The sequence below is a fragment of the Microcebus murinus genome, chromosome 18 (genome assembly GCF_040939455.1).
Source record: "Microcebus murinus isolate Inina chromosome 18, M.murinus_Inina_mat1.0, whole genome shotgun sequence".
NCBI classification, from domain to species: domain Eukaryota; kingdom Metazoa; phylum Chordata; class Mammalia; order Primates; family Cheirogaleidae; genus Microcebus; species Microcebus murinus.
In genome coordinates, this window is record NC_134121.1 from 4077440 (window position 1) to 4215153 (window position 137714).

Genomic DNA, 137714 nt, shown 5'->3' on the forward strand with positions numbered 1-137714 from the left:
TAAGTAAACATATGTCCTAACAATGAAAAGCAGACTATACTTTGAATTATCTAAAATGTCTTACTGCGAAGATACTTCCAACAAGATTCTCTCCAAAATACTTTTGTGAATTAGCATTTTTAAAAATATGGTAAGCCTAAGTTTTAAAAGTTTGATACCAGTACATGAATAAACAAATCGACATAAAATAGACCTAGTATGTGAAAAGAGGAATAGATAATAGTACATGAATAGACATGGAAGAGACCAAGAATTAGGTCTAAACACCTACAGGAGGTTAATATATAATAAAGCTGGTATTCCAAAGGAACCAATAAATGGTGTTGAGACAGCAGGATAGGAATCTGGGAAAAACTACAGTTGGGCACCCCACTTTACTACTTATACCAGAAGTGGCTCCAGCAGTATCAAACATTTAAAGGAAAAAAATGAAAATAATATAATTAGGAGAAGAAAATGCAGGAGAATCTTTAGAGTTTTAGTGTAGGGAAAGTCTATTTATAATATAAAAATGTACAGGTTAAAATATAAAAGAAAAAATCAACTACATACAAACCAAATCTTTCTGCATATCTAAAACATAAATAAACATAGTTGAATGAACTTGGAACAAAACACTAGTTACTGATATCCATATAAAGTTAATTTCCCTATACATAAAGGATGCCTACATGAAAAGTTTGAGACATCACCATGTTGATGAGAATGTGAAGAAATTGGAACTTTCATTTTTTGCTAGTAATATATATTGATAACATCTATGGGAAGCAATTTGGCAATATCTATCAAATGCACACATGCATATATCCTTTGACAAAGCAACTCCACTCCAGGAATGTATTCTACAGATTTATCCTTCCTGGGGCTGAGAACGGAGGGCTCAGGAACAGAGGTGGAAGATAAACTGCTTTTTCCCCATATCCCTTTTGGAACATGTCGTATTTTGCATATTGTCATGTATTACTTTTTCACAAAATAGAAATTTTTAAGCTATAAGTCTGGGAATTCTTACAAAAGAAAACATATTTATCTACCCTCTCCTTCTGTTAAAGCCAAAATAGAGAAGGAAATTCAACCCATAATGAAAGTAAAGAACAACCTCACCCCCGAACAACAGATATTTCCCAGAGACAAGGATTCACTGAACAAAATTGAGGGAGGACTACAAGAATTGATACTTACTTCTCTAGATCTTAAGCAGGTTTCAGGTTTCTCTAAACTGAGTGACAGGCTGCAGCAGGGAATATTCTGCCCTGTGGGCACTGTTTCCCTCTGAGGAAAGGTAAGGGAGAAAAATGAGTCATCAAGGATTAAAATGGAGAAAATTAGTAACACATAATGTTACCTGTTCCTACACGAAGAAGAGCAGTAAGTAAAATCAAAATGTTGAAAAAGTCAGTGAAAGAGACAACTCATTTGGGAAATGGAATAGAGGAAAACAATGGCGAAAGTGATCAGAAGGATGTTAGATATGGGAGGTAAAGATCTGTCAGACACAAACTTGGTAATTCTGCAGAAGAGAACCAAATAAATTCACAGGAAAAGAAAATTAAAGATATAATACAGGAAAACTCTCCTGAAATTAAATAACTCAATCCATAGCTTGAAAGGTTCACCATATGCAAAGAAAAATCAGTAGAGTGCAATCAAGGCAAGACATATCCTGGCAAAGTTAATGACACTACCAACAAAGAGGCAGAAGCAGCAGATAACCTGTAATGCTGGAAAAAACCATCTGCAGTTTTCTCCAGAACATCAGTGTCAGAAGACAAAACAGCAATGTCCACAGAGCATCAAGGGAAAGACATGTCCCCAGACTTCTTTACCAAGCTAGAATGCCACTTGTAAGGAAACAGTCATTTTACAATATGAAAGAACTCAAGCATTATCACACTCAAGAATCCTTGAGAAAAATGTAGTTGTAATACAGCCAACCAAATAGTTAAATGTAAAAATGTGCTCATTAATGGAAAGTTCATAGCTTCAAACCACCTTGGTCTCATCTACCAACATCACTTACCTGGCTTTCGTGCAGTAAGTCAACTCCCCTCCCTCCTTCCACTCTTGTACCCGAGTCTGCTCTCAACATAGCAGAATGACCACGTCAACACCCTCACCATCTCACAGAGGGTAAAAGTTCAAGTCCATGCACTGGCTTACAAAGCCCCCTTCCCAATCTGCACCCCACATGCCCTCCTGTCCCGTGAGCATTTCCCCTCACTTTTGCGGCCTTGGACTCCTCCCACTCCTCCTCAGGTCTTTGCTCTTGGCTGCTTCATCCATGTGCGCTGATTTGATGCCGTCACCTACTCTAGGTCTTGGCTCAAATGTCATCTTCTCAGTGGGGCCCTCCCTGACCACCCTATTTAAAATTCGAACGAACCGCCCTTGGTACCCTCAACCTCACTCACCCTATTCTATTTTAGCACGTATTCCCTTCTAATATGCTATACGATTTATTCATTTATTAGGTTCATTGTTTGCCACCCCATGTAGTACATTAAACTCCAGGGAGCAGGGATTTCTGTTTGTTTTCTTCACTTCCTTATCCCAAACATGTGGTTCAGGGTATTCAATATAATCAATGAATGAATTAGCAGTAGTTAGTACCAAACCCAAGTAAGCACAGAATTAAGTCTAAATGGCCTAGGTTAACTATGGCTACAAAACTGAATATAATTTTAAGAAGTTGACCAGGTGCAGTGGCTCATGCCTGTAATCCCAGCACTTTGGGAGACAGGGACAGGAGAATCACTTGAGGCCAGGAGTTTGAGACCAGCCTGGGCAACATAGTGAGACACCCCCAAGACCCCACCCCCACAAAAAAAACATTAGCCAGGCATGGTGGCACACACCTGTACTCCTAGCTACTAGGGAGGCTGAGGTGGGAGGATTGCTTGAACCCAGGAGTTCAAGGCTGCAGTGAGCTATGACTACACCATGTACCATGGCCTAAGCAAAATAGCAAGACCCCATCTCTACAAAAAAACAGAAAAATTAGCCAGGCTTGGTGGCATGCACCTGTAGTCCCAACTACTCAGGAGGCTGTGGCAAGAGGATCACTTGAGCCTGGGAGTTTGAAGTCACAGTGAGCTATGATGATGCCACTGTACTCTAACCTGGGCAAAAGAGCAAGAGCCTGTCTCAAAAAAAGAAAAAGAAAAAAGGTTGGAAGTGTGTGTGTGTTCAGGGAGTAAGGAGCAAATATTAGTATGATAATTTTTTTTTCAGAAAGATATATTGAAAGATTTCTTTCTCAAGTTGATAAATTGAGTTTTAAACATTATGTTTTAGCATAATGTTTAAGAGTATAAAGGTAACTAATAAGAGAATTAAAAACAGACAAGTATGCCTTAAAATTAACAGCAGGGAGGAAGAGAGAAGCCAGACCGTGCAGGGTAAGATATCAATCAGTTTCTAGCTGAAAATGAGTAGGAGTTATTTTGCGTCACTGTCACCAGCAACCTTTAACCCAAACAATAATACTAGTGATACACAGAAGAAAAAAGCATCATCTCAGATAAAGTAGGAAAACTGCCACAGTCCTAAACCACAAACTATGAATACATACCTGGCCAATTTTGGGTTGAGTTGAAGGAACATGCTGAGAGTTGGGATGTGCCCACTTAGACATCCTGCAGGGTTCAGATGTCCCCAGAAGGTTCACCACCTCAAAGGGCACCGCCAGTGCCCACTGACTACAACCACCATATGTGAGCAATGGGCACAATGGGAGGGGGCAGGAAGCAGCCCAAGGGAAGGAGGCTTGGTCTACCCAGCACAGCCGTGGGCAGGGGTAGGCTGAGGGAGAAACCACGGCAACCAGGCATTATTATCATCTGTGATCCTACGGTTTCTAAAATCAAAGCAATCAAAGCTCTTCCAGGACAAAGGCCCTGGAAGACACTGAAGAAACCTTCTTGGGGCAGACTCCAAAGTGAGCAGAACAGGGGCATTAGAGGCAAAGAAAAGAAAAGATCCAGATAAAAAGTACAGGAGGGAAAACAAAGCCTGTGTATAAGGCCAAGGTCATAGATACAAACACTGTGAAAACAATAGAAGAGAGAACTTGGGAGCCTCAAAGCTAGGAAGGTTATCCTGGCCCACCATTTCCATGTGGCTTAAAAGCAACAGGAAAGAATTCTGGTCAGATCCCACACAAGAAAAAAGAAAATACTGTACTGACTAATGTCTCTGTAGACAGTGAAAGCATGCCAGAAAGACAGGCTCATGAAACACATGAAAACTACAACTTCATGTTTCCAAACAAGTTAAAAGACATGAAACTGCATATTAGAAAGGTTCACCATGTGGAAAAGTCAACAGAGAATGGCTAGTGCTGAAACACTGCTAGTAAAACTACTAGATTAAAGAGATAAAAGAAAAACAATCTTTTGGGCATCTACGCAAAATAACCAAGTTTCTTATGAGGGGAAAAATTAGATTGTCATCAGACTTTGACAGCTGACAACAGAGTAACATACTGAAGATACTCAAAACCTAAGCCAAGGATTTCCCAACTAACCTAACAGACCCTCAAATACAAAAGTCACAGGTAAACTGTGTTGAACATGGAAGAACCCAGGAAATATTATTTCTATGGACTGAGGAATCTCCAAGAAAACAAATATCAGCCTAGCAAAATGTCTGGAGTGATTTCATCATGAGGGCTGGTACTAAGCACTAAATTTATATATACCCACAGAACTAAGATCAAATTATTATTAATATAAGGGAAACAGTAACGAAATGTTTAAATAGTAATATTTTTGACAATGTAGTTTTGGTACAACTATCAAAAAGTCCTAGGAGAAAATATAATACTATAGAATTATAGGGAAAGGTAAACACCCTTCCACATGTGCCACGAAACCCAGAGCCATAAAAAAGAGATTTATAATTTTACTACAAAAAAATTTGAAACTTTTATATGGCCCAAAAACACCATAGACAAATTCAAAAGACAAGTAACAAACTGGATAAAAACATCAGCAATACACATGATTAACTGTTGGTATCACTAAAATATAAAGGGCTCTTTGAATCAATTTTAAGACAGCCCTGTTGAAAACTGGGGGAGAAACACAGAAGAAATACAAATAGTTAATAAATATATGTGAAAAGTTGTTCACACTGATGAATAATTTTTAAATATATGGTAAAATAATCTATGATATAACATTTGTCAGACTGGCAAACACTAAGTATTGGCGAGGTTGTAGGGACATATTTATTACCTACTGCGTTAAAGAATTATGCTGGATGCTAGAGATATAAATATGAATAATATAATAACATTCTTCCTATCCACACAGAACTTATATTTTTAGGTGGCAATAAGAGGACGGAGGGAATTTTTTAAAACAAGGACACAATTATTTAAATACAATTCTGAAGTGCTACAGAGCAGAAATACAGGGTGCTTTGAGAGTGTAAGAAAGGAGTGGCCTGAGATAGTCTGAGATGAAGAATTCTCAACCACTATGAATTGATAAACACTTTAGGAGAGCAACTGGCAAAATCTTAAATATCCACAACTTTTGTCTCAGTAACTCCACTCCCAGATATCAATCCTACCAAAACACATGAAAGCAAATATGTACACAAAATGATGTTTACTACAGCATTGTTTGTAACAGCAAAAAGTGAGAAATAATCCAGATGTTCCACAATAGGATATTGGCTAACTGAGGGTACATACACAGAATTCAACCAGCAAAAAGAGTAACATAGATGTCTACATACTGACATTAAAAGACTGTGTTGTGATGTGAAAACAAAACCAAGCAGCAATAGAGTCTGATTATGTCAGTATAAGCACATTTCTGGAAAAAAATCTAGTATATGCACAGAAAAGATCTGAAAGAATAGAAACAAAACAGTTGGTGGAATATTGGGAATCTTCACTAAGTCATATACCTATATTGTTTGTAATTTTTTTCCCCAAGCAAGATTACCTTTTGAAAAGAGAAATTAAATTGAGGAAACAAAACATTTCTTTAAACCTCATGTTTAAACTAATGGTGATGAAATAAAAGTGTTCTTCCTAATCATAAACACACACAAACACACACATTCTTTACTTGATAAATACAGTGTTTAATATTTTGGTCTTTCCTTTTAGGTTCTCTTCCTTCACTCAATATTTAGGTTATACATAGATCCACGTTTTATGTGTCTTCTGCGTAAACTCAAAGTAAGCTGAAAAAAACTCCTACAATTTCCCAAACTCATTATAGTTTCAAAGCTAGACCCAGCCTGCACTACCCTTTCATTTGGAACTCTTATTAAAATACCATACTACAACTTCTTCAATTAAAAAAAAAACCCTAGGCTCTGACATTAGGCTTCCTTTGCTGCTACTTATAATGACTAAGTTCTGCGCTTATAATACATATTTCATTTAATTACTACATATCAAAGGGTTTTACATATTTTCTCATTACATTTTAATTTTTTAAGATACTGTCACACTATTTTTTAGATGAAAATGAGAAAAAGAAATTGAGCAACTGACTGACTTAAAAGTCATAAAACAATATAGCAGGAGAGTCAGCAAAAGAGAAAACATGTGTCTCTTACATAGAGGCTGAAATCCAGTTTTATTCCATTCACCTCTAGGGTGAGCTGCACAGCTTTGAAAGCCACCTTCCACGTTCAGACTGAATCCTATCCCAACTTTACCACCACGCAGTAAGAACAGCCTCAGATCTTGTTATAGGCTTGTTTTTAGCATGCCAAAGCCAGTAAAATGCTTTCCGACTGGCAAGAGAAACAAGCTCTGAAACATTTAATAATTTGCCCGCAGCCTTTGAGCATTTCCACTGCAACTCCTTTCCAGATCCCTTCCTATTCTCTCTATACAGTCAGAACATTAGAAAAATACTTGGATTGTAAGATGAATACCTTAGGAGTCTGTTTAGCATAATTTAAGTCCAAATATTTATTAAGTTTCTCCTCTGTTGTAGAAATGGTGAACACTATGAATATAAAAATGGAAAAGATACTGTCCTGGCTCCCAAGAAATCCAGTCTGGTAGGGAAAACACAGGCACAAAAAATACTACACTGCTAAAACGCCACCTCCGAGGATCCCCTGAGCCTAAGAGTTGGAGATCGGCCTGGACAACACAGTGAGATCTCATCTCAAAAAAGGTGGGGGGTTCTGCTGCAAGGTGGAGAGAAGATGCCAAACTGTCCAAGGATCAAGGTGCAATCCAGTGATAAGTTCCCTGAGTTTTCTTTCTGCCTCATTATCCCAAACTTAGAGCTAAAGAAGCAGACAACTTCAAAACACCAAATAGCACAGACTAAAAAGCCCCAAGAAAAGCCTACTTGTGCCCAGACATGGTGGTTCACACCTGTAATCCTAGCACACTCTGGGAGGCTGAGACAGGAGAATCACTTGAGCTCAGGAGTTCAAGACCAGCCTGAGCAAGAACAAGACACCATCTCTACTAAAAATAGAAAAATAAGCCCGGTGCAGTGGTGTGCACCTGTAGTTCCAGCTACTTGGGATTCTGAGGCAAGAGGATTGCTTGAGCCCAGGAGTTTGAGATTGCAGTGAGATATGATGATGCCACTGCATTCTACCTGGGGTGACAAAGCGAGACTCTGTCTAAAACACACTTTAGATAAATCAAAATGCAATTCTAAGAAATATTCAAATAATCCACAAGACAAGAACAAAATCAGAAAAAAACAGAACTAATTTTTTTAAATAAATAAAATGGTAGACTTAAGCCCTACCCTATCAATAATTACACAAATTACATCAATTAAAAGATAGCGATAAGCAAATTTTAAAACATGTCTATAAGAAACCTACTTTAAATATAACAATATAGACTGGTTGAAATTAAGACAATGATAAAATATAACAGGCAAAAATATTAATCAAAAGAAAGCAGGAGTGGCTATATTAATAACAACTAAAGTAGACTTCAGAGAAAAGAAAATTTCCAGAGACAGAGAAGAATAAAAGGAACAATCTGTCAGAAGACACAGCAATCCTAAACATAGATATACCAAATAATAGAGCAGCACAATATGTAAAGCAAAAATTGATAGGACTGGAAGAAAAGTAGACAAATCCATAATTACAATTGGAGTCTTCAATACCTCCCTCTTAAACAACTAGACAAGAAATCTGTAAAGATTTAAGAACTGAACAACATCAAGCAACATGATCTAGTAGACATTTTTGGAACGCCCTACCCCAAAATAGCAAAATAAACATTCTTTTCAAGTACTCACTGAATATATACTTAGACCAAATCCTGGGCCACAAAGCTCATTAGTGGTTGCCTAGGGCTAGGATAGAGAGTGGAAGAATTGGGTGTGGTGTGGGGAGATGGTAGCTAAGAAATGTAGGGTTTCTTTCTGGGCTAATGAAAAAGATATAATGTGAATTTTCATGGTGTGAGTCTTCAGCACATTCAAATGGTGGATTATGTTGATTGTTTTCAAGTATTGAACAAACCTTGCATTTCTGGAATAAATCCCACTTGATTGTGGTGTATAATTATTTTTATACATGGCTTCTACTGCTAATATTTTGTTAAGGAGTTTGAGGAGTGCTGTGTCTATATTCATGAAGGATATTGGTCAGTAGTTGTCTTTTTTTGTACTGTCCTTGTCCAGTTCCAATATCAGTAACACTAGCTTCATAAAATGAATTGGGAAGTGTTCCCTTCTCATCTGTTTTTACAAAGATACTATGTGGATTTGGTAGTAATTTTTCATTAGACATTTGGTAAAATTCTCCAGTGAAACCATCTGGGCCCAGATATTTGTCTTTTGGGAATTTAAAATTTTTTTAATGTTGATTCTTCAAACAAAACTCTAGTTTTCTGAAGATATTTTTCACAGTTGTTTCTATTTGTTAGGGAACGGTATAATTACCTATTATTTGTAAAAATTTTCATGTTTCTGTTTTAAGAACTTTTAAATTAAAAGTTCAATTTTCTCAATAGTTGTAGGGCTATCTAGATTATCTATTTCATATTGGGTGAGTTGTGGTATTTAGTTTTTTTAAGTAATTAGACCATTTCATCTAAGTTGTCAAATTTATATGTGCAGTTGTTTATAGTATTCTCTTATGCCTTTGATGTCTACAGGTTCTGTAGTGATACCCTTGTTTCCTTCTGATAACTGGTTATCTGTGTCTTTTCTCTTTGTCAGTCTTGTTAGAGGTTTATCTATTTTATACTTTTCAAAAAGTCAGCATTTTTTTCATTGATTTTCTCTAATGTGTTTCTATTTTCAATCTCATTGATTTCGTGTGTGTATGTGTGTGTGTGTGTGTGTGTGTGTATGTATTGCTTGATTTGGCTTTATTTTGCTCTTCTTTTTCTAAATTCTGAATGTGGGAGTTGAGATTATTGATTTGAAATGGTAACTATGTGAAGTAACGCATATGTTAATTAGCTAGATTTAGTCTTTCCACAATGTATGTATACTTTAAGACATCATGCTGTACATAGACTCCAGCCTGAGCAACACAGCAAGACCTCACCTCTAAAAAATGTTTTTTAATTAGCCAGGTGTGGTGGCATATGCCCGTAGTCCTAGTTCCTTGGGAGGTGGAAGTGAGAAGATTGCTTGAACCCAAGAGCTTGACACCAGACTGGGCAACAAGGTGAGATCTTGTTTCTACAGAAGAAACTTTTTTTTTTTGAGACAGAGCAGAAATTGAGGGAGAAATACCCTTGCTATTCCCTTCCTCTCACCTTCCAGTCTTCCACTAGTGCCTTCCATTAGCTCCACCAGGCCAGAGGCAGCTGACAAGGCAGTCTGCAAAAGGAAGTTTGTAGGAATCTCTCTGCAAGATAGAGAAGAGCAGGGGGGTAGGGAAGGAACCTGAGGGTGAAGTGACAAAACCCTATGCAGTATCTTATCTCTGTAGCTCCAATGCCTGACAGTGTGTGGCTCCTATAGAAGGAAACAATTATGTATTGAGAGGAACTGAAAATTCCCATTGAAATGCAAGAATGAAGTGTTACTGGACTACAGAGAAGAGAGTATCTCATCCCACAGAAAGTAAACAAGAATTGATTCACAAAGGAGAGGATGAATGAAAAGTTATAGAACTAATAAGCAAAGATTTGCCAGAGACATTAAAAAGTGATAACGTTTACCAGAGAAAATGGCACAAACTGAAGGTATAAGACATGTAGGCTTTTCAAGAAATGATAAGATTCAAAGTCAAATTCTATTAATATCAAGTTCCGTTCCAGAATCTCTCAAGACAATTATATAGCTTTCCCCTTTTATTAATCTAATACAACTTAAACATATTAAACTCTCCCCTTGTATTGAATTAACTAATATATGTGCTATTATCAAACCATTCTGGAATTCCTAGAATAAAACCTATTTGGTCAAAATTTATTATTACTCTTTTAATATTCTCCTAAACTCATTTTGTTGTTTATTGAGGACATTTGCATACCTACATAAACATGGTCTATAGTTTACTTTGGTGGGCTTCTACTGTTCTCTGTCAGGGTTATTTTAACTCATAACATTAGGTGACGTGTTCGAACTAAATGATAATGGAGACACAAGTTATCAAAACTTGTGGGATATTACAAAAGCATTCCTGAGAGGAAAACTAATAGTATTAAATGCTCACATTCAAAAAAACAGCTCAGAAATTGACAAACTAAAAAACAGTCTCAAGGAATTGGAAAAAGAAGAGCTTCAACTTCAAACCTAGTAGAAGAAAAGAAATAACTAAGATCAAAGCATAACTAAATGAACTTGAGAATAAAAGAACTATACAGAAGCTCAACAAAACCAAAAGCTGGTTTTTTGAAAAGATAAACAAAATTGAGAGCCCTCTTGCGAGATTGACAAGAATTTGAAGAGAAAAGACTCTAATAAACTCAATTAGAAATGAAAAAGGAAAGGTCACAACAGACACCATGGAAATACAAAACATTATCTTTGATTACTATAAAAACCTATATGTGTAAAAACTACATAATGTGGAGGAAATGGATAAATTCCTGGAGACATACAACCTCCCTAAGTTTACCCAGGAGGAAACAGAATTTCTGAATAGACCAATTTCAAGCACATAAATTGGAGCAGCAATTAAAAATCTTCCAAAAAAGAAAAGTCCCAGACCAGATGGCTACACTTCAAGAGTTTTACCAAACATAACAAAGAAGAATTCATACCTATACTACAGAAATTATTCCACAACATTGAGAAAGATGGTATCCTCCCTAACTCATTCTACGAAGCCAGTATCACCTTGATACCAAAGCCAGGAAAGGACACAACAAAAAAGAAAACTGCAGACCAATATCCCTCATAAATATAGATGTAAAAATCCTCAACAAAATTTTAGCAAATCAAATTCAGCAGCATATCAAAAAGATAATTCAGCATGACCAGCTGGGCTTTATTCCAGGGATGCAAGGCTGGTTCAACATATGCAAATCTATAAATGCAATTCACCATATAAATAAAAGCAAGAACAAAGACCATATGATTCTCTCAATAGATGCAGAAAAAGCATTTGACAAAGTCCAGCACACCTTTATGATAAAAACTCTTAACAAAATAGGCATAGATGGGACATATCTTAAAATTATCAAGGTCATTTACAATAAACCCACTGCCAATATCATACTGAATGGGGACAAACTGAAACCATTCCCATTTAGAACCAGAACTAGACAAGGTTGCCCACTATCTCCACTTCTATTCAACATAGTGCTGGAAGTCCTTGCTAGAGCAATAGGACAAGAGAGGGAAATTAAGGGCGTCCAAATGGGGGAAGAAGAAATCTAACTCTCACTCTTTGCTGATGCTATGATATTATACCTAGAAAACCCCAAAGATTCAACCAAAAGACTCCTTGATAAATGAATTCAGTAAAGTCTCAGAACACAAAATCAATACACACAAATCAGAGGCTTTCATGTATGTCAGTAACAATCTAGCCAAAATTCAAATAAAAAATGCAATACTTTTTACAATAGCCTCAAATAAAATTAAATATCTAGGATTATATGTAATGAAAGATGTGAGAGACATAAACAGGGAGAACTACAAAACACTAAGAAAAGAAATTGCAGAAGACACAAACAGATGGAAAAATCTACCTTGCTCATGAATTAATAAAATCAACATTGTTAAAATGTCCATACTACCTAAAGTGATCTACAGAATTAATGCAATCCCTATCAAAGTATTATCATCGTTCTTTACAGATCTAGAAAAAATAATTCTATGCTTTGTATGGAACTACAGAAGACCTCGGATAGCCAAAGCAATCTTAAGCAAAAAGAACAAATTGGGAGGTATCAGTCTACCAGACTTCAAGCTGTACTACAAGGCTATAGTAATTAAAATGTATGATACTGGCACAAAACAGAGATATAGACCTTTGGAACAGGACTGAGAATCCAGAGATGAAACCATCTGTATATGGTAATCTAATCTTTGACAAAGCAGACAAAAATATACATTGGGGAAAAGAATCTCTTTTCAATAAATGGTGCTGGGAAAACTGTATAAATATATGCAGAAGATTGAAAATGGATTTCTACCTCTCACCTCTTATAAAAATCAATTCACAATGGATAACAGACTTAAACATAAGGCATGAAACCTTAAGAATCCTAGAAGAAGATGTAGGGAAGACCCTTTCAAACATAGGACTAGGCAAATAATTTTTGAAGAAGACTCCCAAAGCAATCACACTAGCAACAAAAATAAATAAATGGGACCTGATCAAATTAAAAAGCTTTTGCACAGCCAAGGAAACTATCATTAGAGCAAATAAACAGCCTATGGAATGGGAGAAAATATTTGCTCTCTACACATCTGATAACAAGAATCTATCTAGAACTTTAAAAAATCAACAAGAAACAAACAACCCATAATAAATGGGCAAAGGACATGAACAGAAACTTTTGAAAAGAAGACAGAATAATGGCCAGCAGCAAACATATAAAAAAATGCTCAACATCTCTGATCATTAGAGAAATGCAAATCAAAACCACAATTAGCTATCACCTAACCCCAGTGAGATTGGCCTTTATCAAAAAATCCCAAAACAACAAATGCTGGCGAGGATGTGGAGAGATAGGAACACTCTTACACTACTGGTGGGACTGCAAATTAGTGCAACCTCTGTGGAAAAGAATTTGGAGATACCTCAAAGAGCTAAAAATAGAAATATCATTTGATCCAGCAATAGCACTATTAGGCATCTCCCCAAAAGAACAAAAGACATTCTATAATAAAGACATCGGCACCCAAATGTTTATGGCAGCACAATTCACTACTGCAAGGATGTGGAAACAACCCAAGTGCCCATCAATTCATGAGTGGATTAGTAAAATTAGGTATATTTATACAATGGAATATTACTCAATTATAAGAAACAACAGTGATCTAGCACCTCTTATAATTTCCTGGATAGAGCTTGAGTCTATCCTCTGAAGTAAGATATCACAAAAATGGAAAAATAGGCTCCATATGTACTCACCATCAAATTGGCACTAACTGATTAACACTACGGTGCTCACTAGGTAGTAATATTCTTAAGGGATTGGGGGGTTGGGGGTGGGTAAACTCACAACTAATGATCGCGGTAAGCATTATAGGGGGGGAAAGGCACGCCTCAAATCATGGTTTGGGTGTGGCAAAGTCATAACTTGTAACCAAAATGTTTGTACCCCTATAATATCCTGAAATAAAAAATAAGTAAATAAAAAATAAAAAATCAATCTAAAATAGGCAATAAATAAATAAAATTAGGTGAGATGCTTTCCATTTTTTCTTATTTTCTGACACATTTAATAGCATAGGAGTTCTCACCATGAGCCTTTGATTATTGCTTTATCTGGGGCATGGGCTCTTCTATTTAAGCATTCAGGGTTCCACGTGTGGATGTTTTATTCAATCTCATCATTCCTGCTACCACCACAAAACGCTGATTTCTACTTTCCAGCTATATTAAGCTCAACTCTCACCTCATGGATTTTGGAGATGAAGTACAACAAGATCCTTGTCTTGTCGCGACTAACTCCTCTTTCCCCTTCATTTTAGATATCATTTTCTTCTAGAAAGCCTACCTGACATCCCCGCTCCCAATTCCCTCTGCCCAGTTCTGTGCTCACCGCCATCTTGGCCTGCTGTCCTCTTTGGTAACTGCCTGCTCCCTCGTCTGCCTCCCCACTCAGACACTGAGCTTAATAGAATGAATCTGTGTCTTGTCCATCACTATAATCTCAGTGCCTGGTACCCGGTAGGTACTTTATATTCATAAGCAGAGTATTATATATAACCTTGCTCTATAGAAACAAGAGAAAGAGGAAAAAATTGAATCCCAAACTGTAGTTTAGAGCATGGGTTGGCAAACTGTGGTCTGCAGTTCAAAATGTGGACCAAATGAACAAAATCCATTCCTTTATATACCATCTATAGCTGCCTTCACACCACAAGAGCAGAGTTGAATAGTTGCAAGAGAGACCACACCGCCCCACAAAGCCTAAAATATTTATTGTCTGGCTCTTCACAGAAAAAGTTTCCAGATTCCTGCTTTAGAGCTTTCATTACAATTTCACTAAGCCAAGAACTTTCTTTTTTGATGCATCAAAATAAAAAATTAGAGACAATCCAGAAAAGGCTGAAAAGAATGAGTCATTACAGCTGAAACAGGTTGCGCACAGTCACTTTTCCATTACCATGTGGATACTCATTCGATAGTGTCATGAGATACAGCAACCACTGTTGTCTTCTCAACTCTCAGTCTGCTACAGTGATGTCCACACAACATCTGTGTGAACGTTAGCACTGTGCTTTTTTTTAAGCTAATGCTTCACATACAGCAGAGGCTGGTCATAAGGTTAAATGATTCTAGGCGCCAGGAGGTCAGAGGTCAAGAGAATGAGTGAGAACAGCTGGGTGGGAAGAGCTCATGCTCCAGATAAAGCAAGAACCACTACTCTAACTCTAGCCAATGCTGAAATACCTTTCACTTTCTCAAGAGAGGCCAGAAATCCAGATTTTTATGTGAAATCTCTTGACTATTAAATGTTGTCAATCAACATGTCAAAATATAAAACTAAATAAATTTGTAGGGCAGATTGATTTAGGTCATAGAATTAAGGATTTCTTTTTTTCTTTTCTTTTTTTTTTTTTTTTTTTTTGAGACAAAGTCTCACTCTGTTGCCCAGGCTAGAGTGCCATGCCGTTAGCCTAGCTCACAGCAACCTCAAACTCCTGGGGCTCAACCAATCTTCCTGCCTCAGCCTACCGAGTAGCTAGGACTACAGGCATGTGCCACCATGCCCAGCTAATTTTTTCTATACATATATTTTAGTTGTCCAGCTAATTTCTTCTTTTTTTTTTTTTTTTTTAGTAGAGAATTGCTCAGGCTGGTCTCGAACTCCTGAGCTCAAATGATCCGCCCGCCTCAGCCTCTCAGAGTACTAGGATTACAGGTGTGAGCCACCATGCCCAACCTTAAGGATTTCTATTCAACAAAGATGCCAACAACAAAGTCAACGGACACATAACATATTGGGAGAAACTATTTGCATTGTCTAAAAATCAAGAAGTGGTTAATGTCTAAAATAATCTAGTCAGAAATCCCCACTGAAACATGGGGAAGGAGCATGAACAGATAATTTATGTCAAAGGAAACTCAAAAAGATAACAAACATATATAAAGATATCCTCAAACTCAGTAGTAATGAGAGAGGTGTCAATAAAAAGAGGGAGACTGCTAAAAATGAAAAAGTGGAAAATGCCAAGTGTTTACAGTGATCAGGGCCTTCAGAACCCTCGTGTGTGGCTGGGGGAGCACAGGATGGTGCAGCTACGCTGGAGAAAGGTCTGGCAGTACTTGATTATATTAACCAGGCACACACTGCAACCTGGCGAACCTGCTCCTGGGTCTACATCACAAAGAGAGTCTCACACAAGTCCATGAGGGGACATGTATGAGAGTTTTGTTCAGTACTGGCTGTGGCATCTGGGAGTAGGAATCAGTCTGGGTGTCCATCCCTAGGAAAGGACATGCAAAATATGGTGGATACAAAGACCAGATAGTCACAAAGCAACAGGGATGAGTGGTGAGTTATAAAACTAATACACGGTGGTAAGCAATAATACTGAGATACAGAATAAAGGCTAGAACATGACACCATGTATGGAAATTAAAAATACATGCACACAAAACAGTATATAGGTGACCCTTGAACAACACAAGTTTGAACTGTGTGGGTCCACTTATACTTGGATTTTCTTCTGCCTCTGCCACCCTGAAACAGCAAAACCAACCCCTTCCTCTTCCTCCTCAACCTACTCAATGTGAAAACAACAGGAGACAGACACTTATGACAATCTACTTCCATCTAACGAAGAGCAATATATTTTCTCTTTCTTATGATTTTCTTCATAACAGTTTCTTTTCTCTAGCTTACTTTATTGTAAGTAATGTCATACAGCATGTGATACATATAACATAGAAAATACATGTTAATCGACTATTTATGTTATCAGTAAAGCTTCCAGTCAACAGTAGGTATTACTAGTTAAGTTTTCGGGAGAGTCAAAAGTTATATGTGGATTTTTGACTATGTAGCGGCCCGGTGCCCCTAACACCGTTGTTGTTTAAGAGTCAACTGTACATACACAAAAGCATATATATAAACTTCTTAGAATAGTTGTCCATGGCCAGGCACGATGGCTCACACCTATAATCTCAGCACGTTGGGAGGCCAAGGTAGGAGGATCACTTGAGCTCAGGAGTTCAAGACCAACCTGAGCAACAGCAAGACCCCATCTCTAATAAAAATAGAAAAATTAGCCAGGCGTGGTGCCACATGCCTGTAGTCCCAGCTATTGGGGAGGCTGAGGCAGGAGAATCACTTAAGCCCAGAAGTTAGAGGTTGCAGTGAGCTATGATGATGCCTCTGTCCTCTAGCCCAGGCAACAGACTGAGATCTTGTCTCAAAACAGACAAACAAAAAAGAATCATTGTCTATGGGTAGAAGAGCATGAGAGTGGGGCACAGGCATAAAATGGAATGAATGAATAAATGAACCAACAAATGTATGAACAAGCAAAACAAAAGAGAGGCTTTCATGGACCAATGATTATAAAGTGCTTAAAACAAGAATATAATTAATTCAATTTCTTACTCCTGAGGTCTAAAAACATCAGAAAGGAAGAAAAAGATCTACAACTAGGTACAACCTGTAAAGTTAGATAGAAAAGATGATTTGACAATCTAAGCCCACACTCAGGTTCAATGAAATTGAAATGCCTTTCAAACTAAAACATTTAATTATACCATCTGCAGCACACAGAACTCAGACAACTTGACCAGTTAAGTCAGCTTGGTGCTTTAAATCCCCATCCTCAGCACAAAATAAAAATCAGCTACATGTGAAGCAGGGGATAGAATGCAGAAGAGACTGCTTCCTACGTTCTTTTAGTTGTTCTTTTCGACAAACATTAATAGGCTCCAACTGTGAGTACCTCACCCTGCCAGGGAAGCAGGGGATATAACTAAGTGTGACTTGCTGTTCAGTCCTCACGGAGTTCCCAATGCTGTGGGAGATTAAACTCAGGCAGACACAAAGTGAAGCAACAAAAACTAATTCAAGCATGGAAGAGAAGTGATGAAAGGCCACATGAGCAGAGTGGATGGCAGAGTTCGGGGGTGGAGACGCTGGAGCGGTGGCTGGTTCCGTGGGAGACACGGATGTGAAGCTGCACGTTTCTGTGCTGGATGAGGAGGCACCTGTCACCTGAAAGTGATAAAGACCAATTAAGAGAAAAAATAACTTTAAATGGTTGGGTGGTCCCTCCACGCTCTGCCACTGGCACATCCTCAGGGCTGCTTAGCGTGCGCCATGCTGTAGCTTCTCCCAAAGTCAGGAGACGGCTCTTTGACCATGGTTTCATCTTAATACTCACACATGTTGCTCTCTCCCTAGAGAAGGCAAAAAACACGTCATAATCTGGCTGGGAGAACTCATTTCCAAAGACAGTGTCCATCTTTTTCTGAGGAACATAGGATGGAAATTTTGCAGAAAAGAGTTAACATAACAGGCATGAGACTGCCATTCTTAAAAAGACCCTTAAAAGGTAAAGTTGACCCTTGGCTGACATCTGGGATCTTAGAATTCAGGAGAGTTCTCACCATCCTAACCGTAAATTATTTGTGCCTAAATTATTTGTGCAAACAACTGTGGTTTATTCTGAACACCTGCTTTCCATCTGGGAGTCTGGAATGTGATCTGTGCCAGACAGAGTGCCTATGTGACCAGCCCCCAATAAAACACCCTGGGTGCTGGGTCTCTAGTGAGTTTCCCTGGTAGACAGCATTTCACATGTGTTGCCTCAACTCCTTACTGGGGGGAGTTAAACATATCTTGTGTGACTGCATGGGGAGGTAACTTGGAAGCTTGTGCCTGGTGTCCTCTGGACTTGGCCTCATGCACCTTTTTTCCCTTGGCCGATTTTGCTTTGTATCCTTTCATTTTAATAAATTATAGCCATGAGTACAACTAAACGCAGAGTCCTGTGAGTCCTCTTAGAGAATCATCAAATCCAAGGGTGGTCTTGGGGACCCCAACATGAAAATAAATTCATGATAAAAGATTATATTGGAGATTGGACCAAGATGATGAACTCAATACATAGTTCTGCCTTCTAAGTGGCTTAGAATTGTACAGAATGGCAGAAATATTACTTTTTAAATAGTAAATCTATAAGAAACCTAGAAAACAAGACCTAAAAATGTCTAAGAAATTTATGGAAGGTAAAAAGTACTTACAGCCACATTATTCGAGCAAACCACAGCCCAATACAAGCTTGGGAGGAAGCTGTGATTCACTGGAAAATGGTAACAGGTTCCTGGCTCCAAATCAACAGATAGAAAGAAGGGCAGGGATTGGATCTGACAAGGTGATTAACTTAGGAACTACAGTCAGAATGGCTGGGACTGTTGGACTTGTCCCCACATAGCCTGAGCAGCCCCCAACAAATCCCCCCACTTTCCACGCAGCAGCCCATCACAACCCTTCGATAATCATGATGGGTGGGCTACGGTAAATAGGACAGGCAGGAAAACAGGAATTCTCAAACTCATTGATGAGCACGCAAAGTAAGAATCACCAAGTTTTTATTTAACATCACAAAATGGGGACACCAAATTAACAGGAGAACATATACTCAAGGGAAGAGGTTACTTGAACACATAGAAGAAATTATTAGACATCTTTGGAAAGGTTTAAGGGGACTTATATCTATGAAAACCAAGCTGCTAACTGGTAAGTGAAGATCTCTATAATATACTATGAAATAAAAAACAAGGTGAAGGGCATACATAGAATAATGCTACTATTTATGCAAATAAGGAGGAATGAAAGACATGATCCACATTTCTGTTTGTGTGAAGAAACTTTGGATGGATACATAAGCAACTAATGAAAATAGTTACCGGCTTGTCGAGGTGAGAGAACTGGGCGCATGGGGGATGGGATGGTGAAGAGACCTTTCACTTACACCTGTTTAATACAAAATGGGTTGTGAGCACTGATTACCTTACATATCTAGAAAATTTAAACTTAAAAAGCAGAGACTTTGAAAGTTGAAAATATGATAATCAACATTAAAAAACACTGAAGAGACGGTCTAAAGAGTTGACCAGACGAATCTAAACGCTAGATTAGTGAACTGGAAAATTAAACTAAGGAAGATCCCAGAGTGCAGCCCATAAAGATAAAGAGAGACAACATTTGAGAGAAAAAAAAATTTATTTCAAGAAACATGAAAGATAAATCAAAAAATTCTAATTCATAGTTAAGAGTAATTCCCGAAGCAGAAAACAGAAAGAATGGAGGGAAGGAAATACTCGAAACTCCCACAGTGCCAAAGAAATGTGTATTAATCTTCAGAGTGAAAGGGACCAGCAAGTGCTGAGCAGGAAGAACAGAAAAGATCCACTCCTAGACAAATAGGGGTGAAATTTTAGAACACCAAGGAGAAAAATTTCAGAGAAAATAAAAAGGTTAACTACAAAGAAACAGGAATCAGACTGCACAGACTTCTTTCTCATCAACCATACTGGATGCCACCAGATAATGAAACATTATCCTCAAAATTCAGAAGTTTTTAACCTAGAATCCTATACCTAGCCATGAATATTCACATGGAAAAGCAAAATAAAAAATATTTTTTAAACATGCAAGGGCTCAGAAAGTTTATCACCTACAGAAAATAAAACAAAACAAGTACTTAAAGACTCACTCAAGCAAAACAAATGAGATAAAAGCAACAATGATGAGCAAATAATCTGTAAAATTCAGTTTATCTAAATAATTGTTTATGCATAATGTATAAAACCTAAAATTTTATATGATCTTAACATGAGACAATTAAAATCATGTTAAGGTTATTTTTTGCTTTACTCCTGGGGAGTTCATATAAACAGATTATCTTTAAACAGCAAGAGAAAAAAATGTTTAGATATATGTGAAAAATTAAGGGTATCAAAGGAGCTCAATTTCATTTATCATCAGGAAAATCCAAATTAAAACCACAATGTTCTATTCACCAGAATGAATAAAATGGAAAAGAGAAATTGCCAAGAGTTGGCAAGGATGTGGAGCAAACACACACACTTCTGGGGTAAATAAACAGGTGTAACCACTGTTGAAACTGTTTGGCAGGATCTGTTAATTCTGAAGCTGAGCATATACACACTCTATGACCAAGCAATTTCAGTTCTAGAGATATACTCAACAGAAATACATACACTCATTCAACAAAAGACATGTACTAGAATGTTTATACAGCACTATTCATAACAGTCCAAAACTGTAAACAACCTAAATGCCAATCGAGGTAGAAAGCCTATCTACATTATGGATGTATACACACCAGAGCATGTACAGCAATGAGAATGAATGAACTACAACTACACTCAAGAATATAGACAAATCTAGGCCGGGCGCTGTGGCTCACGCCTGTAATCCTAGCTCTTGGGAGGCCGAGGCGGGCGGATTGCTCAAGGTCAGGAGTTCAAAACCAGCCTGAGCAAGAGCGAGACCCCGTCTCTACTATAAATAGAAAGAATTTAATTGGCCAACTGATATATATATAAAAAATTAGCCGGGCATGGTGGCGCATGCCTGTAGTCCCAGCTACTCGGGAGGCTGAGGCAGAAGGATCACTCAAGCCCAGGAGTTTGAGGTTGCTGTGAGCTAGGCTGACGCCACGGCACTCACTCTAGCCTGGACAACAAAGTGAGACTCTGTCTCAAAAAAAAAAAAAAAAAAAAAAAAAAAAAGAATATAGACAAATCTCACAAATGTAATGTTGGTGAAAAGAGGCCAGATATAAAAGCCTATATACTGTATGAGTCTATTAATATAAAGTATAAAAATGGGCAAAACTAACCTATAGTGTTGGAAATCAGAATAGTGGTTATCCTTGGTGGTGAATGGCACAGGCAGATTCTGGAGTGTAGGAAAGGTGGTTTCCTGTTCTGAGTGCTGGTTATGTGTGTTCAGTTTATTAAAATTCATTGAGCTATACACTTGTAATTTGTGCACCTTTATGCATGTGTGTTATACCTCAATAAGAAGTTGCCAAAAATTTTATGGATATCTACCACAAGCAGAATAGGAATAAAACCTTTTACTTCCATGTCTTGAGAGGGATAACAGAACAAAAACTCAGTCAATCCAGCAAAAAGCAGGAAATGAGTGGAGACTGGAAGGACATAAGCATAAGAAACAGAAAACATAAAATAAGATGGCAGAAATAACCCCCAATTATCAGTAATAAAAACAAATATAAATGGGTTACAGTTGTCCATTAAAAGACAAAGATCTCACACCTATAAAGATAGCTACTGTCAAAAAAGTCAGAAAATAACAAGTGTTGACAAGGATGTGCAGAAACTGAAACCCTCATGCATTGCTGGTGGGAACATACAATGGTACACCTGCTGTGGAAAATAGCATAATTCATTCTCATAAAATTAAAAATAGAATTATCATATGATCTAGCAATTTTATCTCTTAGTATATACCCCAAAGAATTGAAAGTAGAGTCTTAAAGAGATAGTTGTACCCCCATGGTCATAGCAGCACTACTGACAATAGCAAAATGTGGAATCAACACAACTGACTTTTTACATTAGAACGAATAAGCAAACTGTGGTGTATACCTACAATAGAATGGTATTCAGCAATAAAAAGGAAGAAAATTCTGACACATGCTACAACATGGGTGAACCTTGAGGACATTATGTTAAATGAAATAAGCCAGTCACAAAAAGACAAACATTATATGAAGGTACTATATTAGGTACTCATATGAGGTACCTAAAACAGACAAATTCATAGGGAAAGTAGAATGGTGGTTGCCAGGGGCTGGGGGGAGAAAGGGTAATCGGTACAGAAATTCAATTTTGCAGGATGAAAAGGTTCTGGAGATTAGCTGTACAACAAAGTGAGTATACTTAACACTAGTGGACCACACACTTAAAAATGGTAAATGGTAAAAAGATAGCAAATTTTATGTTATGTGAATTTTACCACAATTTTTATAAAAAGACAAAGATTAAGTAATTAAGCAAAATCTAGCTATAAGCTAATCACAAGAGTAACATGCGTTTACAGTAACAACTAAAACAAAACACAGAAAATTGAAACTAAATTAATGTAAAAAGATATCCCAGATAAATGCTAACAAAAAATGGATATTGCAGTATTAATGTCAGACAAAATAGAATTAACAGCAAAAATAATTAAATAAGATAGCTATTTTATTCCCAAAAGGTACAACTGACCAGGAAGATGTAAGAATTGTGAGCCTTTAAGACTAAAGCATAGCTTCAAAAATAACAATCTTTAAAGAAAAAAAATACATATATAACTGACAGAATGAGAAGAAGAAAACCTTACAAGAATCATAGTGGAAGTCTTTAACACAATTCCAAGAATCAACATGTCCAATAGAGAAAAAATAAGTTAAGGATACAAAAAACATGAATTATAATCAATAAACTTGAGATCAATATAAAGAACTTTGCACCCAATATATTAAAGGTATAGTCACAAAACTGACAGTTCATTTGAATGCCACTTAATTTCTGTTTTTAATCTTTGTCTTTCAACACTATGGCACAATAGAGATCCCTAAATCTTCTAGCTGAAAAACATCTTTCTAAAACGCTAGAAATAATATAAATAACTTTGAAATCAATGAAAGAGATAGACAGTGAAGCCAAAGTGTAAGAATGCATGCAAAATAAAGGCATTTTCAAACAGAGAATTTATCATCACTGAAGAAATTTGTAAAGAATGCACTTAATAGACAGTCAAGTAACAAAAAAAAGCAATAAAAAAAAAGAATGCACTTGAGGAGGAAGGAAAATGTTCCAAAGAAGAGTATCTGTGATACAAAAAGGAAGAGAGAGTGAAGAAAATAGTAATCAGGTAGATAAATCTAATAAATATTGACCTAGAAAATAATAACAATAACAGCAATAATGTCTAATTTGAAATGTTAAAGTAAAAATACAGCTAAGGACAAATGGGAAGTAACTGAAATGAAATAATTAGGAAGTCCTTGCCTTGTTCAGGAGAGGACTGGTTGATTAAATAAATGATTCAAGCTTTCAATTCAAAAGGCTAGAACTTGAACAAAATAAACTCAAGTAGAAAGAAAGACAATAGAAATTAATAATATAGAAAAAACAGAATTAATAAATCCAGAAGCTGGTTCTTTGAAAGGATTAATAGAATAAGCAATCATTAAGCAAGTCTGACCAATAAAAAAGAGAAAAAGCACCAAAAATAAGTATTGTATTATAAAGAGGCCATACCACAGATATGTAAAAAGTTTCTCACAACAGAATATTAATACAACTTAAGCTATATATTAAATTTCAATAATGTTAGTGATTTTCTAGGAAAATAGAAAATATTAAATTGACTTTAAAGAAATAGAAAACCTGAGAAAAATCAACGATCATGGGGAAAAAAATTGAAAAGGTAGTTAAATACTGATACCAACCTCCTCAAAAACCCCAGCACAGCCTAGGCAGTCTGGAGTCAAATTCTGCCAAACTTCAAGAAACAGATAATTCTTCTGTTCCAGAGCATAGAAAATAACAGAAATTTTCCCAATTTAATCAGTGAGGACAGCATAAACCTAATTATGAACTTAGACAAAAATGAGGGAGGAGGACTCTATATAACAATCTCACTTATAAATACAGATACCAACACCCAAAATAAAATGTTAGCTTATTGATTCTATCAAACAACCCAAAAGTGCGTTTTAAATTAGCCCAGGATTTTAGAGAAAGAAAATCTAGCAACATAATCACTTATGTTAACAATTTTAAGGAGGAAACCTACATGGTCATATCAACACATGCTATACAAAAGCATTTTGGGGAAAATCAATACCCACTCCTGACTTTTTAAACTCTTAGTAATTAGGCATAAATGGAAACTTATTTAATATGATAGAGTATACTTAGTGTACATACAGAGAGAACATTCCCCTAAAACCAACCCCAAGACAAAGATGTCCTATGTAACCTTAGTAGTCAACACCGAATAGGGGTAACCAACGGAAGACAAGGAATAAAAAGTACTAACATAGAAAAGAGGTCTGCTGTTTCTTAACAGACGACAGGATTATTTACCTGGAACAGCCAAGCAAATCAACTGGAGAACTGCTAAAACTGCGCGGAGGCTCCGCTCCAGATCTAGTGCGCTACCTCATTAAGCCGCCGGCTCCCAAAGCCGCCGTCCGCAGAGCCCGGCGGGGCTCGGCGAGCTTCTGCCCCGCCCCCCCACCTGCCTGTCGGAAGAACAGTGTTTGCAACTGGATAACAAAATCTTCCGAACCCAGAAACTGTTCTGAAGGGTCGAGTTGTGCCTCTAACCAAAAACACTTTATCTGTGGCCTCCAGCTCGTGCAGCCGCCCGGGACGCGCCGCCCGCCGGCCCGCGGAGGGCGAGGCGGCTCCGGCAGCGCCCGTGCAGCCCCCGCGCGTTACACAACCGACGCGGCACACGGCGCCCCGAAACAAAACTAAGACATTCGGAGTCAAACTTGCCTAAAAAAACAAGCACAGAAAACTCACTGTATTTCAACGACATTTGGGAAAGGAGGTTGTCAGGGCTGCGCCCACGCCAGGCTCCGCACGGCCGGGCACTGCGCGGGCTCAGCAGGTGCGCCGCGCCCGGGACCGCGCCGCCGGCCACCGGGCACCGGCCACGGGGCCGGCGGGCACCGGGCCGGCGGGCACCGGGCAGGCGGGCCCGCGCCCCGGACGCCGAGGCTGGCCAACGGCGTCCCGCCACCACGCAGCGCCCCGGGGCAGCGCCAGGGAGGGAGCGGGACGCTCCCGGGCTCGAGGACCGGGCCGGGCATGCCCACACACCTGTCCACCACGGCGCGGCTGAGGTCGCCTCCCAGGGCCGCAGCTGCCCGGAGCCGCCTGGCCCCTCAGTCCCGGCTCCTGCGACAAGCCCCGGGCCCGGAGAGGAGCGGGCGGCCACCTGCCTCTGCCACCTGCGGCACCGGTGCCGCCGCTCCTGGGCTGGGCGGGACAGGGCAGGACCCGAGGGGCACCCGGGCCACCGCAGCGATGACCGCAGCGCGTCTTCCCAGAGGGGCAGTCCCGTGCCCCGCGCCCGGACTCCGGGACCCCGCGCCCGCCCGCCCGACTGGGGAGGACCGCGCGGCCGAGGCGCAGAGGAGCGCGAGGCCAGCGCGGCTCGTACTCACCGGCCCGGCCCGGCTCCCGCAGCGCCGCCGCAGCCCGCAGCCCCGCGGCTCCCGGCGCTCTCTGATGCGCGGCGAGCGGTCCCGCGATCCCACCGGCGCCTCCGCCAGCCGCCTGCAGGGGGCGGGCGCGGGCCGGCGCGGGGCTCCCTGGGAAGTGTAGTCCCGGCCTTGGCCGCCGCGCCCTCGGCCGGCGGCTGGCGGTGCTTTCTGCCTCCGGCCTTCGCCCGCTGCCTCAGGACTCCGCCTGCGCTCGCGGATAGTCGGTGTCCGAGCGCCCGGCCGAGACCTGGGCCGCCTCTCCCCACTCCAGGCCAGAGGTTCCGAAAGGGTGGTATCCGGACGGACCGGCAGCTTCGGCCTCTCCCGAGAGCTTGATGAAATGCGAATTCTCAGTCCCACTGAGGCTGTTCGTCTTTTATTGTTGTGAGACTCTGAAGGGGGCCCAGCAATCTGCATTTTCGCAGCCCCTTCCAGTGATTCTGAAGTGCCCTCAAGTTTGAGAACTACCGCTCCAGACTTCTCTACCCCTCCAGGAACCTCATCATGCCTGTGGCATTAGCTGCATACAGACACAAAATTCCCAGGTGGTAGGATCTTTTGTGCCCGATTTTATGATTAATTTTTACTTTTATTTCATTTGCTCAGAGATGCATGCTGTCTATACCATTTTTTACTTTTGAAATATTTGAGTTTTTCTTTGCGACCTAAAATAGGGTCGATTTTCATGAATGTTTTTTGAGGGTATATGTACTCTCTGTTTTAAGCCTACAGATTTTGTTATCAATGAGATATAATTTAACAATTCTGTATCTTTAGATGTATTTTGACCCGATGTAATCTGGAAAAAGTAAATTAAAATCTTTTACTACTATTGTGTTTTTATTTCTCCTTATTTCTCTGGAGTCCTGCTTTATAAATGATAATGTCATGTTATGTGCAGAAATATTCATCTCTCTTATATTTGGAACTTGTCCAAAATGACCATCCTTGTCTCATTTAATGTTTCCAACCTTTGCCCTAAATTATACTTTGTCTGATATTATGACTAGCCTGTTGAATTTTTTTTTTAATTTTTTTTAATTTTGGCATATTATGGGGGTACAAATTTTAAGGTTTCAATAAGTGCCCTTTCCCTCCCTCCTCCCACAAGTCTGAGTTTCCAGCATGACCATCCCCAGATGGTGCACATCTCACTCATTATGTATGTATATGCCCGCCCCCCTCCCCCCTCCCACCTGCCCAATACCCTATTACTGTAATACCTATGTGTCCACTTAGGTGCTACTCAGTTAATACCAGTTTGCTGGTGAGTGTATGTGGTGCTTGTTTTTCCATTCTTGGGAAACTTCACTTAGTAGTATGGGTTCCAGCTCTAACCAGGAAAATATAAGATGTGCTATATCACTGTTGTTTCTTAGAGCTGAATAGTACTCCATGGGCCTGTTGAATTTTGTTTGCGTTAGCTCAATACACCTTTGCTCTTTTATATTTTTGTCTTTTCTGAAGCTTTTGTTTTAGGTAAATTCCTTGAATTACAGCTCAGAAGTTTTGCTTTGTGATTCAATCTGAAAATCCTTTTCCTCACTGTAGGTGAGTTTAGCCCTATTCATGGGACAGTTATATTATGCTATGTTTTAATAGCCTTTTTCATCCTTTTTTTACTCTTTTATTAATACTTTGTGTTTGCTTGCTGTGTTTTGTGTTTCTTCTGATAATTTAGAAGGTTTGTATTTTTATACAAGTGGTGCCCTTATAACCATAACTTTATACAATACTTTTATTTCTCTATTTTTTCAAACTGTTTCAGTTGCTTCCTATTCTGAATAATTATAGTACTTTCTAAATTATAGTATATTTTTAATTATAGTACATAGTACTTTTCCTCTTTTTTCTTTACCCCCTTTTCTTCTCATGCAATGTAAATGATTTTATCTTTTGTTAATGTTTGCTTTTTTTTAAATTAACTTACATTTAGATATAACTTTATTACTTGATTTTTAGTCAGCTTTGAATAAGCTGTTTTGATCCCTGGCTGTAAAAGAATGGGACATCATGTGCTTCAATACCCCTCTTCCTTTCTTTCCCTTCTCTTCCCAATTCTTGCTAATTATACCATTGCACATCACTAGGTTTATAAACTAGTTATAACTAGGTTTAAACTAGGTTATAAACTAGGTTTAAACTAGGTTTATAAACAGAGCCATTCTGCTCTGTAACCACGATCCCCACATTTGCTTTGGTCCTGATCCTACAGTTAAACAGATTCAGAAATACTACTAGTTATTTGGCCATAGGTTCCCCGACACACTCATTTTATGGTAAGATCCTGCTTTAGTAGTTTCTTCAAGAAGAATTTATGGAAATTATGTTCTCTGAATTTTTCATGTTCAAAAATATGTGTTGCCTTTATCCTGAAAATCAGTTTGACTAGTATAAAATTCTTGAGTGATATTTTATTTCTTGAGAAATATATAGCTATTTCTTCACTGTCTTCTAGAATTGAATGTTGGGGTAATAAAGTCTAAAGCCAGCCTGATTTGTTTTTCCTTGTAAGTGACATTGACTTGCTGCTCCAAGAATTATTTGTCTATGAAATCCAGAAACTTCACTGTAAGACATCTTGGAATTATCGCTCTGAGCCAGTATTTCCTGGGACATAATACATCAACTCTATGGATTCAATTCTTCTTTTTATCTGGTAGTTTTTCTTAAGTGAAATCTTTAAACACTTGTTCTAATACTTTCTCTCAGTGTTCTTCAAAGGTTCATAAGCACCCTATTCCCATTGCTGCAAGGAAGGATTTTGCACATCTAGGTCTGCAGGTGAACTTGGCCAGCTCTGCTTGAGAGCTCCCGCTTTCTCCTGTTTTCTTTCAAGTGCCTGTGTCAGCCTTCCACCTGGTTTATGGTTTCACCTGTCTCTTAAGAGTTTTAATAAAGATGGTGCTTATGTTTATGTTCCTCATATTCCTTCTTACTCTTGAGTAATTTCTAAGGTCACTACATCTAAACCAGAAGTCCATTTCCATCTTTTTTTCAGATTGTTCTATTATTTTAATTTCACCTATGTTAGGTGACCATTGATCATCCAAACCCAGATACTGTTAGAATGAAAGAGCGTGGTAGTAACATGACGCCAGGACTAGCACTGTACACCCGGATTATCTCTGGGAGAGCAGGTTAGTCTACCTACAGTGCTCTCATTTTGGATCGTCAAGTTTGGAGTTTTTATTTGCAGACTTATTTCAACTGGATGACCTTGTTTTTCCAACCCACCCCAAGTCTAGCGATGTTACAGTTCCACCGGTTGGGCCTCTGGGACCCCTGCAGTCCAGAACAGGTACTAGAAGAGGTAGCTCAGGGCTCTCACACTTAGCTGTATTACAGATATTGCAGATTCCATCACAAAACTTAGCCCAGTTCCCGCATCCTCCCACCTCCCTGAAAGCCTGAGCCTTAGCCCGGGGCAGGAATCCACACAGCTTTCCTTATCCTCATTTTAAGAGCCAGGACTCACTAGTCAGTCTCTATGCCTATGTCTTATGGGCAGGCTTAGATAATGTCCCCCACGGTGTTGAACTCCCAGCCTTCCCTACCTGAGTCCAGGCCCAACTCCAGTGTTGAGATGTCTTCAGGCCAGCTCCCCACTTGGATTTCTGTCCCACTTCTAGTCCATGAAGATATTGTTTGATGTCTTTGAGTCTAGTTATAGAATTAGATTTTATTCCCTTTATATCTCATTGCTATGTGTTTTAGAGGATGAATTCACAGTGCTATACTCATTCGTTAATATTAGGGCTTGTCTGAGTGCAGTGGTGTTTATAGCTAATTGATCACAACCAGTTACAGATTTCTTTGTTCCTTCTCCACTCCCACCACTACACTTGACTAGCTCTTTAAAAAAATTAAAAATTAAAAAAAAAGTATACCAGGACACAAAGAAAAAAATTCATGAAAACTCTCAAAAAAAAACAAAAGGAAAAAGAAAACCTGAAGCCAGGTGTGATGGCCTGTACTCCCAGCTAGGCTGAGGCAGGAAGGTCACCTGAGCCCAGGAGTTCAAGGCCAGCCTGGGAAACACAGGAAGACCCCATCTCTGAAAAAAAAAAAAAAGGTAATAATCACACAGAACACAATAAAATAAATAAAATACGCAATAAAATAAAATTAGAAATTAATCACAACATAATAATATAAACTCTAGTCAGGGAGGAAAGAGAAAATAAATATCAAAATTATGAACTCTCTAGATAGAAATTCCAATATGAAAATTATCTATCAAACGCTGTGAGATGTTGACAAAGGGGGACTCACATGAAAATTTGTTACCTAGCTGAAACTAAGAAAGAAATAAAAAAGCCCTGATAATAAAGTGTTCAACTCTAGAAGTTAGCAGACTTTAAGGAAATAATTAATAAAGGTAAAAGCAGACATCAAGTGGGGAAAAAACATGTTTGACCTGGTCAATAAAATATCTGTTCTGTGAAAAGACCAACAGACACAGCGAACGTTGACAAGGCTGCACCCGTTCAGCTCAGGGCCTGGAGAGAAAGCAGCCAACCCTACTGACTGCTCTTTCTGCAAACGCACCATCATGCAGCGCTTCGCACTTTCTGGAAATACTATGATATTTTTGTTGACCACTTTCTCTCTCTTAATATCTCTCCAGAAAATTGATTCACATTTTTCTCCTTTTTCCTCAAACCTCCAACACACCCTGCCTCGTCCTTACCCTCAACTGCCTGCCTCGCTTCTGATCACCAGGCCAGAAGCTAACCTCTACCTGCTAGCGGCAGCCTGCCTTCCCACGTCTGGGTCCAGACTCGGTCTCCTCTCCCCCGGAATGGATGCAGGGTCCAGCCTCCTCGAGAAAGCCAGTCCTCCCCCTGAGCTCCGCGTCCGCTGCCTGTTAACTTCTCAGGGAAGTCTCCAGCAGCTCTTCCCCACGCCCCTGCACCATCAGTTCCTCCGGCCCACTGGGTCTTTCCCAGCAATATGTAATTTAATGAGATCTCTCTCATCTGATAAACACTCTCTTCACCTCACCCCTCCATCCAGCTACTCTCCCATTTGTTTCTTTCCATTCCCTGAAAAATGTCTCCAAAGAGTTTTCTCTACGTGCTGACTCGGTTTCTCTTCTCCCATTCTGTGGTGAGCCCCCTCCAATGGACTCTTGACCCACTTGCTCCATGACACTGCCCTTTCAAGGATGCCAATGACCTCTACACTGCCACATCCAAAGCTGGACGTTCAGTTCTTAATGTTCCTCGATCTTTCAGCAACGTTTGACCTGGCTGATCACTCCCTCCTCTTAAAAATATGAATACATCTCTCAGAACACTCTGATTTTCCTGCTACTTCTGGCTACACCTGCTTAGTGTCCCTTGCTGGTTTTTCCTCATCCTCCGGACCTCTTGACCTTGGAATGCCCTAGAGCACAGTCCTTAGGGTGCCTCTCTGTCTTTGCTTAGCCCTTCATAAGCTCATCCTATGTGTCATGGCTTTAAATGCCATCTGTATACTGATGACTCCCACATTTTTAATCTCTTGCTGGGAGTTCCTCTCTGAACTCTATCCTCATATATCCAACTACAATAATTAGCATCTCAAGTGCAATGTGCTCAGAAGTGAACTCCTGCTTTTCTTCCTAAACTTGCTTTTCCTGTGGTCTTCCCCACCTTAGTTAATATCAAATCTACCCTGAAGGGAAAACCTTTGAAGTCATTCTTGACTCTTCTCTTTTACACTAGGTATCCAATCTTGCTGTGAGTCCCATCTGCCTAACTTAAATCTATTCCGAATCCAATGAACTCACATCATTGCCCTCGTTACCACTGGGGCCAAGCCATCCTCTCCTCTCACCTGGATCATGGCAACAGCCCCCTCACTGCTCCCTTTGATTCTGGTGGTGCTCCCCCTCGGCATAGTCTTCACAGAGGAGTCAGGGGGATCTTTTTAAAGCGTAAGTCAGATCATGTCCCTGCTCTGCTCGAAATTCTGTATGGATTCCCCCATTCCAATCTCACTCAGATTAAAAGCCTGAGTCTTTCCCAAGGCCGCCACCACCTGCCTGCCCATTACCACCTCTCACATCCTTCCCCCGCTCGCTCCAGTCCAGCCATACAGCTGTCCTCTCTGCTCCTTGAACATCTTGGATTTGGCTTCTGCTACGGAGCCTTTGACTTACTGTTCCCTCTGTCTGGAGTGCTTTTCCAGGCAGTCATACAGCTCTCTCCTCCACTTCCTTCAGGCCCTTTCTTAAATGTCACTTTCTGCTCACTATGGTTTTTTTGTTTTGTTTTGTTTTTTTGATTGTTTGTTTGTTTTGAGACAGGGTCTCTCTGTCACAAGGGTTTGAGTGCAGTGGCATCATCTTAGCTCACTACAACCTCAAACTCCTGGGCTCAAGCCATTCTCCTTCCTCAGCCACCAGGGTAGCTGGGAATAAAAGCACACGCAACCTCACCTGGCTAATTTTTCTCCCCCCCCCCTTTTTTTTTGTATAGATGGAATCTCTCTCTGTCTCTCTCTCTCTCTTTCTCTCTCTCACACACACACACATGCAAGCACCCACCCCTTTTCTTATCCCCTTTCCAAGTCTTATTTTTCTCCATAACACTTATTACTCTCTGTTAGTCTCCCGGCAACTAGAATGTATGCTCTCTGCAGATTAGCACTTTAGTTCTCCATCCAAGTTCTAACTGGGCTGACCCAGCTTAGCTTCCAAGCAGGCACGTTAGAGTGGTATGGCCACAGATGAAGCACTTTAGTTCTGTTTTATTCATTGCTGTTCTTTTTTGATTCTCTTTTGGTCATCCCCAGTGCTGAGAACTCTACTTGTACATAGTAGACACCCAATAAATATTTGTTGAATGAATGAATCAATCTCACAAATTCAAGATTGGTTCAATATTAGAAATTTTGTCAAGGTCATTCTCTGTCCTAACACACTGAGATGAAAACTTTTCCCCCCAAAAGCATTTGATAAAATACAATATCAATTTCTCTTTTCAAAAACTCTTAGTGAGTTTAGGAATACAATAAAAATTCTTAAACCAAATAGATAATCTAGCTCCCAGAAACCTTCAGTAAATATAACATTCCATGGTGAAGCATTCCTACTAAAAGTCAAACCAAGAATGTCTAGTCTTCACGACTAGTCTAAGAGAAGAAATCAAGAAGAAATGAGCGGCAATAAAAACACTGACAGCACAGAAACCGGTGGCAAGCCCCGTGAGCACCTGTCCCAGCAGGTGGCCGGTGCCCCTCGAAGCCTGCCTGCGGGTCGCGCAGGATTCCCTGGGCCAGGGCGAGGCATCTGGAGAGAGGAGACCCCCTCTCCCTTCACACCTCGTCATCTGCGGTCTGGAACGTGACTCAGTTTCCGCCCAAGGGTTAATCCACGTGGCAGTCGTGCCTGTGCGTGTCCCAGGCCTGCCCACCTGCGGCCGGAAGCGGGGCCGCGCGTCTCCTCGCTCCCGCGCGTCCGCGGCGCCGGCCTCTGCGCCCGCGGGTTCGATGCCCGTCCCCTCCGACCCCAGGCTGAAGCTTAGTCCCCATGTGGCAGTATTGAGAGATGGGGCTGCAAGCCGCGCCTGGGTCACGAGGGCTCTGTCCCGTGGGTGGATTAATCCATTCATGCATCAGGGATCCATAGGTTGTCGTGGGAGTAAAACTGAGGCCTGAGCTAGCACAGTCAGCCCCTTGACACGTGATGCCCTGCGCTGCCTCGGGTCCCTCAAAGTCCCCACCAACAAGGAGGCTCTCACCCCACGCAGCCCCCAACCTTGAACTTCGCAGCCTCCTTAACTGTAAGAAACAAATGCCTTTCTCTATAAACGACCCAGTTTCAGGTATTCTGTTATAGGTAACAGAGAACACACTAAGACAAACCCTTCCTCGTGATTCTAGTCCCATGTCATTCCAAAATATTCCTTTTATAATTAAGAGAGCCAGAGCTGATTTCTAAATCTTTTTAAAAATAAGTGACAGAGAGAGACCCTGTCTCAATCAATCAGTCAATAAATAAATAAAGGCGAGGAGGAAGGAAGGGAAGGGGGGAGGGCGGGAGGAAGGAAGAAAGGAACGCAAAGAAAATTCAAAGACCGAAAGGCGAGGCTCACAGAGAAGGTTTTCAATTATCTTGAGGGACAGGGTCTTGCAATGTCGCCCGGCTGAAATGCAGCGGCGTCGCAGCCGCCTCGGGAGCAGCTGGGACTGCGGGCGCCACCGCCGGCGGAACAGGTTTCTCGGGGGTCGCTGCCACCTAGAGGATTTATCTAGCACCGAACTGTGTGCCCAGAAATGTCATAGCCTCAAACCGGAGGTTGCTTTTAACCAAATAAAGCAAAATTCCTTGGAGTTTTGAAAAAAAATTGCTAGATGTTTTACGATAGGAATTAATAAATCTTTCGGTCATGGACCCATTTTTCAATGTGATGAAACAATAGATGATTTTTCTAAGAAATCCACATACCAAACAATACATTTCCAGGGATCCTGGGACCACTAAAGTCCACCCTAAAGTTTGGTCTTGGGTTAAAATTTCTGTTTTATTTTAACTAAAGGAATTAACCGGCTGAGCGCAGTGGCTCACGCCTGTAATCCTAACACTCTGGGAGGCTGAGGCAGGAGGATCATTTGAAGTTAAGATTTCAAGACAAGCCCGAGCAAGGGAGAGTCTGAGTCTCTACCAAAAAAAGAAAAATAAACCAGGTATGGTAGCGCATGCCTGTAGGTCCAGCTACCTGGGAGGCTGAGGTGGGAGGATTGCTTGAGCCCAGGAGTCTGAAGTTGCAGTGAGCTATGATGCCACCACTAACTCTATCCCAGACAACAGAGCAAGAGCCTGTCTAAAACAAACAAACAAAAATAATTAACTAAAAGCTCCGCATACAAATTCAATTCGATTTTAAATATGAAATTAATTCAAAAACAGACTCAAAGTGTATTCACTTACAAAATGTTCCTGAATTACATTTTTCTTTTCTTTTTTTTGTGTGTGTGTTTAGGTCATTAAATATGAAATATATGATTTCGAATCAAAAGTTTAGTTTATTATATCTCAAACAAGAAGCAGTACAATTACCCAAAGTATGCACCTAAACTAGCAACATAGTTTTGCTATCTTAATGATTAGCTTGCTTATGCCAGCAGCAAAAAGCTTGGAAAGCAAGTAGCCATGAAATCTCAAAAGATGTTTTCCACAGCTTGTTGAGAATTGAGTAGTTTTCCTTGCAAGAAGAGGTCCAAGCCTGGAAGAGGTGGTAGTCAGTTGGTGCAAAGTCTGGTGAATACAGTGGATGACAGAGAGTTTCCAAGTCCAGCCTTTGTAGTTTGAACAGCGTTGTTTGTGCAACTTGTGTTGTCTTGCAAGAGGATTGGCCTGTCTGTCTTTGACCAGTCTCAGCTGCTTGATCACAAGCATCATCATCATTTTGTCCAGCTGGTTGCAGTAGACATCTGCTGTCATCGACTGACCAGGTTTCATGAAACTGTAGTGGATAATATCAGTTCTAGACCACCAGACCCCATTAACTCTTTTTGATGAATATTCAGTTTTGGAGTATGTTTTGGCACTTCATCTTTATCCAAACATTGTGCCAAACGCTTGCAATTGTCAAAAAGAATCCATTTTTCATCACACATAACAATACAGTGTAGAAATGGTTCACCTTTATGTTGTGACAGCAAAGAAAGGCAAGCTTCAAGACAATTTCTGATTCTGGTTTAATTCATGTGGTACCACGTATCCAGCTTCTTTACCTTGTGGATTTGTTTCCAATGACCCAATATTGTTGGAATAGTAATGTCAAACTTGCTGCTAATTCAGCATAGGTTGAGATGGATTCACTTCCACTGCAGCTTCTACCTCATCATTCATTACCCTCGGTCTCAGGTCGTCCACGTGGCTCAATTTCAAGATTAAAATTACCAGAACGGAACTTCTCAAACCATCGACGTACTGTGCGTTCATTAGCCACACCCTTCCCAAACATTTCCTTGATATTTTAAGCTGTCTGCACTGAATTAGTTCCGTGACAGAATTCATCTTCAAAAATAAGATGAATTTTTGACTTATCCATGGTTTCACAAAAATTGTTCTAAAAAAATTTGAAAGATAATCACAAGCCAAACCATGCATTTGAAAGAATGAGGATGCACCTTCACAATAAACATAAAACAAGAAGTCTCAAAGCTAAATGTCAGAGATAGCAATTGTCAAACTTACTACTTAAGGAAATCGCACATTTTGTACTTAATAACCTACAACTCTGACAATGCTTTGATTTTATGAACTACACTTTTCACTTCACAATGAAATATGAGCCCACACAAAGACACACACAGTGTGAGAAAGGGGAGCAGAATCCGGAGCAGAGTGTTGGTCAGGCCAAACCAAATTACCCTGGGTATCCAGTAGAGCCCTGGAGGCCCCTCTGCTTGTTCCAAGGCTGTGGGAAGGCTCTCGAGTTGGATGGGCTCTGTTGGCAGGCAGCTTTATATTCCAGCCTCAGTTTCCCTGGGTATAAAACGGGAATAATGGGACTTACCTCATGGGGTTGGGGTGACAGTTAAATGAGATAGTGAATGTAAAGGCTAAGTTCACTGCCTGATACACAGTAAACATTTAATGATTGTTGAGTGGCCATCTTGTTCCTGTCCCCGACAGGTTCTCTGGTTGAGGTCACAGGGACGCTACTTGGGTGAGGTTGAGGCAGGAGGATCGCTTGAGCCCAGGAGTTTGAGGTTGCTGTGAGCTAGGCTGACACCATGGCACTCTAGCCCTGGGAACAGAGTGAGACTCCGTCTCAAAAAAAAAGAAAAGGAACTGAGGAACAAGTATGCAGAATATACTTGTAGAAAACACATCCTGTCTAAGTGTACAACTTTGTTTTTTGTTTTTTTCATATGGCGATACGTTCATACATATGGCTGTAAATTCGTATATACCAGAGTCACTACAGCCATAAAAATGTTTCTCATTCTACAGGTGAAATTAAATGACTGGTCCAAGTTAGGAGCACCAGTTTTGCAGTCAGACAGATCCATTCCAAATCTGGGTTCTGTCATATATAACAATTATATACCCATAATAAAAACTGAAAACATTTTTTAAAAATTGGGGCTCTGCTGCTGTGGCAGAAACTGTTGGTTGGCCCCAATATCCATTCTTGCTTTCTGAAATATAAATAGAGCCCTCAACTATATTAAATGTATTGTTTCCAAAGAAATTAGACTCTGGGTCCTTATCATGGCCCACAGCTTGGTGTGCTGTATGCTGAGCAGAGCACTGCTTCATTAAAATGTCACCTACACCGCACACTGCCCTCACGTCCTAAAATAGCTCTGTGCTGTCCTTTGTTGGGTGAGTCATCCCTGTGGTTGCTCAGGCATGCAGTCCCTGTCACTGCATGGAGGCACAGCCTGACTGTCGGACTGCAGGTTTGTCCTCAGTGGCCTAGGCTGATCCAACCATAGCGATGTGCTATGAGACGTCTCTGCCCACAGGCTTTGTCCCCAGTGAACGCTACATAATATGCACATTATATGGTGCTAAGTGTGTATGGATTTGTGCTCCCTTCTCACAACAGTCCCCTCAAACTCCTGCCTAGGATTTCCTTTCCTCGAGTCCCACCATTCTGCAAGGACCAAAAGCTGTAGGGCCCAGTTTCTTTCTTCACACCCTAGGGCACAGGCTTCTCTAACAGAATTCTTAAAACAGGGTCTCTTACTCCAGTCCCCAAGGACAACCATCCCCTGCCATCCCCTCCAGGCTCATACATAGGAGATCATAAATAAATGGAGTCCCTGGAACATGTGGATGGTGTCTCCTGGGAGTATGCAAAATCAATGATGCTGGTTCCTGCAGAGAACAGGGTGACATCCCAGGGGCCAGAGCATGGAGGCAGGATGGTGGCCAGGCAGGCCACCAAAGGCTGGTAGAGCAATGCCACCAGGCCTTCCCCACCCTCCTCCCAAACACGGCTTGGTGATCCCTGGGCCGATTATCCACCTTCTTCCTGGGGGAATGGTCTCTGCCCCCCTTGCCCCAAATTCCTGTGAGTGTTTTACTGAGGTCTTTTCCATGAGAAGCACGTTGTCCTTCTACCTGCTGGGAGCAAGTGTGACAACTGTGGTATCATAATAGCAGTGATATATAGAGAAGAGAGATGCAGTGGCAAGAAAACAGGCTTCCAAGCACGAGTTTTTTCTGTAAAGACCAAACAGTGTGCAAGCAAATTTTTCCTATAAAGGCAGATAGTAAGTATTTTAGGCTTTGAGGACCATATAGACTCTTCTGCAACACTCAGCTTTGCTGTTGCAGTGTGAAAGCAGCCACAGAGAATATGTGAATGAATGGGTGTGACTTCATTCCAACTACATTTTATTTACAAAAAATGGACAATGAATGGGCTGGATTTGGCCCATGAGCCTTAGTTTGCCAACTCCTGGTTTAGAATCACGCAGATCTGAGTTTGAATTCTGACTTTGCTACTCTTCAGCTATAGGAGTTTGGCAAGGATCTCTGAGCCCCAGCTTCCTCATGTGTACAATTAAATCAATAAGACCTGTCTCTTAAGAGTTTTAGAAGGTTTTAAGACAAAGGCATAAAGGGTACCTTGTGCACAGTAAGTATTCAACAACTGATAGCTACATTACTCTAATTATGACAGTTTAAAAGTGATTCAGTCAGCAAGGGCTGGATTATACAAGGAGGACTTCCTGAAGGAGGGAGATCTTGGGCTGTATCCTGAAGATTATTATTAGTGCAAGTGGTGGCCCAGTTGCACTTTCTTCCCTGTTCCTCAGACCGTTTGAGAAGTTAATCTTCAGGTATCTCTCTCCTCCAGTAGACTTCTCGAGGGCAGCAACCAACAGGGTCTAACCTACACTTCCTTCCTGGGGCCTAGAATAGGACCTAGGTCTTCCATATAAGTAAATAACAAAACCAATAAAATCATCACAAGGATAGCAGCAAGAGTAGCTGCCATCTGTTGAATGCCTTCTAAATGCGAAGCTCTGTTCTAGGCACTTACAATATATTATTTTTAGATGTACAACCACCCTAGGAGGTAGGGATATTTCCATTTTACAGATGCTACTCACCAAGGCTTAGTAACTTATTTAAGGACAAATGTTAGCTAACCAGCACGTTTTGCAAACCAAATCTCTGTGCAGTATGGCATAAAGAAAAGGGGCTTTGGAGACAGAACCATGTTCCAATCCTTGGCTGTGCCTTTTATTAGCTACAAGATCTTAGGCAACTTATTTAACCTCTCTGAAGACTAATTTTCTCATTCACAAAATGAGGCAAATAATAGTATCTACCATCCCATGTTGTCATGAGAATTAAATGTGACAGTACATTTAATAAAATGAAAAGTCCCTTGGACAATATCTGGCATACAGTATGTATTTGACAAGGATATCCTTTTACTTAGATACTTAGCATCTCAGAACTGATCCTCGAAGTAATGGAATAGCTGTGAAATGTCGTCCAAATTCATTTAAGATGATTGCAGGTATTGAGGCAATTAAAAGAGGGGGACGAGAGGATTGATTATGAAGCGTCAGACTTACTGTCTCCTTTTAGGTGGAAAACAACAATTTTAAGTTAAACTTCAGGCTCTAGATTTTTAACTTTGCTGCCCCTCAGGATTAGCTAGACTGACTGAATCAGAGCATATATGAGGCACTGTTTTTCATCTGCAAAATGGCAGCCATCATGGGGATGTTTAAAATAAAGTGTGTCTAGCAGGTGCTCAAAAATGATGGCTGATATTATTGCTGTGGGGGTCGTTATTATTATTCCGTGGGAGGTTTCATCTTTCTGATCAGTAGAGTGCAAGTTATGTGAGACCATTGCTGAGATCCCGTATAGCTTTGACAATCACTGATTCTAGGGTTCTCTGATGAAATATATTTGAGACATCCTAGATAAAGGGCCATGCAAGGGCTATACACGTGGTGAGGTAGTTGACTCTGGAGGCTCAGCTAGTCCTGGTGGATCAGATATGACTCAACTGCCCCTCTTGTGAGGATGAAACAACAACAACACAACCATGAAGTCATTCCCTTTATTCAGCATCTGTGCAGCCCTCACTCTCAGCAGCACATTTAAGATATGGCCAATGAACACTTTGGGCTCTAAAAGGTGGAGCTGGTGGTGTTTGCCGACTGTTCCAAACCCTCTCATCTCATGGTCTCATCCGGCTCCAATGCCAGCTCTGCATGGCTCTGGCTTGCTTCATGTAGCCAGAGAGGTTAACTGACAGCACCTGTCCTCTTGCCCCTACTGCGTGTGTCTCTCCTGCTCTGGGGTTCCACACGGATAACGACACAAAGGATGTGTGTGCAGCCCTGAAGTGCAGGAGAGTTAACGTCTGGCGAGGTAAATTGTTGATCAATGGGAGACGGCCACTGATAGATAAACACTTTCCAGTTTACATAGGTCCTTGGGGCATGGTCCCACAGATCCTGAAATTCTTCACACTGAGTGGCAGCCAGCTCAGTGGCGCAGCCTTGCATTGGCTCTCCTCTTTCTCTCCTTTGCTCCCCGTCTCTCCTTCCCACCCCCTGGCTATGCTCCTTAACACACCTGCCATGAGCCCTTCACCTCAGGCTTTGCTTTCTAGAGGACTGAGGCTAACCACCAGGTGGCCCTAAAAGAGAATTAGGATTTGGAAGCTAAATCGTTCACCAGGGTCTTAGTCCATTCAGGCTGCTACAACTGAATACCAAAAATTAGGGTCTGGAGGCTGAGAAGTCCGACATGGAGGCACTAGCAGTTTTGGTGTCTGGAGAGGGCCCACTTTCTGGTTCATAGACGTGCCTCATATCTGTGTCCTTTCATGATGGGAGTGGCAGGGGGACTCTCTTTTATATGGTATTAATCCCACTTCAGCAGAGACTCATGAATTTGGGGGGAACACAAACATTTAGACCATAGCAACCAGTATGACCACAAGAAGAACACTACTACAGGTGGAGAGTGGAGGAAAAATAACCTTTTGCAAGCAGCAGCATCACGATTAATCAGGCTCATTGTGATGAACTGACACGCTGTGTGGGGACAGGAGTAGCTGTGGCACTTACATTTTATGAAGGCTCTATGGTCACTTTCCCCAAATTTGTATGTTGAAATCCAGATGCCCAAGATGATGGTATTAGGAGAGAGGGCCTTTGGGAAGTGATTAGGTCATGAGGGCTCTGTCCTTATGAATGGGAATAGTGCCCATATAAAGGAGGCCCTGGAGAGATCCTCAGCTCTTCTATCATGTGATCACATGGTGAGAAGGTGCCACCTGTGAACTAGGTGGTACCTAGACACTGAAGCTGCTGGCACCCTGATCGTGGACTTCTCAGCCTCCAGAACTCTGAGAAACAAATTTCCACTGTTTATAAGCCAACTAGTCTATGCCATTTTATTACAGCAGCCCAAACAGACTAAGACAGGAGGTGATGCTAATATTAAGGACTATGGAGTAGTCTGGCTTCTGGCTGAAAAAATAAGATGATAGGCTCAGAGTAGGCAATTGCCAGCTCCAGTGACATTGTGAAAGCCACAGGGCTCCTTTGGCAGCTTTTAAGAAGCAGTTGCAGGGAAGACTGCTCAAGATCAGGTCCAGGATCTAACTGTAAGAATGGTAGCACTAAAAAAGAGACAAAATGCATAGTCTTAACCTGTCTCCTAGTCAAAGTCAGCACCTTAATGGATAAGAGCAGAACTCAGAGATGTGAAGTGGGGACATATGAGTGGATAAGGCCAAGAAATTGAACCTTTTGACTACTAGAGCCCCCCGCTCTCCCCAGAAGAGGCTGCACATGACCTCCTCAGACAGGTGCTTTGCAAGATGCCATTTGTTCTACTGAAGATCGATCCCTCCACTCTTGGTTGTTTCTAGGTAAAGACCGAAGTCTGGTTTCTGCACAGCCTGAGCAAGGCAGTCAGTCTCTGCTGCAGGAGAAAATGTCACACTTTCCAAAGGACCCATGGCCCTGACTACAGTGTGCAGGAGAAACCTGGGGGATCATATGTGAAAGTCAATTTTGAAGCTGTTGGGCTGGGGGTGAGTGGAATATAAGCGTAGGTAGGGGAAGATTTTTCCCACATGAAGGTGTCCACCTATAACTAACGATCCAGTGCTACAGCAAGAGAACCCAGAGCTGGTCCTAATAGACTGCTGGGATTGAACTTGGCCTAGAGTACATGTCGAACATATTGCCAGACCTATTCTTGACACGGCATAGGTCAGAAGGCTCAAGGAGGTAGGACCGCTGGAATTGATTTACTATGTAAGACCTGAGAAGCCACCAGGAGACACTGCCTTCATTGGGGCACTGGCATCTTTGAGTGGCTGAATGGTGGTGTCCTCTGTTGGCCAGTGTGGACAGCCAGAGGTCACTACCAGTGGAGATGACAAAGGCCAGGTGACCACATTTAAGTATCAAAGGAAAGTGAATGTACTTACTGTATTGGGAAGCAAAACCAGAGTGGTGAGCATCAGGGTTCCTTGACTTGCAGGGATCTGGAGAGATGACAATGGATCATAGTGTTCCTAGTGGGGAGAAAGATGAACAGCAGACTAGTTCATGCTTGATTTGTATAATAATAATAATAAAAACAAGAGCTTGTGAACAAAAGGCTAATGTCAGCTGTCCCAATGAAAAATCACATTCCCTCCCAAGCTCCCAGGTCACTGTAGTCACTTCACAGGCCCAGAGCTCACTGTTTGAAAAGGAAGCCAGACATCCCTTAAGGAAGGTCCTTGCAACACCTATACGTACGTATGGCAGTGGTCCTCAACCTTTTGGGCACCAGGGATTGGTTTGACGGAAGACAGTTTTCCATGGACTGGGGAGAGGGGTCAGCAGCGAGAGTGGGGGGAGGCGGAGGCAGATCACAAGAGATGGGAGCAGCTGTAAATACAGATGAAGCTTTGCTCACTTGCCTCCTGCTGTGTGGCCCAGTTCCTAAGTTTCACGGAAGACAATTTTTCCACAGACAAGAGAGTGAGGAGGGGGCAGGTGGAGCTCATGTGGTGATGTGCTGCCAGTTCCTAACAGGCCGAGAATGGGTACCAGGCCACAGCCTGGGGGCTGGGAGCCATAGATGTATAGTAAATACTTCCCCAACCATTCCTCTGGAAAGACCTGAGGTTATTTTTCAGGATAACTGAGCACCAGGGAAAGGAGAATGTCCAGAATTTGCAAGGACTGTGCGGTATAGGATCTGAGATAGGAATGATTAAAACCAGAAGACCCAAAACACCACATGCGCCTGTGCTTAGAATGAAGTCTTACAGAGCCCTGGCTCAGTCTCAGCCCACGGGAAGCCTGATGCATCTCCAGATCCACCTGTGGCTATTTCCTCAGCCTCAAAGTAGGAACTGGAATACTGTAATAGACACTGTAATCAATATGAAAATATTAATGTGATATTTTACTTTTTTTTTTATACCAAGTCTTTGGAATCTGACCTGTGGCTGTTACCTCTCTGGCACTTCCAGCCTGTTCCACGCACAGGCCAGGCTCACTCCAGCTGCTAAAGAAAACCACAGACATAGTCAGAGTTTGCAGGAAGCTGTCAAGTTAGAGAGCACGGAAATTGAAAGCATGTATTTTACATTTACAGCACATCTTAATTTGATTAGCCACGCTTCGAGTACTGACTAGTTATATTTGGTGGAGCCACTGATATACTGGACAGTGCTGGTCTAAATAATCCTTGATTGTGTGCCCATTCCACAGAACATCACGCCAGGACTGTATTGAGGACACCATGCCAAACGGACTCAGTAAGCACGCGAAATGGCAAGTGTTCTAGATATGCAGGCAACTTACATACATGCCAGAAAGCGGAATATAAACCCTACAAAAATTCAGGGGCCTGTCACACTGGTGAAATTTTTAAAGCTGGTAGATGTATAGAAAAGGCTTTAACCTTGCCCAAAGAAAGGTCTGGCCTTTGCCCTCAGCTTCTGGGAGGTGGTCTCTTTAGACCCTTGGAACGTCATTCCTGACAGGAGTGTTTTTGTTTTGACTGGGGGCCTTGGGCCAGCCAGATAGTAACAATGTGATTTGGCTCGGGGGCTTTGGGTCACATGGCATCACTTTGACCTTCTAAGGGGTTGGAGACTGGGATCAGCCACTTATGCCATCAACCATGCTTACAGAATGGAACCCCAGTAAAGACTTTGGACACTAATGCATGGGTCAGTTTCCCTGGTTGCCAATACTTCATGCTGGGAAACCAACCCTGTCCTAACTTCATGGGGGGAGGGCAACTGGAAGTTCTCATTTGTACTTTTCTGGACTCTATAATAAGCATTTCTTCCCTTGGGTAATTCTAATCTATATCTTTTAGCTGTAACAATTCATAACTGTGAATAAAACAGCTTTCAGTGAGTTTCATAAGCACTTCTACCAAATTATCAAAACTAAGAGTCATCTTGGGGACCCCTGAACTTGCAACTGGTATCTGACGGTGCCCCCCAACTTTGCAGTTGGTTAACTTTCCCAACTTTATTATTACTGCTTACGCAGTAAGCAGCTCATTCACATTTATCCACTTCATACTTTCTTTGTTCTTTGTAATGCCTTGCAGCTCAGACTTTCTATCTTAGGTCACTTTTCTTCTGCCTGAAATAAATCCTTTAGAATATCCTTTAGTGAGATCTGCTGGTGACAATTTTTCTCTTTTTGTCTGAAAATATCTTATTTTGTGTCATCCTTGAAATATATTTTTGATGGGTTAGGATTCTGGGTTAATAGTTACTTTTTAAGGCACATTGAAGTTTTAATATCAGTCTTCTGGCTTCCATTACAACTGTTGAAAAAAATCAGCTATCTGTTATTCCTTTGAAGGTAATCTTTCCTTTATCCTCAGCGATTTTTAATAATTTTTTTTTTTTAGCCAGGAACAGTGGCTTATGCCTAATCTCAGAACTTTGGAAGGCTAAGGTGGGAGGATAGATTGAGGCCAGAAGTTTGAGACTAGTCTGGGCAACATGGCGAGATCCTGTTCTACAAAAAATATAAAAATTAGCTGGGAGTGCTGGTGTGTACCTGTAGTCCTCGCTACTCAAGAAGGCTGATGGCCGGGTGCAGTGGCTCACGCCTGTAATCCTAGCACTCTGGGAGGCCAAGGCAGGAGGATTACTTAAGATCAGGAGTTTGAAACCAGCCTGAGCAAGAGTGAGACCCCATATCTACTATAAATAGAAAGAAATTAATTGGCCAACTAACATATGTATACAAAAAATTAGCCGGGCATGGTGGCGCATGCCTGTAGTCCCGGCTACTCGGGAGGCTGAGGCAGCAGGATTGCTTGAGCGCAGGAGATTGAGGTTGCTGTGAGCTAGGCTGACGCCAGGGCACTCACTCTAGCCTGGGCAACAAAGTGAGACTCTGTCTCAAAAAAAAATAAAAATAAAAATAAAAATAAATAAATAAAAAGAAGGCTGAGGTGGGAGAATTGTTTGAGCCCGGGAATTGGAGGTTAGAGTGAGCTGATTGTGCCATTGCACTCCAGCCTGGGTGACAGAGTGAAACCCTGTCTCAAAAAATTTTGGGGGGTTTTTATTTCCTGAAGATTTGTTATTAATAATCTATGGGTGGATTTCTTTTTATTTATTTTGTTTGCAGTTCATAATGATTCTTGAATTGGTAGGTTGGTTTCTGTTATCACTTCAGGAAAATTGTCACCCATTAGTTTTTCAAATGTTTTCTCTGCTAAATTCTTTCTCCCCTTCTGTACTCTAATCAAACATATGGTAAACCTTCTCATTGTATTCTCTTAGGACTCTTACCCTCACTGTATGCTTCATTATGGGTACTTTTTTCTGACCTGTTTACCATTTCACAAATTCTCTCTTTAGCTATAACCTTTCTTATAGATCCATTTACTTTTTTTCTTTTAAAGTTTTTATTTATTTTTTTTGAGACACAGTCTCACTCTGTCACCCAGGGTAGAGTGCAGTGGCATCATCTTAGTTCACTGCAACCTCAAACTCCTGGGCTCAAGTGATCCTCTTGCCTCAGCCTCTTAAGTAGCTGGGAATATAGGTCCATCATGCCCGGCTAATTTTTCTATTTTTAGTACAGACAGGGTCTTGCTCTTGCTCAGGCTGGTCTCAAATTTCTGAGCTCAAGTGATCCTCCTGCCCTGGCCTCCCAGAGTGCTAGGACCATAGGAAAGAGCCACCATGCCTGGCACTTACAGATCCATTTAGTTTTTAGTTTGTTATTTTTTCAGTTGTAGAATTTCTAGTTGCTTCTTTTTCACATCTACTCTGTCAATTTTTACAATTTCCAGTTCTGTCCAAATTTTCTATCTTGTTTTTATCTCCTTGAACATAGCAAGAACAGTGTCTGTGCCAGGAGTGGTGGCTCACGCCTATCATCCTAGAACTTTGGGAGGCCAAGGCAGGAGGCTTGATGTCAGGAGTTTGAGACCAGCCTGAGCAAGAGTAAGACTAAAAATAGAAAGAAATTAACTAGGACTAAATTAGCCAGCAACGAAAAAAAGAAAAAAATTAGCTGGACATGATGGCACACACCTGTAGTCCCAGCTACGCAGGAGGCCGAGGCAGGAGGATTGCTTGAGCCCAGGAGTTTGAGGTTGCTGTGAGCTAGGCTGACGCCACGGCACTCTAGCATGGGCAAGAGCGTGAGACCGTCTCAAAAAAAAAATAAAAATAAATAAATCTGTCTGATAATTCCACTATGTGGAGGTCCAATGTGACTGTTTCTGCTGCTAGTCATTTCTCTTGGCTCTTGTTCCTATGTTTTATCTTATATGCCTTGATATCTGTGACTGTATGACAGACATTGTATTTGAAAAATTGTTGAAGTAATTTGAGAACTTGGGTGATGTTATCTTATTCCAATAGATTTTCATTTGATTCTACCAGGCACCTAGGGGTACCAGTAGTCAGGATTTCCCAAATTTATTGTTTGAGGTTAAGATTTCCTAGATCACTCAGATGATTTGAAGCTGGGTTACAACCCTTGAAAAGACAAGTTTACTTCTGGCCTAGTTTTTTAGAATCTCGACCCAAAATAGGCTCCTTGCTTCCACTTTTGTGTCTAGTCAGCATCACTCAATTCAGCTTCTCAGTCTTTTTCTTTACTAAACATCAAAAGCTTCCAGAGCAAGAGGCACTGGATACAGGACTTAACTCTGGATTTCATTTTCCTCTCTGTCTTCACCCAGTAGTTCTTCATTATCTTCTTATTGCCCCACTGCTTTTTATATTTCCTTCATCTTTTTTTGGTTTTTCTAAGCATGTGACTACTCCAAATTACCTACTCAATTGTTATCAGAAATGGAAGTCTCTGCTATGCAAATTTAAATTATTAATATTATTATAATCTCCTGACTGCTTGTTTTGAGTTTAATGGGCAAAATCTGCAATAAAATCCCATTCATCTGGCATGATTAGAGACTACAGAAACAACTGATTTGATTAGAACTAAAATCAGAGGCTACAATTACTTCAGCGATAACTTTCCTGAAGATATAGATGCAAATGCTTTCGTAATATAAAACACTGGGTTAAGAATTAGTTTGTTTAGACAGCTGATGAGAATTTTAAATTATATCAATATGTACAGTAGTCTCAATCTTGATGTCATAAATCTGAGTTTGTTTATATCTGCTTACTAAAAAGGAACAAGGAGCTTTCCTGTATCAAAATATTTGTTTGAATAGTTTTTTGATGTGATGAATGATATAGAAAACTACATTTGTTATAATGTATGTGGTAGAATACTGTTTGCTAATTTGTAAGCAGTGTTCATCATAGATTAATTTTATTCACTGGCTTCATGATAATTAACTTGCTGATTTTACCCGATTTGTTGTAATTAATCCAAACAGTATAAAAAGGCTGTGAGGATTCCCTTAAATTTGGAAGCATAATTACAGAAACTCCTTCTGGTAAAAATTTATTTTATTTTTTGTGTAAATTAGTGACTAACAATTTAGAAATACAATGCTGAATATCAGTTTGCCACAACTGGGTATTCAAGCTAATGGAATATTCATTTTTATATTCTTGTTTTAACTTTATTCATATGTGGCTCATCAAATTTCAAAATATTAAATGACAATACTCTTAACATGAAGCTTTCCTAAGCACATAAATACCGTAACGGTGATGAATCAGAAGGCACCTGGAGAATCTGCCCTGCTAGATCTCACTCATCCCCTTATACCTGCCAAACAGACAGCCCATTCTGGAACATTGGACAAATGAGTATTAGCTGGAGGTGGAGGGAAGGACAGGAGAAAGTGACTTTGAAGTCAGAATAGAAGTGATTTACTAGCCTTGTGATCCTGAGTAAGTTACTCTGAGTCTCAGGGCTCCGTCTGTAAATTGCGTGTAATGATGGCAGCCAGCTCACAGGGTCTCTTTTTGGGGTGGGGTGGGCAGGGTTGCAGAATTAAGTGAGATCGTGATTACAAAGCACTTAGTACTTGGAGGGCACATAATCAGTACTTCATAAATAATGACGGCCATTATTATGACTGGAAAGTATTCAGCTGTCCAGGGAAATAAGGCAACTCCAGAATTTCTGGTAGAAGCTTGCCTGGAAGTCGGGGAAGAAAACTGCTTCTTCGCCTATTCTACGTTTAGTTGGAGAGAATAAGGAAGAATTTGTCCCGTGTCCCTCCTGCCCCAACCAACTAAGCAGTCAAAAAATACAGAACAGCCTCTGAAAGAAACTGGACTGGAAGGGAAGGAGAAAAGGGCGCTGTACGTTCCAGCTAAGGGTGTAACGCCCTGCGCTGGGCCCCCTGCGGGATAGCCATCTATCCCCTTAGACTGTAGAGGAACCCCCACTAAAACCGCACCCGGGCCTACGCTTCCTTGACTTCAGCCACTCTCCCTTTGGGAGGGCGCGGGGCGCGATCCGTGGTTCCGTCGGCCGCGGACGGCGCGGCGCGGGCCCGAGCGCGCGGGCGGGCGGCGCCAGCGGGGCTTCCGGGCCGACGCGCGGTCGGCCGCAGCTCCTCGCGGCCGCAGGACCACGGCCGCTCTCCCGCTCCCGCCCGGCTCCCCACACTCTCTCCTCACCTGGCAGGGTTCGACCTTGGAATCCAGGCTTTACGCCTAGCTCATTTGTGACCCTGGGCAGGTGCCTTTATTTTTCTGTGCCTAGTTTTCCCCACACCAAGACCGACTCTGAGGACTGTTACTACTCTGGAGGGTTTAGCACAGGACCGGGGCACAGTGAGTTTTCAATAAATGTCAGCTTTAGTAAGCTGTCATGCACTTGCAAACGTGCCCCGAAGCGAAACAGGCCAATCTACTAACCTAAGAGCGCGGCGAAAAGCCCCCGGGTTCTAGGGAGTCTTAAACGCAGACACCCTGAACACTCTTGGGCAAGTTGCCTCCTCTTCAGGACCTCAGTTTCCCCGTCCATCACACGATAGATGTCGCCAGCTAAAGCCCCTGCGAACATTTATCGCGTCGCCGTATCACCGTCCCGTTCCGCCACGGCCCGCCTGCAGCAGCGGCTACGAAGCGTAGCGAGCTCCGAGACCCACAGCCCGGTCGCCTCGCCGCAGCGGCCGGGAGGGCCGCAGGGAAGCGGTGCGTGAACACGGGCGATTCGCTGGAGTCGGCCCGGTACACGCTGGCGAGGCTTCCATCAACGCGCCGCTGTCCCCCACAAATGCGGCGCTCCCGGGGATCCGAGAAACCCATGACCTTCAGTCCCAAGGTCACTGCGCCGGGCGCCCTGCTCCGCGGGGCGCAGGGTGACTGTGCGGGTCGCAGGCGCCTTTCAACAGGCTCGAGCGGAGACCCGGCACGTCCGAGGGCGCCCGGGCCTGAGACGCCGCGCAGGCCCAACTCCAAGGCAGCTCCCGCTCCGGGGGCTCGTTTTGCGGACACTGGTCTCCAGCACCCTGCGAGGAACGGCCCAGGCGCCGCAGATCTGCCACGGGAACCGCGCCCGGCTCCCAGCACCCAGGTCCTGGGCCAGGGGCGCAGACCGCACGCGCGGAGGGTCACGTGGGCGGTGCGGGTGCGCGCCCTTGCATCCACGGGAGGGGGCGGGGCCGGCGGCGGGGCCTCCCGTGAAGCCTCGCGCGGGGAAGGACCGGAACTCCGGGCGGGCGGCTTGTTGATAATATGGCGGCAGGAGCTGCCTGGGCATCCCGAGGCGGTGGGACCCACACCCGGAAGAAGGGTCTCTTTTCGGGCTAGTGCGGCGGTCCCTGCGGACCCGGAAGTCCGGGCCAGTTGCTGAATGAGGGGAGCCGGGCCCTCCCCGCGACAGTCCCCCCGCACCCTCCGCCCCGACCCGGGCCCCGCCATGTCCTTCTTCCGGCGGAAAGGTAGCTGAGGGGGCGCCGGCGGGGAGTCAGGCTGGGCCTCAGGGGCGGCGGTGGGGCAGGTGGGCCTGCAAGGGCTTCCTTCCCTTCTGGGCGGCAGCGAGGCCCTAGGTGAGCCTTTTGGCCTCCTTGCAGACGCCCCCTGAGTGCCTTGCTCTGCTCCGGGACTCTGCAAGGAGGGAGAAGGTGGTCTCCTCGCGCGAGGTCAGAGGGGAATTGTCACGCTAGTCCAAAAGTGTTTACTGAAACCCATACAAGTTCATGTTTGTTTGCTTAAGAATAGCTCTAAGAGGGTTTTGGGGTTTTCTTGCGTACTGTTGATCAAGATTAAGAAAATCCCTTTGGTACCTTATTGCGGAAGTCTGAATTTTCCGAATATTAAGGGTTTTATGTCTAACAGCAACACCTGAAAAAATCGTTTCCTTCAGCCAGGGCTATTTTCCAGTTTCCTCTTATTTTTTTTTAGGTGGGAGGGCGTTACTGCTGTTCTTGAAATAAAATTACTTATTGCTAAAGTTCCTCAATGAGGAAGGCTACTTTTTTTGATGACTTAGCAAGCTTACTAACTACTGAAACCCTAACTTTATGAACGAACTACTTATATTTCTGCTTTTCAGTTGTAATAGCTCCCTAGTTTTTAAGTAGAGGCAGCCTGATTTCGATCCTGGGTAAGGTGGTTGTACTTCATTAAAAATACATTTCCAAAGTGAACAAGTGTGGGTCTCTGTATGATAGTGGTTCTTCTAACAATTTTTGTTTCTTCAGAGAAGTGGTACCAGACAGAAACTGGTTTTGGAAAAAGCACTAAATGAAATCAGGGTCTTGGGCTCACATGACCGCTGTCCTACTAATGGTAGCCTGGGACAGGCCAGTTTACCCACTTTTCTCTCCTCCACTGAGAATCAGATGATTCCTACAGGGCCCATTTAATCTCTTTAAAGAATTCCTCCTTTGTAGGTACAGGGTTGCGGTAATTGATGCTAGGTGATTAGTGAATGAAACAGTGCAGAATGAATGAAACTAGCAAGATGGTAGGAGGAAGCTTATTGGTAAGGTAAGGGTAGAATTGATAGTTCTCTAGTTTGACAGTTTTGAAGTGGTTGGTCTTTTTTTTTTTAAGGGGGAAAAACATTCTAAGACTGATGAAGCATTGGAGTGTAAAAGGTTTATTAAAGAATAATGAGGCCAAATTGCATGTTGCACAAGAGGCTATTATTTTTATTTATTTAACAACTACTTTTGAGTGTCTGCAGTCAGGCACTGTGCTAGGTCCTCACAATTGAGCGGTGAACAAGAAGACAAAGTGCACCCATGGAGCTTCCTGTCTGCTGGGGTAGACGGACAAATAGGCAAACAAATCTCTTTGTGTGTGTATTTGGTATATATTTAAGAATTGAGTGAAGTTATGAAAGAGATTAAGAGGAGAAAGCTTTTTGGTAGAGTGTTAAAGAAAGGCTTCAGCAGGTAACCTGGAAACTTAGAGTTGAAGGATCAGTAGGAGGTAACTTTACAGAGGCCAGGGAAGAGCACTGTAAGCACAGGGAACAGCATGTTCAAAGGTCATGAGGCAAGAAAGAGCTTGGTGCCCTTCAAGAAAGGAAAGAAGGCTACTGTGCCTGAGGTGTAGAAGTAGGCAAGGATCAGGTGATTGAGAGTTTTATATGCCTTGGTTAGATTTTATTTCAAGTGCAGAGGAATATTTAAAAATTTTAAAAGGATCACTCCTTCAGGAGTGAGCTCATTTTATGTTTCAAAAAGATTATTCTAGATGCAAGAGTAGAAGCTGGAGATGATCCTATTAAGGATCCCATACAGACTTTAAATACTAGTTTTAAGTGTCATGTATATGTTGATAACTCCCAAATTTACATCTCTAGATTGAATCCTCACCCCCGAATCCTAACTGGTATATCCAACTGTTAGTCCACTTTATATCTTTAATAGTTACCTTTAACTTATGATATCTAAAATTTTGTTCCAGATTTAGCCCTTCTAAACCTATTCATCATTTTTTCTCATCCTAATCAATGGCACTTTTGGCCTTTTAATCACTCAGGCTAAAACTTTAGTACATCCTTGAATCTTTCTTTCTCTCCTACTCTGTAACTGATCCATCAGCAAATCTGTTAATTCTACCCCAGAACATACCCAAATCCAACCACTTCTTATCATCCCTGATAAATAACACCCTGGTCTAGGCAGTCATCTCTGTTTACATTGGGTAGTTAAGGAAGTTCTCTGAGGAGATGACATTCAAATCTCAGTTTAAATGTCAAGAAGGAGCTGGTTTTATGAAGATCAGGGAAGCAGCATTATTTTGCTGTAGCCTTCAATTTGGTTTCCCATCTTCCATTCTATGGAATATTTCCAAAACGAATGTGTAGAAACAGACCCAGGTACAGTGTTTCCCCGAAAATAAGATAGGGTCTTATATTTATTTTTCCTCAAGAATTGACACCCTAGGGTTTATTGTCAGGGGATGTGTTATTTTCCCCTCAAAGCCTCAGCTTGCAGCACGCACAGGATGGCCGGGACCTGACAGGGTGAGATGACCTTGTTGGTGGGTCTGCCCGTACCTTTCCGGTCACCTCTGGGATAGTGGCTGTCATGATGGGGCAGATGAGAAGGGCTGCTCGTCGTCTTTACTGCTTCAAGAAGAAATGCATGGGTTGTGCAGATACGCTGCATAGCCAGGCCATCACTAGGTCTTATTTTGGGGGTAGGGTTTATATTGCACAAATGCTTAGAAATCCTGCTAGGGCTTATTTTATGGGTAGGTGTTATTTTTGGGGAAACACAGTATGTATTTGAATTTAGTATGTAAAAAGAGTTCCTAGTCAGTTGGGAAAGGATAGACTAATCAGTATATGATGCTGATTTGGCAAAAAAAAAAAAAAAAAAAAAATTCCTACCTCCTTTCATATATATAGGGCTTAGCTTATTTTTTATGTAAAGGGCCAGATAGTAAATATTTTATGCAGGCTCTATGGTATCTGTCATACTATCTTCTATCCTTGTTGCCATAGACAGTATGTAAATAAATGGGTAGGGTTGTGCTATAATAAAACTTTATTGACAGAAACTGGTGGTGGGCTGGATTTGTCCCAGTAGGCTGTTGTTTGCCAGTCCCTAATATATTGAAATACATTTCAGGTAGGTAAGAGCCCAAAATATAAAAAAAGCAAAACTTGAAATCATATAGAAGAACATATAGTGGGGAAAATCTGATCTTGGGGTAGGAAAGGATATTTTTTAAAGATACAGGAAAATACAAACCATATAATATAAATTTGGCGACATTAAAATTAAAAACTTCCATACCATAAAATATATTTAAGATATTTGCAACACAAAGGATTAGCATCTAGAACATGTATGGAATTTCTATAAGTAAGAAATAAAAGACAAAGGCATTTCATAAAAGAGGAAACCTAAATGGCCAGTAAACATGAAAGGATGTATGACTTCAAAGGAAACAGGAAATGAATTTAAAACATCAAATACCATTTCAAAACTAATAAGTTGGCAAGAATTAGAAATAGCAAGGATAAGCATACAAAGTATGGCTATAGGAGTATAAATTGGTATTGTCACTGTCCTTAAAAATGCACATAATTTGTTATCCTAGAGAAATTTTTGTTTATGTGCATAGGAAGCCATGTACTAGAATGTTCATCACATCAATGTTTATAAATGAAAATTAGGAAATAAAGTAAATGTGTATTAACAGGAAAATGGGTAAATGTGTATTTATAAAATAATTAAGTAGAATAAATAAGCTAGAGCTTGATGAATGAACTAGAACTACATCAGTATATATGTGTAGAATACCATTTATGTGTAGAATACCATATGTATACCATATTAGTATACATTCATATGTAGTGAATGTCTAAAAACATGTATGGCAGAAAACATCTAATTTTGGATAGTGTTTATCTCTGAAGGGGGAAGAGCAATGGGGTCAGATCATGATTTATAGGAACCTTAGACTATATGTGAAATATTAATACAGGGGGAGGAAATAAAGCAAAATGCTAATATTTGATAGTCATGTTGCATGCCCTTTTATGTTTGAAGTATTACATAGGAGATATGTAGGAGAATGCTTTGAGGGTGGCAAAAGTGGAAATGTGGAGGTATATTTTGGTAGTAGAATCACTTGGTCATAGAAATGATTTGGGCATGAGAGGTAAGGGAGAGATCATGTTAAGGATGACTTTCAGATTTTTTACCTAAGTAAAAGGTGACGGTGTCATTCATGAGAGAAGATGAAGACTGAGGTAACAACAGGTTTGGGAAAAGATGATACATTCCATTTTGGACAAGCGGAATTATGGAAGATGGCAGTAGGTTTCGCTATATGAATTTGAGATCAAAAAAGATTTAGAATGGAAATGTAAATTTAGGAGTTACAGCACATCTATAGTATTGAAAGCCTTAAGAATGGGTAGAATCAGCCAGGAAATATGTACGTATATGCAGAGAAAAGAGAATAACCCACCCTTTCCCTGAGAAACTCCTAGTGGGCAAAGGTGGAGAGGTCAGCAAGGGGATAAACTGGGGAGTGGCTAGAAAGCCGGGAGATAGGGGCATCAGGGAAGCCATGACAAGTGAGTGTTTCAAGTGAGAGAAGCCGGTTGGCAGATGTTGCTGAAAGGACTGCAAAGGAACCTTAAACTGTATGTGAAATACTTCACCTACCACATTTTAAAATTTTATCTTCCAGACAGCAGTGATCCTACCTGCAATGTTCTTAATAATTTATGTATTAGTCTCCACACACTTGAATGTAAACTTCTTGAAAGCAAGATTGTTGTCTTTTGTGAGCCAGGAGAGTGGCACACACAAGGAACTCATATAATTGAGAGCTAGTTATTTCCTCTTACTGGCCTTCCAACTTCTTGTTTGTTTTGAGATGGGGTCCTGCTCTGTTGCCCAGGCAGGAGTGCAGTGGTGTTATCATAACTCGCTGCAACCTCCAGCTCCTGGGCTTGAGTGATCCTCCTGCGTCAGCCTCCTGATTAGCTAGGGCTACAGGTATGGGCCACCATGCCTGGCTAATTTTTGTAGAGACTAGGTCTCAGGCTTTGTTGCTCAGGCTGGTCTTAAACCCCTAGTCTCAAGTCATCCTCCTGCCTTGACCTCCCAAAGTGCTGGGATGTTGACAGGTATGAGCCACCACGCTCAACCTAGCCTTTCAATTTTTAATGTTAAAGAGCAAAAGTAGAGAGATGGGCACATTTTGGCATTTCTTATTTTGATAAGAAAAATTTAATTGATTTGATTTCAAATCTTTATTTTCTATGGTAAGATTTTAAAAAGTTTAATGTTGGAAAAAATACGAGAAAAGTAAAGAAGGTTAAAAATAGGTTTCTGGCCGGGCGCGGTGGCTCACGCCTGTCATCCTAGCACTCTGGGAGGCCGAGGCAGGCGGATTGCTCGAGATCAGGAGTTCGAAACCAGCCTGAGCAAGAGCGAGACCCCGTCTCTACTATAAATAGAAAGAAATTAATTGGCCAACTAATATATATATATACACACACACATATATATATATATATATATATATATATACACACACAAAAAATGAGCCAGGCATGGTGGCGCATGCCTGTAGTCCCAGCTACTTGGGAGGCTGAGGCAGGAGGATTGCCTGAGCCCAGGAGTTTGAGGTTGCTGTGAGCTAAGCTGATGCCACGGCACTCACTCTAGCCTGGGCAACAAAGTGAGACTCTGTCTCAAAAAAAAAAAAAAATAGTTTTCCATCAGATCTTGTAATAGAGTTCACACTTGGCTTACGCTGCCAAGCACCTTCCTTTTTTTTTTTTTTAAATTTTATTTATTCAGGATATTATGAGGGTACAAACATTTTGGTTACATGTAATGCGTTTGCACCACCCAAGCCAGGGCTACAAGCCCATGTCCCTCCCCCATACAGTGTGTTCGCTTCCATTAGTTGTGGGTTTACCCCCTCCCACCCACCCCCTGACTGGCATCCAATGAGTATTACTACCATGTGAGCACCTTAGTATTGGTCAGTTAGTACCAATTTTATGGCGAGTACATGTGGTGCCATGTTTTCCCATCCTTGTGATGCCTCATTTCGAAGTATGGGCTCAGTCTCTATACAGGATAATATATAGAGGTGCTAGATCACCATTGTTTGTTGTAGTTGAGTAGTATTCCGTGATATACATATACCACCTTTTATTAATCCACTCATGTATTGATGGGCACTTGGGTGGTTTCCACATCTTTGAAGTTGTGAATTATGCTGCTGTAAACATTCGAGTGCAGATGTCTTTATTATAAAATGTCTTTTTTTCCTTTGGATAGATGCCTAGTAGTGGGATTGCTGGATCAAATGGTATTTCTATTTTTAGCTCTTTGATGTGTCTCTAAATTACTTTCCACAGGGGTTGTACTAATTTGCAGTCCCACCAGCAGTATAAGAAGAGTGTTCTAATCTTTCCCTATCCACACCAGCATTTGTTTTGGTACTTTTTGATAAGGGCCATTCTCACTGGCATTAGGCGATATCACATTATAGTTTTGATTTGCATTTCCCTAATGATTAGAGATGTTGAGCACTTTTTTACATGTTTGCTGGCCATTAATCTTCTTTTGAAAAGTTTCTGTTCATGTCCTTTGCACATTTATTGAGGGGGTTGTTTGATTTTTTTCTTGTTAATTTTCTTAAGTTCTACATAGATTCTTGTTATCAGCCCTTTATCAGATATGTTGAAAGCAAATGTTTTCTCCCATTCTGTAGGTTGTCTGTTCACTCTAATGATAGTTTCCTTGGATGTGCAGAAGCTTTTTAATTTGATCAGGTCTCATATGTTTATTTTTGTTGTTGCTGTGATTGCTTTGGGGGTCTTCTTCGTAAATTCTTTGCCTAGGCCAATGTCTGAAAGAGTCTTCCCAACGTTTTCTTCCAGAATTCTTAAGGTTTCACACTTTAGGTTTAAGTCTGTTATCCAGGCCAGTGCAGTGCCTCACACCTGTAATCCTAGGAGGGCCGAGGTGGGAAGATCGATTGACGTCAGGAGTTTGAGACCAGCCTGAGCAAGAGCGACACCCCATCTCTGTTTTATAAATAAAGAAGAATTATTGTAAATTAAATTAAAAATATATATAAGTCTTTTGTCCATCGTGAGTTGATTTTTGTGAGAGGTGGGCATCTAGTTTCAATCTTCTGCGTGTGGATATCCAGTTTTGCCAGCACCACTTATTGAATAGAGATTCTTTTCCCCAATGTATATTTTTGTCTGCTTTGTTGAAGATTAGATGACTATATGAGGATGGTTTTATATCTTGGATCTCAATCCTATTCTGAAGGTCCGTATCTCTGTTCTTGCACCACTATGATGCTGTTCTGGTTACTATAGCCTTGGAGTTAAGTTTGAAGTTTGGGAGACTGATGTCTCCGAATTTGTTCTTTTTGCTTAAAATCGCTTTGGCTATATGAGGTCTTCTCTGGTTCCAGACGAAGCGTAGAATTATTTTTTCTAAATTTGTAAAGAATGATGGTAGTATTTTGATAGGGATTGCATTAATTCTGTAGATTACATAGTATGGACATTTTAACAATATTGATTCTATCAATCTATGAACATGGCAGGGCTTTCCATCTATTTAGATCTTCTACACCTTCTTTCTCAGTGTTTTGTAGTTCTCCCTGTATATGTCTCTCACCTTCTTTGTTAAATATATTCCTAAATATTTAATTTTCTTTGATGCTATTATGAAATGTGTTGTGTCTTTGATTTGAATTTTGCTTGACTATTACTGGCATATAGGAATGCCACTGATTTGTGTGCATTAATTTTGTATCCTGAGACTTTACTGAATTCATTTATCAATTCCAGAAGTCTGTTGGCTGAATCCTTGGGATTTTCTGGATATAATAGCCTCCTTTCTTGGATGTTATATTGTTAGCTTATCTGAAATAGGATTTTCACTGGTTTTGTATAATAAAGGAGCCATTGTATGTTTGTTCTAGAGAAAAGTTGTTAAACCTTGAGTGTTAGAAGTGTAGCATGTTTGTGAGTTTAGAATATTTGTACTTGAGGCTATGGGAAAAGTAAGAAGTAAGATATGATACATAGCCTAAGAACTCTTTCTTCACTTTGCTTCCAGTAGCCAGTACAGTGGGTAGCACATGGTAATAATATTGGTTCACATTTATCCTAAATTTATCCTGAATTTACTGTGCTAGTTACTCTTCTAAGCCCTTTAGAAGTATTTATTTTTTCTTTAGCAACCATCTAAAGTAGTTTTTATTATTGACCTAATTTTATACATCAAGGAAATTAAGACCCAGAGAAGTAAAGTAACTTGTTCAAGATCACATGGCTTATAAGTGGCAGAGCCAGAATTTGAACCTAGGTTTTGTGACTACATTGTCTCTCCATGTCCACTCAACATTTTTGACTGGAAGTGGTGCAAAGGTCACTTCCTAAAAGAAACCTTCCCTGACAATTGCCCTGCCATGTCCCCCTCCGAGGCAGTTAGTCAGTCTATTTTGTTCTAGAACTTTGAATCAGTTAGAATAAAGCTTGTCTGACCACTGATGGCTCATGCCTGTAATCCCAGCACTTTGGGAGACTGAGATGGGAGGATCACTTGAGGCCTGGAGTTCGAGACCAACCTGGGCAACACAGCAAGACTTCATCTCTTTAAAAAATTAAAAAATTAGCCAGGCATGGTGGCACAGGCGTGTAGTCCTAGCTACTCAGGAGGCTCAGATGAGAGGTTCACTTCACTTGAACCCAGGAGTTGGAGGCTACAGTGAGCTATGATAATGCCACTGTACTCTAGCCTGGGTGACAGCACCAGATCTTATCTCCAAAATAAAAAAAGCTTGTCTACTTTTTACAAAATATAGAATGGATCTCTTTGGCTGCAAAATTTGGTTGTGATGCTCTTTTATCTTCTAGTGAAAGGCAAAGAACAAGAGAAGACCTCAGATGTCAAGTCCATTAAAGGTGAGTTCAGTGGAATTCTACTGTATTAAAAAGTGATGTGAGGTGGGGCGTGGTGGCTCATGCCTGAAATCCTAACACTCTGGGAGGCAGGAGGATAGCCTGAAGTCAGGAGTTAGAGACCAGCCTGAACAAGAGTGAGATCCCACCTCTGCTAAAAACAGAAAAAATTAGGTGGGTGTGGTGTCCCGCACCTGTTGTCCCAGCTACTTAGGAGGCTACTGAGGCAGGAGGATCACTAGAGCCCAGGAGTTTGAGGTTGCTCTGAGCTAGGCTGACACCACTGCATTTGCCTGGGCCACGGTGTGAGACTGTGTCTCAAAAAAAATAAATAAAAATTTAAAATAAAAGTGATGTGCTTTGCATTTACAAGCTCTTTTTTTTTTTTTTTATTTTGGCATATTATGGGGGTACAGATTTTAAGGTTTCAATAAATGCCCATTTCCCCCCCATTTACAAGCTCTTTAACCCTGTTATCATCTCTCTTCTTTTGGTATTAATCATTTCTGCCTTATTTTATAATTATTTTTTATTGTGACTTCTCTCTTTAACCTGTATATCCTTTAATACCTAGCACGTAATAGGGTTTCAATGAGCCTAGTGTGAGGTGGCTGTCCCAGTGATTACAGTGAATCAGTGCCTTTATTAATCACACATTGGATTGTTCTCTAAAAGCAATTATTTGACTCTATTTAATAAGGCAGACAATGAAGAATTCTCACCTGAGCAGCCTTTCAGCTATGGGGAAGTACTGCCACTTACAAGGCTTGGTTTTCTGTCCTTTATCCAGAAGTATGGGTGATTACAATTTTCATTTCTTGTTACTTTGAATGAGTAACCTTAATTTATAATTTATTTAGAGTGCTTTGTTAGGATCAATACATTGTCGTTATTTATAGGTTAGAGCATGCTTTTCTTAGATTGTAATCTCTATTGAATTTCTGACTGATTTCATTATGTCCAGTATACAGAGATTGGAATGAGAAAATCATAATGGAAATTGTTTCCATACTCATTTCATAAATATTTATTTACATAAAATCTGTAGATTGCTGCTTATTTAGATTTTTATTTCTGATGTATGTATGTTATATTGCTAGCATTGAGTATTGATTCTGTATGCTCAGTTTGCTAGAGGGAGACTATAATTTATGAGATTTTTAAATTTAGGGGGAAAGTAGATAATTTACAGCCTGTTGTCCTCTTACTTCTGATAACTTAAAGCCCGTTGGGTTTCACATTAGTTGAAACTGCCTTGGCATTGATAAAGGCTTAAAACCCTTGGCAAACAGAAGTCTATGAAGACTAGATCTGATTGCAGAAGAAAGAAGGAAATCTGATGTTTTAGGTAGTCAGAAGAGCAGTCTTCCACTTTAAACTTTGCCCCTAATAGTATGACCTTGAGAAGTCATTTGACTTTCTTCAGGTTCTTCATTTATAGAATGATGGGATGGGCCTACCTAATTTCTAAATCACTACCAGGCTAAAAAATTCCGTGCTTATACACTGTTTATGACAGTACATCATCTGTGCTTAGCATTTGTTGACTTAACCTTAGGATAGTACAGCAGCAATACAGAAGTAAGCCCTCAAGAAGTTTGCAGTCTGGTTAGAAAGACAAACTTAAACACACAACAGTAGCAAATAAATCAAAATAATAATGGTTATCATTTATGGAATACTTCTTCTGTTCTAGGCATTAGACACAACTGTGACTATAACAGTGAACAAAAAATACTTGAATCCTGCCCTAATTGAACTTACACATTGGTAGAGGAGAAGATCATTAATTGTAATTCTATAGGTAGCTTGGGCTAGATTGCTAGTGATAGAAATAAAGAGATCTGGATGGATTTAAAAAAAAATTAGGAGGTGAAATGGATAGAACTTTATTATTGATTAAATATGAAGTAAGAGGGAGAGAAATATTTAATGTTTATACCTACTTTCTGGCTTGCTCAACAGAATCAAGCTGGGAAATATGTTCAATTTTGGTATATTGGGTGTGAAGTGCTTTTGAGTCTTTCACTTCCATATTTTATCTTATACACACAGTAATTCTAGGGTCTGAGATTTTAACCCAAGGTAAGAAAGTGATGTTTTAGAGTCTAGTAGACCTAGGTTGAAACCCTTCTTATTGAAATGGGTCTTTTCTAGCTCATTGACCTAGAACAAAGCATTTAACTTTTTTTCACTTGTGTCCTCATCTCTAAAATGAGGAAAGTATGGTCTTTCAGGATTGAGAACTAAATAAAGTCCAAAAAAAAAAAAAAAGTACACAGAGAAACTAGTATAGTGTATGGTATATGTTAATACTAGGTACTCCATTGGTAGTTACTATTAACTAGTTTTAACATAGATAGACTCTCAAAACGTTGCATTAGTTAAATTAAGTGAAGTATTGCAGGGAATTCAGAGGAATTTGAAATCAGCAAATGATTTCTGAAGTTTAGGAAAGACTTCATGAAATGAGACTTGCCCTTTATAAAAGGTAAAGAATAAGAAGGATTTGAATGAAAGAGGAGATTCTTTCTCTTTTTTTCCCTACCAAGACAGCTTATTTCTTTGAATATATATTGGGCAGAGGGACCATCAGATAAGTAAAGAGAAATTTTTTCAGAAAGATTGAGATGAGGTCATAGAGGATTATGAAGACCAGAAAAGAGAGTTGAGACAGAATACAGGGAGCCACTATAGGCTTTGGAACAGGGTCTTGGTGTTATAAGTGTGGTGTTTAATGAAAGGTTAATCTGGAGTTTTGTAGATTTGTGGATTGGAGATCCTAGAAGTTCTTTTGTTGTAACACAGAAAGACCTGTACTAAGGGTGTGGTGTTGAAAATATACAGGTGAGTAAATGTTTAAACATCTTGAAGGAAAAGTCAACTGATCTTGGTGAGTAAACAGATGTAGTGAAAAAGCAGGGAGCAAGATTTTGAGCTTTGGAGATTGGTGGATTGAACAGAGACAGGGAAATTGAGAAGGAGAAGTAGTTTAGAAGATGATGTTTAAGTTTGAAGTTTAGGCAAATTGGGCTTGAGAAGGTAAAGCCAAAGTGGGAATAATTAATAATTAGAGATACAAGACCAAAGCCCAGGTCACAGGGCAGGTCTGAGATATAGGTCAAGCATTTTTCATCTGTTCTGCAGAGGTGGGCCCTAGGAGCTGTTGCCAAGAGGGTCCACGCTGAGGGTATGAGTAAGAGTTTTCTCTTGAATTAGCCAGGGTTACTCAGGTTTTATCTATTTTGCAGATATATCAGGGTCTGCATTTTGTTAAGTTCATTTGTGGGAGGAAGAAAAGTAGGTTACAGCTGGAAAAAAAAGGTTTGAAAAGTATTGATGTAGTAATAATTGGAGGTTTGAGAATAAATGTGCTTTCTAGCAGATAGAATAAAAGAAGAAAGACAGCCTCAGGAAGAAGAGGAGTCAAGGAAGGAGACCACATATGATGCAGTGGGCATTTATAATAAATGTGTACTAAAAGAATGAGAGGGGAGCCAGGTATCGTGGCTTGTACCTTTAATTTTAGGGACTTGGGAGGCTGAGGTGGGGAGGATTGCTTGAGGCCAGGAGTTTGAGACCAACCTGGTCAGCATAGCAAGACTCTATCTCTAAATCAATCAATCAATCTATCTATCTCAGCATGGCTGCTTTTTTAAAAAAAAAAATTAAAAAAAGAATGAGAAGGATGAGCAGATGGAAGAAATTAGGAGAGTATAATACTGTGGAGACCAACAGAAGATAGAGTATCAGGAATAAGTGGTAAAAATAAGTTGCTAGTTCTAACAGAGAAGTTAAGAGGGGGAACCCTTGTACAAAGGAATTAATTGTATTTTACATTATTATATAAAATATAATTAAGGCAATTTTGAGTTATAAATAATATTAGGTGTTTCCAGTTTTCTGCCACTTAAGTTACTTTTCCTCTTAAGTATTTTTTATTAAGTATTTTTTGTTGAGTATGCTGACTTAAGAGAAATGTTACAAAATTTAATTTTCAAAGTTCTCTGAAAGTCTTCTTGTGAGAGTTTTATACTATGAAATTGTGTTTAATTCTTAACAATTTTTTAAAAAATTACAGCTTCAATATCTGTACATTCCCCACAAAAGAACACTAAAAATCATGCGTTGCTGGAGGCTGCAGGACCAAGTCATGTTGCAATCAATGCCATTTCTGCCAATATGGACTCCTTTTCAAGTAGTAGGACGGCAACACTTAAGAAGCAGCCAAGCCACATGGAAGCCGCTCATTTTGGTGACCTGGGTAAGTATCACATTTTGTTAACTTTTAGTAAGAGAAAGTATTTGAGTATAATACGATATGTGAAACTCCTGTTACAGGATACTGAACTATATAATTGGAAGGGGCTTTGAAAAATGTATTTAAAGTGAAATAACAGCAACAAGTATAATGAATGGTGCTGTATCATATCACTATAAATATATAAAGCATGCCCAGTAGCAAAATGAGCAATTTCCAGAAGAAAAAATACATTTGATCACTAAACATAAATATATGAAAATGATGTCTCACTTCACTATTACTGAGGGAAGCGCAAATTAAAATAATGAGTTAATGATCCCCTAACACATTAGCATATATTTAAAGTTTGATGATTTGAATGTTAGTGAAGATGCAAGGAAATGACCACTCCCACTTAGTGATAATAAAAATTGGTGAAGACTTTCTGGAAAGCAGTTTATAAGTATTTATCAAAATATAAAATATGCATGCCATTTAAGCAAAACTTCTCTTTCTAAGACCTATCCCTCAGAAAGAAGCACCTGTATGCACAAAGTTGCATATATAATAAGTATGTGTAAGGCTAATCATTATAGTATTTGTGATAGCAAAAAATTAGGAACAACATATCAATATCTGTTAATAGAAAAATAGTCAAATTGTGTACTCATACTCTAGAGTACAACATAACCATTTAAAAATCTAAAGACTTGGCAAAATGTCTAAGACATTTGTTAAAGTGAAAAAAGCAAGTCACATAGCAGTATGTATGGTAAGATCCATTATGTTAAAATAACTTTCCCCTTCTGAGTATTTGTTACCCAGATTTCTGCACTTATAAAAATTGCATATCATGTTGTCAAAAACTGAGGAAAAATCCATGGATGAATTGACTTCTAATAAAATTAGTTCCTCTTTTGACATCTCTCGCTGCTTAGCATTTGTGTATATTCAAAGCCAGGGTGTTAGTGTCTTCATGGGTCATACTTAGCAACGCACTGCAAACACAATGCGTATAGGTCCCAAAGTAAAATTGTAGGTTTTACTGGATCACTCATACGTTGCTGGTAGGAATATAAAATGGTATAGCCACTCTGAAAGAAAGTTTGGCAGTTTCTTATAAAGCTAAACATGCAATTACCATGTGACCCAGCAATTGAACTCTCAGACATTTCTCCAAGAGAAATGAAGACTTTATGTTCACACAGAAACCTGTACACAAATGTTCAGAGCAGCTTAATAGTGAAAAATTGGATGTCCTTTGACAGGTAGATGAATTGGTACATCCATGCCATGGAATATTACCCAGCAATAAAAAGGAACAAACTATTGATACACACAACCCATTGGGATGAATCTCAAGGGAATTATGCTGAGAGACAAAAGCCAATCCCAAAAGGTTACATACAGTATAATTCCATTTGTATAGCATTCTTGAAATGACAAAATTAGGAAATGAACAGGTTAGTGTTTGCCAGATGTTAGGGACAGGAAGGTGAGAGGGGTAGGTGGGTGTGTTTATAGAGGGACAACATGAGGGATCCTGTGGTGTTAAAATGGTTCTGTATCTTGGCAGCAGATACATGAATTCTACTTATGATAAAATTGCATAGAACTAAAAATAGACACACACAAATGAGTACAGGTAAAACTGGGGAAATCTGAATAAGATTGGTGAATTGTTTCATTGTCAATATGGGGGGGGTGATATTGTACTATAGTTTTGTAAGATGTTGCCATGGGGGGAACCAAAGGGTACAGGGAATCTCTCTGTGTTATTTCTTACAACTACATGTGAATCTACCATTATTTCAAAGAGTTTAATTAAAAGAAATTGTAATTTTTGCAAAAGGTCAGGATTTCGTCAAGTTCACGAAGTGATGTTGATGATGATGGACTAGTTAACATTGACAATAAGATGGTCAGTGAGAATGATGACACATGAAGTGCTTCAAAAGAAAATGATCTGAATATCAAAGGATTAAGAAAAGCCCTTTTAAAAAATTGATGAAACCCTCAGTTAGTTTTATAAAAATGATCCTCTTTATGTTCATACTATTAATGCCAAAAGTTTTTTTGATTTTGTTTGTTTATGTAATACTGAGCTTGTGATTATAATTATAACCTAAGTTTAGTTAAATATAAAGTATAAATTTTTTAATTAATTTCATTTTTTAAGATAAATTCCCAATGTTGCTCTTTATTATTAATAATGCTGAGAGTTCATAACATCTTTGTAGTTTAATCTACACATCCACGATTTTTCCTCAGCATAAGTTCTAGCAAGTGGAGTTACTGGATTGAAAATCATGCCGTTTGTTAAGACTTTGCGTTTGTTCCTGAGTGCTTCTCAAAAAAGGTTTTGCCAGTTTGCATTCTTATCACACGTGGATGAAGTGTTGCCTGTTTCTCTTTTCCCTTGTTAGTGCTTGTTATTTTTTGACAAACTGTTTTCCTGTTTTGACAGGCAAAAATATCATCTTGTATTGATTTGCTTTTCTGGGATTTTTAATGAGGTAGAATATTTTTCATGGCTCATTTTTTTTCTTTGAGACTAATATCATAAGATTTTTTTTTCTTAAGAATTTACATGGTATGAATTTCCATTGAAAGGGATATATCTACCTGTTGGGTACAATGAACACTATTGGGTGATGGGTACACTAAAAGTCCAGACTTGAGCATTCTAAAAGGTAGCCATGTAACAAAAACATTTGTACCTCTTTAATATTTTGAAATAAAGATGTAAGTATTAATTGAGTAACAAAGAACTTTTTAATAATTTGGATATGTTTTGAACAGGTGTTCCTTTACTTTGTTCAGAAACCAAAACCATAGTATTTCTAGTTTTATATTCATTTTAATTAATAGGAAGTAAACTTTATTCAAGACCTCTGGTACCAGTGTTTCTAAAGGTGATTGGTTAGTCTGTCAATTTGAAATTATTTGTTACTGAACTAATTCTTTTGCTCTGTCTTTTAGGCAGATCTTGTCTGGACTACCAGACTCAAGAGACCAAATCAAGTCTTTCAAAGACCCTTGAACAAGTCTTGCATGATACTGTTGTCCTTCCTTATTTCATTCAATTCATGGAACTTCGGAGAATGGAGCATTTGGTTAAATTTTGGTTAGAGGCCGAAAGTTTTCACTCTACAACTTGGTCACGAATAAGAGCACATAGTCTGAACACGGTGAAGCAGAGCTCACTGGCTGAGCCTGTCTCTCCATCTAAAAAGCACGAAACTACAGCCTCTTTTGTAACCGAGTCTCTTGATAAGAGATTGGAAGATTCTAGCTCAGCCCAATTGCTTATGACTCAATCAGAAGGAATTGACAGGAATAATAGAACTAACAACACTCAGAATTACTTGCTGCTTTCCCAGGAATGTGACAGTGCCCATTCTCTCCATCTTGAAATGGCCAGAGCAGGAACTCATCAAGTTTCCATGGACACCCACGAATCCTCCTCCAGATTTATAGTAGCCAGTAGAAATAATCCCGCTTCTCCACTAAAGGAGTTATCAGGAAAACTAATGAAAAGTAAGTATGTGATTTTCTTGTGTTTCTCTCTCTCTCTCTTTTTAATTCACAAAGCAGAACTTAAGATGAGGAATAAAAGGATTGGAATAGTTTCTTTTCTCCCCTAATTGCCTATAAATTTGGGTGGATTTGGAGAGTGAAGTGGAGTTAGATCAGGGTATGAAAAAGGATCAGGAGAGATATCTAGTGGGACCTATCTTCTAAGAAGTATGTAAGCAGAATTAACAAATGAATAAGGATCATTGTCTCACCTTTCCTTTCCACAGATTTTGAAACCATTATCCAGATAGCCTTATTTCCTCCCTGTCTCACTCTTAATTTTATTGCTTGCAGATAAATTTTTCTATTTTTTAAATTGCTAGTAGGCGACACTGAGTTCTGTTCTCAGTGCATGTTTGGGTTTTATTTAATAGTCACAACATCTCTGTGATGTAGAGGTGCTATTACCACATTTTACCATGAGAAAACCATGGCTTAGAAAGGTTAAGTAACTTGTACAGTAAGTGTGGAGCTAGAATTAAATCCCAAGCATTTTGATAACAGTATCTCTTTTCTTTTCTATTAGTTTAGAAATTAAATGCTCTTACTTCTTAATTATCACCTTTTGGAATTTTAAATAAATAGCGTCCATGTTTTTCTTCTTCTCTTTAATCTTGTCTATACTTTGAATCTTAAAGGGCTAGTGATTTCTTTAGATCTTTTAGTTCATTGATTCTCTCTAAAAATGAGTCTCATCTGCTACTGGATCAATTTTTAGCATGTTATTTTCATCTTAATATTGTAAGTCAGGCATGGTGGCAGGAGGTGGGAGGATCACTTGAGCTCACGCGTTCAAGACCATCCTGGGCAACATAGCAAGACACCAGCTCAAAAAAACAAAGTTACTGAATCTTTCATTTCTAAAAATTGTTTTTTCTTTCAAATTTGCTTGATCATTTTTCATAGTTTCTTGTTCCTTACACCCTTTGTCTCATCTTTTATTTCTTTAAATTTATTGAACATATATACATTGTCTGATAATTTCATTATGTATAGCTTTTGTGGATCTGATTCAGCATTTCTTTGTTTCTTCAGATTCACACTCTTGGTGGCCTGTGATTTTAAGTGATTTTTGGCTGTCAATATGTTTCTTGGACTTTATCTGTGGGATTCATTAGGTACTCTATTTAAGTTATTTCAGGAACATTTGCATTTGCTTTTGCCATGTCCTTGGTTCTGCTTTTCACTACCTGCCTGGCACTACTTAAAATGAAATTTTTGCCTTGGGTACTGATACTAAACCTATATGAGTACAGGCTTGTACTCACTGTAGAAATATGATTGTGTTTAATTATGTGGTATTGTCCCAGATGCTGCTGGGGTATTAATATGCTATCTGTTAAACTTAGGGTGTTACCTCTGTACAAACCTCCAAAATTCTGAATTCCAAATTATTACCGGCCCCAAATGTTTCATATAAGGGAACTGCCTGTACTTGTTTCTGCCCCCCACTGTTTTCCTTACTTTACTACAAGCTCTAATAGGCCAGGCTCGGTTGCTCACGCCTGTAATCCTGGCACTCTGGGAGGCCGAGGCAGGCAGATTGCTCGAGGTCAGGAGTTCAAAACCAGCCTGAGCAAGAGCGAGACCCCGTCTCTACTATAAATAGGAATTAATTGGCCAACTAATATATCTAGAAAAAATTAGCCGGGCATGGTGGCGCATGTCTGTAGTCCCAGCTATTTGGGAGGCTGAGGCAGGAGGATTGCTTGAGCCCAGGAGTTTGAGGTTGCTGTGAGCTAGGCTGATGCCACAGTACTCACTCTAGCCTGGGCAACAGAGCGAGACTCTGTCTCAAAAAAAACCTCTAATATACTTTCTTTTTTTTAATTAATTTTTTTTTTTTTTTTGTAACAGGGTGTTACTCTGTTCCCCAGGCTGGAGTGCAGTGGCATAATCATGGCTTACTGCAGCCTTGAACTCTTGGGCGCAAGCAATCCTTTTGCCTCAGCCTTGCAAGTAGCTAGGACTACAGGCATGTATCACCACAACCAGCTAATTTTTTAATTTTTTGTGGAGGCAGGGTCCCACTCTGTTACCTAGGCTGGTCTCTATAACTCCTAGCCTCAAGCAATCCTCCAGCCTTGGCCTCCAAAGTGCTGGGATTATAGGCATGAGCCATGGTGCCTGGCAACAAGTTCCAGTATACTTTGGAAAAGCATTTTGAGGGAACTCAGTATTAGGAAGAGTTTCTTTGAACATTTAGTGTGGGCTATATCTGGAAATGGAAGTCTGAAGTCTGTTTCTTTAATTGTAATATACTTTATTGTCTTTGCTTTGGTGGTAATTTATTTTAATAAAAAATAGAAATAGTGTAGTAATTAAAAGAGTACTATGATCCTTTTGTAGTTCATAAGCGTGATGATTGGGTTTTCACGCGCGTGCGTGAGATGTGCCTCCCTCAAACCTTGTTACGACATCGGCACATTACCCGTCTGACGTGAAAAAAAAAAAAAAAAGAAAAAAAAAAAAAAAGAGTACTAGTTATTTTCCTTTTTCATTAATATATTTAAAATGTGTAAATAGTTAAATTTGACCTTTTAAAATGTATGCCTGTATGAGTTTTAACACAGAGATAGATTCCTATAACTGTTACCATATTCAAGATAAACAACAGTTAGTTCTATCACCTTTGTAGTCAAACCCTCCTCCATCCCATTACTTGTCAACCACTGATCTGTCTCCACCTCTATAGTTTTGTCTTTTTTTGAGTGACATGTAAGTGAATTTATACAGTATATAACCTTTGAGACTATCTTCTTTCACTCAGCACTGTAGCTTTGAAGTACTATCTTCTTTCACTCAGCACTATAGCTTTGAAGTTCATCTGTGCTATTGATTTTACCTATTGATAAAATCTATCCATTGTTATCTATTGTTCATTCCTTTTTGTTGCTATGTCATATTCCCTTGTGTGTGTGGACTATCCATTCACCTATTGGAGAATATTTGGATTGTTTTGAGTTGTTCACGATGATAAACAATTGTGTACAGGTTTTTGTGTGGACATAAATTTTTATTCCTCTAGGGTAAATACCTAGTAGCGGCTTTGCTGGATTATATGGTAAATGTGTACATAATTATATAAGACACTGCTAGACTTTTAGAGTGCACCATTTTGCATTCCTACCAGTAATATATCAGAGTTCTAGTGGCGTCATGTTCTCACTAACACTTGTTATAGTCAGTTTTTGTTTTTTGGGGATTTTTTTAGCCATTCTAATAGATGTGTAGTGGTATCTCATTGTGGTTTTAGAATGTACTGCCTTTACATTTCCCTAAATGGCTAATGATTTTGGGTGTTTTTTTCATGTGTGTATTATCTGTATATTTACTTTGGTCAGTTCACATTTCCCCCCCATAATTTATTGGATGATCTGTTTCCTTATTGTTGAATTTTGACATTCATATATTCTAAATGTAACCTTTCTTGGCTATGTGATTTGCAAATGTTTGCTCCTAGGTTATAGTTTGACTTTTTATCAGTGTCTTTTGCAGAGCAAAATGGCTTTGTTTAAAAATTAAGTCTAATTTTTTTGATTAAGTCCAACCTTTTATGGATTGATTGTGTTTTCAGAGTCATATCTAAGAGCCCTTTGCCTCATAAACAGGTCATGACGATTTTTTCATATGTTTTCTTCTAAAGTATTATGGTTTTGTACTTTACATTTATTAAAAGATATATGATCTTTTTTGAGTTACAAGGTATGAGAGTTAGGTCAAGTTTTTGGTTTTGTTTTTTGTTGTTGTTTACTTTTACATATGAATATCCAATTGTTCTAACACCATTTATTGAAAAGACTACCTTCACTGAATTGCCTTTTCACCTTAGCCATATTTGCCTATTTCTGGACTTTTTGTTCTCTTCTGTTGATGTATGTGTTTATTCCTTTATTACTACCACTCTTTTGATTATTATAGCTTTGTATTCTAGTAAGTGTTAAAACTGGGTAGTATGAGTCTTCCAAGTTTTTTTTTCAATTTTGTTTTGAGTGTTTCAGTTTTGGTCCCCCTACCCCCATAAATTTTAGAATAATTTTGTCTACATCTACAAAACACCCTGTCGGAATTTTTATTAGAGTTGCATTCAATCTGTAACTTAGTTTGGGAAACATTTACATCTTAATTATTAATATATTGAGTCTTAGAATCCATGTATGAGGTATGTCTCTCTATTTCATAGGTCTTTAATTTCTTTATCAGCATTGTATGGTTTTCAGCATACAGATCCTTCATATGTTTTGATAGATTTATATCTGAGTATTTCTCCTTTTTTCTTTTTGGTGCTGTTGTGAATGGTATTATCTTAAAAAATTTGTTTCTAGTTTTTCCATGGCTTGTGTATAAAATGTGATTTAGATATATATAGATATATATTTTAATGACACATTGTCTTGCTCTTTCATCCTGGACTAGAGTGCAGTGGCATCATCATAGCTCACTGCAACCTCAAACTCCTGGGCTAAAGTGGACCCTCCTGCCTCAGCTTCCTAAGTAGCTGATATTAAGGCGTGAGCCACCACACCTTTATATGTTGACCTTGTATTCTGTGACCTTACTAAACTTATTTATTTTTAGAAGCTTTTTTGCAGATTGCTTGAGATTTTCTATATGGATAATAATGTTATCTGTGAATAGGAATGGGGACAGTTTTATTTCTTTCTAGTCTTTGTTTTTTCTTTTTCGTGCCTTATTCCACCGGCTAGGACTTCCAGTACCACGTTGATTAGGAGTGGTGAGAATGGATATTCTTGTTTCTGATCTTAGAGGGAAAGTATTCATTCTTTTACCATGAAGTATGAAATTAGCTATAGATTTTTTGTATTAATAAATGCACTTTATGAAGTTGATGGTTTCCTTCTCTTGCTAGTGTGCTAAAAATTGTTGTTTTGAATCATGAATGGGTGTTGACTTTTGTCAGATTGTTTTCTGTAGTCATTTGATATGACTGTGGTTTTGCTTCTTTTGTCTGTTAATATAATGGATTGCATTGATTGATTTTTGAATATTGAATCGGTGTTACATACTTAGGATAAGCTCCACTTGGCTGTGGCGTATTATTTTTTTTAAATGTTGCTGGACTTTGATTTCCTGATATTTTGTGTGCATTTTTCAGTGTCTTGTACTGCCTTTGTCTGATTTTGATATCAGTGTAATGCTGGCCTCATAAGATTGAGTTGGGAAGTTTTTCTTCTTCCATTATCTGGAAGAGATTGTGTGGAATTGGTTTCATTTCTTTAAATGTTTGGTAGAGTTTGCAAGTGATGCCATCTGGGCCTAGAGTTTTCTTTTTCAGAATATTTTATACTGTGAATTCAGTTTCTTTACTAGATACAGGAATATTTATTTCTTTTTGAGTGTTTTTTTTTACTCTAGTTTATGGCTTTCAAGGAATTAATAATACTTCCATTGAGTTGTAAAACTTATGGGTATATAATTATTTATAGCATTCCCTTATTATCTTTTACTCTTATTTGTAGTGTTATCCCTGTTTTATTCCTGGTGTTGGTAATTATGTCTTTTTTCTTTGTTAAAATTTGTGGGAGTTTATCAAAAAAACCAACTTTTAGTTGTATTTTTCTCTGTTTTCTATTTCTATTTTGATTTTCTGCTCTTATTTCTTTATTGCTCCTTGCTTTGGGTTTATTTTACTCTTTTTTTTCTTGTCTCTTCAGATGGAAACTTAGCTGATTTCAGACCTTTCTTTTCAAAGATAAGCATTTAATGCTGTAAATTTCCTCCTAACTACTGCTTTAGCAACATCTCCACAAATTCTTATATTTCCAATTGAGCAAAAATGAAATGTTCTAATTTCCCTTGAGGCTTTTTCTTTTGCTCGTGGTTTATTTAGAAGTATTTAGTTTGATTTCTGAATATTGAAATTCAAGATAGTTTCTAAATGGAGATTTTTTTTTTTCTGTTATCTTTCTACTATTGATTTCTCATTTAGTTATATTATGGTCAGAGCACATATTTTGAATTATTTCAATTGTTTTAAATGTGTTAATTTTTTAAAATTACCTTTAAATTACCTACATCATAATGTATTTTGGTCAGTATCTCATGTTCAATCTGCTGTTGGACAGTTTTCTATAATTATCAATTAGATTCATTTGATTGATGGTGTTCAGTTTTTCTATATCCTTGCTGATATTTTATATGCAATCATATTACTCTATTACTGAGGGAAGAGTGTTGAAGTTTTCAACTATAATTGTGAGTTTTTCCAATTCTACTTTGAGCTCTATCCATTTTTGATTCATGTATTTTGAGGCTTTATTGTTAGATTTAGAATTTATTTTATTGTTTAGAATTTATTTTATTGTTAGATTTAGAATCATATCTTCTTGGTGAATTGCCTCTTTTATCATGTAGAAGTCCTTCTTTATGGTAATTTGCCTTGTTTTGAAGTGAGAAATATCTGTTGTCTGATTCATATAGATACTCTCTAGCATTCATTTGATTAGTGATTACATAGCATATCATTTTTCATTCCTTTACTTTTTTTTTTAATTATTTTTTTTATTTTGGCATATTATGGGGGTACAGATTTTAAGGTTTCAATAAATGCCCATTTCCCCCCTCCCCCCAAAAGTCTGAGTCTCCATTATGACCATCCCCCAGATGGTGCACATCTCACTCACTATGTATGTATATACCCGCCCCCCTCCCCCCTCCCACCTGCCCAATACCCTATTACTGTAGCACCTATGTGTCCACTTAGGTGCTACTCAGTTAATACCAGTTTGCTGGAGAATATATCTGGTGCTTGTTTTTCCATTCTTGGGATACTTCACTTAGTAGTATGGGTTCCAGCTCTAACCAGGAAAATATAAGGTGTGCTATATCACCATTGTTTCTTAGAGCTGAATAGTACTCCATGGTGTACATATACCACATTTTATTAATCCATTCTTTGATTGATGGGCACTTGGGCTGTTTCCACAGCCTTGCAATTATGAATTGTGCTGCTATAAACATTCGAGTGCAGGTGTCTTTTTTGTAGTGTCACTGGATCATTTGGGTAGATGCCCAGCAATGGGATTGCTGGATCAAATGGTAGATTCACTTGTATCGCTTTAAGGTATCTCCATATTGCTTTCCACAGAGGTTGAACTAGTTTGCAGTCCCACCAGCAGTGTAGGAGTGTTCCTCTCTCTCCGCAACCACGCCAGCATTTATTGTTTGGAGATTTTTTGATAAAGGCCATTCTCACTGGGGTTAAGTGATATCTCATTGTGGTTTTGATTTGCATTTCCCTGATGATTAGAGATGTTGAGCATTTCTTCATATGTTTGTTGGCCATTCTTCTGTCTTCTTTAGAAAAATTTCTGTTCAAGTCCTTTGCCCACTTTTTAATGGGGTTATTTGATTTTTTCTTCCTAATTTTCGTGAGTTCTAAGTATCATTCCTTTACTTTTAACCTACCTTTATAATTTTATGTAAAGGGGGTTTCTTAGCTTGGCACAGTGGTGTGTGCCTGTAGTCCCAGCTATTTGGGAGGCTGAGATAGGAGGATATCTTGAGCTCAGGAGTTCCAGGCTGCAGTGAGCTATGATTGTGCCACTTTTCTCCAGCCTGGGAACAAAGTGAGATCTGTCTCTTAAAAAAAAAAAAATAAATAAATATAAATGTGTGTGTTTTCAATGTAAGTAGATGACAACTATAATATATAAATGGAAAGTAAAGGAATCTATATGGTAGTACATTTTCTACATTCTATTCAAAGTGATACTTTGAATTCTACATTCTATTCAAAAGTAGAGTTTCTTGTAGGCAGCATATAGTGTCATTTTATCCATTCTGACAATCTCTCTTTTGTTGGTAGATAAAATTATTTCAATATAAATTTTTTTTTGTTGCCTGGGCTAGAGTGCCATGGTGTCAGCCTAGCTCACAGCAACCGCAAACTCCTGGGCTCTAGTGATCCTCCTGCCTCAGCCTCCTGGGTAGCTGGGACTACAGGCACACATAGCCATGCCCGGCTAATTTTTTCTATTTTTAGTTGTTTGGCTAATTTTTTTCTATTTATAGTCGAGAAGGGGTCTCACTCTTGCTCAAGCTGGTCTCGAACTCCTGAGCTCAGCCTCAGGCTCCCAGAGTGCTAGGATTATAGGCATGAGCCACTGCACCCAGTCCAATATAAATTTTAATATAATTATTTACATTAAAAATAATTATTACAATGTGATTATATTATGTTTAAATATAATTACTGGTATTAATATAATTAAATGTAATTATTAATATTTTGCATTTGGGTCTGCCACTTTATTATTTGTTTTTTTTTTTGTTCCCTCTGTTTCTCATTTCTTGACTTCCCCATTTCTGCTTTCTTTTGGATTGGTTGAATTATTTTAGAATTTATTTATTGGGTTCTTGATTGTGTCTCTTTATATAGGAATTTTTGTGCCTTCTCTCAGGATTACAGTATACATACTTTTCATAATGTACTTAAAATTAACATTTTATCACTTTGAGTAGAATGTAGAAAATGTACTACCATAAAGATTCCTTTACTTTCCACTTATATATTATAGTTGTCATCTACTTACATTGAAAACCCCATCAGACAATATTACAATTTTGCTTTCAACTGTCATATATAATTTAAAGAACTTGAGAAAAATTATCTATTATATTTACCTAAATATTTGCCATATGTATTGCTACTCCTTCATTCCTGAAGTTCTGTTATCATTTCTGGGATCATTTCACTTGTGTCTCAAGAATTTTCTTAGAGAAGGTCTGCTGTCAAAGAATTCTCTCATTTAACCTTCACTGGAGAATCTCTTTATTTTGCTTTTATTCCTGAAGGAATTTTCACTTGGTAGAGAATACTGGTTTGATAGTTTTTTCTTTTACCACTTCAGAAATGTTTCACTGCTTCTGGCCTGCATGGTTTCTGGTAATTAATGTGCAGTCTTGGAATTATTATTATTTCATATTTAATGCATTATTTTTCTCTGGCTGCCCTCAAGGTATTTTTTCTGTCTTTAGTTTTTAGCAATTTGGTTGCAGTGTCTGGACCTGGGTTACTTTGAGTTTCTTCCAGTTTGAGGTTCACTGAACTTCTTCATTCTGTAAGTTTGGTTTTTTGTTAGATTTGGGGTTTTTCAGTTTTTTTGGCACTGTACTTTTTCTCCTCTTCTTCTAGAACCTATATCTTAGAGCTTTGTTATTGTTCAGGAGGTCTGAGGCGCTATTTACTTTTTTAAATGTCTTCTGTTGTTCAGCTTTCAAAATTTTTGTCTTTAAATTCACTGATTCTTTCCTTTGTCATTTCCATTCTGTTATTGAGTCTTTGCAGTGAATTTTAAATTTGGTTATTATGTTTTTTAGTTCTACGACTTCCATTTGTTACTTTTTTGTGTCTTCCATTTTTCTGCTAAAACTGTCTTTTCATTTGTTTCAAGAGTATTTGACCTTACTTCTTAGAGAATGATTTTAATAGTTACTTTTTAAAAAAATCTTTTTTTTGTAATTCCAGAATCTGTGTCCCCTTGATTATTTTTTCCCTTGTGAGTTAATGGGATTTTCTGGTTCTTTGTATAACAATTTTAGAATGTATACTGGACAATTTGACTTACGTTATATGACTTTGAATCTTGCTTGAATCCTATGGAAAATGTTGAAGTTTTTGCTTTAATAGGCGGTTGACCTAGTTAGATTCAGACCACAAGTTCTAACCAGCATTGTATAGCCTGTGGTTCCAGTGTCAGTTCAGTTTTTTTTTTTTTTTTTTTTTTTTTTTGAGACAGAGTCTCACTTTGTTGTCCAGGCTAGAGTGAGTGCCGTGGCATCAGCCTAGCTCACAGCAACCTCAAACTCCTGGGCTCGAGTGATCCTTCTGCCTCAGCCTCCCGAGTAGCTGGGACTACAGGCATGCGCCACTATGTCCGGCTAATTTTTTTTTTTATATATATATATATCAGTTGGCCAATTAATTTCTTTCTGTTTATAGTAGAGACGGGGTCTCGCTCTTGCTCAGGCTGGTTTTGAACTCCTGACCTTGAGCAATCCGCCCGCCTCGGCCTCCCAAGAGCTAGGATTACAGGCGTGAGCCACAGCGCCCGGCCTCAGTTCAGTTTTTGATCTTACCTGCACATGTGCTTGCCAGTGTCCAGTCTGGGACCAGGCCAGCATGCTCTTAGAGGCAGGTCTATGCACACTCAACTCAAGGATGACCCCAGGAGTACACATCCAACTTTATAAGTTTTCATGAACTCTCCTTTTGTAATTTCCTTGACACTTTCTGGCTCCTAGCGATACCCCCAGCCTTTCCTGTTGTCTAGCTAGAAAGCTGGGGCTTTCCCCATACTTCAGCACACTTTCCACAGCTATGCTAGCCTGTGTAGCCAACCAGTAAGAGGACAGAGGAAAAAGTAAAAGGGATTCTCCCCTTTTCTCTTGGGACTGCAGAGAATAGGATTCTCTGACAGAATAAGATTGTTGAAGCTTTTGGAGCCTACCTTGCTGCTGCCATTGCAGCCACTATACTGCTGCTCTGATACTGCCTGGGGGCCTAGGAGGGAGAGAAAGGATTTAAAAAAAGCTCCTCCCCACCCCCCTAAAAAAGGAAAGAAAACCCAGGGGATTTCCCCTGTTCTCTCTGATCTATAGGTGCTCCCTTTCCTGTTCCTCAGACCAGAAATAGAGAGTTCTCTTGGAGCTTTTTTGTTCATCTGGTGTATAGTTTGAGCTTTTGAGTCCAGGCCAGGAGGTGCTGGAGAAACAGTGAGAAACTTGTGCCCGTGTAGTGTCACTGCAAGTTCTGGTTACCTTTCTCAGTCTGTCTGCTACCATTTATGTTTCCAGGTCTTTGGATACATTTGTCCATTGTTTTTAGTTGTATTCTCTGGTAGAGATAGGGTAGAGTGCACTTATGTCATCTTGACTTACTCATTAGAATTTCAAATCAAATCAAAGGATGATGTTTTGTGTTTGAATTTACTTTTTTCCACTTAAATAGCAAGCCCATGAGGAGGATAATGGTTTAACACCTGCCTATGGTGGTTTCTATCATAATTACTTTCATTGTATAAAAACCTCTTGAACTACAGAGGTAACCTTATGTTAAGACTTCATATATTTGTATATGAAACTTGTCTAGAGCCTAGAAATTCCTACTTCCTCTTCTCCCTATGGTTCTAGCTCCCATTTTTCATAAAAAATAGAAAGTCTCTTTCTTGAACAAACCCTCCTTTTGTATTTGCATGTATCACTCTTAGGTAGCCTAGGATTTTCTGAAGATGTCCTTGTTACTCCTTTTAGTTACAAAAGTAGTAGACCATTACAAATCCGTTCATAACTTTGTAACTAAAAATCAATATGAAGAACTCAAAAGCAGTGTTTAACTTCTTTTGAGTAACCTCTTTAGGATATACTGATGTTTTGTACTTGGATATAAATAGATACTAGGTTTAGTTTCAGGATCTTGCTTTATGCAAAGAGGTAAAGGTTAACAAAATAATTTCTTCTGAGCTGACTGATAAATTTACTAATTTTTCATTTTGTAGTACACATGCTTCTTCATAGCTACTTGCTTGGATACCTAATGGTCTTAATTTAGGAGTAGGCTTGTCCATTGTGTTCCTTGTGATAGAGTCCCACTCCTTCGATTATCTTCTTTGTTTTAAGCTGTCTGTGTAATCAGACTTCTTCCTTCTGCCTAAGGAGAATTTCTGACCTCAATTTTTTCATGAAGATGTTACTAACAATTTAAAATAATAGAAAAAATGATAATATATGTGGTAAATTCCTTTTCTCAACAAGTATTTATAATAAGTTCATTCATTCAACAAATATTTGTTAAGCGCTTATATGCCAGGACACCAAGGATGCAGTAATAAATGGAATAGTCACAAACTGGACATTGAGGAAAATTTTTGTCCATTGCATGAAGTTTGTATTCTGAAGAATTTCTTTTATTATTTAAACTTTACCTTTTATACTTTAATTGTTTATGTGCCCTAAAACTATCTTATCATGGCTTTGTCCTTAAAATTGGCAGTTTAAAATATATTCATTTTAATGAAAATGCTGTTGTACCTTAGTTATATGAAAGTATCGGCAAAGTTCTAGATACATTTTTATCTTATGGAATGAGTTGGTATTTTGTGTTTTGAAGTTTGGCGTGATTAGGAATTCATTTTGAGTTAAAAGACAAGGTCATTTAAAATTTTTTAAACTTCTTATTGAAATACTAAATTGATTAACTTAGTATTTAAGCACTACTCAAATGTTTGAAGGAAAGTTCTTTTTTCCAGTTACCTGTCTCATCATGTATGTGAAATAATTTTATAAATTGTTTTAAATGTAGATTTATAAATAGTTTTTATATTCCTGCTGTTATATTACTGTGCAAATCCTTTAATTTGGGACTTTGGAGAAGAGACATGGAAAGAACATACATAAATAAATGCCATTAGGTTATTAGGTTATTAAGTATAAAATGTCTAATTTCCTTAAATACTGTTTGACAGTTGATACCTCTGACATTTCCCTTTGACACTTCTTGTTTTATTTTTATTGTGAAGGTACATCCTTAGTCTTTCAAACACATGGTTTGGCTTGTGATTATCTTTCATATTTTTTAGACCAATTTTTGTGAAACCATGTTTAAGTCAAAAATTCATGTTATTTTTGAAGATGAATTCCTTTGTGGAACCAATGCTGTGCAGACAGCTTGAAATATTAACAAAGTGTTTGGGAAGGATGTGGCTAACGAATGCATAGACCGTCGATGGTTTGAGAAGTTCCATTTTGGCGATTTTAATCTTGAAAATGAGCCATGTGGGCGACCTAAGACCAAGGGGGCTTAATGATGAGGTAAAAGCTGTAGTGGAAGTGAATCCATCTCAACCTACGTGTGAATCGGGAGCAAGGTTTGACATCACTGTTTCAACATTATTGGACCATTTGAAACAAATCGGCAAGGTAAAAAGCTGGATAGATGGGTTCTGCATGCGTTAAACGAGTGTCAGAAGAGAAATCGTCTCAAAGCTTGCCTTTCTTTACTGTCATGACATAAAGATGAACCATTTCTACACCATATTGTTATGTGTGATGAAACATGGATTCTTTTTGACAATTGCAAGAGTTTGGCACAATGGTTGGATAAAGATGAAGTGCTGAAACACATTCCAAAACTGAATACTCATCACAAAAAGCTCATGGTGTCTGTTTGGTGGTCCAGCATGGATATTATCCACTACAGCTTCATGAAACATGGTCACTCGATTACAGTGGTTGTCTACTGCAACCAACTAGACAAAATGATGAGGATGCTTGTGATCAAGCAGCCAAGATTGGTCAATAGAGACAGGCCAATCTTCTTGCAAGACAAGACTCAGTTGTCACACAAACTGCAGTTCAAACTGCAGAAGCTGGACTTGGAAACTGTCATCCACCACACTCCCCAGACCTCGCACCAACTGACTACCACTTCTTCCAGGCTTGGACCTCTTCTTGCAAGGAAAAGTACTCAATTCTCAACAAGCTGTGAAAAATGCCCTTCATGATATCATCACTACATATTCTCCAGGCTTCTTTGTTGCTGGCATAAACAAGCTACTGTTAAGATGGCAAAACTGTGCATACTTTGATTAATTGTACTGCTTCTTGTTTGAGATATAATAAACTATCGATTTGAAATCAGACATTTCATATTTAATGACCTAATATTAAGGGAGCTTGTTAACTCATAAAAGGAATGGAGGGGAGAACTCTTCTATTCCACAAACCAATGAAGAAGCAACTTAGTGATGGAAGCTTATTTTATAATAAGAGCTCACAGCAAGCAAAACTCTGCTATTCATGAATATACTCTATTACTGTAGGACAAGTAGCTTTTTGATTTTTGAAGTTGTCCCCTGTTTCCCTTGCAGGTATAGAACAAGATGCGGTGAATACTTTTACCAAATATATATCTCCAGATGCTGCTAAACCAATACCAATTACAGAAGCAATGAGAAATGACATCATAGGTAAGCAGTGCTTGACGCTATGACCAAAAAAAAAAAACTATTTTTGGTTATTAAGATAATTTTTTATGAACATGGAGTATAACAGTTCCTTTCCTACTCTGTTTTCAGAGTACTTTCTTATATCTAATTATAGCTCACTTAAAAAAGTTCTCTCTTATATGTTGGACCCAAATTCTTTGACTTTGACCTGAATAACAACAATAGCAAGAACAATAAATAGCATACATTTATTGAACCCTCACTATGTCCTAGACAATATTCTAAGCACTTTCCATGGATAAACTCATTTAATCTTTGAACTCAATTCTCTGGTGGAAAAGAAAAACAACTCATTTAATCTTTTAAAGAACTTTGTAGGGTAAATACAGTTCCTATTTTGTAACTGAAGCACCTTTGTCCAAGGTAACACAACTCAGACATGGCAGAGTCAGGATTTGAAATTAGACCACTGCATCTTTTCTGGGCTATGTTGGCAGTGTGTTTTTCATACTGTAGTTTGGGACCAGCCTTCTCTTATGTCCTCACCTCCCTGCCAATAAAAAGACTAGAATAGAAAAATCAGAGTGTTTCAGGGTAATAAGGACAAACATCATTTCAGGAAATTGTTTTCGTTTTATATATACATAGATGTGTGTGTATACTAAATCAACAAATATATTTCTCTATAGCTATTAGTAAGAAGTAAGTGTGAAAGCTTTCACTATGTTTCATCAGGAAGACTTAGGTGGATCTGTATTCACAGATAAAAGTGCTTCATTCAATAAATATTTCGTATATTCTCACAAGTCCAGGTACTAATTTTTGTATTTTATTCATCAAAAATTTAGTATTTGTGATATATGAAATAAGGCATGTTATTCCAGCCCTAGCCAATTCATCCCAACACAGGGCTGCTTCAGTCCTTACTGTAGATACTTTATATTCACTCATTACTGTAGACAGCAAGACCTGTTTTAGTCACAGCTGTGTTCTTAAATTGGGCCACAGTACTTTCCAGTGAACACCTGTTGGCTATTTTGGGGTCCATCAGATGTTGCCCACATTTTCCTTTTCTTTATCCTGCACAGACATCTATAACACATAGGTCTTGTGGCTGTTGATGGGTTGTCCCTGTCTGCTTGCATTTGGGGATTGTGAGGATACCATTTCACCTAGCTTTGTTAACAGGTTTTCATGGGATTTTGGTTTTTCTGTATAGTTGCTTTATTTTTATGTGGGAATTTGCTGCTATCATCTTGAAGACTTCCTTAGACCAACTTTTCCTGGTAATATAGCTGGGGAGTTCTGATTAGAATTTGGCTATTTGAGGAATTGGCTAGTGATTCATTTGAGACTTTGTTTGTACCAATTGATAACCAAACTGTCTGGGGTAAGGAAAAAAAATGAAGTTTTGAGCCAAATAAAACATTTAAAAATGAAATGTCGGCCGGGCCCAGTGGTTCATGCCGGCCTAGGCAGGCGGATGGCTCAAGATCAGGAGTTTGAAATCAGCTTGAGCAAGAGCAAGACCCTGTCTCTACTGAAAAATAGAAAGAAATAATTGGCCAACTAAAAATATATAGAAAAAATTAGCTAGGCATGGTGGCACATGCCTGTAGTCCCAGCTACTTGGGAGGCTGAGGCTGAAGGATTGCTTGAGCCCAGGAGTTTGAGGTTGCTGTGAGCTAGGCTGATGTTACGGCACTCTAGCCCGAACAACAGAGTGAGACTCTGTCTCAAACAAAAAAAAAAAAAAGTGAAATGTCACTGCAGTTCTGTTTTTCCGTCCACTTAAACTTAATTAAATTAATGATATAATCCCATGAAGGAAAAAAAATCTGAAGGATCAAGTTGCTAACATTTATCTGAGAAAGTCTCTATCCCAGTGTCATCTTATTACACATTTTGGAATGTTAATATGGCTTTAGGAAAGTCACTTTTCCTCTTTCAGCCTCATTCTTCTGAATCTTGCCATAATTATTTGTCCCTTCTTATTATTGGAATATTTTTTTTTAATTATTTTTTTTTATTTTGGCATATTATGGGGGTACAGATTTTAAGGTTTCAATAAATGCCCATTTCCCCCCCTCCCCCCAAAAGTCTGAGTCTCCATCATGACCATCCCCCAGATGGTGCACATCTCACCCACTATGCATGTATATACCCGCCCCCCTCCCCCCTCCCACCTGCCCAACACCCTATTACTGTAGCACCTATGTGTCCACTTAGGTGCTACTCAGTTAATACCAGTTTGCTGGAGAAGGAATATTTTAATATAGTTATACTTCAAGTGAGTTTTGTTTAAAGGAGCCTTTACTTTAGCTATTTCTGTGTATCCAACCTACCTAGTTTTGTTGTAAATGTTATCCTTGGGCTTTTTGATATTGCTATCTAATTATTCTGTTTTTATGTGGGGATTCAGAATGATCCAGAAACTATGCTTCAACTGCTGCCTCTGTCTTCCACAAATTCTTGAAGTGATGGAATTTTAAAAATACTTTGATGATACAGCTGACAGAATTTGCTGATGTTTTGGAAATGAGTGGTATGAGAGGAAAAAAAGGAATCCATTTTTTAAAAAAACTGAATAGCTAGAATAGTGGAGTTGTCATTTATAAGATGAGAAAGACTGTGATATTAATGGTTTTTGGGAAAAATCGGGTTTGGTTTGGTTTTATTTTATTTTGTTTTTTTGAGACAGAGTCTTGCTTTGTTGCTCAAGCTAGAGTGAGTGCCATGGCGTCAGCTTAGCTCACAGCAACCTCAAACTCCTGGGCTCAAGCAATCCTGTTGCCTCAGCCTCCCAAATAGCTGGGACTACAGGCATGCGCCACCATACCCGGCTAATTTTTTCTATATATATTAGTTGGCCGATTAATTTCTATTTATAGTAGAGATGGGGTCTCGCTCTTGCTCAGGCTGGTCTCGAACTCCTGACCTCGAGCAATCTGCCCGCCTCGGCCTCCCAGAGTGCTAGGATTACAGGCATGAGCCACCACGCCCGGCCAAGGGGTTTGGTTTTAGACATTCAAATGGTGAATGTCAAGTAGGCAGTTGGACACCTGCATTGGGATTTTATGACAGAGGTCCAGGTTAGAGATGCATATTTGGAAATCATCAACATATACATGGATTTAGAATCATGAGATTGGATAACATTACCATAAGAGTAAATGTAATGAGGGAAGATAAGAGGTATAAGGACTGAGTCCTGGGACATGCCTAATAGTCTGACAGATGAGGAAGAACTAGCAAAGATGATTTAGAAATAACAGCCACTAGGTAGGCCTTCTTAAGTCGACTGTATATCAAGAGAGTAGTTTTTCCTGGAACCCATGTGAGAAAAACGTTTCTAGGAGGGAGTGATCAAAATTAAGTGACGCTGATAGGTTAAGTAAGATGGAGGCTAAGAATTGAATAGGTTTGGCAACCCAGTGTACACTGGTCATCTTAATTATTTCATGTTTTAAAATTTCTACCAATATTTTAATACTTTTTTATAGATAAATCTTTTTACAAATTTATAATTTTTTAAGTTACAATCCTAAAAATAGAATTGCTCATTGAAAGGGGATGCTTATTTTTAAAGCTATGCAAAAAATTAAAATTGCTCCCCAGAAAAATAGGTATGATTTTGTGTGTCCATTTTCCCATGCCCTTGCTCAAGCCTGTGTATTATACAACAGTTAAACATATGTATTGTTAAAATGACTTTGTTTCAATTTATTAGACAAAGGATACCTCATTATTCCATTCTACTTTATTTGATTACTAGTGAACATAAATGTCTTTTGATATTGGCCATTTTATTTCTTCTATTGTGCATTGTCTGTTATATCGTTGCTCATTTTCTTTTGGGACATTTCTTATTAGTTTGTAAGAACTCTTGATATTTTAAGGATAGTAATTTTTTTTTTTTTTTTTTTTTTTGAGACAGAGTCTCACTTTGTTGCCCAGGCTAGAGTGAGTGCCGTGGAGTCAGCCTAGCTCACAGCAACCTCAAACTCCTCGGCTCAAGCGATCCTCCTGCCTTAGCCTCCCGAGTAGCTGGGACTACAGGCATGCACCACCATTCCCGGCTAGTTTTTTCTAGATATATTAGTTGGCCAATTAATTTCTTTCTATTTATAGTAGAGACGGGTCTCACTCTTGCTCAGGCTGGTTTTGAACTCCTGACCTTGCCTCGACCTCCCAGAGTGCTAGGATTACAGGCGTGAGCCACCGCACCCGGCCAGGATAGTAATCTTTTAACTTTCATACCTGCTGCAATTTTTTTTTTTTCTGTTTGCCTTTTAATTTTGTTCTGGGGATGTTTTTAATGTATAGAAATTACTTTTACATTGTTGGCTCTTGGTTTCTGCTTTTGCATATATGCTTCAAAAGCCTTTTTAACTCAGGATCAGCTGTTGCCTGTTTAAAACCTTCTAATTTATATGCCTTTCCTGTTATCCCCTAATTGGATTCACAAATGTGTATAGTTGAATTTAGCAGAAACTTAATCATTTACTATTCCTTTCACAGCAAAGATTTGTGGAGAAGATGGACAGGTAGATCCCAACTGTTTTGTTTTGGCACAGTCCATAGTCTTTAGTGCAATGGAGCAAGAGTAAGTTAGTTTCATATGTTCACATTTCGCATTCTTGGGAATTTGAGTTCTGTATTAGGAATGGGCTTCACTCAACTAAAAACAAAGTATCTTTGAGGATTTAAGTATTTTGAATTATTTATAAGATCATGTAAAAGTACTCTAGGACTGTCTTGGTTCATAGTTTCTTCTAAATATGAATTATGTGAACTCTTACTAAAAATAAAAGTATTTTCATTTTTAATATTAATATTTCCTAAGTAAAAGAATTTGTTTTTAGTTGTGAAATCATTTGGGGGTGATTGAGACTATAGTGATTGTGACTATTAGAATTTATTTATTTATTTATTTATTTACTTACTTAAATAATGCATGTCTTCAGATGGATATCCTAATTTGTTAGTTCATGCTTTAAGCTTAATGGATGCTATATAACTAAACACACATCTATTTGTTAAAAGTGCTTCCAGAATTTTTTTAGATTAATTACTTTTGCATGCCCTTAAAAAAAGAGCTAAGTATTCAGTCTTTCATTTAACCTTTATTGAAAGGGTACTCTGTGCAAGGTACAGGTATAGGACCTACCTTGAAGGAAGTTACACCCTGATAAAAGAAATAGGACATGTTCTTCAGTTACTGTAGTATGAGGTAGCATATATTAAATGTTGGAGAAGAGCTACAAAGTCACAAAGAGGTGGGAGAGGTTGGTCCCAGTGCAGTGGTGTTTACAACTAATTGATCATAACCAGTTACGGATTCCTTTGTTCCTTCTCCACTCCCACTGCTCCACTTGACCAGCCTTAAAAAAAAAAAAAAAAGAGGTGGGAGAGATTACATACAGGTAAAAGAATCAGGCTAAACACCATGGGAAGTAAGGTAGTGTTGACTTAGGCCTTTAAGATACAATGGAGACAGTATGGAAAGAGTATATTTTTCCCACTTAAGCTCTTTCCATGGTCATTCCCTCAAATGTTCCCTTTTTGTCCATGTGCAGGCACTTTAGTGAGTTTCTGCGAAGTCACCATTTCTGTAAATACCAGATTGAAGTGCTGACCAGTGGAACTGTTTACCTGGCTGACATTCTCTTCTGTGAGTCAGCTCTCTTTTATTTCTCTGAGGTAAAGTCTGCATTTCTTTTTCCAGTCTTACTAGAGCATCCCAGCCTCTAAATTGTAAATGCTGGGGCCCTGTCTGTAGGAAGTAACGCAGAGAGATGAATCATTTCTAAAAAGATTTATTATTGTTTTAAGTTATTTCTAATGGCAAGAATACTTTAATGATGTATTAAAGAGAACATGAAAATTCAATGTAAAATAATTCATTTTGAAAAACATAATTAAACTACTGTGTATAGAGAATGCATGTTTTTAATTGTTTGGAGCTATTTTAAAACAGAATTTGATACTTGATTTCAGTGCACAAATATTTTCAGTCCAGACTTGAGGAAAGAAAATACTAAATTTTTTCCTGTTCTCATCATTTTTAATTTAGCTGCATGATAGGATTGCCCAGTGAAGGATTTGCAACAAACAAGGAGTACATTAATCTCTTTGAGGCATACAGTTTAGTATAATGCTATTTGTTAGGCGTCAGAAAATGAAATTCTTTGGTCGCTAAGCAAATGACTACTCAGTAAAGATAAAGAAGATTCTCAGTTTCACAGAATGGTGACTTGGACACTTGAATTCTGCCTCTTCACAAGAATACAATTGATTGGTTTTTTCACTCCCTTTCTTTGCTGTAAGTTTAAATCAGCAGTTTGTTTAGATCAGTTTGTTCTCATGGATTGATGGGAATCATCAGTGTAAAAGATCTAGTGTGGTTAGCTTACTCTTGTATGTTTGCCAGCAAGGAACCACTAATCCAACATAGTGTGATTTTTACTCCAGCTCGCTGAAGTTTGCATCCAACTGTATGGTGGGTTTTTTTTTGGTTTTTGTTTTTTTCCTTTAAAGAATGTTTAAAAACTTTTCAACATTAAATGATTATAACCTGCGGACTGGTGTTAATTGAAGAAGTGGATGTCTTTTTGCTCTTGTCCTGTATTTTAATACTTGTAGCTTATAGATTAGAGATTGTGAGAAATCTGTTTAGAGTCTTATTTTCCCTTTTGTATTTTTCTTTCCTAGTACATGGAAAAAGAAGATGCAGTCAATATCTTACAATTCTGGTTGGCAGCAGATAACTTCCAGTCTCAGCTTGCTGCCAAAAAGGGCCAGTATGATGGGCAGGAGGCACAGAATGATGCTATGATTTTATATGACAAGTGAGTTTTTTTCATAGATACATTCGGCACTCACCAGATATTTATTGAGGATTTGATATGTACTATGGAAGTTAAGATGGATAAACTCTGCCCCTGCTGTCAAGGAGCTCACAAGGAGCAGCATAAAAGCTGCTTTTCACATGGTGTGTGTAAACTTTGGGTGTTCTTAGAACTTTGGGTTTCTGCTGGGGGAAGGGGTGGTGTGTGTGTGTGTGTGTGTGTGTGTGTGTGTGTGTGTGCGTGCGTGCAAGCGGGATGACAATGGTGGTGTTCAGGGAGAGCTTCCCAGAAAGGAGATTTGATTTGGATCTTGAAGAATGAATTGAATTTTACTAGCCAGAGAAGGCAGGAAAGAACATTCTAGGCAAAGATATTGGCACAAGCAAATTCATGGAACTTGGGGGAACAAGGTAATTTCAAGAAAGTCGAGTTTAGATAATCGAAGCAGTACAGAGGGGGGAAAAGGAAGCCGAAAGTAATTGGAATAGATTGTAAAGGGCCTTGAATATCTATGTATGGATGTATCATATTTTCTGGTGCAAATCTGCTGAGCTCGATTACTAAATGTATTATAGTCTTTCATTAGTTTTTAATGAAAATGAGAGGTTTGAAAAACTGAAAATATCTGTTCAGTCAAGTGATAAGACTGTGGCCAGCTCTATAACACATAGTTTTCTTTTCATTCAACTTTTCATATTCTGTAAAGAAAAGTAATTTGTTACTTGTATCCACAAGCAAGTGCTAAGGGGGTAACTTGAGAGTGGATAAAAATCCATGGGATTTTAGGGTTGGAAGAGAGAGCATCTAGGCCAATGGTTCTGAACACTGGTCTGCAGGTGCATGCCAGGCTGTCTGCAAAAGAATCACCTGTGAGCTTGTTAAAAGTAGATTTCCAGTTTTCTCTCTTAAAAGATTCTGATTCAGCGGTTTGAGATATGACCCAGGAATTTTTATTTTTAGAAGATATGCCAGATAATTCTGATGAATAGCCAGATTAGGGTTCTAGTCTGATTTCCCCATTTTGCAGATAAGGAAACTAAGGCACAGAGAGGTAGTGGTTTTCTCAAAGTTACAGGACCAGTTAGTGGCAGAATTTGGACTGGAATGCAATTTTTTAATGTTTTTTCTTGTGTTTTGTATCGTATATTTGTGGAATATATTATGTAAGAAGCATTGTTATGTGGATATTGAAATATCAAGACTATACATTTAAAAATTTGATGTGAGGTGTCTGAAAATTCACATCATGAAGGAGTATTTACCAACTTACTCGTTATAACATGGGAGACTCACTTTTGTTATGAAAATGCTCATTTTAAAAAGGAGAGTTTTCTTAATGCTGGAACAAAATAATGGCACTAGTGGAATCCTGTCTGGAACTCAGTAACCACACAGAGACGAGACCTGGTTTTCTCACCAGATCCCATTTTCTCATTGGGAGCCATTTTTAAATAAAGATTTCTGTATGTTATCTCCCTAACACTGTTGTTTTTGCCAAGCTCCTTGTGCCAAATTTGACTTTACAAATCCCTACTTGTTTGTTTTCGTATCTTATAAATGCATCATCACAATCATGCATCATTAGCCTTTCTGTATTTCGGTATAGACAGGAGATAGAAGCCACTTGAGTGCTTGGAAGAAAGCATATAAAAATTTTCTCCACTTTAAATGCTTTTTTTGCATCTACTTCATGATCAGCTTACCAAAACACTAGCTACAATGCATCCTATCAAATTAGAAATCTTTGAATTATCAATATTAATTACCCCATTTGCTTTCTACACCAAATCATCAGCAAGTCCTATTCTATCTAAATACATCAAATCCATCCATTTCACCCTCTGTGCTGTTTTGTTCTGAATTCCTATGTTTACTGCATGTGCCTCATAGTCATGGGCTATATTCTCATTGTCTCCTATGCGTAGCTCTTCTCTGTTCTCTCTTCAGGGGAAATGACCATATCTTATTTTCTTCTAAATCCATTTCTTTCTACTAAGCTATGACCAGAGAATAGGTGCCCATTAAATATGTGTGATTGATTAGTTTCTTTGCCTTAATTATAGCCTGACCTCTCACAGCTCTTAAGCAACAGCAGAGCTGACTGGGCAAGAACTAAGGATGGCTGGCAGGCAGATAGGGAGGTAGCAAGTTAACCCAGATACTTTTGGGGAAGGGGAAATAAATAAAGGTTAAAACAGGACTGTCATCACCCAGCTCCACGGTTTAGGTCTGCAGGCTAAATTAAGTAGCACTATATAAGATTCTCTGGTGTAGGTGCCTAAAGTTGCTTATACTTGCTATGGAGTTTTGTTTTACTTTGGATATCTTTCTGCCATAGGTACTTCTCCCTCCAAGCTACACATCCTCTTGGATTTGATGATGTTGTACGATTAGAAATTGAATCCAATATCTGTAGGGAAGGGGGGCCTCTCCCTAACTGTTTTACAACTCCATTACGTCAGGCCTGGACAACCATGGAGAAGGTAACTAAGAAATTCAAAAGTATTAAACCATAAGAAATTTTACTCATGGATCTCAGAAAATATAACATCGGAAAACCCAAACATAACAGAACACTGGACATTGAAGCAGTGTAGTATAGTGGTGAAGAGCAGAAGCTTTCAGTGTGGCTGGGTATGTACATTTTCTGTCAGTGACAGACTGCATGTACGGCAGTGGTCCTGTAGGTTATAATAGAGGTGAAAGATTCCTATTGGCTAGTGTTACTTATTTTATTTTAGTAGATTTATGGGGGACAAGTTAAATTCTGTCCCCCATAGATCTGTGGGGTGGCCTAGTATTTACCCATAGTGGTGGCCTAGTATTTATTATCCTATGCTTTTAATTGTTATTTTAGAGTGATCCTTCTACTTATTAAAATAACAAGTTAAGACGCAGGAGGATCACTTTAGGTCAGAAGTTTGAGACCAGTCTGAGCAAGAGTGAGATCCCATCTATAAAAAAAATAGGAAAATTATCTGGGTGTGGTAGTACACACCTGTAGTCCCAGCTGCTTGGGAAGCTGAGGCAGGAGGACTACATGAGCCCAGGAGTTTGAGATTGTGGTGATCTCTGATGCCACTGCACTCTAGCTGAGACGACAGAGTGAGATTCTGTCTCAAAAAAAAGTTAGTGTAAAACAGCCTCGGGCAGATTCTTCAAGGAGGTATTCCAGGAGAGGTGTAGTTATCCTAGGAGATGACAGCTCTATGCATTTTATTGCCCTTTGAAGATTTTCCTGTGAGACAAGATGTGGAGGTGGAAGACAGTGATATTGGCGATCCTAACCCTGTGTAGGCGTAGGCTAATATATGTGTTTGTGTCTTAGTTTTTAATAAAAAATAGGAAAAGTAAAAAAAAAAATTAAAAATAGGAGAAAGCCTATAAAATAAGGATATAAAGAAAGAAAATATTTTTGTATAGCTGTACAATGTGTTTGTGTTTTTTAAGCTCAGTGTTATGATAAAAGAGTCTAAAAGCTAAAAAAAACAGCTTATAAAGTAAAAATTTTACAGTAAGCTAAGGTTAATTTATTATTGAAGAAAGAAAAATATTTTTTAATAAATCTGGTGTAGCCTCAGTGTACAGTGTTTATAATGTCTACAGTAATGTCCTGGACCTTCACATTTTCTCCTCACTTACTCACTGGTTCACCCAAACCAACTTCCACTGCTGCAGGCTCCATTCATGGGAAGTGCTCAATACAGGTATATCATTTTTTTAATCTTTTGATTGAGTGATTGGCGGGATCTCACTCTTTTGCCCAGGCTGGAATGTAGTGGCATGATCATAGCTCACTGTAACCTCAAACTCCTGGGCTCAAGTGATCCTCCTGCCTCAGCTTCCCAAGTAGCTAGGACTACAGGTGCCATGCCACTATGCCCAGCTAATTTTTTTAAAATTTTTTGTAGAGACGGAGCCTATAGTTTGCTCGGGCTGGTCTGGAACTCCTGGGCTCAAGCAATCCTCTTGCCTCAGCCTCCCAAAGTGCTGGGATTACAGGCGTGAGACACTGCACCTGCACATTTTTTTATCTTTTATACTGTATTTTTACTGTGCCTTTTCTAGGCTTAGATATGTTTAGATACTGTGTTACAGTTGCTTCCAGTATTCAGTAATGTGCTGGACAGGTTTGTAGCCTAGGAATATAGTAAGCTATGCTATCTAGGTTTGTGTAAGCATACTCTAATGTTCGCATAATGACAAAATCACTTAACAATGCACTTCTTAGGATGTATCTACATTGTTAAGTGATACATGACTGTATTAATCCTAACCTTTATAGGCTGAATGACTTTGGGCACTTACTGAAATTTTCTGAAGCCATTTTCCTCACCTATAAAATGGGGATAATATGGTTACTCATCTCAGAGTTATTTTGAGGATTAAAGTTAAGTAATATATATAAAATGCTCATTTGCATAGTACCTGACACATAGTAAGCATTAAAAAATGTTAGCTGCTATTAGTAGTAGTAGTACATCTTTTTTGATAATTATATAACAGTACATGGAAAAGTTAGCTCAAGAATAATCCAAATATTTCACCAGTATCCAACAACGCAGTTGGAACACTAGTTTTGTGTGTGGTGATCACTTATAAGGTTATCACTAATAATATACTAATAAAGTATTAAAATTTACAAATGATTTATTCTAATGAACTAGAATAGATTTTGCCAGGAATTGCAGAGCCCAGGATAAGCCCATGATGTTATGTCGCTTATATATTACATGTTTATACAGGTGGGAAAGTTTAATTAAGCACTTTTAGATAATACCATACATAAAAACTGAATTTTAGGAATATTGAAGAGTTACATATAAAAATAAAATAATTGAAAAGCTAGTATTAAACAGAATAAAGTATCAGTTATTACCCAGGGACAAAAATTTTTTCATGATTAAAATTAAAATGTATCATAAAGAATGAAAACTTTCTGGGTAATAAGGAAAATTAAAATACAGAGAAAACCACAATGCAAAAATAGTTTTTACTAAATGTGTGTATGTAAGGAACTTACATTAATTTTAGGAACACAATCAAGACCCTGTTAAGTGGGAAAAAGACAGGAATGATTCTTTCAACAAAACTTTGAGTATTTCTGTGTTAGGTATTGGTGTTACAGTGATAAACAAAAGGAACATGGTTTCTGGCCTCCTGGAGCTTAGTCTATAAAGAAAGCACATGTTAAATATAGGCATAAATATTTACAATTGTGCTAAGTGCTGTGAAGGAAGAGTTTATAATAGGAAATGTAAATTAAATATAGGGGAAGTTATTCGACATCACTAATAATTATTAAATGCAAAAAACCACAAAATCTATGTGCCATTAGGCATTTATTTAACAGTGATTTGAAAAAACACAACCCAATGTTGGAAACCCTATCTGGAATACAGGTACCTTGATATATTGCTCGTGATACAAATTGCTAACATCCCTTTGAAGGGTAAACCGGCCATATATAGCCAAGTTAGAATTTAACTCAGCAGTCACACTCCTGTTAATTTTTCTTAAGGAAATCAGTTCAAAAGTAAAAATCAATATATACACAGACCTTTTGTTTGTTTTGTTTTGTTTGAGAGGAAGTCTCTCTCTGTTGCCCAGGCTAGAGTGCAGTGGCATTGTCATAACTCACTGCAACCTCCAATTCCTGGGCTCAGGCATCTTCCTGAGTAGCTGGGACTACAGGGATGCACCACCACGCCTGGCACAAGGACTTTAATATAATATTTATCACCAACCAGAAAAATCTATATAAAATTTCAAATTAGTAATCCTAGCACTCTGGGAGGCGGGCGGATTGCTCGAGGTCAGGAGTTCGAAACCAGCCTGAGCGAGACCCCGTCTCTACTAAAAATAGAAATAAATTAATTGACCAACTAAAAATATATATACAAAAAATTAGCCAGGCATGGTGGTGTATGCCTGCACTCCCAGCTACTCGGGAGGCTGAGGCAGTAGAATCACTTGAGCTCAGGAGATTGAGGTTGCTGTGAACGAGGCTGATGCCACGGCACTCACTCTAGCCTGGGCAACAAAGTGAGACTCTGTCTCAAAAAAAAAAAAAAAAATTCAAATTATATCTACTCTATGGAGTATTTTCTGCTCACTAGGAAATATTAATATCAAGTCTATGTAATAGTTTCATGACAGGTGTTTTTGGGGGAAAACTTAACAGAACTGTATACATTGTAATTTTAGTTACAGTGTAAACTGTGTAAGAAGGGACAATATTGGGAGTGTAACAAGGAGAAGTAAAAACATTTGTGTTAACTGGTAGAATTATAGGTAAAATTTGTTTATTTTAAATAAAGTTTTAGTTTTATTTGACTTCAACTTTAAAGCTTTCCCTCTCTTTCAGGTCTTTTTGCCTGGCTTTTTGTCCAGCAATCTTTATTATAAATATTTGAATGATCTCATCCATTCAGTTCGAGGAGATGAGTTTCTAGGAGGGAGTGTTCCACTGGCTGCCCATGGTTCTGTTGGCCTTCCTGACGAATCTAATGTAGGCGGTTCTGACAGCTCTGCTTCTCAGGTATTGCCTAATTTGCATCTGCTGTTTGAAAGAAAGACGTACAGATCCTTTCCTTCAAATACCAGTAATAGGCCCTCCTTTAAGTTTTAAGTTGTAGGAACAAAAGAGAAATTAAATTAGCCTACTTGCTGTATATTCTGATCAAAGTATTTGTGATGATTAACAATATATTGTATTGTAAAGTATTATGCTGTTTCATTCAGGCCATTATTCTGCTTGCCACTGGCTGTTTCTCTTAATAATCAAATAATATGAAATACATTTATAGCCTCTGAAGAGCTCTTTCAGTAATTATTTGAGAAACTTTAATTATTAAATTTAAAATGCTTTTTTATAGAATTGAGTGAACTATTAGGTTTCTTAATATTATATTTCACTGAAAGCCTTTTGATTTCATTTTGAACCAGAGTGCCACATTTTACATTTCCTTAACTTTTTTTGTTTTTTCAGAGCACTTCATATATTAAACCTTACCTGATTTCACCTCAAAATCACATGAATTGGGATATCCCCAAGACAAGAGATCTGAGGAGAAGGCATTAAAAAATTAATTAATTTTATTAAAGTCACACAGTTAAGTGGTGGGACCAGAAATATTTCCCATCTAGTGTTCTTCACCAAAAACTTAATAATATAGCATTATAATTTTCTCATCACTATTGACAAATAAATTACTCTTTGAATTTTTTGATATTGAACCTTAGATAAGTTTTTTTAGTTTGTAAGATAGTACTTTCAATTTATAAGATAGTATTGCCGTCAGTAAAGCTCTCCTTAGTACCTTGTCTTACTAGTAAGTTTACATAGGAGGTGACCTGCTGCATATGGTCACCATTTTATTTTTTGATATAACTTACAATGTCTTATTTTTATTTAGGTGCTAAAAAGGTCTAGGTGCTAACCATAAAATATATTTTTATACTTTTTATTAAAGTACACTATGCATACAGAAAACTGAACATATCATAACTATGTATACCTTTAAGAATTTTCACAAACACCAGGCAACATACAAGACCCTGTCTCAAAATTAAAAAAAAAGATTTTCACAAAACTAAGCCATGGTAACCAGCATCCAGCACATTATCAGCATACCAGAACCCTCTTGAGCACCCCCTTTCCTGTCACCGTCTTTCTCCCTGACAGGGTAGCTACTATCCTGACTTTTGAAGGCATAGATAAGCACTACCTGTTCTTGTCATTTTATAAATGAAATCATATTATATATTCTTTTTTGGAACATGTTTTCACTCAAAAAAGAAACCTCATTTACTTTAACTCCAAATCCCCCACTCCTCTAGCTCTAGGCAACCAATCTGAGTTTTTTTGTTTCTGTGGAAATAATAGATGTGTCTGTGTTAGACATTTCACATAAATAGAACCATATACTATGTGGTCTGTTGTGACTGACTTCTTTCAGTTAGCATCATGTTTTCAAGGTTCATGCACGATTAGCAAGTGTCAGAACTTTATTCTTCTTTATGGTCAAATAATCCCATTGTAATGATACCACATTTTGTCTATGGGCAGTTGACTTGTTCCTTCCTTTCTGCTATAATGAATGATGCTGCTGTGAACATTTGTGTACAGATTTTTTTGTAATGTTTTCATTTCTCTTGTTCTTTACACCCAGGAATAGCATTGCTTGGTCAAGTAATAGCTATGTTTGACTTTTTAAAAAACTACCAGACTATTTTTCAAAATGGCCGCCCTATTTTGTAATCCCACCAGCAGTATAAGAGGTTTACAATTTCTCCACATCTCACCAGAAAATATTATCTATCTTTTTGATCATAGCCATCCCAGTGGCTACAAAGTTCTATCTAATTGTAGTTTTTATTTGATTTTCCTTGATGACTAATGATATTGACCACATTTCATGTGCTTATTGGTCTTTTTTCTTTTTGGAGAAATGTTTTTTCAAAATTTGCCCATTTTTAAATTGGATTTTTTGTCTTTTTATTATTGAGTTACAGAAGTTCTTTATATATTTTAGGTACATGTCCCTTATGAAGCATATGATTTGCAAATATTTCTCCATTCTACAAACTGTCTTTTTACTATTAATAATGCCCTTTGAAACACATTTTTCATTTTGATGAAGTCTAATTCATCTATTTTTCTTTTGTTGCTTGTGCTTGTGATGTCATGTCTATGAAACCATTGCCAAATCCCCAGTCATTAAGATATATCCCCATATCTTCTTCTAAAAATTTTATCTTGCACACTTAGGTTTATCATCTATTTTGAATTAATTTTTATGTATAGTGTGAGGTAGGTATCCAACTTCATTCTTTTGCATGTAGATATCCAGTTCTAGCACCATTTGTTGAAAAGACTATTGTTTCCCCATTGAATAGCTTGGCACCCTTGTTAAAAAATCAATGTAAGGGTGTATTTCTGGATTTTCAGTTCTATTCCATTGATCTTTATGTGTATCCCTATGTCAGTACCATACTCTGTTGATTACTGTTGCTTTGTAGTAAGTTTCAAAATCAGGAAGTGAGAGTCTTCCAACTTAATTCTTTTTCAAGATTGTTTTTGCTATTCAGGGTCTCTTAAGTTCCATTTGAATTTTAGGATCAATTGTCATTTTCTACAAAGAAGCCCCCTGGGATTCTGATAGGAATAGTGTCGTTGACTCTGTAGTTCATTCCTAAGTATTTTTTAAATTTGTTTTTAGTTTAATTTCTAAGTGTTTTTGATGCTGTTATAAATGGATTTATTTTCTTAATTTCATATTCAAATTGTTCATTGCAAGAATGTAGAAATGCAATTAATTTTGTTATTGAGGTAAAATTTACTCAACATAAATTTAACCATTTTAAATTGTACAATTCAGTGGCATTTAGTATATCCACGGTGTTGTGCACCCATAACCACTATCTAGTTCCAGACTTTTTCGTTACACCAAAGAGAAACCTCATGCCCATTAAGCAGTCACTCACCACTTCCCTCCCTCTCCTTAGATCCTCCGCACAACCACTAACCTGCTTTTCTCTTTATGAATTTGCCTATTCTGGATGTTTCATATTGATGGAATCATACAATATGTGACTTTTTTGTGTCTGGCCTCTTACCCTTAGGATAATGTTTGATGTTTTTGTGGTTCATCCGCGTTGTAGCATGAATCAATATTTCAGTCCTTTTTTTGGATGAATAATATTCCATACCACATTTTATTCATCTTTTGAGTTGTTTCTACCTTTTGACTATTGCGAATAGTGCTGCTATGAACATTTGTGCACACGCTTTTGAATACCTGTTTTCAGTTCTTTTGGGTGTATACCTAAAAATGGAAATACTGGGTCATTCTATGTTTAATGTTCAAGAAATTGCCCTACTGTTTTCTATTGCATCTATACTGTTTACATTCTCACTATCAATGTACAAACGTTTCAGTTTCTGTATACCTTTGGCAATGCTTGTTATTGTCTATATTTATGATTATAGCCATCCTAATGGGTATGAAGTAGTATCTCCTTATGGTTTTGGTTTGTATTTCCCTGATGACTAATGATACTGCGTGTCTTTGCATTTGCTTGTTGACTATTTGTATACCTTTTTTGGAGAAATGTCTACTTAAATCCTTTGCCCATTTTAAAAATTGGAATGTCTTTTTGTTGTTGAGCTGTAAGAGGTTTTTTGTTTGTTTTTTCTGAATAGTAGAGCCTAATTAGATATATGATTTGCATATATTTTCTCCAGTTCTATAGGTTGCCTTTCACTTTCTTGAAAGTGTCTTTTGAAGCACAAAAGTTTTTAATTTTTATGAAGTCCAGTTTATCTGTTTTACTTTTGTTGCATGTACTTTTGGTGTCATGTCTAAGAACCCTTGCAAAATCTAAGGTCATGAAGATTTACAGATCCCTATGTTTTCTTCTAAGAGTTTTTGGTCTTTGATCCAGTTTGAGTTAGTTTTATATGTTGTGTATGTTGTGTGAGGTAGAAGTCCAACTTTGTTATTTTGCATGTGCATATCCAGTTGTCCCAGCACTATTTGTTGAAAAAAACTATTTTTTCACCATCGAATGGTCTTGGTACCCTTCTCAAAATTCAATTGACCATAGATGTATGGATTTATTTCTGGACTCTCAATTCTATTTCAATGATCTATATGTCTGTCCTTATGCCAGTACCACATTGTTTTGATTACTATAGTTTTGTAGTAAGTTTGTAATCAAGAAGTGTATGTCCTCCAACCTTTTTTATTTTCAAGATTGTTTTGGCTAATTTTTATATATTGATCTTGTACTTTCAACTTTGCTAAAGTTGTTTGTTAGCTCTAATAGTTTTCTATTCTTTAAGATTCTTTAAGATATATATATATATGATTTATTTATAAATATATAAATAAAAGATCATGTCATCTGCGAAAAGAGATAGTTTTCTTTCTTCCTGTCCACTTTGGATGCCTTTGATTTCCTTTTCTTGCCTAATTACTCTGACTAGAACTTCTAGTACAAGGTTGAATAGAAGTGGCAAAAGTAGGCGTCTTTGTCTTATTCCTGATCTCACAAGGAAAGCTTTCCATTTTCATCATTTAATATGATGTTACATGTGGGTTTTAATAAATGCTCTTTATCAGGTTGAGGAAATTCTCTACTAATCCTAATTTTTTTAGTGTGTGTGTGTTTGGTTTTTTTTTTTTTTTTTTTTTTTTTTCATCACAAAAGAGTATTGGATTTTGTCAGATGTTCTTTCTGTGTCAAGATGATCATATGGGTTTGGGGTTTTATTCTGTTGATAAAATGTATTAATTGATTTTCAGATGTTGGTCATGGTGTATAATCCTTTCTATATGCTGCTGAATTCAGTTTATTAGTATTTTGTTCAGGATTTTGTATCTGTACTCAAAAGATTATACTTTAACTCCATCAAAAATCAATTGACCATAATTGGGAAGGGTATATTTATAGATTCTCAATTCTGTTCCATTGATCTGTATGTCTGTAGAGAGTTCTATAAGTGTCTAGTCAAGTATTTTATTTGTTAATATTTAACCTATCCCTTAGCCGTGGATATTAAGCTTGTTCCTGTCTTTTGCTATTTTAAAAAATCCTGCAGGGAATAATCTTGTATATAAGCATTTTACTTAAGTGTGAGTCTGTCTGTAATTGAATTTTTAGAAATGGAATTTCTGAAATTCATGGCTATATATTTCATAGAAGTACCATTTCTGACTTGCTTTTCTTGGGGTTAGGGAATAGGGGGTAGAATGTGGAGGGGAACTTACTCTACTCAGCTAGCTAGTCATTTTAAAAAGATTTCTTTAGCTTCTTTACTCTCACACTGCCTCACTGAGAATCAGAAACATTCATGTTTACTCTCTAAAAATTGGACTTTACATTTATTAGCCAAGACACATGTGGATATATAGATGAGAGTTTCGCGCACTGGGGAAATAATGCCTGTGAGGACGAGCATTCGTTGGAACTTAGGTCATTAAGAGAACATATTTGGCATATAAATGTGTATGTTATACATGCTAATATTGTGCTTTCCTCTTGTGATTATAGTTTGAGGTTACATTTCAGAATCATTTCCGTTAAGCATCTCAGTAGTAATGGGGTTGAATGAAAACTACATGTATTTCAAACACCAAAGAAAATTTTGTATAAATCTGTCATATTCCAAACCTGGAACTGATTTGTTTCCTGAATCATACACTACTACTAATTTTATAATTCTTTCTGTAGTCCAGTATGAAAAAGGCCAGTATTAAAATATTGAAAAATTTTGATGAAGCGATAATTGTGGATGCTGCAAGTTTGGATCCAGAATCTTTATATCAACGGACATATGCAGGGTAAGCTTAGCTCATGTCTAGAATTTTTACAAGTGTAAAGAATTTTGCATTTTTCTAAATTTTTAACTAAATTTTCTATTTTTTCTAATCTATTCTTAAATGCCCAGCACTTAGACTTATTAATAGCGTGCAGTATAAAGTGGTGGTTAAGAGTCAAGGCTCTGGAGTGACTTTTTGGGTTTTAATTTTGGCTCCACCACTTATGGCAAGCTGCTAAACTTCTTGGTGTCTCAGTTTTTTCATCTATGAGAATAATATTACTACTTCATTAGGTTATTGAGGTAATTAGATGAGATAATACCCCCCAAAAGCATTTAAAACATTACCTGATACCTGTAAGCACTCCATGAATTTCATTACCATTGTTATTCCACCACCATATATAACATTGATGAGTAGTATTGTTATGTTTTAGGCTGTCTCTTGCACATTTCTTTTGATTCACATGTTAGCTATTTCAAAGTCTTAGTCTTAAAAGATACCAACATCACTTATTGTGGCTACATAACTAATACTTGGAAAATGGAATAAAATTATTCCTTTGTATTTAAGAATTCAGTTGGTTGTTCATTTTAGCCTGTACCAAAAAGGCAGTGATAAATAGGATATGCTACTTACTGAAATTCACCACAGATCAAATCATAAGATTACTTCTGCTACCCTAAAGATGCCTTGGATATTAGCACATAAACCTGTGCAAAAGGCTCGATCACCCCACCCCATCCCCCATCCCATTCCTGGCAGTACCATGAAAAAGGGAAAGTACTTGGAAGGAAATGAAAGGTGGTTTGACCATGTCTTTGGAAAGCACACTTAAGCCATGTCAGCTTTATGGTAATCTTTATTCTTCTTTAAGAAAATGGTAGACAATAAGCCTAAATGAGTTAATTCCCAAAGGTGATGTTTATTCTTAAGGAATGGTTCATTTATTTAAAACTGTACGTAAGAAAGTCTATCAATTGTGAGATGTTAAACTTCTATAGGATTTTTTTGTACAAAGTAAATGTATATTTTTTTTAATTTATAGAATTGGTAAGAAAAGAGAAGTGATTTTTCTTCATTGTCTTTAAAGATGGTTTTCAGTGTTTATTTTAGTTTTACGGTTTTGGCTTCTTCCCAAAATTTTTCTCAAGGCAAATAAATTTGTATCAGTTGGTGTATTGGCACCCATATATGAAACTATTAGGAACTTATTATATGAATTATAACTATATGAGTTATAATTAATATTCTATATGGAATACTACAGAATAGTTAAAATGAGATAAGTTTGTGTAGACAACTCACTATGAATGAAAGCACAATATATAGAATAGGGTATAATATATATCAGTTACAGAAAAACAAACAGCCAAAAATGGGAACTTATTAGGAAGGATATCTATAAAATAAGATCTATTTTGCCTGAAATAAAATAATATATAGATGCCGCAATTTTTTTTCTTTTAACTTTTAATTACAAATACAGTTATTATAAAAAATAAATTTACAGATAAGTTTAATGTCCTCTTTGAGCATATGCCAATGCATATTTTCTCCCCTTTCTATTCAGGGTAATCATTGTTATTTTATGCATTTCTGGTTGTTTTTTCTGTAACTGATATTATACCCTATTCTATGTATTGTGCTTTCATTCATAGTGAGTTGTCTACACACACTTATCTCATTTTAACTATTCTGTAGTATTCCATATAGAATATTAATTATAACTCATAACTGTAGCAAAGTATTCCATAGTGTGTTGTGTTACTGTTTAGCCATTTTCATATTGATGAATATTTAAGTTATTTGCAATTTTTCCCTATTATACACAGTATTACAAAGGACCTCCTTTTATATGCTTTCTATGATTGGGCCACTGTACTCCAGCCTGAGTGACAAAGTGAGACCCTGTCTCAAAAAAAAAAAAAAAAAAAAAACAAACTTTTAATTTATTTTTCCAATCTTGGATTATTGCCATTGAAATTGAGCTTCTTTTAGAATGTTTTTTGGTTATTGTTATTTTTTTTTATGGATTATCTATTCATCTTTTTTCTCATTTTTCTGCTGGGTGATTTATTAGTGACTTACTGGAGTTCTATTTGTTTTTGGATATTAATCCTTGGTAAAATATCTTAATATCTTAAGAATACGATATCTTAAAAGTAAGACATCTCACTGTGTTTTCTCCCTTTTAGCTTTCCTTTATATTACTATAGTGTGTGTGTATTTGTGTGTGTGTGTATGTATATATATGTATATAAAAGTATAGTTTTATGGTATATTTTGATCATTATTAGAACAAGTTCTACCTTTTTGTTTCTTCTTTTACAAAATTGTCATGGCTGTTTTTGTGCCCTTTCTATGTGAATTTTAAAATTGTGAATTACCTGTTAACTCACCATGTTTCATAAACCTTTTGGGGATTTTGAATGGAATTGCTTTGAATTAAGGATTATTTGGCCGGTTGTGGTGGCTCACGCCAGTAATCCTAGCATTCTGGGAGGCCGAGGCGGGCGGATTGCTCGAGGTCAGGAGTTTGAAACCAGCCTGAGCAAGAGCCAGACCCCGTCTCTACTCTAAATAGAAAGAAATTAATTGGCCAACTAATATATACAGAAAAACTTAGCCAGGCATGGTGGCGCATGCCTATAGTCCCAGCTACTCAGCAGGCTGAGGCAGGAGGATTGCTTGAGCCCAGGAGTTTGAGGTTGCTGTGAACCAGGCTGATGCCACGGCACTCACTCTAGCCTGGGCAACAAAGTGAGACTCTGTCTCAAAAATAAATAAATAAATAAATAAAGATTATTTTACTTTCTGTGGAGGAAGGTTTCATTTCAAATAAGCCCCATTTTAAATAATATGGGATAGCTATAAATTGTGTTTCTAGCTTTCTGGGTTTAGAAATGCTTAAAACTGATTATTTTTTCTTCTAAATTTAAGACTGGTTGTTAGAAATTATATTCTTCTTTTCATTCTTTATATTCTTCTTTTCATTCTTACTTAGGAAGATGACATTCGGAAGAGTCAGCGACTTGGGGCAATTCATCCGAGAATCTGAGCCTGAACCTGATGTAAAGAAATCAAAAGGTTTGTGGTGTTTTTATATTCCATATTAAGCCTTTACTCACAGTATTCATTGACTGTAGTAAAGGACCATTTAAGGTTCAGACTGTTTTATTTTGTGAGCTAACCACTGTACCTTTCACCCTGTGTTCATAGTCGTAAGTGAGGACAGTACAGCTTTCCTATAATCGCATCTCTATAAAATCTCTTCTTCTGAATCACAAGTTGTTGAACTTGCTTCACCACTACAGAAGGCACATCAATATGAAAAAATATTGGTTACCTTTTTATTTAATGGCAAAATGCCCAATCCAGGTTGGACTTGAGGTTTATCTTGAGGTCCTTTATGTTATTAAATTTCTTCAAAGTCACTGAAAATGAAATATATGTGGAAAATATTAATAGATTGAAATACAAATGGTTACTTTGTTTAATCAGCAGAAGACTGGTTTGGGCAAGTCTAAGAGTGAGACACAGAAATCTTTTTTTTTCTTAGATTTAATCTTTAAATCTCCTAGATAGCTTGTTAAAATACAAGAAATTTTTTGTGACCAATTTTAGCTTCCAAACAATTGATTTACACAGGAAAATTTTGGAAGTAAATGCAAATTCAATCAAATGGTACATACACCTTTTCGGTATGGTTGAATTGACAGTAATAGCTTGAGTAAAAGATACTGACTTTTGTAGGAAGAATGCACTCCTTTTTTTTTTTTTTTTGAGACAGAGTCTCACTCTGTCACCTGGACTAGAGTGCTATGGCATCAGCCTAGCTCAGAGCAGCTTCAAACTCCTAGGCTCAAGTGATCCTCCTGCCTCAGCCTCCCGAGTAGCTGGGACTACAAGCATGTGCCACCATGTCTGGCAATTTATTTATATATATATATTTTTTTAGTTGTCCAGCTAATTTCTTTGTATTTTTTTAGTAGAGACAAGGTCTCGCTCTTGCTCAGGCTGGTCTCAAACTCCTGAGCTCAAATGATCCTCCCACCTTGGCCTCCCAGAGTATTAGGATTACAGGCGTGAGCCACCACATCTGGCCATAAGCACTCCATTTTGATAAGTGTGTTTAAAATTAAGAGCTATTGTCAATCTTTCTGTTGAATTTAATAGGATACATTCTTGTTATATTTATTTTTTTTAATGCAACTATTGTTTGGGTAATAAATTGTACCACTTTATTTTGATGAAAGATCTACTTTTTGGTCAGATATACATTGATAGAGTAAGCAAAAAATGTAACAGTTGTTGATTCAGACCCAAAAAGGGTCTGTTACCTAGTTGACCTTATTTATCCAAATAATTGATTTTCTTTCCTGTTTTGCCAGAGAAGTCTCAGGTGCACAGTTGGGAAGAATGTAAAGACTAAAGGGATATCTACACAGTTCATTCAGTAAATAATTTTTGCATTGCTCTCTGCATAATTACATTCACAGGGCAGTTTAGAAGATACAGATCTTGCCATCAAGAAACTTACAGTCTAGTAGTTATATGTCTTATTTTGGGTAGAAGAAGAATACTGGGAAGAGAGATCAGTGGTGGTGTTGGAATAGAGGAAGTGCCAGATGACCTCTGTAAGGGATTGGCTAGGAAGGACTGACAGTATATAGTGTCATTAGGTAGCTTCTGTCAATGCGGATAATGGGGTCTCCTCTCCAGTATTAACTAAATCTCTGAGCCGTTTGGTTTTTTAAAAATCTGGTCTTATACCTTTGGTAGCTAATGAAGACGTGCCACTCGTCCATATAGATAGGCGTTAGGTATAGTCATAAGTGTTAGGTGTTTACAGGTATATTATGAGTAAAGATATGCAAGAAACTTTCCCAAACCACTCTCTGTGTTAAATCTATTAATTCAGTCTCTACATGTTATTTTCATTTATTCTAAATAATAATGGAGTGCCTACTATATGCATCTACTATTTTAGATGCTGGGAAGAAAACAAAGTTCCTGTTCTCATGGAAGTTGACATTATAGTGGAGGAGACTGTAGATAGATAAGCACATATGACGTGTACATGTGTTTATATATGTAGGGGTAGGATGCTACAAGAGAGTAGTGGGGAGTTCTGTTTTAGAGATGCTTGTCAGGAAAGGCCTCACTGAGGTAGCATTTTGACTGCAGACCTGAGCACAGTGCAAGAGTGAGCCTGGCGATACCTGGAAGAAGAGTGCTTTTGGTGGAAGGAACAGGGTAGAGGCCTGAAGCCAGAGAGCTCAGCGTGATTGAGGGGCAGAAGGCCCAGTGTGGCTGGAGTGGAGCAAGCAAAGGGATGAGTGGTAGTGGAAGGTGAGTAAGCTGGGAGATCACCAGAGACCGTGGCAAGGACTTGAAAGTGTTGAGGACACATTGGAAGTTGGAGCAGGGAGTGATGTGATGTAACTTATGTTTTCAAGGTATTGCTTTGGTAGCTGTTTAGAAAATAGAATGTAGAGGGTCAAGAGGAGAAGCAGGGAAACAACATTCTTGCCATAGTCTAAGGGATGATGGTGGTCATGGCTTAAGCTGGCAGTGGAAGAACAGTTCGATTTGGCTTATATTTGAAGGTAGAAGCAACAGGATTATATCTCTACTGGCAAGCCTGTCCATTAAGTTATTTGCATTATTAATTTAATTGGGACATGCCTATATATTTTTTATTTTTTTGAGACAGAGTCTCACTTTGTTGCCCAGGCTAGAGTGAGTGCCGTGTCATCACCCTAGCTCACAGCAACCTCAATCACCTGGGCTCAAGCAATCCTGCTGCCTCAGCCTCCCGAGTAGCTGGGACTACAGGCATGCGCCACCATGCCCGGCTAATTTTTTCTATATACATTTTTAGTTGGTCAATTAATTTCTTTCTATTTATAGTAGAAACGGGGTCTGGCTCTTGCTCAGGCTGGTTTCAAACTCCTGACCTTGAGCAATCCGCCCGCCTCAGCCTCCCAGAATGCTAGGATTACAGGTGTGAGCCACCACGCCCGGCCGAGACATGCCTATATAAAGTAATGAATAGGACTTTCTGCAGTTTGGTTGAACACATCCGTATGTGCTGGTGCTTCCTTTAGTTGTCTAGACTTCTCTTTAAGATAAGTATTTTTTGTTAGTGTAGGAGCCTAGAGATTAAATTCATTCCCTCCAGGTAGCATTTGATTCATATGTGCTAGGCATGGTGGTAAATACCAAGGATACAAACAAGAGGGTGTCATTTCAGTCTGCTTTACTCAAGCAAGGTTCCTTTTTAATGACCCTCACTTGGTAAGCACATCAGGCTAGTTATCCTACAGAATGCTCAACCTTCTAGATTTTCCATGTTGTGTTATTTAATTTAGCTTATTCCTCTCTCCCCTGCATATGTTGCAAACTGGAGTTATACCTAAAGTCTTGATGATACATGTTACACATTTTTAGTTAGAAGACATCATAGATGATGTTGTATATGGTGTTTTTAAAGGCTTTCCATTTATTAGTGTATTCATTAAAAGATTTCCTGAAAGGATACCCCAAATTTCAACAGGAATTACTTTAAGGATAAGAAGGAGGAGGTACCTTTTACTTTTCATTTTACCCTTTTCCTTTACTGTTTGAATTTTCTTGCCCTGTGTATACTTTACTGCTTAATCATCCACCCCATCCTTTCTCCATGGCTTCCTACTGCAGTGGAATAAAATCTAGCCTCTTTGTCATGACCTTACCTTGAACCACTCTTCCTTTCACAGACTGAGCTCTAGTTGGACTATCCTTTATTCTTTTTTAAAGGTTTCTTCCCTTTTAGGGCCTCTACAGTTGCTGTTTCCCCTGCCATGGCTTTTGCGTAATAACTGTCTCCTCCTCCTCCTCTCACTGTTATCTGTTCAGAGAGACCTGCCCATCCCATGCGATCTAAAAGCATCTGTGCCATTGCCACTTCTTTATTTTCTTACTCACTGTCTGAAACTATCTTGTTCATTTATTTGCATACTAATTTATCATCTGTTTCCTTTTTTTTCCTCCCCTCCCCTCCTTTCCCCTCCCCTCCCCTCCCTTCCCCTCCCTTCTCCTCCTCTCCTTCTTTTGAGACAAAGTCTCACTCTGTTGCCTGGGCTAGAGTGTCATGGCATCAGCCCAGCTCACAGCAACCTCAAACTCCTGGACTCAACCGGTCCTCCTGTCTCAGCCTCCCAAGTAGCTGGGACTACAGGCACACACCACCATGCCCGGCTAAGTTTTTCTATTTTTAGTAGAGACGGGGGTCTCACTCGCGCTTAGGTTAGTCTCGAACTCCTGAGCTTGAGTGATCCTCCTGCCTTGGCCTCCCAGAGTGCTAGGATTACAGGCGTGAGCCACCACACCCAGCCTATAGTCTGCTTATTTTTCATGACTAGATTGTTACCTCTGTTACCTCTATTGAGGGAAAAGAATCAAGATTTTGTATTTTTCATGAATGCTATATGCATAGTCCTATCCCAGTTTTAATCAGGACCTTGCCTTAAGAAATAATGTCCTGATAGTAATTCACTTGGTTTAAGGCAAAGTTAGGAAGTGAGCCTATTCAAATTATTAAATAAAAGGATAAGCTATGTATTTCATTCATAGAAATGGAGGCTAGCCTACTTTCTTGGTAATTTCTCAGCATGTGGTTACAGATGTAGGCTTTTATGTCCTGGGAAGTTGAGGTATATTATGGCTTGGGTAGAGTATGACCACTTTTTTTTTTAGACAAGGTTTTGCTATATGTTGCCTAGGCTAAATTCAGAAACTCCTGACCTCAAACCATCCTCCTACCTTAGTCTCTGAATAGCTGGGATTACAGGCGTGAGCCACTGCACTTAACGTGAGAGTATGGCTATCTAAAAAAAACTCTACTCTCACCCAGTTGATTTCTACAGACCAGAGATCCAGCTTGTAACAGCATAATCTGTACTAGAAGCCCTTTCAAATGGAAGCTGGTCTGGAAGGTTTCAAAGCAAAACAAGTGGATTGATGTCTTCAAGTGGATTGGTAGAGTCTTACCTAAGACCACAAATCCTTGCCACAAATCTAACACTAGGAGATCGTTTCTTTCATAAAGTGAGAAGAATGGAAGAAAAATCCAGAACTCTAAAACAGCTTTTCAGATGTTTTTCAAACCATGATGTTTGCAAATTAAATACTCTGTTATGGATGCAATTTAATCAGTTTTTATTTGTGGTAATATTCCTTAATGTTTTGTATGAGGTCACAGATGAAAAGAATATCTATGTCTGGAAGTAGCAGCTTTTAAAAAAGAGCATTTTTAAATGTAAAATTATGCATGAAATATAAATTCAATTTTGGCTTTGTTTACTAGGATCTATGTTCTCACAAGCTATGAAGAAATGGGTGCAAGGAAATACCGATGAGGTAAATTCTACTTTTAGTATAAAGAGATTTCTGTTTATAATTGCCACCCTTGTCTAAGGTTTTAAGTTTTCTCTTTCTTTAATTCCCATTTTTAAGCAGCATGGCACAGCAGTGCTCCCTTATCCATGATGTAACAATAAAGCGTGGGTCCTTCTTAGCATCCAACAACTGTCTGGTGGTGGTAGTAAAAGGCATCTTCAGTCCAGAGACGATGGCCACTTAAGGATATCCACACATTCAGATTTCCATCATCAACCAGCAGGCCTCAGTAATCAGTGCAGAACAGAAGCACAAATGTTTCCTTCCCCACTATCAATTTTACTTTTAGAAGTAGATGCTGGCTAAAAAAGACAAAAGAAAAGAAACAAAAAGTAGATGCTGCTGCTTTTTTTTTTTTTTTTAATAGTTAAGTGAGTGCATTGAGAGATAGGAGTTGAAAAAGGAAATGTTTTATTTTGACCACCTAACATAAAAGTAGTCACATTGAGTACCCAATAGCTGACTCTGGAAGACAGTGAATGATATGTTTATATAGCATAGCCACAGTGTGGCCCAGATTCTTTCATAAATGGGAATGTACTTCTTGATCCAAATAAATAGAAATGATATGCACATACCATTGTATTTAGAGTACTAATTACATATGCATCTTGATCCTTCTAATGAATAACCATTATCAACAATTTAAATTACTTCCTTTAGGCCCAAGAAGAGTTAGCTTGGAAGATTGCTAAAATGATAGTCAGTGATGTTATGCAGCAGGCACAGTACGATCAACCATTAGAGAAATCTACAAAGGTAAGGATGACTTGTGTTATAAACTAGTTTGTGTAAAACTGAAAAGTATTATTTTCCAGGTATATAGAAATATAAAAGGATATAAGGGGCTTCTGTGTCTGCCTTTGAAGGATTAACTGCTGTGGGGATTGCCTTCTCATCATAAGCAACTAGAAAACTGACAAACTAAATGAAATAACTATAATCTTGAAAGAAGAGTAACATTGAAGTGATCCCTAGCTTACTGCCTAAAAAGAGTTTCCAAAGTGTAGAGAAGGGGAAACCAAACAAATTCCAAAGTTTGGAGAGCCTTATGACTAGAAGTTATAGGACAAGGTACCAGAAAAGAGGGAGCTACCCAGAAGCAGAGCTACAGGGATATTTAGGACTCTCGAGTCCTTGGCCAAGTACTGATCTGTATATATGTGAGCTGAAAATGCATATGTCTAGGGAAAGAACCCCCAGACATTTGTAGGCAGAATACCTGGAACATGGAGCTAGGAAAGTTTGTGACCAGAAGGAGCTGGCCAGAGTAGACAGACTTTGTAAGACACAAGGCATTGGGTAATGTCCTCACAAAGATCATGCCTTACTTCTGGAGCTAAATTAGTCCTAAAGTACCTAAACCAAGTTTAAAAGCTTTGAAAGGATCAAACTGCACTCTGTAAGTAACAAGCACATGCCAAAACAAAAGCCAGCCCTCATTAAAGGAACATAAGGAACACAACAAAATTCAACACTCCACAGTGTAGTTACAATGTCTGACATCCAGTCAAAAATTACCAACCATGCAAGGAAGCAGAAAAACTTGACCTGTAATCAGGGGAAAACTCAATCTCTAGTAGCAGACCCAGAAGTAAGAAAGATGGTGAATTTAGCAAAGCCCATAAAACGATTGCTTTAAATATGAATAGTATATTCAAGAATGTCAAGGAAAACATGAATATAATGAGAGAAATAGAAGATAGTTTAACCCAAATGAGTTTCCTTGGAATAAAAAATATTGGAAATGAAAAATATGGAGAACTTCTGGAAAAAGAAAAAAATAAATTTAAAAAACAAGAAAGATAAAAAATACATTGTATGGGATTAACAGCTGATTAGAAACCATGGAAAAAAAGATCAGTGAAAAACAGCAGAAACTATCCAAAATGAAGCACAAACAGAAAAAATACTAGAGGGAAAAGAACAGATCCTCTATGAACTATGGGGTAACACCAAACCATCTAACATATGTAATTTCAGTTCTGGACAAAATTATACAGAAAAAAATTATGCACAAAAAGACATGAAATGATGATCAAAAATTTTCCAAATTTGATGAAAACCATAAACCCATTGATCCAAAAGGCTCACCAGACCACAAGCGAAATAAACATAAACACACCAAGACACATCATACTCAAGTTGCTGAAAGCCAGTAATAAAGAGAAAAATTTTTTGTAAATACCCAGAGAAAGAGATATATTACCTACAAAAATAAGAATGATAAGTATTCTTGCTAGAATCTAGCCACGCCAGAAGAGAGCTGAGCCAACACTTTTTAAAGTACCCCAAAACAAATACTCAACCCAAAAGTGAAAATATGTTGTAAAAAAGAAGCTAAAATGAAGGCTTTTATCAGTCAAAACAAAAGTTTAGAGAATTCTTTACCAGCAGATCTACAATTAAATCTTAAAGTTCTTTAGGAAGGACGGAATAATACAGATAGAAATTTCATCTATACAAAATAAGTGGTAAATAGATGAGTAAATGTAGATGATTCTTTTCTCATTTTTAAATATAAGAGATAATTAAAGCAAAATAATAGCAATGTGTCTCGCAGTACACAACAGACATAGAAGTTAAATGTATGACAATAATGACACAAAGGGAGAAATGGAAGTAAACTGTTATAAGGTTCTTACACTAAATGTGAAGTGGTATAATGTTATTTGAAGGTATAGTGTGATAAGTTAAAGGTGTACATTGTAAACCTTAAGAGAAAATACTAAAAACAGGATTAGCAAACAAGCCAGTAGTGAGAGAAAAATCAAACCATAAAAAATACTAAATTCACAAGATGCAAGAAAAGAAGAAAAAAGGAAGAACAAACAAATGGAATAAATGGAAGACAAATAGCAAGATGATAGATTTAAACCAACTCAGGTGTGTAATCCCAGCATTTTGGGAGGCCAACACAGAAGGATCGCTTGAGGTCAGGAGTTTGAGACTGGCCTGAACAACGTAGCAAGATCCCTTCTGTACTAAAAAAATACAAAAATTAGCCAGGCGTCATGGCACGCACCTGTAGAACCAGTTACTCAGGAGGATTAGGCAAGAGGATCACTGGAGCCCAGGAGTTTGAGGTTACAGTGAGCTATGATGACACCACTGCACTCTACCCAGGGCGACAGAGCAAGAGTTTGTCTCAAAAAAAAAAAAAAAAGACATAAAATACTATGTTTAATGAGGAAAGACAATACTTCCTCCTAAGTGGGAACAAGGCAAGGATGTCCAGTCTACAACACTTGTCATGGAGGTCCTAGCTAGTACAGTGAGGCAAGGGGAACAAAAGGCATATAGATCGTAAAGGAAGGAGTAAAGCTTTACTTTTTTTTTTTTTTTTTTGGCAAAAAACATGATTATTTATCTGAAAATCCTGTGTTGTAGCAATTAGCAATGTATACAGATGCAGAACATTTCCTTCATGGCAGAAAGTTCTACTGGATGGCAGTATCTTAGGGAATCTACTAAAAAGCTATTAAAACTAATAAGTTTAGCAGTGTTACAGGATACAAGGTTAATTTTTTAAAAAATGAATTGCATTTCTGTATACTAGCAATTAACAGTTGTTAATTGGAAATTTAAAAAAACAATACAGTCTGGGCTTGGTGGCTTACACTTACAATCCTAGCACTTTGGTAGGCCAAGGCAGGGTTGAGGCCAGGAGTTTGAGACCAGCCTGGGCAACATAAGCAAGACCCCATCTCTATAAAATATGGGGAAAAAAAAGAGCTAGGCATGGTGGCTCACACCTATAGTCTCAGTTACTTAGGAGGCTGAGGTGGGATGATTAGTTGAGCCCAGAAGTTCAAGGTTGCAGTCAGCTGTGATCATGCCTCTACATTCCAACCTGGGTGACAGTGCCAGATCTTGTCTCTAAAAAAATTAAAAAACAATTTTTACAATAGCATCCTGAAACTTAAAGTACTTAAAAATATATTTAACCAAATATGTGCAAGATTTATACAATGTAAACTATCAAACAACTGAGCAGAATTAGAGAGTATTGAAATAAAAGCAAAAATAAATCCTGTTTGTGAATGAAAAGACTCAGTGTGGTTAAAACGCCATTTCTCCCCAAGTTGATCGATTTCGTATGATTGTAATCAAAATTCAAGCAGCTGTTTTTGTAGAAACTGAAAAGATGATCTAAAATTTCTTGGGAAATGTAAATGAACTCTAGAGTAACCAAAACATTGTGAGGGAGGAAAGGCACAAAATTAGAAAACTAACAAACTCTACCTAGCTTCACATTGACGGAAAAGCCACATGGTCAGGGCAGTGTGGAATTAGCATAAGGGTAAACATACAGATTGTTAGAACAAATAGAGATTGTGGAAGTAGGCCCACACATATGTAGGCAGTTGATTCCTAACATGTGCCAAGATAATTCAATGGGGAAAAGACCATCTTTTTTCAACTTATGGTACTGGAACAACTGGTTCTATATATGGGGAAAAAATGAACCATGGCCCTTACACCATATACAGAATTAACTCAAAATGGATCATAGACTTAAATGTAAGAACTCAAACTATACAACTCATAGGAGAAAATTTTTGTGATTTTTGGCTTAGTTAAAGATTTCTTAGATCACACAAAGCCTTAGCCATAAAAGGAAAATTGATTAATTGAACTTCAAAAGTGAAAACTTCGGCCCTTCAAAAGACACAGTTAAGAAAATGAAAAGGCAGAAATTATTCCATGTCATTGAGAAGGATGGAATCCTCCCCAACACATTTTATGAACCCTGATACCAAAACCAGAAAAGGATGCAACAAAAAAAGAAAACTACAGACCAATATCCCTTATGAATATAGATGCAAAAATTCTCAACAAAATCCTAGCCAATCAAATCCAGGTGTTTGTCAAGAAAATAATTCATCACAACCAAGTGGGCTTCATCCCAGGGATGCAGGGATGGTTTAACATACGCAAATCTATAAATGCAATTCACCATATAAACAGAAGCAAAAACAAGACCATATGATCCTCTCAATAGACGCAGAGAAAGCATTTGACAAAATTCAACACCCTTTTATGATAAGAATGCTCAACAAAATAGGCATAGACAGGGCTTACCTAAAAATGATACAAGCCATATATGACAAACCCACCGGCAATATTATACTGAATGGGGAAAAATTGAAAGCATTCCCACTAAGAACTGGAACAAGACAAGGTTGCCCACTATCTCCACTTCTGCTCAGCATAGTGCTGGAAGTCCTCGCTACAGCAATGAGACAAGAGAGCGGAATTAAGGGTGTCGAAATGGGAGCAGAAGAGATCAAACTCTCACTCTTTGCTGATGACATGATATTATACCTAGAAAACCCGAAGGATTCAACCATGAGACTCTTTGATCTGATAAATGAATTTGGTAAAGTCTCAGGATACAAAATCCATACACAGAAATCAGAGGCATTCATATATGCCAACAACAGTAAAAGTGAGAACCAAATCAAAGACTCAATTCCCTTCAAAATAGCAACAAAGAAAATTAAATACCTTGGAATATATTTAACTAAGGAGGTAAAAGACCTCTACAGGGAGAACTGTGAAACACTGAAGAAGGAAATAGCAGAGGACGTAAACAGATGGAAGAATATACCATGCTCATGGGTCGGTAGAATCAACGTTGTTAAAATGTCTATACTACCCAAAGTGACCTACAGAGTCAATGCAATCCCTATCCAAATTCCATCATCATTTTTCACAGATATAGAAAAAATAATTTTATGCTTCGTATGGAACCAGAGAAGACCCCGTATAGCAAAATCAATCCTAGGCAATAAAAACAAAATAAGAGGTATCAATTTACCAGACTTCAAACTATACTACAAGGCTATAGTAATTAAAACAGCTTGTGATTGGCACAAGAACAGGGACATTGACCAGTGGAACAGAACAGAGAACCCAGATAAAAAACCATCCTCATATAGCCAACTAATCTTCGACAAAGCAGACAAAAACATACACTGGGGAAAAGAATCTTTATTCAATAAATGGTGCTGGGAAAACTGGATAGCCACATGTAGAAGACTGAATGAAGCAAGACTCACACCTTTCACCTCTCACAAAAATCAACTCACGCTGGGTAACAGACTTGAACCTTAGGAGTGAAACTATTAGAATTCTAGAGGAAAATGTTGGAAATACTCTTCTAGACATTGGCCTAGCCAAAGAATTTATGAAGAAGACCCCAAAGGCAATCACAACAGCAACAAAAATAAACAAATGGGACCTGATCAAATTAAAAAGCTTCTGCACAGCCAATGAAACTGTCAAGAGAGCAAACACAACCCACAGAATGGGAGAAAATTTTTGCAAGCTACACATCTGAAAAAGGCTGATAACTAGAATCCATTTAGAACTCAGGAAAATCAGCAAGAAAAAATCAAACAACCCTATCAAAAAATGGGCAAAGGACATGAACAGAAACTTCTCAAAAGAAGACAGAATAATGGCCAACAAACATATGAAAAAATGCTCAACATCTCTAATCATCAGGGAAATGCAAATCAAAACCACAATGAGATCTCACTTCACTCCAGTGAGAATGGCCTTTATCAAAAAGACCCCAAACAATAAATGCTGGCGTGGATGTGGAGAGAGAGGAACACTCCTACACTGCTGGTGGGACTGCAAACTAGTTCAACCTCTGTGGAAAGCAATATGGAGATACCTCAAAGCAATACAAGTAGATCTACCATTTGATCCAGCCATTCCACTACTGGGCATCTACCCAAAAGACCAAAAGTCACTTTATGAAAAAGACACCTGCACTCGAATGTTTATAGCAGCACAATTCACAATCGCAAAGGTGTGGAAACAACCCAGGTGCCCATCAATTCATGAGTGGATTAATAAAATGTGGTATATGTATACCATGGAGTACTATTCAGCTCTAAGAAACAATGGTGATCTAGCACCTCTTGTATATTCCTGGTTAGAGCTGGAACCCATTCTGCTAAGGGAAGTATCTCAAGAATGGAAAAACCAGCACCACATGTACTCACCAGCAAATTGGTATTACTGGATCAACACCTAAGTGGACATATAGGAGTAACATTTATTGGGTGTCAGGAGGGTGGGAGGGGGGAGGAGAGGATGGGTATATACAACCACAATGAGTAAGATGTGCAACGTTTGGGGGATGGACACGCTTGAAGTTCTTACTCGAGGGGGGAGGGGGGCATGGGCAATATATGTAACCTTAACAGTTGTACCCCCATAATACGCTAAAATAAAAAAATTTTTTAAAAAAGGAAATGAAAAGGCAAGTTGAGATGAAGAGAAAGTATTTGCACAAACGAAAAGACAAGTTGAGTTGAAGAGAAAGTATTTCCAAAACATCTCATAAGAGTTGTATCCAACATATACAAAGAACTGTTAAACTCAGTAAGACCGACAGTCTTATTTTTTTATGACCAAAAGAGATGAGCAGACACTACACCAAAGAAGACATACAGATATTTGTATGCAGAGATGCCCAGCATCATTAGTTATTAGGGAAATGCAAATTAAAGTCACAGTGATATTCTACTACATACCCAGAAGAACAGCTAAAATTAAAAGGACTGACACTACCGTGTGTTGGCAAGAATGTGGAGCAGTTTGGACTCTTAATACATAGCGTGTGAGAATGCAAAATTATACAGCCACTTTGAAAACCAGTTTGCAGTTTCTCATAAATTTAAACATAAACAAGCCAGGCATTTCCTTGGGGAATCTGATGTCAGAATTTTTTTTAAGTTCTTCTTTAGTTCTTTTTTTCTTTTAGTTCTTTAGTTCTTTTTAGTTCTTTTTTTCTTTAGTTCTTTTCCCCAGAGAAAACTCAACCAGTCTTCTGCCTAGAAGGTAAAGGGCAGGCAGTGAGCTTTACAGGAGCCAAGCAAGACAAAGCTAGAGGGGACTCAATATTCCTTATATTTAACCCTCCTTAATCCCCTGTTATCAGTACAGCATTCTTGCCCTTAGTCATACCTAGTTAGTGTACCTTAGCTTATAGACACTGGTATTCTGCTCAGAGAAGAGAGCTCAGATTTCTCTTCTGGGTTTGGGTTTCAGTCAGGACTAAGCTACCTGACTGATTAGTTGCAGAACAATCACTGTAGATCTAACTACTTCTAAAGCAAGTTTTTAACAAGTCCTTGTGTTTGCTCCACCTCCATTCCTTTCATCAGAGGTACTGTGCCACCGATTCCCCCGGCTTCGAGGGATTCTGCAGCATAAACCAGGTTGCTGCTCAGCTTTTTCCACTTCAGTTTTAGGGTTGAGTTTTTTAGGTCTAAGTCATTTACCATTGATCCCTTTGCCTCCAGATTCCAAAATTTTGTTGTTGCCACTTCTTTTCTTTTTCCCATTTATGTGAGTTTATGTTAAAAAAAAAAAAAAAAGTGCAGGTTTAAGAAGGGGTGAATTCAATGGGTGTAATTAATTCACTGTCTTTTCCTGGAGGTCCAACAGCTTATAATGGTTAGGAAATTCTGACTTCCCCAAAGTTCTCTTTCTCTATGGCTTCTGGTTCTAGAACCAACTGGTTTTAGTCTTGCCCATGAGAGACACACAATAACCTTTAGAAAGTTGAAGGTAGCCACTTAGTCCCCCAGTTAGTCTTTTCCACAAGCCAAACATTCCCTGTTTCTTCAACAGTTTTATTTTCTCTAACTAACTTCATTCATGGAGACTTAATGTGATAGGAGAATTTCTGTTCATATTTGTGGAGGCATTCAGCTCCTCCTCCTCTATCATTTATATCAAGCAAAACTTAGGAATCAGAGAGAAATATGAAAGGGAAAAATCAGATGACATCCTATATAATCCTCAGTAGTTAGTTAGGAGGGCTAAATTTGGTTTAGGTCCATCATCACCTTTTTTTCTAACTTTCTAGCCAACTTTTTACTCTGAGAACTGTAATTCCCAGAGCTTGGTATAATTGTAAACTTTTCGCTGAACTGATTCATACCAAAACCCTATTCACTCATGCAGACTCTATCCTCTTTTCTGTGCAAGGGTGCTAATTTTTGTCTATATTTATCTTCTGGCTCAGTCAAGCCTAGAATAGCAGAGAACAAGCTAAAGGTGTATAAAGTGCAATGTAGTTATTTTTGTGGTTTCTCCATTATCATATTGATGATCAAATGTTTGACAATAAGAAAATGTTCTTTAAAAACCATTTTAAATTATTTTATTTTATTGGAGACAGAGTCTTGCTCTGTTGCCTGGGCAAGAGTGCCGTGGCGTCAGCCTAGCTCACAGCAACCTCAGACCCCTGAACTCAAGCGATCCTCCTGCCTCAGCCTCCTGTGTAGCTGGGACTACAGGCATGCGCCACCATGCCAGGCTGATTTTCCTATATATTTTTAGTTGTCCAACTAATTTGTTTCTATTTTTAGTAGAGATGGGGTCTCGCTCTTGCTCAGGCTGGTCTCGAACTCCTGAGCTCAAACAATTTACCCACCTTGGCCTCCCAGAGTGCTAGGATTACAGGCATGAGCCACTGGCCTTTAAAAACCATTTTAGAAAGTAGATGGTTAAAATTCAGACTTTTCCTTTTGAATTGTATGTTCAAATTTTATTAGCATGTGTTTTTTGTTTTTAGAATGTACAGATATATTTTGCTACATTTTGTTTTTTGAGCTTGCTAGGCCTTCTCCTTCCTTGTCAGGGTGTCTGTCCTGCCAGTCCCTCAGGAATCAACATATTGGTGTGGAAAAAGCACTCGACTAGCAGAACTAGCTAAGTCCATTTTTAGGCAATATGTGTGACCTTTTGTAAGTGAGTTTCCTTCTCCGGTCCCTCATATCCTCATCAGTAGGGCAGAGAGATTAGACAAGAAAATCTCAAAAGATCCCCTTGTAATTCTCATTCCACGGTTTTATGAATGTGAGACGTCCTAGACCCACAGAGGAATGCTCATTCTCTTTATCCTGTGTTGATACCTCTCTGCTTTGAACTTTCCAACTCTGTGTTTGCCTATGGAATGTACTTTTACATTCAACATAAACTACCTCATGTCATTACTGAATTGCTTCATGTACACATGTCCCATCCCACAAGTAGCAGGGATGCTATCTTCTCTGATGTTTGAGGTCCTCTCTGGTATGGTGAATAAAGGAAGGACTCAGCCTCAGGAGCTCAGTCTTGGGAATCTAACAGATCAGTTTTTCTCCATAAAGACTTCAGGGTATTCCACATTATGGCTCTATCATCATATCTTTTTTAAAACAGGGTCCCCTTCTGTCACCCATGCCAGATTGCAGTGGCATGATCACAGCTCACTGCAACCTCCAATTCCTGGGCTTAAGTGATCCTCTTGCCTCAGCCTCCTAAGTAGCTGGGACTACAGGTGCACACTGCCACACCCAGCCAATTTTTAGTTTTTTGTAGAGACGGAGTCTTGCTATGTTGCCCAGGCTGGTCTTAAACTCCTAGCCTCCCAGAGCGCTGGGAATACAGGCATGAGCCATCATGTCCAGCCTCAGTCACTGTTTAGTGAATCCCCTGTGGATGATGATTTAGAATGTTTCAGGTTTTGCCCTGTTGGGAACAATATCTTAATGAATGTCTGCATATATGTATTTACTCTCTCTTATGAATATGCTGTAGGGTTAATCCCTAGAAGTAGAATTACTGTCAAAAAGTGAGAATAGGCTGGGCCCAGTGGCTCATGCCCATACTCCTAGCATTTTTGGGAGGCTGAGGTGAGAAGATTACTTGAGGACAGGAGTTCGAGACCAGTCTGGGCAAAATAACGAGGTCCTATCTCTACAAAGGAATTTTTTAAATTAGCCTGATCTGGCAGCACATGCCTGCAGGCCTACCTACTAGGGAGTCTAAGGCAGGAGGATCACTTGAGCCCAGGAGTTTGAGGCTGTCAGCTATGATTGGACCACTGTACTTTAGCCTAGGTGACAAGGGAGACCCTGTCTCTTAAAAAATGTATATATTTTGTATTCTAATATCTATTGCCAAAACGTAAAGATTTTGGCAAATGGAAAGCAGGTCTGGATGCCAGTCCTTGTTATGTGACCTTTGGGTAAGTTACTTAACCTCTAAGCCTCTTTTCACTCATATGTAAATGAGAAAAATATATTTTTACCTCATAAGATCATAGTCTGCTCTGGCTATCATAAGCTCTGGTATATAGTAAACACTTCTTCGTTAATCTCTAATGATAGTAGATCACTGTTACAGAAATGTACTTTAGTATTTTCTTTTTCTTTTCTCTTTTTCAGCTATGACTCAAGACATGAGATAAAAGAAATCTACTTTTGAAACATAAGAGAACTTTTCCCCTTGGTTAGATTCTTCAACACAGCCAATGAAAATAGAGCATTGTATTTCTTTTCACTAATATATCACTGTTTTTTCCAAGAAAGAATGAGAGACAATCCTAGACTTCCATCATAATGCAGAGTTATGTGTAGACATAATTGACCCACATGATGTTCACACAGTGACTGCCATGAAGATACAAAGTGGTATTGTTTACATTATTAGAAAATTATTAGTTCTCCAATGGCAATAACCCATTTATGAGAGAGTTTTACCCCACTGGAATAGACAGGGACCCCGTCCTGTGGGAGGCATGTTAGCGTGGAGCTGATATTGGATGCACATCTTGCAGTGGTAATTCATCCCTAACAGCATCATAAAGCAGGTGCTTAGGTGCTTTGCTTTTCCTCCCAAAACAAACAGGTGAGTCAGCGCCACCGAGAGCCAGGCAGCTCTGAATGGCAGTGTGGTGCTAGCAGCTTGTTTTTCAATAGAATAGGGTACCGGTTCATCGTGCGGTCTTCCTTCACAGAGGCATTAATTTTGGAAGGAAGCTGACAAGTCATGGGTCAAGTTTCAGTGACATTGTCCTTCCTTTAATGGCAGTATACACTTTTTGCATTTTGATTGTTCCTGAGATGCAGTATATTTAAAACTAGTCTCTCCCTGCTAACAAAAAAGTGAATCTAGTTTACTTTGAGCATTAGAATTTGCTCCTCTGAAATTCTGTGCTCCAGTTACTTTACTTTCCCTTTAGAATACACGTGGAAAGAAAGAAAGAATAACGATCACTCCAGTTTTTCCCTTGAACAAGATGGTTCTTCCCAAATTGTGCTGTTTTTTTTTTTTTTAAATGAAGTGAGCAGGGTGGGTGGGGGCAGAGAAGCACTCAACTTTGTTTGACTGCCTCCCCTGTTCTTTGCCGTGACCTGGGAAGTGTGCAGTGGGTGTCCTCCTGTCTTGTCTTTGGGGCAGTAAGAGGCTCACTCACCTGCACTTCTTCTGCGTCAGGCCACACGGCTGTCAGCAGGATTGCCCAGTTGGCAAGCACACTCCACTGGCCACGTGGTGCTAATGCTTCCTCCATGCACGTGACTGTTTGAGAGGAAAGGAAGTTCTCTTAGGTGTTACTGCTTTTGCTCAGACTTTGCAACAAACAAACAAACAAAAAAAACCCTATATATATATATATATATATAAATATATAATTACTAATCACTTTTGTCCTTGAGAAAGTCTTGAATGAATAGAGAATTAATCCATTGCAATATTTGATTGTATAGAGGCACGCTGTTTCATCAACAGAAGCAAAAAAGGCTGTGTATAAGTTTTTGGTACTATGTACCACCTCTTATTCTTCTAAAGCTGAAGTATTCATGTACTTAAACCATATTCTATTTAATTGTGTTTGATTTAAAAATATATATATGAATTATATTTAAAATTGTGTCAACTTTCTGCTTTTAGGGCATCTGTGGCTCTTCTGTTGAAATATATTAATCCTTCCAAATGTTTCCATTTGCTTTACAAAAACCCCGAACATAAGTCACTGCTGGACTTAGCTTTGTGTTTGGAATGTGTGGTGTAGACCCAAGGTTTTTAAAAGGTGTATATGCTGTGATTGATTGATTCTGTTCCTTTAACAAAATATTTCCATCCATTTCACATTGTTCCCATCTTTAAATAACAGAAAAGCAATATAAAAGTTATAGAATAAAATGTGGTTTTGGGTGACTCTTGCTGCCTCTGCATGTTTTGGAATGACAATTTCTGTAAGACTCTAGGTTATTCAAACGAATGCTTTCAGTTAAGATAATTTATAATCATTTCTTTGTATAAATTTTTGCTTCTGAGCTAGAGATGCCAATAGTTATAAACTTCTTATAAAGAAAAGAATAACAAGTTTGAGACTCAGCTACTTTTTTCTCCCCCACCTGCTATGAGACACAGAAGCAGAGTGTGGCCTGGAATTATTAGCTGGATTTAATATTTGATCTAAAACAGATCCTTGTACTTACTTTAAAATTGGAATTGGATTTATCTAACATTGAGCACCCACAGTGTTCCAAGCTCTACGCAATGTACCCGCAAAATATTCTCCGGCAGGGTTTTTGTAAGTTTAAGGAATCAGTTGAACACCTTTTATCTTTATTATGTTGTTCACATCAACACAAATTGTTTAAAAAGAAAAGGTGTTAGTAAGAAAATGATTCCTTTTGCAACTTGATATGTCTCTATTGTTCCTGTAAGATTTGGTGAAAGTAAAAAGTAGATGTCAACCAAATCCAGTGAAGAGCAATAAAATCGCAACTTTTTATAACTTTTTCTATTTGGGTTTCAGTATTCAGTAGAGCTTTATTGAAAACTTTATATAAGTAGTTTACAGTACTGGAACTTTGACTACTCATAGGAATTTGGGAGGGAAGGTCATTCTGAATTGTAGAAAATTATAAACTAATTTGCTCTTGTGCTTAAGTCCTGAGAGATAATAAGCACCTGAAGGAATGGCTTGCCTTTCTCCAGTGACACTGGGTACCTACCTGACTCACAGTGACCCGTCCCCCACTCCTGCAGGTGTGAGGGCCATGTCTGCTCACAGGGACCTTTGTCTCTCTCTCTACCCCCTTCCCTACATACCAGTTGATTGGACCAGAGTTGAACTGATCCAAACAGGCCTAATATAATTCTTTATCTTAAGAATTTTGCACAGGGCAGGGGAGATGTGGGTTACCATCTAGAGTGGCTTAGATGGCACACTTACACTGTCAGGAGACGGCACTGCAAGGACAAGCAGAGGTATGTGGGCCTGAGGGAGCAGCTGCCTTGGTGATAGCCTTGAGGGCTTCCCTGGTTTCTGTGTCTGTCTAGTCTTGCATCCTTGCCGTGGGCTTCATTGATCTCTCAGGTATCCTTAGAATTAATTCTGATTTTTAAAAATCAGTCTGAAGTGGGTAGTACATGCAACCAAAAGTATTACATGCAACCTTGACTAAAATACTGCCAGACTGCTCTAATTCCTAGTAAGCATGTATGCTCACCATGTCTACAAAGTACTGCCGAGTTCTGGAGAAGAATTTTTCTTAGTAAACCTTCCCTGGCCCTCTTGTGTATTCTCTCCAAATGGAATCCTAACCTCATGGAGCTAAAAGACACCTGTTTGGTTTATGTAATGCCTCAGAGTTACTCAGAGCTAGAACATTTTCATGCTAACCACCATCCTTTTAAAGAATAAATTACAATCCCCACTTCTAGCAATTGCAATAAACCAGAAATGGAAGGCATTTAAGCTAATGAGTAATTGATACAAGCTTGGATGGGTAGGAGGGATAATTTTTACAAAATTTGTAAATACTGACTGCTTCTATGTAGTAGGCAAGGTCTCTGGACTTTGGCTGGAGCCATAAAGTGCGGAGTAAAAACCTTAAAGGGTACAACTTGGGGGGCCCATGCTCACAGTTAGCCTGTGAGAGGCCCTTTGCAGGCGAACACTGGGCTCCAGGAAGCCCCTCTGCTTGGGCAGGATTGGGAGCGGTGCAGAGTAGGGGACGGCACTGTGGAGTCTGTGCAGGCAGAGGTGGCTGCAAGGGCACTGGAAGGAACAGTGTGAGCGAAGGGTGCAAGGGCATTTGTGTTCAGGGGGTTTCTGCCCATCTGCTTGCCTGGCACGCAGGAGGGCGAGTGTTCGCACTTTAGTAGTTCTATGCATACAAGTGTTCCTCGGCCTGTTCCTTTCAAACCATCTGCTCTGGCACATTTAGAGTGTCACAGAACTCACCTGGACACATTAAACACCTGCCTAGGGGTGGCAGTACAGCTCCTCGCCACACTGGAACACTTGTGGGACTGCGTGCAGTCTGTGGACAAGGAGCCTAGAAAAGGATTTAATTGCAGCTTGAAGGGAGCTGGGATTTGCCAAGAAGCAAATGAGAGCTGAGTATTGTGGAAACTGTGAGTTCCCCTAGCTTCAGATATCTGAGTTCCCTTCCTCGAATGTGCCTTCAGACTCATTCAGACTTCGGAAGTGAGCTGGCCTCTCTTGCATCACAGCGGGAGTTCCACAGACCATGCAACTTGGCTCTCAGGTATCCTTATACCTGGTAGCAGGTGCAGCCTTGCATGCTTTCCAAAGCACACGGGCTCCACCCAGACCTTAGTTTTCCTCATTTTGGCAAAGAACAGCATTTGTTCCTTCTAATTACAGAACTTTTGGTTTAGTAAATGTTCACCTATTCGTGCCAATCACTGTTGACAATGCAGGGACACAGGAAAGAATAAGACATATTTCCAGGCCCCTTGCAGCTTGCATTCTGCTGAGGAGGAAATGGAGGTTGGAATAGCATCTGCAATGTGTGCTGGCATATTAGACTCAAGATGCCCTTTAAAAGCCCATAATTTAACGGCCTTGCCCCCCAAAGCCCTATGGGAAGTCATTAGACTCTCCTGCTGGACCTACAGAGAGAGCTGCAGCTCGAGGGAAGCCTGAAGAGGGGTCACCCTTCCCCGAGTTGCTGTGTCATTCCATTTACTTGCTGCAAGACTAGAAGTTGGAGCACTTAGGAGCACCCAGTTGACAACAAGGTGTCAGCATCGTGATATCTGAGGCCATCGAGGCAAGTCTCTCTCTGAACAGGGTATAGCATAGAAGAGGCTACAAGATTAGTCTCAGCCCCTCTGCGGAGCTTTGGGACGTGGGAATTCTTAGAAACAAGAAGACGTATAGAACTATAATATGTGCATGCGATACAAGATCATGACCTTGGAAAAATCTAGCTAGCTATTGAGCCAACTCCACAAAGTGATCAGCTCCTTCTGAGCTCTACTTTAATGATACCAATTACCAGCATTATGAGTAAACTTAGCATGTGCCAGACACTGTTCCACTTGATCCTTATGATAATACTTGTCATAATACTTAATAATTACTTATTTTTTCTCTTACAAATGAAGAGACTGAGGCTTAAGAGGTAAAGGAATGTTTCTAGGGCCTGATGGCCAGGGAAGGTTGCCCTCTTGCCTGCTGCTCTGCTGTGCCTCAAATAGTCACCTGTGCTTCCTTCTCCCATTTGCTGCTACTGATACTGCAGGCAAATACAGAGGCTTCAGAAAAACTTAGGGGTTGTGGCTTTAAAATTGAAAACGTCTTATCCATGACCTTAAAGCTTTCACATCCATCCAGATCCCCTGGAGGAGTTAGGGGTCCTCAAACCATGGCCCGCGGGCCACATGCAGCCCGTGGAGGACATTTATCCGGCCCACTGGGTGTTTTTGCCGCCGCTGCCTGTCCTGCTTAGCAGCTGACTCGTCCCAGGCCCACGGTGCACATGTGTGGAACCTCCAACCATCTGAGGGACAGTGAACTGACCCTCTGTTTAAAAAGTTTGAGGACCGGCCGGGCATGGTGGCTCACGCCTTTAATTCTAGCACTCGGGGAGGCTGAGGCGGGTGGATTGCTCGAGGTCAGGAGTTCAAAACCAGCCTGAGCAAGAGTGAGACCCCGTCTCTACTATAAATAGAAAGAAATTAATTGGCCAACTAATATATATAGAAACAATCAGCCGGGCATGGTGGCACGTGCCTGTAGTCCCAGCTACTCGGGAGGCTGAGGCAACCGGATTGCTTGAGCCCAGGAGATTGAGGTTGCTGTGAGCTAGGCTGATGCCACGGCACTCACTCTAGCCTGGGCAACAAAGTGAGACTCTGTCTCAAAAATAAATAAAACGTTTGAGGACCCCTGATTAGGAAAACAGAGGTCTTTGGGCCTAACCTCCCAATTTCTCATTTACTAGGTCTGGGTGGAGCCCAAGAATTTGCATTTTAACGAATTTCCAGATGCTGCTGCTCTGGAGATCAGTTTTCAGAATCACTGCCTTAAAATCTTTCCTGTGAATTGGGAAATGAGTATTTTCATTCCCATTTATTGGGAATGCCCATGCTACACAGAAATGTAATTTGAGACCTATTACTCATGACTCAAACAAGCACATGAATCTTTTATTAGTATTCAGATATTTAAAGCCAAGAACACTCAAGCACCTACCCGCTTTCTCAATCCCTGGGAGCCGGGCAGGTGTGAGGCCATCAGAGCGCGTCTCTTACTGGGGAGGCTCTAAGAGGCCACAGACCAGTCACCGCCTCAGTCATCAGCTCCTCAGCCCCAGTGCCTCTGCTGGAGACGGTGACCCTGAGGTAGTCCTCCAGGGCTGAGTCTGTTGGAATCGCACCCAAGGTCCAGGTGGGATCTTTTGCACAAATCCTGTCTGGTCCATTTCCTTTCGGTTTGTCCCCAAGTCCTTGGTGCAGCTGCCCCTGCTGATCTCTTTTTCAAGTCTCTGCCTTAGGACTCTGGTATCTCATTCTTCTTTTCTTACTCTCTTCATCTTCTCCTCCCTCCTCTTTGTCTCTTCATTGGGTACATATTTCCTGAGGGCCTGTGACATACCTGTTCTAGTTGCTGGGGACTCAGCAGCGCCCAGGATGAACACTGCCTGCCCTTGCAGCCTAGACTCCTGACGCTCCTCCCGCATCACCGTGGCTCCGGAGCGCCCTCTCCTGGCAAGTGTGTTTCCATGGTCTTGCTTCTTGTCCTCATTCACACCCTTGCCACCTGGAAGTCTGTCCTCTTGCCTCTGCTGTCTGTCAGCCTCTGCTCCTGGCTGTTTCTCCAAGTCTGGGATACACCACTCCCAGCTTTCTGCACTCTACACTCTGTCATTCCCACCCCAGGAAACGTCACTGTTCGTGATGATGATCAGCCCAGCAACTCGGCCTGCAACCCTCTGGCCTGTTCTGTTCCCAGGAATGGTGTTTCAGTCCTCGCTCACGCCCATAACCAAATGTTGTCATCTCCTGCAACTGCACTACCTCTAGTTTCTCCTCACAGTTGTAGCCCACAACAATGCCAAACAGTGCAAGTTTTGTGTGGTTAGAGACTCCTACTGGAATGGGTTAAAAGAGGGGAGGGAAGAAATGTAGTCACCATTCCAGGAACATACTCCCTTCTATTATGAGAATTAGGTTTTGGAAATCTGCGTTTCAAAGAGTGATTTTGAAAGCCTAAGTAAGTGGTTTTGTGTGATGATTACAAACATACACCTACATGATAAATTGAGGGTGGGAGAGGATGGTTTTAACGTGGTGACTTGTTAACATGGGGTCAGATTTTCGAGTGAAGGTGTCAGACATGTATTTGAAAAGTGCTGTGTCACAGCTGACACACAGGGAAGGAAATACACTTCAAGAAACTGGTTCCAGACATCATGAAGACATTGATGCGTGTAGAGGAGTGAATAAAATTGTTACTTGAAATATGAGAATGGGAAAAAAGCAATATTTTGTATTAATGTATAATATATAATGTTATTTTAAATATGCATGTGTAACTAAAATAATAAATTAGATATTACAACTAGACATCTGACTATTTCATTGATATTATTAGAAGTTTAAATACTCGATACCTTAATTTAAAATTTTTTTTCATTAGGAAAATAGGGATTTGCTTTAGATATAGGATCACCTGTATGTTTAATCAACTCCCTGTTGTCTGCTGAATAAAGTCCAAATTCTGTGTTTAGCGTTTATGGCCCTGACTGACCTAGCCTCCCAGATCTTGGAACACAAGACCTTAACCTATTCCTTCCTCAGTGGGCTTCGGACCTCAGAGCTGGTGCCTTTGCTTAAGCTATGCCCACAATTTTTTTTTTTTTTTTTTTTTTTTTGAGACAGAGTCTCACTTTGTTGCCCAGGCTAGAGTGAGTGCCGTGGCGTCAGCCTGGCTCACAGCAACCTCAATCTCCGGGGCTCAGTGATCCTACTGCCTCAGCCTCCCAAGTAGCTGGGACTACAGGCATGCGCCACCATGCCCGGCTAATTTTTTGTATATATATTTTTAGTTGGTCAATTAATTTATTTCTATTTTTGGTAGAGACGGGGTCTCGCTCAGGCTGGTTTCGAACTCCTGACCTTGAGCAATCCGCTCGCCTCGGCCTCCCAAAGTGCTAGGATTACAGGCGTGAGCCACCACGCCCGGCTATGCCCACAATTTAAAATGTGCTCCCCTACACTCTGCCCAAAGACAGCCTTGCAGACTGGCTCACCTTCTCCTCCATTCCCTCCTCCCAGAGATTTCCTTGATGCCCAGTCTAGCTGGTACCCCCTGAGCTGTCCTCACACGGTATCCAGTTTGGCATCCTTGGGAGTCAGTTCTGGGCATGTCTGCTCCACCAGATGTCAGTGAGCTCTTCCCAGGAAAGGCCTGGGTTTGACCCCAGGGAGCATGAGCCAGGAGATGCCGGGGGAAGGAAATGTTTGCTGTGAATGAACCAGGCCCAGCTAATGGCTTTCCCGGGCACGCCTGCTAAGGCTCTGAACTGAGCCTGCCTAGGCCTTGGGGCCTGACAGCCGCCCTGCTCACTTCTGTTAAATAGAGAGAGGCTGACATTGAGATGCCCTTGTGTCGCACGCGTCCAGCAGTTCACAAGACATCATGCGCTGGTGCCCCAGTGTTCCTGAGACACTTTGAGGATTCTGTGAGGTACAAACTACTTTCTCAACAGCACTAAGACGTGGATTGCCTTTGTCACCGTGTGAAGATTTGCATTCATGATGCAAAACCTATAGCTGGTGAAACTTCTGGCACCTCAGCAGGAATCCGGGCAGTGACACAGAACTGTGACACTCATACTGTATTCTTCACCACCACACACTCAACATTAAAAAAAAAAGCCAGTTTCCCATACAAATGTCCTTGGTGGAGCAGTAACAATAATGCATTAAACATCAACCCTCAAGTACATGTTATTTAGATCACGTGTGACAAGAAGGGAAGTCCCCGCAAAGCACTTCTGCGCACCGAAGTACGATGGTGTCTCCTGGAAAAGCACTAGTGCAGGTGTCCAGGTTGTCTGCAGACTTGGCCACTGTTTGCATGGAACACCACCTTTACTTGAAAGAACAACTGACCAATGGGCTATTCAGCCTTCGGTATTAAAAGACATTTTCTTGAATTTGAATGAAGTGAGTCTGCCATGTCAAGAAAAACAATACTGTCTATTGCTAAGGATAAAAATTGAGTTTTCAGGATAAGCTCTCGCCTGTAATCCTAGCACTTTTAGAGGCCGAGGCAGGAGGATTGCTTGAGCTCAGGAGTTTGGGACCAGCTTGTGCAAGAGGGAGACCTTGTCTCTACTAAAAGTATAAAACAGCCGGGCGTTATGGTATGCACCTGTAATCCCAGCTACTCCAGAGGCTGAGGCAGGAGGATCACTTCAGCCCAGGAGTTTGAGGCTGCAGTGTCTCAAGCAAACAAAAATTCTGAAGCTTGTCCAAAAAAGAAGCCCTATGGATTGAAAATGAACAAAAATTAATAAAATTATGCCAACCAATTAAATGATGATCTTCCAATAAATTATTTTATATATTCCTGATAATGATATTGAATATTTTAAAAAATCTCTGACATTACAAGGATTAAGAGAAGACTCAGAACCAGGAACAACATTGTTAATATTGAGACATTCTTTGTGTATCAAGAACACCAGTTATCCCATGACTTTGAGTGTAAAGGTGTCCTGAGAAGACAGTGACCGGCTCCTGTTGTGGAGTTGGCACCCAGAGCCTCATCTCACTAGTGAGAGCCACGTTGGACAGACAGTCACCCAACAATTTCAAAATGTTAATCACTTATTTAGGAATTATCAAATTAATTTAATAAACAGTTTGTCCTACATCTTATATGAGTTGGTAGGAAACTTTATGGTATATTTTATTTAGTTTATTCAGACAATAGAATGTTGAAATGTATTTATATGTTAGCATATAATACAGTGTTTATATTAAATATTTTTAATATCCTAAATAAAAAAAAAAGATTTGGTCCCTGTCCTCAAGGATAAAAATTGTTGCAGTAATCTATTTCTGTATTGCAAAACTTGGTTATTTAAAATAAGATCAATTTTTTAAAATTATTCACAATTCTGTAGATCAGGAATTTGGGCAGGGCCATCAGGGATGGCTCATGTCTGCCCTACATGGCATTGCTGTGATGGCCTGCCTGGGGCTGGAGGACCCAAGTGCCTCACTGAAATATCTGATGCCTCCCCAGGTCACTGGGGCTAGCTTCTTATGGGGTGGGCTAGAGTCATTCATATATCTGGAAACTCAGTTCCCTACTCACAGAGCCCCTCACCCCCATCCAGTCAGACACCCCAAAGGGTAACCTACTTCAAGATTTAGTTGTGCCTGGTTTGTGCCTGGCTTCTTTTACTCAGCATTACAGATGTGAGAGTCGTCCTCATGGTTGCCCGTAGTGTCCTTCACTCATGTTCATTGTTATTCAGTATGACCTGGTGTGTATAAACCACAATTTACTGAATCACTCTACCGTGAGTAAGAATTTAGGTAGAGCCAAGTTTATACCTACTGCATGAACTGTTCATAGCACTGCTATGAACACTGTAGGACATGGATTTTGGTGAACATGCGTTTACATTTGTTTGGTATATAGCTAGCAGTGGAATTGTGGGGGCATAGACAATGCACATCATCAACATTGACAGATACTAATAAAGTGCTTTCCAAAGTGTTCCCACCAATGTAGACCCCCAGCAGCAGAACATGGGCGTTCTAGTTGCTCCACATTCTCATCAACACTTGTTATCGTCAGTCTCTTTCATCCATTTAGTGGATGTCAAGGTAGAGTTTCGACCTCTTAGGAGGTTGGAAGGGGCATTATATGGCCGAGGGAGCCTCCCAAATGGCTGGTGTCAGGGTGAGCAGCCACCTCCCATCGGAGCTATGAGGAGCAGCACTCAGGGATTGCAACTTCCTGGAAATTGGTTGGTCAGAAGGTGATTCGAAAATCAGTCATTCTGTGAAGGAGTAAATGCAAAAACAAAACAAAAATCAGTCAAAATTAATTATGGAGAGTGGGTGTTGGTTTTGTTCTCTCAGTTCCCCTGGAGTCTTGTGGCATCACTGGCCCCTGAATCAGGAGATATGAACCCCAACCTGATTGCTGATTCCTTCCCATTTTGTTTCTGCCTAAGCTCGCCTGCAAATGGGCCTCAAATGAGCGGAATTCAGACTCAGCTCTCGGTGTGCCGGCCATTTCCAAATACACCAGCCCTCCTCAGCTGTGAGGGTTCGCTGCTGCTGTCACCATCCTGCCTGGCCATTCTCCGCCAGAACCCTTCTCACTCTCAAAGCCCAACCAGATGTCACCTTCTCTGGAAAGTCTCCCCAGTCTCAGTCATCCCTGTGTCTCCTGGAAGCAGGCTGCGTGCATCTGGCAGCGGGGCCTTGGCACCTGCGCCCCTCCACCAGCAACCCTTCCTCCCAGGGCCTTGCTCCCTGCCCTCCTGCTCCTCCTCTCTCCCTCTCGCTGGCACCTGTCTCTTCCCAGTGGAAGGAAAGCTCCGTGAGGGCAAGAGTTAGTGCCTGCTTTCCACTGTTCGAGCCCCGTACCTAGAAAAGCGCCTCCACGTAGTGAAGGCTCAGTTTGTTGAAGGCATAAATTTCATCTCCTGATTATCTGGTCTCTCGGCCCTGTGGTAGCAGCTATTTCCTCTTCTCTTTCCCCAGGAAGTGACAAACACTCCGGTGTCTAGGATCGTGTGCTCCCGGCACCCAGCCAGGCCCATCATGCAGTGCAGCAGCCTCGCACTGGCCAGGGCGGCCGCCCAGAGCACCGCGAGACCCTGGCCTGGCAAGGGGACGGCATATGCCGCAGGTGGGGTGACAGGTGGTTTGGCTGAACTTGTGCCCTCACGGCCTCCCCCACGGATCGCTGCATCTGGACTTGGGCCTTTCCCGTATCTGTTTTGGGTCGGAGGTATCCTCCGCAATTTGGGGGTGCCTTCTGCTGCTTTTCCGTCATGTGCAGTTGGTGTATCCGGTTTTTGTTATTGTTTAATTTTTGTTGCTGTTTTATTTTATTTTTTTTTGAGATAGTCTCCTGGGCTAGAATGCAGTGGTGTCAGCCTCGCTCACGCAACCTCAAAATCCGGAGCTCAGGCGATCCTCCTGCCTCAGCCTCCCGCGTAGCTGGGACTACAGCTAACTCTTTGTAGAGACGGGGTCTCGCTCTTGCTCAGGCTGGCCTTGCACTCCTGCCCTCAAGCGATGCCGCCCGTCTCCCAGAGTGCTGAAATCGCAGGTGTGAGCCGCCTCTCTGGCGCATGCTGCCATTCGGTCCTTCAGATGACTGCAGTGGCGACCCTTGGGTGACCCCGCAGCCATCCTCCTCCGCGTCGCTAACCCAAACTACGCGGGGCGCGGCGGGCGGGGGCGGGGCGCGGCGGGGCGCGGCGGGGCGCGGCGGGGCGCGGCGGGGCGGGGCGGGGCGCGGCGGGGCGGGGCGGGGCGGGGCGCGGCGGGGCGGGGCGGGGCGCGGCGGGGCGGGGCGGGGTGCGGTGGGGCGGGGCGCGGCGGGGCGGGGCGGGGCGCGGCGGGGCGGGGCGGGGCGGGGTGGGGCGCGGCGGGGCGGGGTGGGGCGCGGCGGGGCGGGGTGGGGCGCGGCGGGGCGGGGTGGGGCGCGGCGGGGCGCGGCGGGGCGGGGTGCGGTGGGGCGCGGCGGGGCGCGGCGCGGCGGGGCGCGGCGGGGCGGGGCGCGGCGGGGCGGGGCGGGGCGGGGCGGGGCGCGGCGGGGCGGGGCGGGGCGGGGCGGGGCGCGGCGGGGCGGGGCGGGGCTGGGCGCGGCGGGGCGGGGCGGGGCGGGGCGGGGCGGGGTGCGGTGGGGCGCGGCGGGGCGCGGCGGGGCGGGGCGGGGCGGGTGGGTGCGGCGGGGCGGGGCGGGGCGGGCAGGCGCCCTCTTCCTTCAGGCCGCCCACGCTGGGTGGCCCCGCGCGGAAGCCGGGCGTGGCGGGAGCACTCGGGCGTGGAGCAGAGAGAGGGCTGGGAGGACGGGGACGAGGACAGGGGATGGACCTGGGGACACAAACGCGATCTCTCATGAAAGCGGAGCCGCGGCGCATCGGCCGGGGAGGTGTCGGGAATTTTCCCCGAGCTTTACAGTTTGTCCTGTTGTCTGAACTTACAGTAAAAGCAGTAGCGACCCATTGCAGAACTTCGAAAATGCAAGGGACCCTCCATTCGTGGCGTAGAAGCTCACAGTTTCTTGCACAATCTGCTTACAGTTTTATAAAACGAGGAGGAAACTGGCAGTGTGTCTGAGTGCCTGTGGTGGGTTTTTGGTATGTCTTACTATTTTAAAATGTATTAGTGTATACACTTGTGTAGATTTTCAAAAAAAGTGTAAATGGTTTATAGGATACATGCTGGGGTTGTGTTTTCATACTCTTTTTTGTTTATTTTTCTTCTATTTTTCCTCACCTCCCTCTTCCTCCTCTACCAAGAGACACATTAACAACCTATTATAGGCCGGGCGCGGTGGCTCACGCCTGTAATCCCAGCACTCTGGGTGGCTCTCTGGGTGGCCGAGGCGGTGCATCATTTGAGGTCAGGAGTTCCAGACCAGCCTGAGCAAGAGCGAGACCCCGTCTCTACTAAAAAAAATAAAAACAAAATTAATTGGCCAACTGAAAATAGAAAAAACCAAAACAACCTATTATAGACTTTACTGCAAATACAATAATATAGAGACACATGAATAGTCAGGCGTGGTGGCGCATGCTTATAGTCCCACCTACTTGGGAGGCTGAGGCAGGAGGATCACTTGAGCCCAGGTTTGGAGGTTACAGTGAGGTGTGGTCACGCCACTGTACTCCAGCCTGGGCAACAGAGCAAGACCCTGTCTCTAAAATAAATAAATAAACAAACACTTTTTTTAATGAAAAATAAAAAAATAGAGACACATGTAAACAGATGCTTATAAACATATATGCAGACAATACCCTTTCCAGATATGTCAGAGTTTTGCAAACATAGAATCATATGATACACACTTTCCTGCATTTTGTTATTCTCACTTATTACCTGATGAGATGCCTTCAAGTTAACTGAAGTAAATCCAGTTAGCCCTTTCCAATGACTACATGGTATTTCCTGGTGTGGAGGTACTTGAATATGTTCAACAATTCTCTATCGTTGCCATTGATCGTTGCCGTGTGTGTGTGTCTGCCACTGTGATCTATGCTACATTACATTTATCCTGTATGTGTTGGTGCTTTTAGTTCTTGGGATAGACTCTCAGGTGTGGGATGCTAGGTCTACAAGTACATGACTTTTTCAATGTGATAGATTTTCCCAGATTACCTTCCTAAAATGCTGCCACAGTCTCCATTTCTACCTCTTTAATTTTTACCAGTCTAATGGCAATGAAATGATATTTCATTTTTCTTTCATGTGCTTTTCCCTAGAAACTAAGGAGTATGCATATCTTTTCATACATTTGCAAGCCATTTGGATTTGCTCTTTTGTGATTTGCCTGTTTGAATATTTGGCAACGTGTCAGAGCTCTTTGTAGAAATATATTTTATACATGTACACACACACACACATACATACATACACATTCGCACACACACTTTGTCATTGGACTTGAAAACATTATTTTTCTAAAGCATTAGTGCAATATTAAAAATTAGTGAGGAACCATGAGCAATAAATGCAATCTGTTCAGATGCCATTTTCAGGGTTCTATCTGCAATTTGGAGCAACAGGGCCACATTAAAGAAGTACCATAGGCCAGTGTAGTAGCTCACGCTTGTAATCCTAGCACTCTGGGAGGCTGAGGTGGGTGGATCATTTGAGCTTAGGAGTTTGAGCCCAGCCTGAGCAAGAGCAAGACCCCATCTCTACTAAAAAATAGAAATAAAATCAGCTGGACAACTAAAAAATATATAGAAAAAATTAGCCAGGCATGGTGGCACATGCCTGTAGTCCCAGCTACTCAGGAGGCTGAGGCAGGAGGATCGCTTGAGCCCAGGAGTTTGAGGTTGCTGTGAGTTAGGCTGAAGCCATGGCACTCACTCTACCCTGGGCAACAGAGTGAGACTCTGTCTCAAAGAAAAAAGAAGAAATATCACAGAAGCTTTTGACCTTTTGAATAGGATTTTAAAAACACAAACACCTTTTCCACATGCTGTAAGTAGTTTCAAAAAAATGATTTGCCTTGAGTAGTCTACATGGTAATTCCCCAAAGTATTTTTCATTCTCTTTTTTAAAATAATGAATTTATTTATTTCTTCAAGGTGCCAGAAAGTTAATTCAACTTGTAATCAGTAGTTTACTCTTTAAATACATTTTTCAACTAGAAAAAAGAAAAGAAAATATTGTTTTTCCAAATCTATGATTTCCCTTTTGGTTTTCACAACACATTTTTAATTTGCAAACATGACTTTCTGTTTTGTTTTATTTTGTTTTCTGTCTTCTGGGTTTCCTGTCTGAGCTGAGTTCTTTTTTTCCTCTCTCTTTTTGTTTTACATTTAATTTTTTTTTTTTTCCTTGGGACAAAGTCTTGCTCTATCACCCAGACTGGTGGTGGTGCAGTCATAGTCCATTGTAACTTTGGACTCCTGGGCTCAAGCCATCCTCCCACCTCAGCCTCCCCAGTAGCTAGAACTACAGGCTTGTGCCACCATGTCTGGCTAATTTTTAAATTTTTTGTTGAGATAGGGGTCTTGCTATGTTGCCCAGGCTTGTCTCAAACTCTTGGCCTCAAAGTGATCCTCCAACCCTGACCTCCCAAAGTATACATTTATTTTTTAAATCCATCTGAAATTTAGCTTTTCCTAAGGCACAAAAGGAAAACCTACTTTGAAAATTTTCTCTCTAGTTTTCATAGGATAATTTATTAAGTGAAGCACCTTTGTTTTGTGACATCTCATTCATTCCTTCAATATACAGCAGTGGTGCTGGGCACTGTGTCAGGCACTGGGACTGTCACAATGGAGGCACAATGAGAGGTGTGTCCTGGGAGGCCCACACAGATAGAAGGTTGACTGAGTCAAAGTTCAAAATCGGCACAAAGCGGCTCACAGCAGAGGTTATGTTAGATGTCTTGGAGAATAGTATGACTCCCATGTCAGCAAGACCCTCAAGTTGAGCATGTCTTAAGAAAGAGTGTGCTAATCAGCGAGGATGGGAACCTTGGAAGGATGAAAAGGCAGAGTTAAGGAGACAGTCTGGGGAGAGCAAGGATGGGTAAAGATTTTAGTTGTGTTGCCACAGGTGATCAGCAGATACCCTAGGCTCTGAATCTGGCCCGCTTGGCACCCCGGAAGCCTTGGCCTCCCAGGTGGCCTCGCAGTGCTTTGGCCACGTGCTGAGCTGCTGTCACAAGCATGCTAGCCCACTAGACAGTTCACTCACTCACTAATTCCACAAGGATTTAGCAGTGAACAAAACTGATCATGTGCCTGTCCTCAAGGGCTTATTCTCTAGTGGAGGAAGCAGACCACAACAGGAAAAACAAATAAAATGGAAAGAATGATAGCTCGTGATAGATACTAAGGAGAAAACTAAACCTAGAAAGGCCAGTGGAACAGAACAGAGAACCCAGATAAAAAACCATCCTCATATAGCCAACTAATCTTCGACAAAGCAGACAAAAACATACACTGGGGAAAAGAATCTTTATTCAATAAATGGTGCTGGGAAAAATGGACAGCCACATGTAGAAGACTGAAACAAGACCCACACCTTTCACCTCTCACAAAAATCAATTCATGCTGTGTAACAGACGAACCTTAGGTGTCAAACTATTAGAATTCTAGAGGAAAATGTTGGAAATACTCTTCTAGACATTGGCCTAGCCAAAGAATTTACGAAGAAGACCCCAAAGGCAATCACAACAGCAACAAAAATAAACAAATGGGACCTGATCAAATTAAAAAGCTTCTGCACAGCCAATGAAACTGTCAAGAGAGCAAACACAACCCACAGAATGGGAGAAAATTTTTGCAAGCTACACATCTGAAAAAGGCTGATAACTAGAATCCATTTAGAACTCAGGAAAATCAGCAAGAAAAAATCAAACAACCCTATCAAAAAATGGGCAAAGGACATGAACAGAAACTTCTCAAAAGAAGACAGAATAATGGCCAATGAACATATGAAAAAATGCTCAACATCTCTAATCATCAGGGAAATGCAAATCAAAACCACAATGAGATCTCACTTCACTCCAGTGAGAATGGCCTTTATCAAAAAGACCCCAAACAATAAATGCTGGCGTGGATGTGGAGAGAGAGGAACACTCCTACACTGCTGGTGGGACTGCAAACTAGTTCAACCTCTGTGGAAAGCAATATGGAGATACCTCAAAGCAATACAAGTAGATCTACCATTTGATCCAGCCATTCCACTACTGGGCATCTACCCAAAAGACCAAAAGTCACTTTATGAAAAAGACACCTGCACTCGAATGTTTATAGCAGCACAATTCACAATCGCAAAGGTGTGGAAACAACCCAGGTGCCCATCAATTCATGAGTGGATTAATAAAATGTGGTATATGTATACCATGGAGTACTATTCAGCTCTAAGAAACAACGGTGATATAGCACCTCTTGTATTTTCCTGGATAGAGGTGGAACCCATTCTACTAAGTGAAGTATCTCAAGAATGGAAAAACCAGCACCACATGTACTCACCAGCAAATTGGTATTACTGGATCAACACCTAAGTGGACATATAGGAGTAACATTTATTGGGTGTCAGGAGGGTGGGAGGGGGGAGGAGGGGATGGGTATATACAACCACAATGAGTAAGATGTGCAACGTTTGGGGGATGGACACGCTTGAAGTTCTTACTCGAGGGGGGAGGGGGGCATGGGCAATATATGTAACCTTAACACTTGTACCCCTATAATATGCTAAAATAAAATAATGAAGGAGAAAAAAAAAGACACAAGAGACAAAACCAAACAAACAAAAAATTCATTAAAGGCATACCAGTTGTCCCTTAAAATGAC

At 39.4% G+C, this 137714-nt stretch overlaps 2 protein-coding genes and 1 non-coding gene across 7 annotated transcripts in view; 2 read left to right on the top strand and 1 right to left on the bottom strand.

Moving 5' to 3' along the window:
- Positions 1-25890, bottom strand: part of SPECC1 (sperm antigen with calponin homology and coiled-coil domains 1) — a 277492-nt gene extending 251602 nt beyond the window's left edge. For 2 of the 4 annotated variants that reach the window (XM_075994025.1, XM_012737899.2), the window contains exon 1: positions 25803-25883. The gene's annotated coding sequence lies outside the window, so the exon portion shown is untranslated. Of the gene's footprint in view, positions 1-25455; positions 25695-25802 lie in introns of those variants that run through there. The other 2 variants (XM_075994027.1, XM_075994026.1) reach the window with 2 other exon arrangements.
- Positions 25891-49923: 24033 nt separating this feature from the next.
- AKAP10 (A-kinase anchoring protein 10) lies at positions 49924-121575 on the top strand. Of its 2 annotated transcripts, XM_012737906.2 has the most exons (15): positions 49924-50157; positions 59100-59147; positions 63226-63408; positions 66370-66927; positions 80856-80954; positions 85455-85539; positions 86513-86636; positions 87648-87784; positions 90123-90267; positions 94152-94325; positions 100025-100134; positions 103121-103203; positions 108467-108519; positions 109222-109317; positions 119802-121575. In XM_012737906.2, the coding sequence occupies exons 1-15, from the start codon at positions 50070-50072 to the stop codon at positions 119805-119807; spliced, it is 1989 nt and encodes a 662-aa protein (XP_012593360.1). In that variant the 5' UTR covers positions 49924-50069; the 3' UTR covers positions 119808-121575. The 2 variants fall into 2 exon arrangements, with proteins under 2 accessions (XP_012593360.1, XP_012593355.2); XM_012737901.2 differs by lacking the exon at positions 119802-121575 and having other exon boundaries at positions 109222-119792.
- LOC142862347 (small nucleolar RNA U13) lies at positions 69304-69407 on the top strand. The gene has a single exon (XR_012913409.1). It is a non-coding gene; the product is annotated as a small nucleolar RNA U13 (small nucleolar RNA).
- Positions 121576-137714: the final 16139 nt, after the last annotated feature.

Coding starts and splice junctions, on each gene's coding strand:
- AKAP10 (XM_012737901.2), top strand. CDS start 50,070: ATGAGGGGAGCCGGGCCCTCCCCGCGACAGTCCCCCCGCACCCTCCGC. Junction 80,955..85,454: donor AATGAGAAATGACATCATAG/GTAAGCAGTGCT, acceptor TTCCTTTCACAG/CAAAGATTTGTGGAGAAGAT. Junction 94,326..100,024: donor CTGACAGCTCTGCTTCTCAG/GTATTGCCTAAT, acceptor TTCTTTCTGTAG/TCCAGTATGAAAAAGGCCAG.